This window comes from Pimephales promelas, chromosome 3 (assembly GCF_988280905.1).
Source record: "Pimephales promelas chromosome 3, fPimPro1.hap1.1, whole genome shotgun sequence".
In the NCBI taxonomy this organism is placed as follows: domain Eukaryota; kingdom Metazoa; phylum Chordata; class Actinopteri; order Cypriniformes; family Leuciscidae; genus Pimephales; species Pimephales promelas.
The window spans coordinates 42,215,556-42,341,476 of NC_142771.1; the positions used below are offsets into that span (position 1 = coordinate 42,215,556).

General features: G+C 39.8%; 5 protein-coding genes and 1 non-coding gene across 8 annotated transcripts; 2 read left to right on the forward strand and 4 right to left on the reverse strand.

Moving 5' to 3' along the window:
- Positions 1–12,027: 12,027 nt before the first annotated feature.
- Positions 12,028–12,194, reverse strand: LOC120481538 (U1 spliceosomal RNA). Its single transcript, XR_005623324.2, has one exon. It is a non-coding gene; the product is annotated as a U1 spliceosomal RNA (small nuclear RNA).
- Positions 12,195–17,560: 5,366 nt separating this feature from the next.
- On the reverse strand, positions 17,561–29,299 carry rac1b (Rac family small GTPase 1b). Its single transcript, XM_039675235.2, has 6 exons — positions 29,057–29,299; positions 24,648–24,719; positions 22,589–22,706; positions 20,669–20,731; positions 19,527–19,686; positions 17,561–17,801 (listed from the first exon to the last, which is right to left on the reverse strand). The coding sequence occupies exons 1-6, from the start codon at positions 29,089–29,091 to the stop codon at positions 17,671–17,673; spliced, it is 579 nt and encodes a 192-aa protein (XP_039531169.1). The 5' UTR covers positions 29,092–29,299; the 3' UTR covers positions 17,561–17,670.
- Positions 29,300–29,868: 569 nt separating this feature from the next.
- On the forward strand, positions 29,869–33,358 carry smim10l3 (small integral membrane protein 10 like 3). The gene is made up of 2 exons (XM_039675230.2): positions 29,869–30,233; positions 32,795–33,358. Exons 1-2 carry the CDS (start codon positions 30,066–30,068, stop codon positions 32,813–32,815), a joined length of 189 nt encoding a protein of 62 aa, XP_039531164.1. The 5' UTR covers positions 29,869–30,065; the 3' UTR covers positions 32,816–33,358.
- A 40-nt stretch (positions 33,359–33,398) lies between these two features.
- LOC148982108 (erythroblast NAD(P)(+)--arginine ADP-ribosyltransferase-like) lies at positions 33,399–38,985 on the reverse strand. Of its 2 annotated transcripts, XM_089128933.1 has the most exons (3): positions 38,662–38,985; positions 38,452–38,565; positions 33,399–33,633 (listed from the first exon to the last, which is right to left on the reverse strand). In XM_089128933.1, exons 1-3 carry the CDS (start codon positions 38,725–38,727, stop codon positions 33,574–33,576), a joined length of 240 nt encoding a protein of 79 aa, XP_088985059.1. In that variant the 5' UTR covers positions 38,728–38,985; the 3' UTR covers positions 33,399–33,573. The 2 variants fall into 2 exon arrangements, with proteins under 2 accessions (XP_088985059.1, XP_088985058.1); XM_089128932.1 differs by lacking the exon at positions 33,399–33,633 and having other exon boundaries at positions 37,760–38,565; positions 38,662–38,982.
- Positions 38,986–50,212: 11,227 nt separating this feature from the next.
- Positions 50,213–98,898, forward strand: cyth3b (cytohesin 3b). 2 transcript variants are annotated; one of them, XM_039675238.2, is made up of 13 exons: positions 50,213–50,507; positions 75,963–76,045; positions 76,791–76,855; positions 78,945–79,011; positions 79,197–79,315; positions 79,562–79,642; positions 80,437–80,549; positions 83,612–83,760; positions 84,150–84,261; positions 92,395–92,471; positions 92,580–92,651; positions 92,739–92,893; positions 97,128–98,898. In XM_039675238.2, the coding sequence occupies exons 1-13, from the start codon at positions 50,489–50,491 to the stop codon at positions 97,198–97,200; spliced, it is 1,185 nt and encodes a 394-aa protein (XP_039531172.2). In that variant the 5' UTR covers positions 50,213–50,488; the 3' UTR covers positions 97,201–98,898. The 2 variants fall into 2 exon arrangements, with proteins under 2 accessions (XP_039531172.2, XP_039531171.2); XM_039675237.2 differs by lacking the exon at positions 50,213–50,507 and adding an exon at positions 69,699–69,855.
- A 2,139-nt stretch (positions 98,899–101,037) lies between these two features.
- cacng5b (calcium voltage-gated channel auxiliary subunit gamma 5b) lies at positions 101,038–121,186 on the reverse strand. The gene is made up of 7 exons (XM_039675229.2): positions 121,100–121,186; positions 117,142–117,195; positions 116,136–116,367; positions 113,222–113,308; positions 107,420–107,560; positions 106,938–107,083; positions 101,038–101,467 (listed from the first exon to the last, which is right to left on the reverse strand). Exons 3-7 carry the CDS (start codon positions 116,329–116,331, stop codon positions 101,207–101,209), a joined length of 831 nt encoding a protein of 276 aa, XP_039531163.1. The 5' UTR covers positions 116,332–116,367; positions 117,142–117,195; positions 121,100–121,186; the 3' UTR covers positions 101,038–101,206.
- Between the last annotated feature and the right edge of the window lie 4,735 nt (positions 121,187–125,921).

Genomic DNA, 125,921 nt, shown 5'->3' on the forward strand with positions numbered 1-125,921 from the left:
AACTGAGACCCCATTTACACCTGGTATTAAAATGCGATCTGTATCTAGATAAGTTATCCGGATAATAAGTACCGATTCCATTTACACCTGGCCACATAAATGTGTTTTTGCAAAACGGATATAAATCCGATCTTAAACTCCTGCGTTATATGCAGATTTAATGGATTTTGCACGCCACCAAAAGCAACAGATATGAGCTGCATTTCGTTGATTATCAGCTAATTTCCAAATCAAAGACATTAATAAAAGAGTGGCAACACCGCTGGTAAGATAATTTCGTTTCTTTACTTGAAGATGATTGTGTGTTAAGCCTCTGTGACTTACTTTCACTTTAATTTGCGATGTTTGCACGTTGGCTCGATGAATAGACGCTCAGCTGCTCATCTGCTTATTACATTGCTACCTACCAAGTAAATCAATAATTTGACTCAAAATATAGATATAAAAAGGAGTTTATTGATTTAAAAAACGATTGCCGATAAAAAAGAAAAATAGTCCGTTCTGTCTCTACGTTTAGAATCAATGGCAACGCTCTGTTTTTCATGGCAACGGTGTGTTATACTTATAAGCATAAATGTGTGTGTGTGTGCGTGTGCGTGCATTTGTGTGTAAGCATGCTTTATGAAGTTAACATGAAAAAAATGGTTTGCTTTAGTGCAGAATATTGGAGAAACAAAGTATTTCAAAATGGAAGTGTGCCAATAAGTGGTCTTCTACTGCCCTCTGCTGGCCACTTTTCTTATTAATAGTCTTTTCACTTGCTATATTGTGGTAAACCATCCTATAACATGGTATATCAAGGTAAACTATGGAAACTCATGTTAGATTCATGGTAAATCATACTAGAACATGGTAAATCATGAAAAATCACATTGAAATATGGTTTATCATGGTAAATAATGCTTGCTACATAAAACTTAATGTCTTTTGATGCTTTTGTGCTTAAAGGCCTTAAAGGCCTAAACTGCTTGAACCCCGCAAAATGCTGCTTGCAGCTTTAATTATTATTATTATTATTATTATTATTATTATTCTCCCCTAAAACGCATCGTGCAGCCCAAACCGTAAGTGCTGGAGCTCTGAAACTTTGTCAGATGGTAGTACAAAAATCGAGGAGAGGTTATCAAATTATGACCCCGATTGGCCCATAGGTGGCGCTATAGCAACCAATTGCGCGAAACTGCTCATAACTCCTAGACCGTAAGTCGTACGCTCAAGTGTCTTATATCATTGGAAAGCTGGTCACCTGATGAAAAAAATGTATATCTCCGATTTCATTTCCGTCATGATAGATTTTCCGTCATTTTGAATTTTGTCGAAAAACTACTTTTGCGAACTAGTCCCTGGTTTTTTGCCCGATCGAAACCAAACCAGTGCAGGAATGTTCTCTGGAGTCTGAAAATCAATAATTATCAAAAAAATGTTGAAAAAGTCTCTTTGCGGTCGCTAGGGGGCGCAAAATAAATGTTGTGGGAGGAGCCTATTTTACTAAAATGGCTATAACTCGAGAAGTAAATGAGATATCCTCAACAAACTCGGTACACATATGTATAAGCTCAATTTGAGGTCACAGTAAAAAAATCGCCACGATGGAACACTAGGTGGCGCTATAAAACGAATAAAACTAAAAAAGGGCTCTGACCAGCTGACCGTTAGTCCGATTGACTTGAAAATTGGTATGCAGTGTCTTTGTCCAAGGCCCCATGTATGTGTATGAGGACATTGGTGTATCTCAAAAAACATGGCCGCCATCGGCCAATGAAATTTGAGCACCTATAAAACAAGGTTAACGAAGGCCGATCGGAACGAAACTCGTTGGGCATGTTTGACTCATGCCCCTAGAGATCTGTAAGAATTTTGAAAGAAATCGGCCACTAGTTGGCGCTAACGAGTTTTATGGCTCTGTTATCACGTGGTGTTGCATACACCCCCACAATATGTATATCAATTGATAGATCTCCTCATGCTGAACAACTTTGCCTCAAGAACCATTGCTGTCAATCAAATCGTTCGTTAAATATTCACAAATATGTTAAAAACGTACTTTTGCGAACTAGTCCCTGGTTTTTTGCCGGATCGGAACCAGACCAGTCTAGGACAATTCTTTGGACACTCTAGATCAATAATTATCAAAAAAAAGTTGAACTTTGTCATTTATTTTGCTATAACCGGGTCATTTATAAAAGAGGGCATGACAAAATGCACCCAAAAGCCTATAAATCCTAAAGGAAAAGTCAGAACTTCACAAAAATTGATGAGCACATGTGTCATAACTTATTCAACAAGCATGCAAAGTTTCATGGAGATCGGACTATAGGTGGCGCTATAACTGTTAAAAATGTTAAAAACAATGTATTCCCTATGGTAAATTGCCATTATTGAAACTTAAAACTTAATGTCTTTTGATGCTTTTGTGCTTAAAGGCCTTAACGGCCTAAACTGCTTGAACCCCGCTAAATGCTGCTTGCAGCTTTAATTTATTATTATTATTATTATTATGCTCGCTGTCTGTTACCGGCTTACTAGTACGTAAGATACTGTAACTTAGATGTTAGCATTTTCATTAGCAAACAAACTTGCTTGTTTTCTGTAAGTTAGTGTTTTGTCCGTTCCTCTATCAGGGTTTATTTGTGTTTCTCAGATCGCCTATAAATCGATATGAAATTCTACAAATTATGCATTAGTTTAGCTTGTCGTCAGCCTCAGAATTAGTAACGTTATATACTGTGCTGACTTGATGCATAAACTGACACGAGAGCTGCTAGCTAATAATGCAACTTTTTATATTTATTTAATCACATTTACACAAACAGAACTATAAATAAACGAGAAATTGCATTGCAACTTCACACATGCAACTCTGTGCTAGTTTGACCTTGTGTATAAATGATGTTGATAAAAGATACATTTGATACATGATAAATGATACATTTTCTTTTTCCTTTTTAGCTACAAGCGTTGGCAAGTGTCATCAATAATAATAATATTGTTCTGAGAATCATACCTCAGTGGACATGGCTCGGGCGTCAGTTTGGTTTGAAATGTGCTGGGGACAGAGACGCATTCGGAAGGGCATTTCCAAAAGTGCTGGGTAGGCTACAATAACGCATTCATTCTTTTTTTCTCTTTCGAGTAGGTAATGTTTTGAAAGACGATGTCCTGTAGCTTCCTGATGCACATAAATAAAAATAAGCACAATGTCCGAGTATAGTGAGTATATAGAAAATATACGCCCTTGATAGCATATGTACAGTGATGGTCCGTCAGAGGTAGAATTCCACACTCGAATAGTTTTTTTTTCCCCTCATCAAAACCAATAATTTTTATCAGTGGTTGAATTGATATAATGTTTATCAGTGGTTTTATAAGTTTTGATGAGGGGGAAAAAATATACGAGAGCGGAATTAGAACCCATGAGAAAAAGGGACACGTTTGTGTGCATTTTGATTTGTGATTTCACCGGAAAGAATCTCCGCCACGGATTGAAGCGTGTTTCTGAGAGAAGGTAACACATTTCAGTGCTAGATCGCCTGTTATTTAACAAACAAATGAAACGAATGCTGTTAACTGGAGATGTTCTATTTGCATTGGTAACGTTACATCTGTGCCGCGAGATGTTTCAAAAGTGGTGGGGACAAAATCGACCCTGTCGTCCGCCTATGACGCCTATGTTCGCCGGCTTCTCTGAAAACAAATGCACATGGCCTGAACGAGATGGGAGGAGGGGGGGGGGAAGAGTTGACAACGAGTTTGCGACAGTTTTCTCATATATATACTCCGAAACTGTAGGGGGAGCTCAAGAGAGAAACCTGCGAGAAAACAGCAAAGAAGTTCCCAGTCTTACTGTAAAGGGCATATTGCAGGTTAGAGGACCCAACGAGTCAATGCATAGAAAAACAATGTAGGAACTAGATTTTCTTTATACGTATACGTCATCTTTATAAATATACGTATAAACACGCTACAGAAGCTTCTGCAGTCGTTTTTGTGAGAGAATTTTACTTCCGCGTCTGAAAATGGGCGTGGCGGGCGTGACGCAATGAGCGGGAGAGCCGTCGATTCACACAACAGGAAAACAATGGATCGCATGACACTTCGGACGCTGAGGAAATACTCGTATGACGGATCAAGCCATAAAGTTATGAGCCTGCTATGCTAAAGAGATCAGGGACAGGCCAGGATAATGTCAGACAGAACGGTCAGAGAAAAACTGAGATAAACGTTCGCTAACGATATACACTGTGCTCACAATATTGTACAGATTATTATGATCCTATAACAGGCCAGCAGTACCAGCACCGTCACTTTTATTGTAATGGAAACTTGTGGACTCGATCTTGAAGTCCTGACAGGCTGGAGTTTTTGCAATCTCCACAAACGTCTCGGTTACGGATGTAACCCTCGTTCCCTGAGTAGGGAACGGAGACGTTACGTCAGAAGTGACGGAGATTGGGGGTTTCGCATAGAAAGCCAATCCTCTTCGAGTATTTAAAAACGAGCCAATGGCATGCAATGCATTGGGGCTGTGGAAATTTGCATAGCGTACTCCGCCCTACTCCGTGAGTATAAAAGGAGGAAGTGAACGCAACCGCAGTATGTCTTCGCTGAGGAGCCGAGACTGAACTCGGCGTCTACCCAGCGATACAGCAGAAGTGGCAGGGAGACGTAACGTCTCCGTTCCATACTCAGGGAACGAGGGTTACATCCGTAACCGAGACGTTCCCTTTCGTAGTCACTTCGAGTTACGTCAGAAGTGACGGAGATTGGGGGTCTGTGCCATCACGCCATCTTCAAGCTGTCTACCAGTGCCCTGCGAAAGTCTGGACCCCTCCTCTTTTTTTTTTTTTTTTTTTAGGGATCCCACTTTGACACAGGATTACCAAGGTACACTGGGAAACATATCCCGGGAGGGACATGCTACCAGCTGCCTACCAAGGGGAGGACTTACAAATACGCATATGGCCACATAGGAACGCATATGGAAACACTGGAGCACCAACCACAGGTGGCTACTAAAATTTTAACTCCAGGGGTGGCAGATGGCTTGCCAAGGGAAGACACATGCTCAGAGAGGCTTACAGTGGATAATACACATGAGACGGTTACCAGGGGGAACCGTGCACACGGAGGCACCTAGCCAGCATCCAGAGCAACAGCAGTGGTGCCCGCATCGTCGGTGCTGGAGGACTCAAGGCTTCAATGAAAGAACTGAGGAGATATCGCACTTACCCAGTCTGAGGAGTGGAATGGCGAGCAAGCAAAGACACCTAAGCGGGTCCAGTACTGGCGGAGCGAGTACGTGAGAGGACACCGGCTCAATTCGCAGATTATAGAATCTGGCGAAGGTGTTGGGTGCCACCCAGCCTGCAGCTCTGCAGATGTCTGTTAGCGAGGCGCCGTGCGCTAGAGCCCAAGAGGAGGCCACACTCCGAGTGGAATGGGCCGTCACACCAAGGGGGCACGGACGGCCTTGCTGCTGGTAAGACAAAGCAATGGCGTCCACTATCCAGTGGGACAGCCGTTGCTTTGAGAGAGCCCTTCCCTTCTGGCTCCCCCCATGACAGACAAAGAGCTGGTCTGAGGTCCTGAACACCGTGTTCTGTCGACATAGGTGCGGAGAGCACGTACCGGACAGAGCAGTGCCAAGGCTGGGTCTGCCTCCTCCAGGGGCAGCGCTTGCAGGTTCACCACCAGGTCCCGGAAGGGAGTGGTAGGAACCTTGGGCATAATCCAGGCCGGGGTCTCAGGAATACGTGAGAGTAAGCCAGCCCGAACTCCAGGCACACTTTGTCAACGGAGAGTGCGTGCAGGTCCCTTACTCTCCTGATGGAGACCAACGCAATCAGGAGTGCTGTCTACATAGGACAGGGCAAAAGCTCTACCGACTGCAAAGGCTCCAGGGGAGGCCTCTGCAGAGTACTTAGATCTACTGAGAGGTCCCCAGAGGGCACGAGGGGAGGGAGGCGGATTTAGCCCCCTCGCTCCCCTCAGGAACCTGATGACCAGGTCATGCTTCCCATAGACTTACCTTTCACTGCATCATGCGATGCGGCAATGGCCGCGACATAAACCCAAAGGGTGGAGGGCGACAGCCTACGCTCCAACCCCTCTTGGAGGAAGGAAAGCATGACTCCGATCGAACATCTCCGGGGGTCTTCTCCGCGAGAAGAGCACCAGCTGACGAAGAGGTACCACTTCAACGCATACAGGTGTCTCGTGGACGACGCTCTAGCGGAAGTGATTGTTGCCGCCACCGCAGGTGGCAACGAACTCAAACCTGCCCCGTCCCGACCCGGAGCCACATGTGTAGCCTCCAGGATCAGGAAGAGGGTGCCTCAGAGTGCCCCGTCTCTGAGTGAGTAGATCTTGTCTCAGAGGAATAGGCCAAGGAGGTGCTGTCCTCGTCCTCCTTGATCTTGCACAACACCCTTGCAAGAAGGCTCACTAGGGGAAACGCATACTTGCGTGGGCCCCGCGGCCAGCTGTGCGCCAGTGCATCTGTGCCGAGCGAACCGTCGGTCAGGGAATAAAACTGGGCGCAGTGGGATGAGTCCCGAGAGGCGAACAGATCTATCTGTGCCTCCCCGAACTGGTCCCAAATCAGCTGGACCGACTGGGGATGGAGTCGCCATTCGCCGGGGATAGGACGGACCCGTGACAGTTCGTCGGCTGCCAGGTTCCGGTCTCCAGGAATGTATACTGCACGAAGGGACCTCAGGTGCTTCTGACTCCACAACATGACATAATGACTTTTGCGTAAACATATACGCCACTTTCGAGTCAGGTGGCGTGTTATCTCCACGCATTTTGTGCTATCCGCGTGTGTCCGCGTGTATGTCTACGCCATTAACGTCCGCGTCATTCCGCGTGTCCGAACACGCAGTCAAATCTCCAGTCATAAATGCCATTAACCCCAGTGACGGTTAAGTTTAGGGATGGGGTTGAGGTAAGTCATATCTTTTTTTTTACCTAGGATGGTAAGGGAACAGTCATAAATGCCATTAACCCCAGTGACAGTTAGGTTTAAGGACAGGGTTGAGGTAAGTCATATATTTATAACGTTAAGTCAACGGCGTTCATAAACACGTTGAAAGGCGATTATGCGTCTTGATAGCACGCCAAAAATGGTAATACGAATTGGCGTGTCATACACACGCTACTTCATGAGATCAATCTGGACTCCATAATAAGAGGTGGCGGGCGAGCTGCGACAACCGGCAGGAGCGTAGACCCCCCTGGTGGTTGATGTACGCTACTGCCATAGTGTTGTCTGAACGGACAAGCACATGCTGGCCCGAGAGCAATGCTCGGAAGCGGTGCAGGGCGAGCCGTACTGCCAGCAGCTCGAGGCAATTGATGTGCATGAGGCGCTGGGTTCCTGTCCAGGAACCGGCGGCTGCATGCCCATTGCACATGGCACCCCAACCCGTGGCAGACGCATCCGAGGAGACAACGAGATGCCTGGAAACTCGCTGAATAGGGACGCCGGTCCGTAAGAAGCCGAGGTTCGACCACGGCAAGAAGGTTCGGCGGCATGCTGGAGTCACTGGAACTCGGAGCGAACCGCGATGCCATGCCCACCTCGGGACTCGATCGCGAAGCCACAGCTGAAGCGGTCTCATATGAAGCAAACCGAGCGGCGTAACTGCGGCCACGGATGCCATATGCCCCAGGAGCCTCTGAAATAGTTCAGTGGAACCGCACTCTTGCCCTCGAACTGTCGAAGACAAGTCAGCAGTGAGTGCGCGCGCTCGCTCGTGCGCAGACATGGCGACCGAGTCTATCTCCATGCCGAGAAAAGAGATCCTCTGCACGGGGCAAAGTTTGCTCTTTCCCCGGTTGACCCGAAGGCCCAGACGGGCTAGGTGCCGGAGCACCAGGTCTCTGTGTTCGCAAACCTGTTCTCGAGAGTGTGCCAGTAACAGCCAGTCGTCGAGATAAATCAGGGTGCGAACCCCGTGTTCGCGAAGGGGAACAAGGGCTGCCTCGACGATCTTCGTGAAGACGCGAGGGGACAGAGCTAACCCGAAAGGGAGAACCGTGTACTGATGCCTGGCCTCGAGGCAAACCGAGAGCGGTCTGTGTCGAGGCGATATGGAGACATGAGAGTACGCGTCCTTCAGGTCGATTGCTGCAAACCAATCCTGAAGCCAAACGCATTCAAAAAAGCGTTTGGCTGTGAGCATTTTGAACGGCAGTCGAAGGAGAGTACGGCTCAAAAATGTGCAGATCCAGGATTGGCCGTAACCCACCGGTCTTCTGAGGACAGTGAAGTATGGGCTGTAGACCCGGGCCTCACCTCGGCTGGAGGGACCGTCTCGATTGCACCCTTCGCCAGCAGGGTGCAATCTCCGCTCTCGTGACCGGGGCATAGCCACCGACCACCGTGGAGCGAACTCCCCTAAAGCGGGGAGGAGACCTCGCGAACTGAGTCGCGTAGCCGAATCTGATCGCTCTGATGACGGAGCGGGACAGGCCGGGGAGCTCTAGCCGGGCTCCCAGGAACTAAACCAGCGGAGTCATGCGAACCACAGACGTCCCCCCGGAGGGGCAGCGGTACAGGGAGACCAGCATGTGCACAGGAGTTACCCTGTGCGGATGCACAGTCGATCCCCGTTCCCCGACAGAAGAGACCAGGGAAGGCAGAGCGTTCCACGGGGGTCTGTTCTGCCGGGGGTCTGGCGATAGAGGGGGAGGGGAGTGGTGTAGTCGGGGGATGGCACACGCTCCCATCCGCACCCTCAGAGACAGAGAGGAATGAACGGGGCGACGCACTGGACGTAGTGCGCGCTCATTCCAGTCTGTGTGCTCAATGACAGTGTCAGCTTTTCCTCAACCAGCTCAAGGAGCTAGCTAGAACAAAAGATTCTCCACCGGCCCTCCACCGGGGAAGGAGGGGCCCTGCTACCGCCTCCTGAGAAAAACCATGACACTATCACTGAGCGGCCCGCCTCAGGAACATCGCTTCGTCTGGCGTTTAGCGGGGCACACGGCCTGAGGGGGGTGGGGAGTGGGACGCTTACCTGTGGCCTCCTCCGCGACGCGAACCGGCTGAAGGCTGCTGCTGGGGCCGCGTGGGCGGAGGCGTCTGAGCCGACGGCTGGTTAGAGGCAGCAGCTGGCCGTCGGGGCAGAGAAACCGCCTTCGTCTGCTCCTAGGCGGTCGAGAAGTGCTGGGCAAAGTCCTGGACCGCACCGCCGAACATTTGGATGATGCTTCTGGACCACAGCGGTGGGCATCACCTCACCAAGGGAGCGAGCGACCGCCTCCGTGACCCGTTTAAGGGCAAGGTAGGCGGCAGGCTCGCAGCTCGCTTGGTCCGTCCCCTCCTCGTGCACATTCCTGAGCAGCTAGCTTTGTAGGTGCTCATCATATGCAGGGCGGAGGCTGCCTGTCCCGCCGCTCTACAGAATTGCGCCGCCATAGACGACGAGAACCCATAGGCTTTGGAGGGGCATCTGAGAGCAACCGCCGGTGGACCGGGGGAGCCCCAGCGTACCCACAGACAGCCGCATCGCCGAGGGGAGGAAGAGCGGGGAACTGAAGCACGCTCTTTTTTTTTATTTTTTATTTATTTTTTTATTTTTTCAGTGCGTGTCAGTTCCGCATGCAACTCGGGAAAAAAAAAAGGAAATTGGGGTTGGCCGTGGCCGTAAGGCGGCAGCGTTACCCAAAAACCAATTATCCAGCCGCGAGAGATCGGGATAGGGCGGAGTTCCACCCCCACCCGATGCTCACGGAGGCCCGAGATAGCACGGCCATCATCGCGGGATCAGACACGGCGACGCCGACGCTCCCGAGGGAGGCAACGCGGCCGCATCCTCACTTCCCGAGGAGTCAAGCCCGCCTTGTGATGCTGCGATCGTCATCGCATCATTCTCTGGAGCGCCGAGCGAAACAGACGGTACCTCAGAGAGGCACGTCTGAAGCGATACAGCGCTCACTGGCTCTAACACTGAGCGGTGGGTGTGACCCGAGGAACTAACGTCGGGGGGAGTGTCACACATTCACCGTCATATCACCCTATCCGCGAGTCGAAGAGCTTCTATTTTAAGAAGCAAAACGAGTAACGGACACGGGGACTCTCACTATCAGATCATTGAGTCTCGATCACAGTGTAGAGATGCTCATGTTCCCATTCAGAAGGAACATGAGACATCCGCGAACGCTGCTCTGCATGCTGAAGCCCAGGCACACACAGAGCAGCAATCGCGACCATCAGAAAATGACATGAGACGAACGCACCCAGAAGAACACGGGCGAGTCGTCTTTAAAAAGACGTGCCGCGTGCAGCTCTTTCACTTAGAGAGGAGGAAATTCACTCTTTCAGCGCTGAGGCGACCAGGGAGAAGCGCACAGTCTGGCAGACCACTGCTCAGATCGCAGGCAATGCAGAGTCTCGCTGGGTACCGCCGTCACACCAACACTGAAGAGGACGCTCGTCTCGAAGAGTCTTGAACAGTGAGAATGGCTTTCAGGAGTGAAGAGTTCTCTTGGCTCCGAAGCGAAAACATACTGCGGTTGCGTTCACTTCCTCCTTTTATACTCACGGAGTAGGGCGGAGTACGCTATGCAAATTTCCGCAGCCCCAAGGCATTGCATGCCATTGGCTCGTTTTTAAATACTCGAAGAGGATTGGCTTTCTATGCGAAACCCCCAATCTCCGTCACTTCTGACGTAACTCGAAGTGACTACGAAAGGGAACACAATAATTTACCATGACGATGATAAATTAAAATGCAAAAACTAACGAAAGCACACTGACTGACGAGCGCTCTCGCTGAACACCAGCCTACTCTCCACTGAGCCGAGGCTGCGGCTCCCTGATATTACGTCAAATGACGCGATGTTGAAAAAAAAAGACGTTTTTACTAGCAGTCCAAGAAACGCTCACTTTATCTTCTAAATTAGTGCCCTTATGTTGTATTAAAACATTTTAAATCCCGCATTAACTTTTCATATGGTATTTTCATAGAAGGTTATCTATAAATTTCTTTTTTTTTTACCTGCAATATGCTCTTTAAGGTGTGTGTTTGCCTTAGCCACTTAAGAAAATTAAAATCTCTATCTCTAAACTTTTATATAAACACCCATCTTTTGAACACCCAAAAATGTTCAACCATGACATCCTGCCATTATTTTATAACCATTGTTTCTACCACTTTTCAACTTTAGCTTCTTTTTTATTTATTTTTAATCAGGGAGTGGGAGCACTTTGGCATGAGGATAAAAAAAAAGAGTGGCAAGCCTTAGGAGTCAACTACAGGAGTCATGCATGGTGTAAATAAATAACCTTTTTGTGAACAAAAATATTGTCTCTTTCTTTTAAATGGCCCTTGGAATTTTAGAAAAGGGTTAAATTGTGTTTGTCTTCATTAATGTAGGACACTGTTCTGTAGCTGTATGATGACCAGTTGTGAATAGTAGAGCAGATATTTCATTAAGGATCCATTTAATTACGCAGTACCTACTGTATGTCTAAATGGCTAAATATGGTTAATACCTAAATGTAACTTTATATAAATTCACAACAACATATATCAGTCAGTTTCCTGTATATAAAACAGTTTACAAACAATTGATTCTATACAATAGGTCAAATATCATTACTTTGTCCATCTGATCCAACTGTGTGTATTATTATTTTTTATTTTTTTTAATTTACAAAAACAAATCTGGCTGAGTGAAGAGTGCAGCCCAATTGAACATCTGGATGTTTTAATCATCAGTGCAGATAACTCCACTGTCTATAACTTTTATTTAAATAAACAAATACCCGAAAATTAGTAAAAGTTGGGACGGTTATTATTAATGTGTTTGTTTCCAGCGTCGTTTTATGTTATTTGGCCATGAGCGCATCTGGCACATCAGGGGCGTATAAAGTATCGACTCTAGGTCGGCAGTCACTAATCATTTGTATTTGACAGTCCACTATTAATTAATTTATTTATTTAACACCATCATAGAAGTCATTCTTATAGATAAGTAATGTCATCAACATTAGAAATCTTCTTTTAACCAGTTAAAATAGGGAGAGCGCGAACGCAGTCCCCACTACCATAAATTTTATAGTCGAGATTCCCACATGTGGGGAATTCGCAAGGGTCAACAAAGCCGAGAAGTGCAATGGCCAAGTCTCGCCTTGGGAGAATCACCATCATGACCATGATATATCTCCCCTGCCAGGTAAGTATGAATATTATAGCAGAATCTGAGGGATACGGACTTCAGTAAACACGCGTCTCGGTGACGGTGAGAGACACGTCACTCCATATAAGTCAACGGCATCAGATGAAGATTCATGTGTCCGCGCGTTTCTATTAAAGTTTAGCTGTTTATCGAGCTTTTAACAGCAGTAGAAATAACAAAAATGTATTGTTTTATTTACTTGAGAACAATTTCCCGTGGTGCAACACACGCGTCAACCAGCCAATGGAACAACAGATGTTCAAAATCATAGTTTAAGTACTCGATAATAAGATTATTGAAACACAAATCGAAAGAAAATGTTAGACAAGTCACCCTTTTGGGATACACTATTTGAAATATATTGTTTTATTATTAAAAAGCAACAGTAAAGTATATCACACGTCATCGCCTACATCACTTCCGGGAAATTTAAACAAGGGGTGGGCTGGGCAAACTCGCAGTAGCAGCATAACTGGAGAAAGATTTACAGCCTATGATCGAAACAGGTTTCTTCTCAAAAATATATATTTTAGGATATTCTACAATTAGAACAATAATTATAAACGTGAACGTGTTGTGTTTAAAACAGTCCGCCAGAGGGCAGCAGAAGCGCTCATTCATCCTAAAACCAACGAGGAAGAGTCTTCAGTCAGCTGTTGTGTTGATGAACTCTCTGTGATACACAGATGCGAACTCGAGTAACAACAGTAACGTTTCAATATATTCTCGAGAACAAACCTGTCACTTCAGCACGGTCCACGCCCAGATAGCAAACTGACATTGAATCAACGTAGAAACATGACATCGAAACAACGTTGATCTGACATTGTTTTGCTCATCGAATTAACGTTGAACCAACGTCAGACACGTCATTCTTTCAAAACTAACGAAAAATCAACTTCAAATCAACGCGTTGTTTCAACGTTATGAAAGCAAACCAATTTTCGATTTCATTTAGCTTTGAAGAATGCCGCGTCTGACGTTGGTTCAACGTTAATTCGATGAGCAAATCAACGTTGTTTCAATGTCATGAGAGACGTCGTTTCCACGTTGATTCAATGTCAGTTTGCTGTCTGGGCGGATATGTGACATAGACAGTTTTGCTCTCTTCTCGGCGAGTATATAGCAGCTATATGAGGGAAAACAAATAAATGTTCTCAACAGTGAGACATTTTTAGAAAACATACAGTAGACGTTATAATATAATTATAATATCGCGCCAATATTGTTTATCTGTTTTGTGACAAATTAATATTATATTTTATTTCAATCCATATTGATTAAGTTCCACCAGACGGGCTTTGGTTCCACTAACGTTAACTGCAAAGAAGCCACCATGTCAAAGAAGTCACCATGAAATCAAAATCGATAATTCACATATATATATATATATATATATATATATATATATATATATATATATATATATAATGCATGTCCCTCGTAGTATTTTATCAGAATAACTTCCTCTTGCAGTGACATCTCTGATTATGTTTTCTGGCGCGAGGGCGGGGCAAACTGTCACTCACATGAGATCCACCAATAGGAAACCACAACCATAATCAAGCCCCGCACACATTTGTGCTTGTCAAGAAAATACTGCAGGAGCTTCTGTGTCGTACTACGGAGCCCCTCTAGTCCCACTTTGGTAAAAAAAATTAATTATAACTATCTTGTGGCCTCAAGATAGTAACTCGTGGCCACAAGATAGTAACTCGTGGCCTCAAGATAGTAACTCGTGGCCTCAAGATACTAACTCGTGGCCTCAAGATACTAACTCGTGGCCTCAAGATACTAACTCGTGGCCACAAGATAGTAACTCGTGGCCACAAGTAGGGCTGGGCGATATATCGAATATGTACGATGTATCGTTATATTTTTTTGAAACGATATGGAATGAGGCAATACCGTTTATATCGATACAGTAGTTTGATATGAGCACATCTGAAAAATAGCGGAGGTTGCAGTGTGAGCTGCTGCAGTGAAAGTAGCTAGGCTACGTAGAACAATTTGTCCTAAACATGACACAAGCTTATATTAATTGCGTCAAAATCACTTTGATATAGTTAACAAGTTTAAGGCAGCTTGCCGCCCTGTCAAATGCTCTGACAGACACTGTTGCTGACTGACAGATATACTTGCGCTGTTTAATGCGTTTGAGATGTGCTTTCCTCAGTGCTCAACTTACATTTCACATATTCTCCATCTGTAAATGTTAGAAAGTAAAGCAAATATGTCCATTTCACAACAAATATGTCCATGTCAGAAGAGGACGAGCTTCTGCAAGTGAATCTCCGCTAAAATTCATGCTTCCTTGAACGAGCGCCGGCGCGCGCATGCGCGTGAATAGTACTACGTAGTACGCAATAATTCTGACTAAAATAAACATATTGCTAAAATATTTGTTGTTGGAGAAAATAAATGTGCCATATGTGGAACTTTAAACCTACAAGTATATATTTTTAATGAAAGTGAAAGTGATTATAGTGGGGTAATCAAATGCAGGCTAATATAATTAGTTTGTGCTTTTGTTTTTGTTTTTATTTTCATTTTTAGTTGAGCTTTTAGTCAATATAAAAACAAAAGCTTTTTGCACATAATATATTGCATAGCCTATAGTATATTTGTTTCCATATCCTTCAATATCAACATTGTTTGTAGGATATCATTGGGCCGAATGTGAATATATATATATATATATATATATATATTTTTTTTTTTTTTTTTTTTTTTTAAATATAAAGATTTTCTTTATCTAAATAGAAAACGTAGAAAGTACCGAGATATATATCGTATATCGCCATTTGACCAAAAAATATCGAGATATGATTTTTTGGCCATATCGCCCAGCCCTAGCCACAAGATACTAACTCGTGGCCACAAGATAGTAACTCGTGGCCACAAGATACTAACTCGTGGCCACAAGATAGTAACTCGTGGCCTCAAGATAGTAACTCGTGGCCTCAAGATAGTAACTCGTGGCCTCAAGATAGTAACTCGTGGCCTCGAGATAGTAACTCGTGGCCACGAGATACTAACTCGTGGCCACGAGATAGTAACTCGTGGCCTCAAGATAGTAACTCGTGGCCACAAGATACTAACTCGTGGCCTCAAGATAGTAACTCGTGGCCACAAGATACTAACTCGTGGCCTCAAGATAGTAACTCGTGGCCACAAGATACTAACTCGTGGCCACAAGATACTAACTCGTGGCCACAAGATACTAACTCGTGGCCTCAAGATAGTAACTCGTGGCCACAAGATACTAACTCGTGGCCACAAGATACTAACTCGTGGCCACAAGATACTAACTCGTGGCCACAAGATACTAACTCGTGGCCTCAAGATAGAGTTAGTATCTTGAGGCCACGAGTTACTATCTCGAGGCCACAAGTTAGTATCTCGTGGCCACGAGTTAGTATCTCGTGGCCACGAGTTAGATCTCGAGGCCACGAGTTAGATCTCGAGGCCACGAGTTACTATCTCGAGGCCACGAGTTACTATCTTGTGGCCACGAGTTACTATCTTGTGGCCACGAGTTACTATCTTGAGGCCACGAGTTATATCTTGTGGCCACAAGATAGTTATAATTAATTTTTTTTACCAAAGTGGGACTATATAACTAAAATATAATGTTGAAAAGCATATGACTTTGCTTTGTCATTATGACATTATCTCACCCTCATGTTGTTTCAAACCCCGAAGACTTGAGTTTATTTTGAAAAAAAGGGGCTAAAAAAAGATATTTTTATATATTATAAGTTACTTGTTACAGTTTTGTGAACGTCATGGCAACATACAACACAAACTTGTGTGAGAAACACTTAACGTAGCACGTAAATGCCCATAACTAACGTAAATCAAGCATATATAGGCTACGAAGTGTTAGCGAAAGAACACATTAGCGGACCGTCCGGAGAGAATAATATGGAATATTTAACAGAAAACTTCTTGCAAAAACGATAAATTCAAGAACTTTCAAGGACCTGTAACTATGCATGTTTATTTTCAAACACATTTTTTTTTTCTGATTCACAAACTTTCAAGGACCGATGCACTGTAAAAAAAGATAAGTTGACTCAACTTAACTCAGTCAAAGCAACAAGATGACTTGACTTGGTTAAGTTGAGTCAACTAATCTTTTTTGTACAGTGGTATAATTAAAACAAAACGGCTTTCTAGGGTTTGATCTAAATTTATTGCATTTTATTAACTGTAAAACAAGTGACATCATCAATACCCCTAAAAACAGGGTTACGATCTGGATCTAAGTGTGCCGATAGAGGTCGCACGCTCTGTACCTGTGCTCCTCATTCAAGTGTTCACGTCACAATACCATGATGCACACGACGTGCTGTTCCGACCAATGAGACACACAGTTACGTGTTAGTACAGTATAAACCGACTACACATGAACCAATGACTGTAGTGTACGATCTGACAGTAGTCTGTTGATTTCTGTAACATCAGCACATATAAAAGTGTCAAAAAGAAAAAAGTTTCTAAAAATTTGTTTATATGTGGCTGTAGAAGGTGAATTTTTAAATGGTGTTGATTTACGAAATATATATATATATATATTGAGATTGACACTAAATTAGATATTTCAGACGCAAAACACGTGAAAGAAAATATGGAAAATATACTTTGAGTAAACAAAATGAAGCCTAGTTTTAGGATCACTGTACATATTTATGGTTTCAATTAAGCCCATTTTCCACAATCAAAGTCCTCATATAATAAAAAAAAACTAGTTACTTTAATAGAAAAATATATTATTTAACTTATTCACCAACCATTGGTAATATTGGTTGTACTTTAATTAAAAATGAACTTTAAAATGACCGTATATTGTGATGAAAATGGTCCTAAAATACAAGGTTCATTTTCTTTATGAAAAACATGATTTCTAGGATCCGGAAGTGACGTGATGCGGCGTGTTTTCGTGCCTTGAATTACATTATACCCCCCAAAACAAATGGCATATAGTGTGCACATAACCCCATGATGAAGATATATAAAAATCTGTCGCCTCATCCTCCATTAACTGATCCTCACGATTCACCAATAACTCTTTCAATCAATATCCCTGGCTTCACAGTGGTTAGCCAAATGGTTGCAGCCCTTTAGCGGTTAAAAAGCAAGAAATGTGGTGTATGCTAATGTAGTGCTATTTGGCAAGATCTTCATTTCTCTCTCAAACAAAGACTGTAAACAAACATTATGGGTTCTCAATGGAAGGAACCATCTTCAGGACACTGTTAACCGTCTTAAAAAAAAAAAAAAAAAGAGTTAATATCCATTAGTCAAAGGCCGCAGCTCGTCCAATAGCACGTGTTTGTCTAAGGGAGACGGGATGTTTTACTACATGTTTTGGGAAGTGTGTAAAGTTGAACTGGTGATTACAATGGAGGAAAAGTTGATCGATGAAAGCCGGGTCTCATTTCTCCTTCAGAAACATAGTTTGGGTGGCATCAGTCTCTAGAGAAGTGAGCATTTCCTGCCCCTCTTCTTGACCGGCGGGGGGCACAGCACGGCCCGGATGGCCTCGTCGAACACCGTCTTAAGCCCGCGCTGTGTGAGCGCCGAGCACTCCAGGTACTTCACCGCCCCTAACACACACACACACACAAAAGCACGGATTCAGGACAAACATCTTCAAAGAGCCTAATTTCTGAGGTTGAGGTTTACTTTATTGGGTTTGATTATTATTTACTTTATTATTAGGCTTAGGTTTACTTTATTAATTATAGCAGCAGTGACCTTGTACAGCATCAAATTTTTAACATTTAACAAAATTGTCTTAAAAGTTTCACTTATACAATTTACCGTATTTTCCGCACTATAAGGTGCACTTAAAAGCCTTTAATTTCTCAAAAAACGACAGTCAGCCATATAATCCGGAGCGCCTCATATATGGATCAATTGATTAATTGGATAACAATGCTCTGCGTTATTAAATTCGCCCGCGAACACGCGCTCGTGTCCATCTTATGCCCGCTCTGTTACACGGCCAGTTCAACCTCGTATAAATCAGGTTATATGTGTCAGACACACCGTCCCCGGAGCTGCTCGCGCGTCACATAATGTTCATAAAGCGCTCCCCATTCACAGTAACCGGGTCGTCCCATTCAAATCAGCCAGCTGTTGCTGTCAGCGAGCCGCGCACATTGAATACTCATATGAGTCAGGCTGCGAATGTAAGTTACGTGCCCGCCCCAGCGCGCTCATGCTTACTAAAAAAACGCCTCACCTCCGGCGTCGCGCACTCGCTACATTCCCTTTAGCACATCTAGTGGATGCATAACACAAACCCAGTCAAACGTGTGACTGCAGTATCTTATGCGCCTTATAATCCAGTGCGCCCTATATACGAAAAATGTTCGAAAATAGGTCATTCATTGAAGGTGCGCCTTATCTTAATTAGCCTGTGAATCTCAACAATGGTGACAATTATAAAGCATGTGGCAGTGCATTCTAGGTGCCACCAATCAAAACTCATTCATACCTCCCATCTTACATTGCTACATGAATAAATAATGATCTTATGTTCAGAGGTGATCTGTTTGTCACCATTGCTGAGATTTATACGCCAATTCTTGATGTCTGTGTGAGCCTACATAAAATATTTTTGGGATTTTTTAATTTTTTTTTATTTGATTGTGTGGATTTCATTGAAAAGGCTAAAAATGGTATGTTCTAAAATGACCGTGCTGCTAAAATCCATAAGGTAAATTTAACTCAGAATTTATGCTCTTGATGAGTTCAGCGATTCAGATGAATTAATGATTGTTAAAACACAACCATCACCATCAGATCACCTTTTCTATTTGTTCATGTGGCTGTTATAACAAACAAAAATAGCCAAACAAAATCTAAAGTTAAAGATTTAAGGGTCAAGAGCCCAGCTAAAGCAAACACTGATCACCATAATGGTGACTTAAAATTACGGTTTTCTCCTTAAGAGATTCTGCTTGTTATCATCAGGTGTCTTCAATAATGCTCAATCACTCAATTATTCACTTAATTATCTCATTAACTTTAACACTGCTTCAGTGTTCATTTAACACTCTGCTCAGAGTTGATATAATTCACACTTTAAAGTGTTAATTTAACACTAGGGATTTTGCTGTGTGTATGTAACTTAAGCATATCAAATATCACATTATCTAATGAGTCATCGCATATCAAATTTTTGTTCAGTATCGTGCCCTAGTGTGAACTCAGCATGTATCTGGTGTTTGTATGCTTTAGTCCAGAAAACAAATGACACACAGCACCTGTAAGGTGAAGTGCACTACTAAAGAAGTGTTTTGGCGGCGTGTTTAAGCACCTACCGATCTCTTTGGCCATGGCCAGGCCCTGAGGATACGTGATGGGAGTGAGCTTCTTCTCCTTCAGCTTCTCGATGGTGTCCTTATCGTCTCTCAGATCAAGCTTGGTTCCCACCAGGATGATCGGAGTGGCTGGACAGTGGTGTCTCACTTCTGGATACCACTGAACACACACGGCATTCCACATCCATCACAACATCCAACACTGGTAACAATGTCTGCTAGTATGGCAAGCCGTTTTAACTTTTAATCATTTCCAGGATATGAATTCTTGATAAACAATTATATTTTCACTAGTTAAAATAATAGTCATTGATATCAGGAACTAGATTTCTTCTAGTAACAATGGAAATTTTTGATGACAGGAATTACATTTCCACTAGTTAAAATGATAATTCTTGACATCAACAATTGAATTTGAACTAGTAAAAATTATAATTGCTGATATCTGTAACTGTATTTTCACTTACAGCTATTCAAAACCAATTGTTAATATCAAGAATTAATTTCTTACTAGTTGAAATACCAATTTCACATATCAGAAATACAATTATTACTAGTAAAAACCTTTATTTTTGATATCAAGAATTCAATTGTTACTAGTTGAAATGTCTATTCTTGATATCAACAATTGAATAGCTACTAATAACAATGCTCATTTTTGATATCAATAATTCAATTTTCACTAGTGACAATGTTAAATTCTGATATCATGAATGTGATTGTTACTAGTAAGAAAGCCATTTTAGATATCTGAAATAATATTGATATCAGAAATACATTTTCAGATATCAAAAATGAATTTTTTTACTAGTACCAATTGAATTGTTGATATCAAGAATAGACATTTCAACTAGTAACAATTTAATTATTGATATCAGGAATTCACATTTTTAATAGTAACAATGTAATTAGTGATATAATATCAAGATCAAATATTTGATCATATCAAAAATGATATTTCTACTAGTAAAAAAATCTATTCTTGATATCAACAATTGATTTTGAAACATTTCAACAAGTGAAAATACAATTACAAATATCAGCAATTGAATGGTTGATATCAAGAATTCATCTCCTGGAAATGAATAAAAGTTAAAACGGCTTGCCATTTTACCTCGTACTTTGAAGGAGACAGCGCTCACCTTTGCACGGACGTTCTCGAAAGAGGCAGGACTCACAAGGGAGAAGCAGATGAGGAACACGTCCTGTGGGACAAAAGCATTGGGGATGTACCAATGAAGATGTGTTCATTGAGTATTTAAAGAGCATTAAACTAATATGCACGTGCTTTATGTGGTATGCATTACAGCCAGAACTGTGCAAGACACTGAAATTTGACAAGAAGTGCCGTTGCATTGAAGTGACCATGAGCACTCGAAGAAACGTATGACAATATTAAAAGAACACACAGGAGATGAAACATGAATGCAAATGCTATTAGTTAATCATTAAAAAATGTGTGGTTGCATACATTACCGATATAAAGTTAATGTAACTGGAAATTTAGTCATCATCAATCATAAAACACAGTCTTGATTATATCTTTCCATTACTGTTAATTTAAGTGGACAAAGATTTAAAGACAAAGCCATGTCTAACTCGTTCATTGTAGCAGCCAAAGCCAACTGGTGTTCATCCACAGCCATCTTGGTATTTCCAAGATGAACCAAAACTTCGTTGCAAGTATATCAGGGCCTTAACGCTCTGTTTAGTTCCTGTCTCAATGAATCCCCTCCTCTGATTGGTCGGCTGGAGCAGTGTGTTGTGATTGGTCGAGTGTGTTTGGGAAATGCCCCACCCCTTACCATAACCGCCAGTTTCAACACACTAACTAACTGAACGAGGCCCCGCCCCTTTATTCTGCATATGAACTATTATAATGAGAAATATTGTGACGTGTTCCTGGAAGAAACTCGAGACTACAATGAAACACTGACACACACTCTAAACACATTGATTTATATTTCAAAGCACTGAACACAAGCGGGGCCAAAGTTAAACAACTGCAAATTTAGATTTACCTTTTTTTAATAATAAATTTGACCTTATTGGCTTTTGCAGTATTTTTTAATATATTGTATTTTTTCAAGTGCTAGTTTTGTCTGTAGTGCTTGTTTTATTGACTTATCTCTGTATGATCTGAAAGCATACTTGATTTTAAACACAAATAAAATGGTTTTGAAGAAATTGTTTGACTTTGCCAGAATGGTCAATGGTTTGGAGAGTTTTGGATTTGTGTTTAATGTTGTGAGAAATGGGTGAAGGTTTCAAGAAGTAATGAATAATTGACAGCAGATGTGTGCTTTATTTTTCTAATAATTCAACGGCCCGGAGTACTACAGTAACCACACCTTGAAACATTGTTCAGATTGAGTATTTCAAGATGTTTGTTAAGTGTTTGTTATTAAAACACAGACTGAATGCGCTGAACACGTGTTTGGGCATGATCAGTCATAAGTATCAAATTACATTCATAACCGGCCTTACGGTAAGTGTGTCCCCGGCTTTATGCAGTTATTAATGCAGTTATGAGAGAGAGGAGACATTGGCGTCAATATTATTTATTAAATTCGTTTTAATTCGTTCATTCTTTTTTGTATATAATTGACGATAGACTAGTCTAATAAAAGAAACACAAAGCACTTTTAACAAGTATAGGCCTATCAATAATTATTTATTTGTTATATTTTCTACGAAAACCCGTGCAGAAGGACTACCAATTTATTTATATATTCAGTTTAATTTACTACTTTCTTTTTCAAATTAAACTGCATGTTTTACATTGATTGTGAAGTTAGACATCGGAAATGGCATGGATGTGTATTCTTGTTATGAATTGTATCCTATTTTTTCGTTATTATAGTTGACTACGCGCAGTGATATGGAAACTGTAATGCGGTCAAACCTGCCGGAACTACTTTAGCCGTGCGTTTCCCTGAAAATAATTGCACACCTTCGAAAGTTAGTCAACCAATCAGATTCAATCATTCAACAGCCCTGTGGTTTAAATGTGTCTAAGCAATTGTGTAAAACGGTATAAGTTGTGAGAGGTGTGATCGTACTGTTTGAGGGTAGGACAGGGGGCGGAGCCTGTCGTAATCCTCCTGTCCTGCTGTATCCCACAGACCCAGGTTCACTGGCTTCCCGTCCACCATCACATTCGCAGAATAATTATCAAATCTGTCAATTGAAAGGCAATGCAATTCTGATTATTAGGATGTTATCATGATCACCAGGTTAAAAAGCTGACTGTAAGCAAATGCAGAACCCACAGATGACAGGAGGCTTTACAAAACTCAAACATGCTCACATTAAAATACTTTATTGCACATCTCTCTGGAAGACCCCGTTTTAAATGGTCGAATCACAGCTGCTCTAAGACATCTACACTGAACAAACTTACGAACACAAACTTTTGTTTTTGCCCCCATTTTCCATGAGCCGAACTCAAAGATCTAAGACTTTTCTATTCTATGTACACAAAAGGCCTATTTCTCTCAAATATTCTTCATAAATCTGTGTTAGTGAGCACTTCTCCTTTGCTGAGATCCATCCACCTCACAGGTGTGGCGTATCAAGATGCTGATTAGACAGCATGGTTATTGCACAGGTGTGCCTTAGGCTGCCCACAATAAAAGGACACTCTATAATGTTCATTACACATATTTCAGTATATTGCCCGCTAAACTGGATATTTCTTATGGAAAACTATTTATGCCTCTTGTGACAAGCAAATCTTGTGATTTAAAAGGTCTCGGAGGACTTTAGCATTAATTTATGTAGCATTAAATATGTTTATTTAACAAATTAGAGCCACATGATTAACTGTTAAAAGATCAAAATCTTAAAGCTTTGACTAGTGCAATCACAGCCAATATTGAAGTTTGCTGCCGCTGACCCAGAGAGCAGTTTCCATGTATAGGTATGAAACAGCTTAACCCTTGTGCATCAATTAAAAAAAAGTTACACATAGCTAAAAAGAAGAAAAAAACTTGTCATAAAAATGTGACGCTTTGGAGCACAGACTTAAGTTTGGTATCATTTTAAAATGGTAAATGGACTGCATTTATATAGCGCTTTCATAGACCTAATGGCCACCAAAGCGCTTTACATGTTGCCTCACATTCACCCATTCACACACACATTCATACACCGACAGCGGTGTCAGCCATACAAGGCGCCATCCAGCTCGTCGGGAGCAGCTATGTCTGTGTTCATTATGCTGGCAAGGGTTTTATGCTTATTAAAGACAAAACCGACTATGTTTAGACTATTATACTCACGAAGTCCGAAATTGACACAGTTTTTGCATGTTAAATGCAATATAATCCGTGAAAAATAACTTTTGTTACTGGCCAGCTGTTCTTGAGGCGGATTTTCTATGTATGTGCGCATCATCCCAGAGAGTGCGCGAGCACTGATCAGTTTAAAATCGCCTGAATGTTTAAACTGGTAAAGACTTAAAAAGACGTGCAAATGGTAAACTTCATTCACGATGCACTGCTGGCCCGATTGTGCAAGTGAATATCCCGTCAACCGCTGAACACTCACGCTGTTTGTGAAATTGCGTCTGGCATTTTATCTATGTGGATTACGATTGCGGGAATATCCCGAATTTTAATTAGGAGACCTGCGGGAATGATTAGAATTATGCGCAATACCCGCGCCGAAATTCGAGCCCTGTGAACACACATACAAAATGTCTTTCGTCCTGTAGGCGTCCTGGAGAATATTTCTGTTCGTCCTAAACACATTTTCTATCGTCCCCAGGACGATAGGACGCCGTTAGTCTCGAGCCCTGCATCAAAGTAAGAAAAACAATAACAACAATAGCGTTGCTTGGCTTAACAAGGAACCAGAGACACAAAGACTGAATGTAAAAAAGGAAGGAGGGCGAGGACAGGTTACATTGTTGCTAACTATTCCAATATTGACTGAAGATTACAGTAATATGATATTTAGATTAATAATGTAACATTGCACCTTGTTTCTAGGCCGACTGTTTTTTCTATCCTAAAAGGGAAACTTTTTCTTGGAGGAATCTTTAAGCTAATCTAGAAGTCATGAAGTGATTTCTGTGTTTATACAGCTGTGTGTGTGTATTTGAGCAAACACACTCACACTGTGGGGATGTATTCTCCAGGAAAGGCATTGGTGGTGTAGCTGATCAGCAGACATGTTTTACCCACAGCTCTGTAATAAGGAAGAACACAGGTAAAGGCGATGACAGTAAACATCGTGACACATGATATTAACAGTAACAGGTTGAAAAACTAGTCTGAGGACAGAGTCATCAGGATCAAAAGCGTTCTCATATGACTAAATCGCTGTAGGGCTCAAATCCCATTTTGTGCCGTTCACTTCCTCCTAAAACCGAAAGCTTTTTTGCAAACTTTTTAAAATGCAACAATAAAAAGAAGCCGTGCACATTTAAATTGAAACATAATGCCTCAATTATTAGATAATGCAGTTCATTTTACAATGCAATTAATCTTTTAACATGTAAACTAGGAGAAAAAAATAGTTGGAAACACTATTTTAATGCATCCTTGTTGTGCGTTTCATGCATCGTAATAACTATAAATTATGCATAATTACATGCAAATAAATCAAACCCCAACTAGGGTTGGGAATCGAAAATTCATTCCAATCCTGGAATCGAAAACTCGAGGGCAGGAATCAGATACTTGTAATTAATGACTGCAATTAAAGGAGTAGTTCACTTTAAAAACATTTTTGCTGATAATTTACTCACCCCCATGTCATCCAAGATGTCCATGTCTTTCTTTCTTCAGTCGAAAAGAAATTAAGGTTTTTGATGAAAACATTCCAGGATTTTCTCCATATAATGGATTTCAATGGGAACCAAACGGTTCAAGGTCCAAAAGACAGTTTCAGTGCAAACTGTTCAAAGGGCTTTAAACGATTCCAGATGATGAATAAGGGTCTTATCAAAAGAAACGATCGTTTATTTAATAAATAAATAACAAAGTTTAAGTTTTATAAGATCAAGGAGAAGATGAGTCACGAACGCGCATCACAGAACAGAGCAAGGCGAGCATTTGAGCTTATAAAACTTTGTTATTTATTTATTAAATGAGCGATCGTTTCCCTTGATTACTTGTCTGTAATCGTTTAAAGCCCTTTAAACAGTTTGTAGTTTGTACTGAAAATGTCTTTTGGACCTTGAACCGTTTGGTTCCCATTGAAGTCCATTATATGGAGAAAAATCCTGGAATGTTTTCATCAAAAACCTTAATTTCTTTTCAACTGAAGAAAGAAAGACGTGGACATCTTGGATGACATGGGGGTGAGTAAATTATCAGCAAAAGTTTTCAAAAGTGAACTAATCCTTTAAATGTTTTAGAATAAGACTAAATGTGAATGATATCCAAGTTTGTATCTTTACCTTATTGGAATTGAAATTAGAAATGAATAAGAATCGGAATCCCAATCCTAACCCGTTAGAGATAGTCCATGAAGTAAATTAATATATCTAATTAGTTGTATAATTACAATTTACTGAATTAAATAGTCCAACTATGTAAAGTTTGATGTATAAATATGGAAGTTTATTGAACCTTTATAAAGAATCTAAAAGAAAAAATTTTTTTTAAATTAAAAACTGCATATGCATTTATGTTTTGTCTAACATTGTTTAAGCGTTTAAGATGCAGTGAGAACATGGAGCAAGATTATGAAATCTGGTGCAGATGCTGAGATTGATGATGAACTTTTGATCGCTTGTATTATAAATCATTGAGATCTTTATTACAGTATGATATCAGTCATAGTCGTCACTCTATATCTGCCAGTTATGTCTTAGGAAGGTGATATTCAAATGCTTAGTTCTGCCTAAATTCAATGTTATCATAGAAAGTGATCGAGTCTCTTCAGAAAATTCAGGCTAAACCGCTCGATTTATATGGATTAATTTTTTACGATCTTTTTGAAGTGTCAAGTAATTGCTTAGTCCGTCGACGGAGGGACAAATCTCAGATTTCATCAATAACATTTTCATTTCAGTTCCGAAGATGAGCGGGTTTGAAACGACATGAGGGTGAGAAATTATTAATGACAGAATTTACATTTTTATCCATCTAAATTGTGCATGAATTCACTCTTAAAACAATCGAAGAGCTTTCTAGAAGAGTTTTCTGAATGTTAAGAAGTGTCAAAGAATAATCATCAGTGTTTCTACAAAGTCAAGACAGACGTAATACCCATTACAATAAATACGAATCAACAGAATAGAAGTTCAATCCGATTAACGAAAAAATTAAAAATAAAAGGAAGTTTAATCAGTGGCTTTAAAGAGGCTTGTCATTAAGAGGGAGTGTTGTGTAATGATTATAAAGCTCTTCGGGCTGATCGTAAAATATCAGGAGATTGATAAGATGCTTGTTGATTTTGCTCGGAAAAAAGGGAAATTACATTTTAATGTAATTAAATGTAATTTAAATTTTTACGACTTAATGAATATCACTACATTAAACAATTAGACAACTTGTTAGGTATCCAGTCTCTGTTTGGGATATTATTCTCCTCCATATTTGGAGATTATCAAACTTTAATCATCAAGCTTTTCTAGCATGTTCAGTTTAACCTGTTAACTGTCACCCCCCCTTTTTTGAATAGACATGAAAATGCACATTTCGAACTTAAATGGTTGTAATTCAAGAATGCTTTGGAATATAGACATATGATTGGTCTTGTTTTAAAGAAGACAGTTGGCAGATTTTTGTAGAAGTGAAATAAATTAAGAAAGTGAAACAGAAAACAAGTTATAGAAGTTTGAGTTTATGAAAATGTACAATGTAAAAATATTAATTATTCATATTTTACATAAAATATATATTTTCAAAACCTGGGCTACTCTAAAATGGCAGAAAGATCAAAGCCAAAAATCTGAACAAGTTGTGTTTCAAATTTTAGGTTGATATCTCAAAAAATGAGCTTTCAGTAAGATTTTGTTTGAGCGCAGTACCAAACTTTTTCACTAGGGCACAATCAGACTCCATTACTGCCCATATAAGGGCGCCTGCATTTCCATTCGTGTTTTGAGTGATATGAACCATTATTTTCACAACTTTCATACAATTTCTGAAGTAGAGATCCTATTCAGAAGTAGCATGGGAAGTTTGGCAGATTTTGATATGAATTGAACCTCTAAGAAACACATACAAAGAACACGCATGTAAGTCATAGCTAGCTGACACGTCACAAATGGTGAATTTATTATTTTTTTCTTGAGATTTCAAACTTTTCAGACCTTTTTTTTCCAAAATAATTGAATGGATTCTATCTTTTGAACTTTTGGCATGAAAACAAACTGAGGTATCTACCATTTTTTCATGATTTTTCATGTTTACTGCTATTTTAAAATAAAGGTCTGAACACGCCTTATGAGTATGAAAATATTCTTGTTTTATATTGATAAATTATGGCTCCTATGTAATATATTTTGAAAATCAGTCACCAAATATGGAAATTAGAGATTGTAAGCTTTCAAATGATATATAGTTTGTCAATATTATTTAAGGTATTTACTAAGATATTATTGTTTTAAAAATATAGTGGCAAACGTCCCACCTGTGGGACGGTGACAGTTAAGTGGTTTTAACTTACAAAACAACTTTTTACCTCACCAATTAAATACTTCTCAAATGGAATAAGGACATTTGATTTACACAAGACTGCTTTCTTTGAAAATTGGTTTCTGAATAAGAGGCTATTGTTTTGGTGGGCCAATTATATAATCCAGATGGCCACCTTTTTATACTTTTAGGGAATTAATGGCAATCTATAATATTTCCAGACCGCCGAGGGAATTCGCAGTTGTGTTGGCTGTGATTTCTGTTTAAACGGCAATAAGATTAGATTATCATCGCACCAAATCCCTGGAGGGAAAATCTGGTGTAATAATCATAACCTATCAATAATGATGTTGTTTCGAGTCCAAATGTAATTGCATATTGGAGTCAGGTTTGTGAGGGATGTTGACTGGAAGAAATCTCTTAAACAATGTGAAAGTAGTATCTTCAAAACTTCACAGAATATACCCTGCTATACATTACTTAAACATTACTTATTTGCTTTTATTGTTGGAAATATTGATGGAAATGTAATATTATAGTGGAAAGATGTTCTTTTGTGGATATATGTAAACTCCAAAAACCAACATGCACCTTTATTACGACTTTCTTTATTTTAATGGCTAAATTTCAGGAAAGCTATTTAAATGGTACAAGCATTTAGACCCTCTAAAATATTAGCATTGTTTATACATCTCCCTTGCATTGATTTGAATTTTTTAATTGGTATTTTTGTTTTGACTTATTCTTCAATAAAAAATAAAAAAATAAAACCGTGCGCGTGACGTCACGCAGGAGTCAGGCGTCATCGAGGCCATAAACGCGGTCTCAAGCGGCAGTTCAGCAGGCTTGGAGACTCAGTAGAAGTCATTATAAGTAAGTAAAGTCCTCTTTAGAGGGACAAAATGTCAGTACCGAGACAGCAAAGTTACTCACCCGTCTCCGACGACCACACACTTGATGGCCTGCATGACTTCAACTCGATATTTACTCTCCCTCCGCGCGAAATTACACAAGAGATCGGTCAAATAAACGACGCTGTTCAAACAACACTTATTGCGACTGGGGATTAAGACGCTTTTGTAGATTAAGTTTTCTTCCTCCTCTCATTCCCACACACAGGAATGAAGTCGAGTAAGAAAGTTTGAAGCCACCACCCAAGACAGGAAGTGACTCCTGCAGATTTACAAGCGCACTTCCGCTCGGTTCCCTCCAGAATAAAAGTCCAACAGCTAAAACCTATCTATCTATCTATCTATCTATCTATCTATCTATCTATCTATCTATCTAACAGTGTTCAGAATGATACACATTTATTAAGACACTTTTTAATCAGCTTTAGGACTGTGTACTCAGGGATTCACACAGTTATGCTTTATTTTAAATCTCTTGATTAATTTATTATTTTTCAGCAAGATGGCTTAATTATTTAACAATAACGTTTTTATATTTAATTTGATTTATTTTTATTTTATTTAACAATAATCTTTATTGTTAGTAGTAGTAGTAGTAATATGTTTTCAACTGTACAGAGACATAATGATATACAGTTTTTTGTAAACACATAACATGTTCAATGACATCTGAACTTACGGGATAAAACAAAAAAAAATTGCTATGAAAACAAAAATAACAAAGTAAAAATAAGAGGAGATAATACAATTAAATATAAAAAGGCCATGAGGGTAACGATATTATTTTATTTATCATTAATGTTAGGGAACTAAACTACGATTACACTGCATGACGTTTACAGGAAGTAGAAGTTGACAACATCCGGTCGCGAGCGCATCTTGAGCATAGATTGAGAGTAACAGCAAGGTGTAGGATGATGGTGATGATGATTTCAACTGATGTGAGATGAGGACTGTCAGACGCTCGCTGTAACGCACGCTCGCTCATCATGTGTCGCGTGTGAGGGGCGTCAGCAGGGAAGCGTCCTCTTATGGCGGCTCTGGCGCATCTGGTGCTGCGTGTGTCGGGCTCGTACGGGCTGTTCTCTAAAGGGCTCAGTCGGACTCTGCTCATCTTCTTCGATCTCGCCTGGAGACTCAGACTCAGATTCCCTTACCTCTATGTCATCGCCTCCATGATGTTCAACGTGCGACTACAGGTGCGAGTCTATCTATCTATCTATCTATCTATCTATCTATCTATCTATCTATCTATCTATCTATCTATCTATCTATCTATCTATCTATCTATCTATCTATCTATCTATCTATCTATATGTCTGTCTGTCTGTCTGTCTGTCTGTCTATCTATCTCTCTGCCTGTTTATCTGCTGGTCTGTCTATCTGTCTGTCTGTCTATCTATATGTCTATCTGTCTGTCTATCTATCTGTCCGTCTGTCTGTATCTAACTGTCTGTCTGTCTATCTATCTATCTAACTAACTGTCTGTCTATCCAACTGTCTGTCTGTCTGTGTATCTAACTGTCTATCTATCTGTCTGTCTATCCGTCTGTCTATCCGTCTATCTGTCTATCTAGAGAGACAGACACATATAGACAGACAGATATCTGTCTGTCTATATGTGTGTCTCTCTATCTGTGTCTGTCTGTCTATCTGTCTGTCTGCCTGCCTGTCTATCTGTATGTCTATCTATCTCTCTGCCTGTGTATCTGCTAGTCTGTCTATCTATCTATCTATCTGTCTGTCTGTCTGTCTGTCTGTCTGTCTCTATCTATCTAACTGTCTGTCTGCCTGTCTGTCTGTCTATCTATCTAACTAACTGTCTGTCTGTCTATCTATCTAACTGTCTGTCTATCCAACTGTCTGTCTGTCTGTCTGTGTATCTAACTGTCTATCTGTCTGTCTATCTATCTGTCTGTCTATCCGTCTATCTGTCTATCTAGAGAGACAGACACATATAGACAGACATCTGTCTGTCTATATGTGTCTGTCTCTCTATCTGTGTCTGTCTGTCTATCTGTCTGTCTGCCTGCCTGTCTGTCTGTCTATCTGTCTCTGCCTGTATGACTGTCTATCTATCTGTCTGTCTGTTTGTCTGTCTGTCTGTCTGCCTGTCTGTCTGTGTATCTATCTGTCTGTCTGTTTGTCTATCTATCAACTGTCTGTCTATCTGTCTGTCTGTCTATCTATCTATCTATCTATCTATCTATCTATCTATCTATCTATCTATCTATCTATCTATCTATCTATCTATCAACTGTCTGTCTGTCTGTCTATCTAACTGTCTGTCTGTCTGTCCAACTGTCTGTCTGTCTGTCTGTCTGTCTGTCTGTGTATCTAACTGTCTATCTATCTGTCTGTCTGTCTATCTATCTGTCTGTCTATCCAACTGTCTGTCTGTCTGTCTGTCTGTGTATCTAACTGTCTATCTGTCTGTCTGTCTGTCTATCTATCTGTCTGTCTATCCGTCTATCTGTCTATCTAGAGAGACAGACACATATAGACAGACATCTGTCTGTCTATATGTGTCTGTCTGTCTATCTGTGTCTGTCTGTCTATCTGTCTGTCTGCCTGCCTGTCTGTCTGTCTATCTGTCTCTGCCTGTATGACTGTCTATCTATCTGTCTGTCTGTCTGTCTGTCTGTCTGTCTGTCTGTGTATCTATCTGTCTGTCTGTTTGTCTATCTATCAACTGTCTGTCTATCTGTCTGTCTGTCTATCTGCCTCTGCCTGTATGTCTGTCTGTCTATCTATCTATCTATCAACTGTCTGTCTGTCTGTCTATCTAACTGTCTGTCTGTCTGTCCAACTGTCTGTCTGTCTGTCTGTCTGTGTATCTAACTGTCTATCTGTCTGTCTGTCTATCTATCTGTCTGTCTATCCAACTGTCTGTCTGTCTGTCTGTGTATCTAACTGTCTATCTATCTGTCTGTCTGTCTATCTATCTGTCTGTCTATCCGTCTATCTGTCTATCTAGAGAGACAGACACATATAGACAGACATCTGTCTGTCTATATGTGTCTGTCTGTCTATCTGTCTGTCTGTCTATCTGTCTCTGCCTGTATGACTGTCTATCTATCTGTCTGTCTGTTTGTCTGTCTGTCTGTCTGCCTGTCTGTCTATCTATCAACTGTCTGTCTATCTGTCTGTCTGTCTATCTGTCTCTGCCTGTATGTCTGTCTGTCTATCTATCTATCTATCAACTGTCTGTCTGTCTGTCTATCTAACTGTCTGTCTGTCTGTTTGCCTGTCTATCTGCCTGTATATCTGCCTGTCTCTCCGTATATCTGTCTGTTTGTTTATCTATTTGTTATTGTCTGCCTGTCTGTCTATCTTTATGTCTATCTATCTCCCTGCCTGTCTATCTGCTGGTCTATCTATCTATCTGTCTACCTATCTGTCTGTCTATCTATATGTCTGTCTGTATATCTGTCTATCTATTTATATGTCTATCTGTCTGTCTATCAATCTGTCTGCCAGTCTATCTATCTGTCTATATATCTGTCTGTCTGTGGTTCATTAGTGATTCAGACCAAGTTGTTTTTATGACCATTAATTGATCAACTTCAATTTTAGACTCGCTGTTTAAAAAGGACGATTTGTATAAAATCCAGATATCTGTGTTTATTTGATCTATCTCTAGAGTCTAGCGGATCAGGTTAGTCCTTGTTCTTCTTCCCGTGTCCTGTAACTGGAGAGGAGTGTGTTCCGGCCCATCTCTCAGTGTGTCGAGTTCTCATAGATCTCTGTCCCCTTTTAGGTTCACATTGAGATCCACTGAACAGTTTCTGGACTGGACTCCACCATCACCAGCACACACACCATCAGCTGTGACTGGGAGACACACACACCAACACCCGAGCGAGTTAGCACACGCACATCGGCTTCATCGCAGGAACATATGATGATGCGTTTCTCGCGGTTTCGTGTCACTTCCTGTGTCTTATGCAGATGAATACCTCATTCTCAGCCGAGATTTACCCATGATGCCCAAAATGACACAATAGAGGCGTCGCCGAGCTGCACGCGGAGAGACAGAGTGCATGATCATCTACAATGTGGCTTTTTCGCACATTCATTTTTTTGAATTTTTATTAATAAATTGGTTTTGTTTGTTCTGTTGGCATGACAACTGGAAGTGGGACGGACCGCATCGTACACCTCCATCACTGTTACACAAAACTACAGGGATTTGTACATATAGATGGCTTTATTTCCTTGTGTTTTTGTTTTATTATTATTATTATTATTAAATATGTGCATTATGTTGGGAGGATTGTGAATGTACTATGATTTAAAATTGACAATAAATTATGAAGAAATATTTTGTCCTGCCATTTTGACTTTAGTACAGTAAATGTGAGTTCAACACCAGTTAAAGAGGTCATATGATGATGATGATTTTATAAAAGTTTGTTTATTGGGTGTAATAGTCTTTACGCTTTACTCCTGAAAACAACTTCATTCCTGAAGTGATAACAGAGATTTTGAATGTTCTGATGGGAACATCACGACAGGAAGTGATGCGTACAGCCGGACTTATTCTCTCTCAGCTTCAGGATGTTCTCCTGAAATAACCAGTAGATGTCCCTCTAGTTCCTGTAAACACACACACACAATTACAGTCACTCACATACACATGTACACTCACAGACTTGCACTCACTCACATACATTACACACACACTTACACGAATATGAGCACAAGCCGTCGGCTCTGATAACCAAACTCTGAGATGATGTTTAGGAGTGGTTGATATTTAATCATCTTAGTCACAAAGGCTTCTTCCATACCATAATCAAAGGTACATGCAAACTCAACAACAAACACCTCGCTGATGTCTTCATTAACCACAACAATATCTGGTGTATTTGCAAGCACATGAGAAAAGGTTTCAGAGACATTATAATTCTGAAACAGATGATTTTACACAAGGATGTTTATACATTTTTAAGGCAGATGAGAAATGGCTTGATATGTCCTTTATTATAAGATCCAGTATTCTGTGGCGTGCGATATACACTCCTGTAGAGGCATGGCAGCCGCTCGAGATGTGTGGCAGTGTCTCAGTGATCAGTTCTGAAGTGTGATGCAAACTATGAGGTACCTGAGTTGTAGGAAACCAGATTGAGTCTGGTTGCAAGAATTTGTAGTTTGGCTTTTACTGTAAAAATGATAATGTCCTCACTGAGTGCTTTGAAAAAAGAGTGAGAAACAGAGAGATCAGCGGAGGAGAGACACGCAAGTTTCCCCTGAAGGTTCAGTCCAGTCCAGTGTTGGTTCTGGTGATGTTGGTGTAGTCCAGGAGAGTTGACCGGGCCCCTGTGGATGCAGGTAGTTTTATTTTGGTTCCCAGAATATTCTCCTAAAAGGAACACCGCAAAAACTCCAGTGTTAAAGTTAATGAGATGATTAGGTGATTAATTGTGTGATGATTGAGCATTATTGAAGACACCTGATGTTAACAAGCAGAATCTCTGAAGGAGAAAATCACCATTTTAAGTCACCATTATGGTGATCAGTGTTTGCTTTAGTTGGACTCATGACCCTTATACTTTCACTTTAGATAATAAAGTTGTTGGTTATGTACAGGCCACAAAAATCGACTCAAAGACGACGGTAGGTTTGAGGCAAAGGTACTCACAAATGATGATTATGGCTATAATTAACCATCACCACCTGAACACCAATCTCTTTGATCATGTGTCAGTTACAACTCAATTATAACAGCCAAACAACATCTTAATTTCATAATTTAAGGGTCAAGAGCCCGACTAAAGCAAACACTGATCACCATAATGGTGACTTAAAATTAGATTTTCTCCATTAGTGATTCTGCTTGTTAACATCAGGTGTCTTCAATAATGCTCAATCATCACACAATTATTGAATTAATTTGAACACTCTTCAGTGTTCATTTAACACTCATATTTGAGCACTTCTTTTTGAGTGTGGAGTCAAATAAACTCCCAGGAGAGTAAATTTAACACTGGAGTTTTTGCTGTGTAGGATAATATTCTTGCTTTAACACGCCACATTACAAGAACGTTTTATAAAATGCTTTCCGTCATCTCAGGCCTCAGTGATCTCCTCAAAACATTTGATAATGTTCCTCCTTTCTTATTATAGAACATTGTATAATCTTTTATCTCAACAACTTTCCCAAAACATCCTCAAAATGTTACAGTTAAAACATTAAATCTTAGTTTTCATTCAACCTTATAGAAACAGTATTTGAAATGAGAAAATCTCCTTAAAACTTTCTTTGAACATTTCTTTAAAACATTAACCAAATAGGGAATGTTAGCCAATGTTCTGAGAAAGTTCCCTGCTAGCTGGCTGTGGCCCTGACAGAGGTCAGGGGTCAGTAATGATGTCCTCGGAGACCCCCAGACCGCACCCACTCCAGTGCGGACACAGAGGTCGTTCAGGTCCGGCCAGTCTGACCAGACGCCAAAGCCGGCTGAATGGGTGTCAAATTTCCTGCTCTTAAAGCAAAGGAAGTGTGGCTTTGACTCTCTGGCCAGCGGCACCTTGCACACACACACACACACATTTGATGAGTTGATGGGTGTCACTTCCTGATCACACAGAGCTCGGCTGCTCAGTCTGAGTTCATCATCTCCTCCTCCTCCTCCTCCTCCACCGCTCATCTTCATCACACATGAGAATAACATGTTCTCCGTCTATAGTTCTGTAGAGGGAAAAGGTGTAGAAAAGGGATGGACGCTTTCGGATGCTGGTCTTTTGAGTATATTGTAAGTTTTATCAGTAAAGATGGACTTATTCTTAATTATGTGTGGTTTCCTTTGTGTCGTCACATCTTTGAGCTGGTTCATGACAGTGACCACGAGGTCTTATCTTCACAGATCTGCAAGCTTAGCGTACTCACTAAGCACATTTACAAACACATTTACATTCACAGCAAATTTGCAGCGCTCCATGAAAGAGAGACAAAAAGTCTCCTTCTGTTGAGAAAAGCTTGAACTGAACACATCAAATGATATGCAACCTCTATTTAAAGCTGTTTTAAAAGCAGTTTCCAGCAAAGGCCAGTTAAATATTAAATATGTTTTAGTGTTTAAAAGCTCCACAGCCCGATCTCATACCACGAATGTAATTTCTTGTGCCATTTATATCACAAAAATAGTTTATGCATGTGATACGCAAAAATCATATACACGCTTAAACTACCAAAGAGATTTACATATGCATAGAGCACGCAAAGAAAAATTAATCTTTTTTGCCGCATAAATAGCACGAGAAATTAAATTAATGGCAGGCTATGCGCAATATTATGAGATCGATGTACAAAATTAAATATCATCGACAGTCCTTTTATAGAAATCTGACAAGACACAATCACGCTTTATGACAGGAAACTTATCAACTTTTTGATGAACTGTTAGACACCGAGGTAAACATCCGACAAACATGTGTAACACAGTCTCATCCCAAAAAGTCATATAACTGACGTCTTGGGACGTCTTTTGACCATACGTCAATATCCGCCTTTTTAGGGCCCCCTTAAACGTCGGTAGATGGCGATCCCGGGCCGTCATACGACTGACGCTTTACCTTTAACGTCAGTTAGGTGACGGGTTAGGTTTAGGGTTAGGTTTAGTTAGGAACCCATAACCTCATCTACCGACGTTTAAGGGGGCCCTAAAAAGGCGAATATTGACGTATGGTCAAAAGACGTCCCAAAACGTCAGTTATATGACGTCTTGGGATGAGACCGGGTTGACATGTGAAACCACTTGTGAAACACGAGTGTGTTTAAATATTTTTAAGACAGTTTTTCTAGAGTAAATTTGTAGATTATGCATTCAATTTAATAGTGATAAATTAAATTAAATTAAATTGTGTGTCAAAATGTATAAATTCCTAGTGTTAAATTAACACTCTGAGTGTGGACTCATATAAAGACTGAAGCAGTGTTTAACAGCATCAGACCACCTTTTCTATGTGTTCATCTGGCTGTTATAACCCATGTACTGCAGCCAAACAAACTCTAAAGTTAATGATTTAAGGGTCAAGAGCCCGACTAAAGCAAATACTGATCACCATAATGGTGACTTAAAATTACGGTTTTCTCCTTCAGAGATTCTGCTTGTTAACATCAGGTGTCTAGGTGTCTTCAATGATACTCAATCATCACTCAATGATTCACTTAATTATCTCATTAACTTTAACACTCTTCAGTGTTTATATGAGTCCACACTCAGAGTGTTAATTTAACGCTGGGGGTTTTGCTGTGTAGGCAAGGTTTAGGTATGGTTTGTAGGGAATTACAAACCTGGCTACGCACATATTCAAACACACATAACTATAGATTAATGCGCATGTGAACGCCATCAGCGTTTATCACAGGTTCAGTTTAGAGAGAACAGTGTCGTCTTAGTGGCACCTAATTTAATAACAAATGATAATTTCGACGGAGGTGAATCAATCAAAACTAACTTTAGCTGGAAATTACATTATTGAAGAAACGCTATAAAACCAAACCAATCTCCGTTACCTTATGTTTATCTCTGTAAAGCTGCTTTGAAACAATCTACATGATGACCTGATGACTTAAATACAGAATGGCAATAATACAATGTAGGCCTATTACAACATTTAAAATCGTGTTATTCATTTAAACATTTTAATTCAGATCCAGACACAACTCTAAGGGTTAATTTTTAAGCAGCTGTTTATTTCTCTTAAACACGTTGAGAAATGTAATTGTTGACAAATAAATTTGCAGTATTTAAAATGGTATAATGGTAACTGTATGTAAACAAGTGAAAGTGTTTAAAAAAGAGAACAATTCAACTTGGAAACATAATTCTCAGTACTCTTCACTTTATAGACCACATCACATGGAAGATCTGGCTCCATTGAACTATACTTTATCTCTACGACTTTAAAGACCTCATAGGGAGGAATCAGCACTTCTCTTTCGTTCTCATATTGAGAGACGCTGGAGATATCTACTCCCATGCACGTGAAAATCTCAAAGCATGACTTTTTTCCGAACTGGCTTTCATTGGCGTAATCACCCTGTGAGGCTGAGGTGAAAGAGCCAAAGCGAATCTCTTTGTTTTTAACATCTCGGCTAAAGGCCACGTTGACTCTACGGTAGCAAGTGAGACATCGTTTTTGACTTTTGGCTCTATCTTTAATGGCAGTAGTCAGGAGAAAATGAAGTGCGTGATACCCGAATGTGGTGTTGTACTGAGGTCTCTGGGTTCGAACTGCATTGTTGAAGTCAAGATACACACCGCTTTTGTCAATGTAAGTACGAATAGCTACAATCTGATCTTTTTGTTGGTCTCTTTTTCCTTTTTTATTGATCAGTTTCTCATGGCTGTCCCAGACCTCTTTAAATTTTGTGTTGTTGTTCTTCTCATTCCTCAGATATTCTGGTACCTTCTTCTTCATTCCATCTTCGCACCCATCGTACATGTCGTCAACAGAGTCTTCCGCCATGTCCAGTGGAAGCACACTGTTTCCCCCAGCTACAGAATCAGTTTCACCAGCCTCCTTCAAAGAAATAATAGACACTTTGAGAACATTAATCTTGTTTTCTGGTCATCTTATGGATGTTAATGCACAGCAGTAACAATTAAGCAACCCTACCCTTGCAATTCCTGGAGAAACTCCGTAAATGAGAAGCACTGCTGCCAAAACAACCATCATTGCCATCGTCCACCAAAGCAGAAACCCGAAGACACAGCTGTTAGATAAAATAATCCCTGGCAACTTGTGGAGTCGAGTAGAAAGACCTGTCAATGAGACAACACGGTCTGGGTAACACACTTAAGAAGCAATTAAGGAAGTGAAAACGTGGGTGTAAGATACACTAAAACATGTCATCAAGTGTCTTTTAATAAGGAAGAGGTGTTTGTCGAAGATAGACATGACCAAAAAGGGGCAAGTAATGGTTTCACAACTCTGTGACAAAAAGAGAGCCTTTAACTGGAACAAAACATAATATTATTACTGCTTATTTTGTAAAGATGAAATTAGGCTATTTCTCTCAAGTATTCAAGAATAGAAGGTTGTTGTCACATTTATCTCTGTGATGTAGAGTAGTACAAGTAGTTTGTTTAGGCATGGTTTATTAACAAAAAATGACCATTTTGACGGAAGTGAATCAATCAAAACTAACTTTAGCTGGAAAATAACATTATTGAAGAACCGCTATAAAACCAAACCAATCTCTGTTACCTTAAATTATCTCTGTAAAGCTGCTTTGAAACGATCTACATTGTTAAAAGCGCTATATAAATGGGGATGACTTGACTAGTACAAGTATAAAGGTGCAAATAAAGTACAAGTACCTTAACTTTGGCAGAGATATGTTTGAGGTAATTTAAAAGTAGTGTCTTCATGACTTAGTTTATCCACCAGTGACGACAACACAAACTTTATTCACAGCTTCTGTCCTGCACACACACGTGGCTCAGTGTTTTGCAATACGAAACAGATTTAAACACTGTAAATACTCAGGCTCAGTGCATGTTTTTAATATCATTTAAAATGTTTGTTTTCTTACATGCTTATGTAAAAGGGGGTAAAATCAGTCGAGATGTTTTATAAACTCTAAAATGCAGATATGTTTGAATGATATCGTCATTTCACTTCAGTTCAGGTTAATTTTCATGGGAGGCTGTGTGGACAAACAAAAATAGTTGTCATTTCATAAGAAAATTGAATCCTAACACACACGCGCACACACACTTAGACTCTCTCACACTTACATTCACTCACCCACTCATACACACTTACTTAAACTGACTTCCAGCAACACGAAGTGTGAAAACAGTTTACAAACCAGTGTAATATTATTTCTTTCATGCATGTACAAACGTTTTTGTTGAGAATTAACAGAGATTTAGTTAACAATAAAGTTTGTTGTCACCATGATGGAGATCAGTATTTGCTTTAGTTGGTCTCTTGACCCTTGACTTTATAACATTAGCTTGCCCTTGTCTGCTGTAACTGTGCGTTTATAAAACACATTTGTCATGGCAAGAAAAAGTCAAGAGGAAATTGATTAAGTGTTTAGGCTGTTGTGATGATGCCATTATCATCTTGGACATGTGTGATTTTCTGATCTCATCCTGAGTATAAGCTTTAAATGTATGGGTATTTCATATATCTGTGAATATAGTAATCATATAGTGCATTAAAACGTTTTGGCCTGCTTGACTCAGATACACAAAGACATCAACAATCAGCATATGAATCTCAACAATGGTGACAATAAAAGGTTTCATGTTGCAATGCATTCAGGGTTTTTAGGATAGTATAAAACTCCCAGCATCCACTGCTGCATGAATGAATAAATAAATACAAAAAAATATTGCCACAATTGTTGCGATTCATGTACCCACACACTCTCTCTCTCTCTCTCTCTCTCTCTCTCTCACTCACACACACACACACACACTCTCTCTCTCTCTCTCACTCTCACTCATGCACATACAGAAACTTACACATGCACACACACAAATACACTTGCTCGCTCTCTCTCTCACACGCTCACTCTCTCTCTCTCTCTCTCTCTCTCTCTCACACACACACACACACACACACACAGTGTGTTTATCTTGTCCAGAGACCTCGTGCTCTAAGTTCAGAAGTGTTCATTTGATAGCAGGCTATAATGTAAAATACTGTTGCCAAGGCAACTGCCTAATTCTGTGCATGTCAACCCCCTCCACACACACACACACACACACACACCAGATTTTCCTGCACACTTGGAAAAAAGAGGATTTACAGAAGAGCATTTGCTCAATGAAATGTTAACTATAATGGACGGGTTAACTCAGAGAGGACAAATCAGCAAATGTATCTGCAAATATGAAATAAACAGATTGTGTTTTTAACCGGGTCACACATACAATTGCTGTGTATGGATGTGTAATGATTGACCTTTATAATAAAACATGAGCTAGCCTACAGGAAATGAATTAATGGAGCGAGTGATGATTGTAATTCGTCTGTTTGAAGCTTTGATGTTTTACGCACATTAATTGCACCAGAGGCAAATATGACTTTTGCATTTTTGGTTTTGGTGTTTAATTATATATGATAGTCCATTGCTAAGACTAGCAGTTTTTCATATGAAATGCATTAGAGATGATGAGCAGGATCAGCGTTTTTATCAATCCTGCAACAACATTTCTGTAGAACAATCATATTCTCAATATTCACCCTGAACTAATTCTAGAATAAAAGGGAAATTCTCATAAGAAAGATATTGCATTTTTTCTTTTCTTCTTCTCATTGGCTTTCTGGGTCCTTTAGTGTCTAATTATTCCATTTTTGCCCAGCATACAAAACGACCGAGGTTTAATATTAACCTATTAAAAAAAAAAGTCATTTTTGAAAGTAACAGTAAAAGGACATTTTCAAGATTTTGACATGTCTGTTTATGATTATATTTTGTACGAATAGTTTTTTTTTTCGTGTTTTTTTTTTTCAGATATGTGTTGTGTTACATGTTCTGTTATTTGGTTACTGTTCTAATTATTTTTAAAATTATTTTTACTAATTATTTTTTTAAATAATTAAACATGGTGTTGTCGAAGTTGATATTGTTGCTTTTTAAATTATCATGTATTTGTCTTGCATGTGTCATTATATTAACCAAATTTAGCTGTTTTTTTAACCCTAAATGTAACATGATTTTACAGTGCTCTGTCTGATAACATTGAATACTAGAGAACTGCCATCAGGGTCAAGTAGTATATCTGGAAAATAAAAGGACAAGAACAATACATACAAAATTAATAAAATCCCACACAATCACCCTTATAAAAAATGACCTGTCCAATCATCTGCACATATGCTTCATAAAGTTGTTGTAGTTTAGTGTAAGCCAAGTTAAGTCAAGTCACCCTCATTTATTTATACAGCACTCTGTCACAGTCCAGCTTGAGTAAGTTCAGCCATGGTTCATTTCTGTTGTAAAAAAAGTTATTAATTCATTTATTTATATATATAAAGCCGCTCTGGAGAAACAGTGATCGTCCAGCTCAGTTCTCATATAATGCTGTCAATGCAGGAGATCAATGATATTGATGAATATTAAATGATAACAGACCGATACGAATCCTTTCTTTATCTAAACATGGTATCATATTATGTTTTTTTTTTTTTACTTGTTTTATCATTTGCCAAACACAGCTCGTCAGCCTGCGGGATCATTGGCGTCTGAAGTGTTTAGTAATAGAAGAGGAACGGTGAAGAACGAGATGTTTGGGTGGAGACGACAGATGGAAACGTGTGTGTCTGACTGCTCAATCAGGCCATGTGAAGTCGGTCAGCGGGACGTTATTTCCCCTCAGACGGGTTTCTTTACATTCTGCCAGACGGGTGCCTGAGGGATAGCCTCTGGAGCAGAGCATGCTGGGAAATATTCAACACGTCACACACTTTAATGCTCACATGCCATCACTAACCACAACGCTGGTGGAACTAATTGTGTCTTTAGTCAAAAAGAAGTCTCTTCTGCTGACCGAGGCGGCATTTATTGATTAAAAATACTGTAAAAACTGTAATATTGTTAAATATTATTAGAATATGAAACAGCTGTTTTCTATCTGTATATATAGTAAAGTGTAATTTATTCCTGGGATTTAAGCTGAATTTTCCTCATCATTACTCCAATCTTCAGTGTCACGTGATCCTTCAGAAATCACTCTAATATTATGATTTGATGCTCAAGGAACATTTATTATTATTATTATCAATGTTGAAAACTGTTCATTTCAGGATTCTTTGATGAATAGAAAGTTCAAAAGAACAGCCTTTATCTGAAATTCAAAAGTTTGGGGTCAGAAATAATTTTCATTTTATTTTGGGGGGGAAAGAAATAAAACAAATCAATACTTTTATTCATCAAGGATGAATTTGTCTCGGATGGAACAGGAGTCAGACAGGTGGTAAGTGAAATAGTGTTTATTAACAGGATTGCAGAAGCAGACTAAGATATGGTTAGTATTTAAACAGTTGATAATCAGATGGGACCTTAGCTGCAGGATAATTAGAGTCTCTGTTTCAGATCAGGAGCGAGGAAGGGTTGAAGACGGACGGCTGAAGACTGAAGAAGGCATACGATGGCAAGGGTAAGTAGCGGGTTGATAGCATGGGTGAGTCTGTGTGTCATGTAGAGATGAGACCAGACAATGAGTGTGTGAAGGGGTGTCAAAAATAAAGGGAGGTGGAATGATGAGATGCAGGTGATCAGTAATGAACTAGTGGGAGAAGAGGCATGAATACGGCGACAAGGTCTACTACGAGGCCTGGGGGCAGGGCAATCAGGATGGTCCTTGTGAAAGTGAGTGAAGAGAACTGGATCTAGGATGTCCTCGCGAGGAACCCATGACCTCAGGGCTATAGTCCTCCCAGTTGACCAGTTATTTTAGACGAGAACCTCGTCGCTGTGAGTCCAAGTGGTACAGACTCGGTAGATGGATTCTTCTTTGACTGGAACTGGAGGAGGAAGTACATCAGCAAGGACTGGTTCTGTAGGAGGAGAAGTGGTTCCGTGAAGGGCTTCAAAATTGACACGTGGAAAGACAGTGAAATGCTGTAATTAGGAATATCGAGGACTCAGCTTAGGGCAAGGCAAGCAGGTGCAAATGTCCCGGTCGAAACCCACACCTTTTGTCCTGACCAGTACTGAGGAGGTTCCGAACGGCGAAGATCTGCTTGGTCCTTGTGACTCCGCACTGCCAGCTGGAGTTGCACGTGAGCCGAGTCCCATACCCTTTTGCTCTGATGGAACCAGTAGTCGACAGCGGGAACCTCTGAGGGCTCACCAGACCAAGGGAAGAGTGGAGGTTGACAACCCAGCCCACACTGAAAGGGGGTGAGCCCAGTGGTGAACTGCCGTAGGGAATTCCAGGCATATTCAGCCCAAGGTAGGAACCGGCTCCAGCTGTCCTAGTACTGGTGGCAATAGGTTCTTAGGTAGCGTCCGATCTCCTGGATCTTCTGCTCAGTCTTGACGTTTTTCTGAGGATGGTATCAAGAAGACAGGCTGACAGTAACCCTGAGGAGTCTGAAGAATGCTTGCCAAACCCTTGAAATGAACTGTGCATCTCTGTCCGACACAATGTCTTCGGGGAAGTTTCGAAACACATGATTGAAAGGGGATTCAGTGCCCTCAAAAGCAGTAGGAAGTCCAGACAATGGGATTAACTTGCAGACCTTCGACAAGTGATCCACAACAACAAAAATACAGGTGTGGTTGTTGGATCTGGGAAGGTCAGTCATGAAATCAATTCCAATGTGGGACCATGGTCGTTGTGGTATAGGAAGTGGCACAAGCTTTCCTTCTGAGAGTCGTCTGGGGGTGTTGGTAACGGCGCAGACTGAGCATCCTCTGATGTACCAGGAAACATCCTGTTAAATGGACGGCCACCAGTACCTGTAACTGAGGAGCGAGAGGGTACGCCTGCTACCAGGATGTCCAGAGCCCGGAGCGGTATGAGCGGAGTCCAGAAGGGTGGCACAAAGGTGAGGAGGTACAAAGACGAGTCCCTCTGGACCTCCCGACGGAGCGGGATGAAGACGGTTCTCCTGGGAAATCTGCTCGATGTCCCAGACGATCGGGCTGACGAACACGGCTGGAGGGAGAATAGTTTTGGGTGGAAGAATGATGAAGATGGGAGAGACCATCCGCTTTACAATTCTTACTTTCAGGTCGGTATGACACGATGAAATCAAAGCGAGTAAAGAAGAGAGTCCATCGAGCCTGACGAGGATTTAGCCTTTTCGCCTCTCTGAGGTATTCCAGGTTGCGATGTTTGGTTATTACCTCGAACTGGTGATTAGCTCCCTCCAGCCAATGCCTCCACTCCTCTAAAGCCAGCTCGATGGCAAGCTTTTCCCTATTCCTGATATCATAGTTCTGCTCCGCTGGGAATAACTTCTTAGAGTAGAAGCGCATGGATGGAGTTTTGGAGGATCACCCTGGTGATGGGAGAGAACCGCTCCAACTCCTGTTGAGGATGCATCCCCCTCAACGACAAAGGGAATCTCAGGGTTTGGATGAACCAAGATTGGAGCGGTCAGGAAGGCTTCTTTGAGTTGCTGAAATGCTAAGATGGCTTCAGGAGATGAGGACAGACGTGGGCTGGCCCTTTAGAGATGAGGTCAGAGGAGAACTAATGTGATTGTAGTTATTGATGAATCTTCTATAGAAATTGATAAAACCAAGGAATCTCTGAAGATCCTTCACAGTAGAGGACTGGGGCCAGTTCCACCATCCTCTGGTCCATCTGAGCTCCTTGTTGGTCAATGATTGAACCCAGAAATTGAACAGTGGTGGTGTGAAACTCACATTTCTCCAGTTTTAGGTACAGTTTATGGGCTCTCAGCTTCTCCAGGGACAAGATAGACGTGGCATTGTTGCTCAGAGAGAGACAGGGAGTAGATAAGAATACCATCAATGTAGATAACCACAAATCTGTTAAGATATTCCCAGAAGACCTCATTCATGTACTCTTGGAAGACTGGTGGAGCACTGGATAGTCTGAAGGGCATGACTCATAATGGCTGGATGTCTTCCATTCATCACCCTGACAAATTCGGATCAAGTTATATGCACTGCGTAAATCTAGTTTAGAAAAGATGCGGGCTCCATGCAGCTGATCCAGTGCTGCTGGGACCAGAGGAAGGGGATAACTAAACTTCACAGTTTGACAGTTGAGATGACAATAACCAATGCACGGCCTCAAGTCTCCATCCTTTCAGCCACGAAAAAGAAGCTGGAAGCAGCAGGTGGATAAATGTACTCTTGTTTAAGGGCTTCCTCCACATACTCCTCCATGACCTTCTGCTTCGGGATGGACAGTGGGTAAACACAGCCTTTAGATAGAGTGGCTCTAGGTAGCTGGTCATTGGTGCAGTCCCATGGCCGATGAGGAGGTAGTTTGGTCACCAACTGCTTGCTGAACACATCCTGTACTCAGCGGGAATCTCCACCTGGTGTTGGACCTCAGGGCTCTCAATGGAAGTGGACCAAATGGGAAACTCTGACTTTCCCTCTGAAGATGGAGAAGCAAAGGAGGGAATTTTCTGGATCTTCTTAACCGAAGCTAGACAGGAATGGAAATAGTCTTCACCCCAACGAAGGACCTCCCCGGATTTCCAGTCGAAGGTGGGTTGGTGTTGGACCATCCAAGGGCATCCCAAGATGAGCTCAGCAGTGGACTGCTCCAGCACCATAAATGAGATCTCCTCCGAGTGTAAGCAGCCAATGTGTAGTATATCTTCGGGAACGGTGGGTGGTTTAGCTGGTGGCGAAGGGAGTAGAGACTGGCGAACAGCCTGAACGAGTGTTGCGAATAGATTGCGTGGTGGATTCCCCACAGGCCCTGCTGGATTCTGCATTTTAGGTCTGGTCTTCTGTCTCAGATGGAACAGGAGTCAGACAAGGAATCCTGGATGAAGAAGGCATACGATGGCAAGGGTGATGAAGATAGTCCAAAGTATTGGGTTGATAGCATGAGAGCACGCTAATAAATAGCATTAGCATTGATAATAAAAACGAATGTTTCTTAAGCATCAAATCATCATATTAGCATGATTTCTGAAGGCATGTGACACTGAAGACTGGAGTAATGATGAGGAAAATTTAGCTTTGATCACAGGAATAAATTCCACTTTACTATATATTCACATAGAAAACAGCTGTTTTAAGTTGTCATAACATTTCACAATATTACGGTTTTTTAAATCAAATAAATGCAGCCTTGGTGAGCAGAAGAAACTTCTTTTAAAAACATTAAAAATCTCAAAACTTTTGACTGTCAGTGTATATGTTTCGATCAAACTGAGCTCATGCATTGAGGATCCAATGCAGTTAATATGCTGAGATCCGTCACGCATCACTCAAAACCCTCACACACACACACACACACACACACACACACACACACACACACACACAGGGGAAACACATGGATGTTCGGGATCTGCGCTTCTGACCATATTTGTGCAGCAAAGATTATGCATATGACCTATTTTCAGTCTGCAGCTTTGATATATTCAGACCAGAGATTGTGCTCGTCTCTCAGTGTGTGTGTCTCCCAGCCCAGGAAAACTGGGAAAACAGAGTGTTTCCTGGACTGTGTTACACATCTGCTCCCAGAACAGGAAATACTCCCCCAAAACCTGAGGCTCCCTCAAGTCCTCACACACACATGCATGCATGCGCGCACACTCACACACACTCACACACACACACATCCCCCCACACACATGCATGCATGCATGCACACACTCACATATATACACATGCATGCGCGCACACACAAGCGCAAACACACACACACTAAAACACATTCATTATAACTCCCACTCTGTCCACCAACACACATGTGTTCACACTCTTGAGACTGAAGAGTCAGAAACCGCTCAGTGTTAAACTCAACATCTGGAAGGAGCCTGCAGTCAGTCTAGACTTTATATTGAGTACAGTGTGTGTTTGTAAGAGCTGTTTCAGGAAAATAAACATTGATCCATCACTATGGTTGAGGATTAAAATGTAATCTGTGTGTTGGAGCTGTGTGTGCATATCGATTCACGTGTGTATCGGCAGTGTGTGTTGTGTCCGTTGGAGAAGAAAACTCTGCAAGACGGAGGAATAAACAGCGGACTTCATTCTTGAGGAGTTGTGTAATGTGTGTATAAAGAGAGCAGCTCGTTTGGTCTGAGAGGCCGACGTGCCGTAATTGAGTCCATGTGTGTGAGAAACATGCAGGCGTAGTGTGTGTGTGTGTGTGTGAACGTTGATCGCCCCTTCACACACTTTCATCACACGTTACGTGAGATATTAGTCCTTCTCTCAGCTGAATTGATGAAGCTTTAATCACATTCACACAAACTTGCTTTAAGTCAGTTCGGGTCGGTACACTCTAAAAAATGCTGAGTTGTTTTAACCCATTTTTGGATCAAATGTGGACAAACCCAGCCATTGGGTTCCATTTTTAAATTCCATTTTTAACCCAACGTTTGGGTTTGTCCATATAATATAGCTGCACTGAAATACAACATTATTTTTTATTGATGCTACTTTTTTAAAATGTATTTGTTTATTGTGGCTTTTAGTCCATAGACATTTATACTAGACGTCACCTTGGGGATCTAAGAATGCGTCAAAACTGCCGCCATCTTGGAACAGGGGTCTTGTCATAGGAAGTAGCTAGGTAACGCTGCTATCTCTGCCTTTACTTCGAATTCAATGATGGTGGCGGACTTTTGTGCAGCGTATGATGTTCACAGATGAAATCTGAACTAGGAAGTTCTTTCTTTCTTTCTGCAATCAACGATAAATACATGTCTGACCGTTGGAACAAACCAAAAAAACAAGAAAAATCGCATTCATGATGATTTATGGTGATTTTATTTGCGTTAGACCTGTCTACTACATTGACTCTGATGCATTAAAGTGGAGGGGCTCCCCTGTTTCAAGATGGCGGCTCTATTAACGCATTCGTTCCAATAAACTGCCTTATCCAAGGTGAGGTCTAGTGTATTTGTCTATGCTTTTAGTCAAAGTCCCTTTAAAGATAGGCAATTTATTTTATAATCACTTTTTGTTATTCTGGTTGAAACTCTCTTCACATCTTGATAACAATCAATAACAGAAGTGCTCTAGATATGAAAATGTACATATTCTGTGGGAGACTTAGGACCAATCAGTGTTCATCCAATCATTGCATTCAGTCTGAATTTCTACCCCATTTCTATTATATGGCATCTCTGGTCGTAGAGTATCTGGTGAAGTGGATTTACTAATTGTAGAGTTTACTAAAGTTATCATGAGCATTGTAATGTTTGAAGAGGATGTCAGAACAATTGTCAGTAGAATTGCAGGGAAGATTTCAAAATGAGCGGTTCATTCATAAATACGTAAGCTCTGAAAAGGGGCGGAGTTACAAACGGTTGATTTCAGTCATGCAAGTATTGAGAATGAGGAGTCACGTGCCTATTTGGGCGGGGTCTGAGCCGGTCGGCCATGATGGTAGGTGACGCAATCGGTTACCAGGGTTTTTATCGGTTTTTAACGCAGCAGTTACTTCCAGGCATGGTAAAACACTGCGGTATTGCGAGAAACTCCTCTACTACCAAGCTAAAAACACACGTAATCAATACTGTTTTGTCGTGGGAATCCTACCAACATGGCGGAAAGGGGAGGGGCACTGTAAAATGACGTCAACTCCTCATTCTCAATACAGCTCCTGTCTCTTTAAATGGGGAACATCAAAATTCACCAAGCTTATACTATTAACTTTCAAAATTGTCTCAATCAATTTTGTTTCTAAACGCTCAAAAAAACGCTCAATTTTGTTTCTAAACGCGCTTCACTGTTTCCATGGCAACCGGAGCTTCTAACCAGCTCCGATCAGCCATTGGCTCTTTTACTTTAGAGGGCGTGACTCTAAAGTTGTTTTGTCTTTGTTAGCTTTGAGGTCACCTGTATTCTACTGTACTCCAAAAATTAAAATGTACGCAAATTTTAAAACCTCATATTCAGGAGTGTGTCTATAATAGATTATTTTGTGATTATTAAAAGTTGTATTATTTTTTATTTATTCTTATGAGAGGGCCCTTTTTTTCCTCTTCATAATACATCATGTACAATAGCATGTGTATACTTGTATAATTATCTTATGTTAAATATAAAGAGTCCATATAGCCTACAGTATAATCCATATAATCCAGTATCATTTCAGTTCTGCCTCAGTATTAGGGCTACAATACAACAACAAAAAATAAATGTTGTGGTGATTCCTACTAAAGTGATGGCTTAGCTTATGAATATTAATTACGCTATGTGATGTTTGTGCTGATTGGCTAAAAGGAAGACGCTTTGTGCAGGATTGTGCAAGTACAGACAACTCAGTTCTTTTTTTTAAATATATTATTATTATTAATTTTGTCACAAGTAGGCTACTGGCATCACCATTTTTTATCGCTGCTTTGTGTGTGTCGTTATGTTTTGGTCAATATTATATGCAAAACAATCTTGCCAGTAAAGCTTTAGAATGGTTACTAAGCAACGTCAGCATTACCTAATTAATATTCATACGGTAAGCCTTCGTCGTAGTAGGATTGGTAAATTCGCGTGTATGGGGCAGGGCGAGTGTGATGACGTATGTCGGTCGCTGTGTAACGCAGATGCTCGTGTGTGTGAAGCGCTTATTCCGCTGGATGTTATTGATCCACGCGAGCTGAACACCCTCTGTTCATAAACACACCGGGTTACGGATTTTAAACGAGGACTGAGATAAATAACAACAGTTGATGTCGTATATTCCACACAAAACAGTACCTTTATTGTAAATGCAGCAGATAAACCCTTCATTATAAGGAACACATCTGTGTGTGGAGCGCGTTCTCATCACACCATTTCAATATTTTACATTAATCTGCAGATATGGACGAAGACAATCAAGGTAAGACCATTCGGGTTTACAAATGTGTGGATATATGTGTACACTTGATCATGGGTCAATATGGCTTTAGACACAGATGTGTTGTATCATTAAGAACGAAGAGCTTTACATTTAATATTTATGTACATTTACTTAGCCATTAAAACCACAAATCTAAAAAAAAAACATTAATAGCCGTTTATGTTTAATGACTATCCAAAAATCCCTCTTAATAATGATTCTGCACAATACCAGCTTTAAAATACAGTTATTTTCAATTTAAGGCCTAATAAAGTGTTTCTTTCAGATAACTTATTTGTAATAGACATTAAACTAAATGGATGTTTTTTAGAGCTGCACACTCACACATTCACACAGAAGTCAACTTTAAACTGGATCAGCTTTAAACAATGCTCTTTTTTTCCAATTAAATGAGAAACTTCAATGGTGTAGGTGCAGATTTCAGACGGCGTGGGATGACCTATATGTCAGCCTGCCAGACTGTTTGTCCAGAGAGACTGTGAGCTGATATGAGTATTGATTTAATTTACTCAACACCATATTCCCCAAGCTCCAGCTTTTCGAGTATCACCCTCAGTTTGTACTTTAATACAGCAGGATATGTTGAGCTTTTGGGTGATGGGTTAAAAAACCAACATGTATTCAGACTCCTTCAGCATTTCTCACATTATCACAGTTATTCACTATAGTTTAGAAAATGGTAGTAAATATGAGCAGAACTCAGAGTTATCAGTGGATATTTGACTTGTTTTGTCCGTCCTTCTGTTAGACTCTCACACTTGAATTATGATGAATATCTGTCAGCTGTTAAATTTAACTACACAATTAGATAATACCAGTTTAGATCAACCGATACCAAGCAATGCTTAATGTTGTTCAGTCTGTGTGGAAAAAGAGCATTAGCAATTAAAGAAAACACACTTCTGCAAAATACGATCAGCTCAAAGTGTCCAAATAATTATTGCTCCCAAATTTGTATAAATGTTAGTAGTCACTTTATGAAGAGTTATTGGGTATAATATGTCATAGTTTACTTTATTTTGCTCTCCTCACTACATGAACTATAGTGTCCTGCACACTAGAAAAAATATCTGGTGTCTAAATAACTTTTGGTTTGACTGTATTGGTGCTGTCAAATCGATTAATCCCGATTAGTTGGATCTAACATCAAATTTTATGATATGTGTGTGTAGATATTGTAGATATAGTGTCTCTAGGTATTGCTTGGATCAGAAACGAATCAGAAAAGGCTAACCTGAGGCAAAAGTTACATGATTTGAGTTTTTTTTTAATGATTGGTGTTTGGTTTTTTTGCACGGTTCCCTCATCGTGGAGATGATCCATGGATATTAGTGGTGTGTTTATATTTTAAGAGATGGTTCTCTCCAGAAAACAACAACTAGCATATTCAGGGTATTTTTGCCCTTTCTGCAGCCCCACAATGCTGTGTGTTCACACTGAGGAGTTGATGAGAGTCCGTCCAGCTGGTATGTTTTGACAGTGGTTGGGTGGTTCATTCAGAGCAGCGTCTGGTGTGATCTCTCAGCTCTTCTGCTAACGCTGGGGTCCTGCTGGGTAACAGTAGTCAAAGCTGTGGGAGATCTCACTGTGGCAGTCACAGTGAACTCGCCAGCACACCGCCGTATGGACACTGCTAGGCAGGATGACTGTTGAACATAAATACAAATCGCAAACAAAATATAGGATTTCGTAACGAATTAAATCTGGTTAGTCTTAACCCTCTTGAAGGAAAAAATTTGAGACATGTTAAACCATTTAAAACACTGAAGTACACTCACCTAAAGGATAATTAGGAACACCATACTAATACTGTGTTTGACCCCCTTTCGCCTTCAGAACTGCCTTAATTTAACGAGGCATTGATTCAACAAGGTGCTGAAAGCATTCTTTAGAAATGTTGGCCCATATTCATAGGATAGCATCTTACAGTTGATGGAGATTTGTGGGATGCACATCCAGGGTACAAAGCTCCCGTTTCACCACATCCCAAAGATGCTCTATTGGGTTGAGATCTGGTGACTGTGGGGACCATTTTAGTACAGTCAACTCATTGTCATGTTCAAGAAACCAATTTGAAATGATTCCAGCTTTGTGACATTGTGCATTATCCTGCTGGAAGAAGCCATCAGAGGATGGGGACATGGTGGCCATAAAGGGATGGACATGGTCAGAAACAATGCTCAGGTAGGCCGTGGCATTTAAACGATGCCCAATTGGCACTAAGGGGCCTAAAGTGTGCCAAGAAAACATCCCCCACACCATTACACCACCACCACCAGCCTGCACAGTGGGAACAAGGCATGATGGATCCATGTTCTCACTCTGTTTACGCCAAATTCTGACTCTACCATCTGAATGTCTCAACAGAAATCGAGACTCATCAGACCAGGCAACATTTTTCCAGTCTTCAACTGTCCAATTTTGGTGAGATCTTGCAAATTGTCGCCTCTTTTTCCTATTTGTAGTGGAGATGAGTGGTACCTGGTGGGGTCTTCTGCTGTTGTAGCCCATTGCATTAATGAGAAATTGAACATGTGTTCCTAATAATCCTTATACCAGAATGAGCAGAAATTGAGAATTGAGTAGAACACTAAAGTGTGAAATAATTAAGTTTTTTTTAATTGTTTTTGACAGAGGTCTCTTTTGGTCACCAAGGCTGCAGTGATTTGATGAGAAAAATACTAAAGACAGTGATATTGTGAAATATTATTACAATTTATTACATATTTGATGTCAAAGCATCATTACTTCAGTCTTCAGTGTTTGTTTGTTCTTTGTTTGTTCTTTTATTTGATAGGGAAAATGCTCATTAATCAACAACAAATTAAATGCTGTAAACAAGCCAGAGTTAGCTATGAGTGCTAGTTTCCATATGTTGTCCCTAGCCAGGTCTTAGCAGGCTGCCTAAAATACAAAAGTCAATAAAAGTACACTATACATTTAATAAATACAGTAGCAATATGATAAATACAGCAGAAAATTTCGGAAACAATATAAGCATAAAAAATGATCCTTCAGAAATCATTTTAATATGATGATTTGATGCTCAAGTAACATTTCTGATTGGGTACGGGATCATTCAAAAGTTTGGTATGTTTGGTTGTGGATTTGGTCCAGTAAGCTACCAATCAGCAAATACTCACATTCATGCTAAAAGATCTAGAATCCTTTATAATGGTCATCAAATGGTTTTGTTGCTTTAATTGAAATGCAAAGGTAGGGTAGGCAATTGTGGAGATGCTATAGCATGTTAGCTTTGATAGCATGAGATTCCACCCTCCGTTTAGAGCGTCTCTAAAGCCACGCCTCCTTCAAAACACATGAACATACAGTCCGCAGAGTCACAAGAAACGGTGTTAAACTACCTCATATCTCATAACATTACAATAATAATGAATGTTAACAACTTACAGACCACTTGACTCCTGCAGGTTATTTTCATCGTTGATTGTATTGATATAGAAACGCATAAATCCGAGTCTGAGGACGTGAGCAGCTCTGGGTTGAACGTCACGGGTTGCAATCTCGTAATTACGGTTACTTTATGTGCCCTAGCAACCAAGAGCACTCTAACAACACCCTAGAAACCACGCAGAACATCTTGGCAAATACAAAGCTGTCAGGCCAGTTTGTTTTCTGATGTAGCTCTGGTTATTGAGATATGCGTTCATGTTCTTGTCTGTTGAGTTGGATCCCTGAACCGGTTCGATGTTTGATCTTGATGCAGCTGAATTTGCCTTTATTCCAAAAAGAGATTTAAGCCTTGAATCAAAATGTCGTGCCAGCTAATGTCATAATATGGCATTTGAAGTGACACAGTCATAGTGAAACTATGGCAGGATTGTTTTATGATGAAAACAGTGAGTGTTTGTGCTGCAGGGCGTTGGGGTGTTTCTCTAGGCATGATGTATGTTTCATTAAACCACATGACGTCAGCAGGGAAACCACCACGAAACAACACCATGAATTAATATTCAGTCTAGTGATTCACTGCTGACTTTGAACATTGACTTGTTTGAACTCACGTCTATTTTAGGTTTGATTGTCCTAATGACAATCATTAGGGATTGTTTTGAAGTGTGCTACAAGTGGCACTAGTTACATAAAAACATTAAATACATATACTGAAATATAAAAATGCGTAGCACATGTTGATCAAAATAGTTGTTGTTTTTTTTTTTTGGGGGGGGGGGGGGGGTCGCTCCCTCGAGGATCACACAAGGGACTTTCTCAATCTGTCGTCGCTGGTTAACCCCAGTTCCAAGTCTTTGTTGCCCAGCTCCAAGTCTCCTTTGTTGTTGATGGTCCTTCCCAGCCTCCCTATCCATCCTCCACTGCCTGACCCATTCAGTTCATCTGCCTCGTGTCTGATGTCTCCATTCAGCTCCTCCAGTGGTTCTGCTCTGCTGCACGGATCCGCTTCCCAGTCATCAGCTCCGCCTTGCATCGTGGATCCCTCAGCTCCACCTCAGACCTCCAAGCCCTAGTCTCCACCTCGGCCGTCCGACCCATCGGCTCTACCTTTTCTCAACGCGCCCTCTGGCTCCACCATGGACTGTCTTCCCTTGTGCTCTGCCGGGCTCCCTCAACCCTCTGGCTCCACCTTGGTCCATCACCGCTCTGGCTCTGCCTCGGACATCCAAGTCAGCAGCTTCGCCTCGACCCTCCACCCCTCTGGCTCTGCCTCGGACTTCCAAGTCAGCAGCTTCGCCTCGACCCTCCACCCCTCTGGCTCCACCTTGATCCATCACCGCTCTGGCTCCGCCTCGGACTTCCAAGTCAGCAGCTTCGCCTCGACCCTCCACCCCTCTAGCTCCACCAGGCTCCTCCTTCGCACACCCACTGTCTCTGCCCTGTTTTGCAAATCCCACATCTTCACCTTGGTCATGCCCGCCTGTAGCTCCACTGTGGCCCTCCAAGCTTTCGGCATCACCCTGGCTCTTCAAGTCTTCTACTCTGCCTTGGTCTCCACCACTACCACCTCCACCTCAGTCAGTCATCTCCTTGGTCTCGGTCATCCTTCTGCTCCTCGCGTCGCTGCTCTGGTTCCTTCTCTCTTCACCATGGCTCCTCCATGGTCATCGCGTCATTGGTTTCTTCCTATGCCTGCTCCTCCTCCAGAGCCCCCTCCCTCCTCAGTTTGGACTGGTTTTACAGCACATGGTATGCTTTCCGGGAAGAGGGAGTTATGTTACAGTTATGTCTTTTTTGGTTTAAGTCGTAGTTTTCATTTTCAGTTTTTCCTGAGTTCTAGTCATTAATCTGTTGTCATGGTTTCTATTTAGTCCACACCTGTTCCCTGTTCTGTTGATTACCTTCCTCTGTGTATTTAAGCCTTCAGTTTTTCTCAGTTCTTGGTCTTGTGCTTATGTTATGCTACGACTGAAACCTCCATCAGGTGTGGTGATGGCGTAGTGGATAAGACACATGCCTTTGGTGTGAGAGACCCGGGTTCGAATCTACTGTGAGACACCAATGTGTCCCTGAGTAAGACACTTAACCCCTATAGTTGCCCCAGAGGTGTGCGACCTCTGACATATATAGCAATTGTAAGTCGCTTTGGATAAAAGCGTCAGCTAAATGAATAAATGTAAATGTTATACTCCACTGGATAGAATGCTAGAATGCCTATTAAAGTTTTATTGTCCTTGCATCGTCCTTGGATCTTTATACAAGCAACCCGTGACAATACTATAGGCTAAATTTCTTCCAATTTAATAGTACAGTTTTCATGGCGTCAAGCGGGCCTTAATTCACATGGAAAAGCAATACTTGGGCAATAAAAGCTTCTACCTAGTGAAGGAAAACAGTGATTAATAAACAGAGCAGTTCCAAGAGCATCCTTACACTTGGTGCTCTGGTCCTAAATTGGTGATCAGATTCAGGACCTAAGACACTGTCCTGTATATAAATATACTGTTTAGCCTGAAAAAAATGGACTACCACTGTGGTACTGGATGGACTGCTAACCACCTACAGTATATTAACAATCCTCTTGGACACATTTGCCATCTTGCATGATTATTTCTGCTGAGCTAGTTGTAAAGCACTGTGACCCTTGCTCCTTTTTAAAGGATACATGCGAAGCTGCCTAAGAATTTGGCCAAAACAAGGTATCAATCTTAATTGGGTGTGGTGATGGCGCAGTGGATAAGATGCATGCCTTTGGTGTGAGAGACACGGGTTCGAATCCACTGTGAGACACCAATGTGCCTATGAATCTTTAAAATACAGCCTGGGAGCTCAGAAACCAACATCCCTCACCTTAGGATTCAAGGTGAGACTAATGCATGTTACTAAATACTCAAATACTGTTTATTGCAGTATTCATTGCCTGTGCACAAAAACCTATTTTATGCCCTCCAAACTAACTAATGTGTTTTCTTCACCATTTTTCTTACCAATTTTTATTGGGACCTCGCTGTTTATTAAACTGGTCCAGAGATTGTAAAAATAGTTGACTCTGACTTTAACATTAGCAGGGTGTAAAATCTAAGAATACAGAAATTAGAAACACATTTGCACAAACAATACGGCTTCAGGAATTTAGGTTGGCGCAGGAAAAACTGAGGACTCTTTCACCCCCTCTTTAAGGAAAGCAGACTGCAGACGAGTCTCTGGAGTGTTGGAGCATGTGGCCGATTGCATTCCCGGGAAAGAGAGCCACTCTTTTGAAGAGCAGTGTTTTTCACTGATGGAATGGGATGCGAGCGGTAGAGGTGAAGGAGAATAGATTATGTAAGAGATCGTGGGTTGTTTGGATCAGGAAAAGGTGTATCCAGTGGTCTGGTCTCATTCTCTCCTTCCTCTAGCGTGGCGTTCCTCTCTCCAGTATGTGTCCTCAGAAAGAGGTTATTGAACAGAGATTTGCTTGAGGAACTAAATGTTCTTTGTCGTAAACCTTTGAGAGTTATAATTTTATCATTTGATTGTCAAGCAGGACGCAACAAAAATTCTTCTTTCACAGAGTTTCCTCAGTATTCGGCTGTTCTGGCTTAAGCAAGCATGTGGCTATATAAGATTAACCTGTGCAAAAGCTATGAATAATACCTCAAAATGGAGGCACTTTTCTAAATAATCAAACTGTTTGTGTATACAGAAGCAGACATATGCTATAGACTTACACTGAAGGAGGGACCTGGACCATATCTATGAGCAGAATGTCAAAGATGTGTGTGTGTGTGTGGGCTTATGGACACAATATGCTTAAAGCGAAATTGAATAACAAACTAATGTGACAAAGTTACAACCAACTAGAATGCACCATTTTTTTTTGAGCAACGTCACTGACATTATCTTTGGAAAATACAGACCTGCTTAGGTCACTTGTGAATGTGCTGTTATTCAGTTGCCTTCTGTTTGTCTGTATGCAAATTAATCTGGTTAATGATTATTGTTTTTCAATAGTTAATTAAACAACAGAATCATGTGTGTGTGTGTGTGTGTGGATCATTTCCGTTGTAAATAATGCGTCCACATGCGGCTTTCCTGGATTCGTGTGGGATTTTTGTTGGCGATGCACTTTTAAGATGCTGCATCATTCAAAATTCATACTGTTTGACACGAAGGTCCACAGATACGTGTGTGTGTGTGTGTGTGTGTGGGGTTAGTCACGTTTGGCCTATATGGGTCACTTTATAGTACACTGTCGGTTTGATGAATTATACCAACAGAACAATTCCTTCATCAGCCGCTTTACAGACATTTTTGAAAGAAATCATGTTCTTCCACAACGAGTTCATTGTGACCAATGTTAAACACCAAAAATGGCAAAAAGAAATAACTCCTCATGAACTAGTAGTCTGTGTTAGTTTTGTTAGTGTATATTCCACGTCCTCTGAAGACACACTTTGGCTTTGTCTGAGGACGCAAATACAAGATGCCGCTGATTATCTATTTTCCCCTCCAGTGAACTTACCTTGAGATGCAGTGAATGGATTGCCTTTCACAAACCAAACGCAAAATGAGTTCAACACATTGACAATTCTTGAGTTAACAGTCTTGCCCTGGTTGCAACAAACCCCTTAAAGGAGCCGTATGCAAGATTGTGATAGTGAGTGTTTTTCTGTTAATTATTTATGTTGGACTTTGTCACAAAGTATTTCGGATTCATATCAAGGTTTTTTTGTGGTGTAGCAATGTTAAACGTTTTTTATCCGATTCCGACACGTTTGTATCTGCAGCTGTGGTAACTAGAGAAGAGCTGGCAACCTGAATGCTGCAACACTACTGACCCCGTGATTGGTGGAGGGTGGAGCAACCAGTCAAGGGCTGCAACTTCACTTTTTAAATGACAATATCCTGGCTGGACTACTGTTGTCAGTGATATAAGTATTTGAAATGAACATGATTCTTAATGTCTTGTGACATATCAGGGAAAATGTATGATTAATTGAAATAAATTTCTTGCATACAGCTCCTTGAAGTCAAGAAAAGCTAATTCTAAAAAAAATATCACTACGGTATTTCTTAGTTACTGTCGTAGGATGTCTGTGTATAGGCTAATTTAAACCTTGTTTGTATAGTGTGTAACCACACGTTTAGAAATATACTGTATATATTTTTAAACATATTGTATTAAAAACTGCATGTTGTTGTTCTGTAAGTTAGCCATCTTCTCACATTTGCCACAGAAGCACCTGTATGACAAGTAAACATGACGCAACAGGTCCCTCGCATAAATAATCACAGTATGTGTATGTAGTTTCGCCAAGGTTTGTGTGTGTGTGTGTTGCACATCCATAATTTCAAAGGGGACGTGGTTACAACTCTATAAGTACATAAATGTATCAAATAACCATAACGAGACGTACTGGTCCATTCTCAATTGTAAATTCTGCCGGTGTCTCTTCGTCATCTGGGTCTGATCAGAGACTATTTATATAATCCGATTCAAACATATTCGGCTGAATGACATTCAAAACAGCGGGTCTCTCACACTCTCTCAGCCCTTCTGCTTACCGACTGCCATAGGTATCAAGTTACGCCCTCATCGAAAGGCAGGGCGGGGATATGCAGCTCATTTGCATTTAAGGTCGTATACACCAAAACAGCTCATTTTTAAACAGGCCCCAAAAATGACATTTTCAAATGGTTATAATAAATTACCTATGGGGTATTTTGAGCTGAAACTTCACAAATACATTCTGGGGACACCCAAGACCAATACATCTTGTAAAAAGGGGCATAATAGGTGCCCTTTAAAGCCACCACGAAATGGGAGTTGCGATTGTCCTTTCTTCCCTATTGTGACGTATATCACAGTAAAGCGGCGTCTGGAACTAGAACAAATGTAGGCCGATAATGATGTGCACGGATAAATAATTTATAATAAACCATGCAATATTCCATAAATAATCGTCCATTGTGATTTCATGGTGACTTTAACTTGTGGATGGCTGTAACTGCCTGCTGTTCTTATACAAGTGAGTCATTTAAAGGTGCTTTTTTTGTCATTTGATTTATTTTTCTGCAGTATTGGCATCCGCAGTAAAATCTCCAAACACACGGAAATGACAAGTATATTTCCGATTAGCTGTGTGCATAATTGTATTGTCCAGACATGCGAAGTACCTTGATCTTGTCTGGTTAGGAAATGACTGAATCAAGCCCAAACTAGCATCTCTGTGCATAATTGCCTGTGGAGTGTGGCCAGCGCAGGTTTGACATCATTTGTAAAGTGTAGCTGGTTAAATGGGTCACAGCTCATATTCCTGACAGCTGCTTTAGTGTGAGTAAGAGGCTCTTTAAGAGTGAATCAGCAACTGAGGGCTTCACCTGTGTTATTTCACCACCAACACCTCATTACTATCAACAATCTGCTGTGGGTGGAAATCACTAATTGCTAGGTTTGATATGAATAGTTTACTGTTTATTCCAGAGCTAGTTACAAAACTCTTTTTTGTATGAGTTTATACGACTTAAGTCCATAAAATTAAAGTTGTTGATTTTTTGACGATTGGAACAGAAAGTGAAGCAAATTTCAAACTAAAATTCCAAGGTTTCTTCATAGTCTAAAAGATTTCCCTTTATTTCACAACCTCTTCTAAGAAAATGAACACAAGAGTATGACCCTATAGGTTACTGTGAGAAAATGCCATTTTTCTAATGCGATTTGAAGTTGATTATATATTGTTGATGTATATTTTCCCACCACAAGCACAAAGTAAGATGGTAGGGTTGCATCAGGTCAACCTGTATTCAATCTTCCCCCAGTTATCCCTTAAAACTCATATTTGATCTCCAAAATGACATATTTAAGCATTTTGTTTTTCTTTAAAAATAAATTTGTCATGCCTTTAAATAGCTTGAATGTAACTCGACACCCTTGCCTCATTTAGTATGCGTGGTTCTATGAATATGCAAATGAGCCCCGCCTCCACTCACTCAGCTCAGAGATCCACTCGTTGACGATCACACGTTGATCTGATTGGTTACAAGGTCGTGTGTGACATCAGAAACGTGTTTTTGAGACTGTCTTTGTTTGGTTCACTGCAGTTTTAAGGAGGAAATACTCAGCAATGCTGTCAACTTATGAATTTACTCATGCTTTGTCATAAAGCAGATTAAAAACAACACATAGACACATAAACAACATTAAAAGCTGGATTTTCACCACAGGGGGACTTTAAAATCAGATGTAAAGTTCACTCTAGTACATTTTGGTAGTATTATACTTATAGGGTACATTATAAAATATAGTCATATTGTATCTATGATTTTCCCATATGAGAGTTGAAATATTGAGGTTGAGGTCAAGTGTAAAAGACCATGAACCATGTGGTCAAAAATACTTTTGCCAGACAGATTATCTTTGCCATTATCATTAGAATAATAAAGTGACAAATCCTGCATATTATTAAAAATATATATATTTATGGAGCACTTTATAACCTATTCAATTGTAATGCGGATTATGGAGGCATACAGGTTCAGATAAAAGTCAAATCTCAATTGAATGACTCTTAGTAAAATAATGATAAGATTAATTAAAAAAATGTTAAATACCCACACAACATCTGTTGTCCCAGAGGTTAACACGTGTCTCAGATTACCTTCATTTAAACACTTGGGCCAGCTCTCTTCCTCTACATCTCCACAGCTGGACTTAAACTAACAACGGCCCCTCCATAGTTTATAATTAAACCCCAAAGTCACAAGGAATTCAGTTTGTGAGGACTGAATAAAACACCAGCGACTGAAGAATGTCTCATGAAAGCAATAAAGATCTGCCAGGACCGGACGCTCAGCTCTCGTCGCCCACGTTTCAGCAATAATAGCGCGACGGAGTGATTTCGTCTTTGCCGTCCCGTCTCAGATTCCTCAGATCCAGATGTGCTGTCTGGACAGACGGGGCCAATATAAACAGGACTGTTAGGTGTCCAGTTTGTCTCATTCGTGGCTCTCTATCAGACGGCTGGAATCGAAACTCATTTCCTGACTGAGTAGGCCTTGGGGATTTCAGAAACGAGCTCTCACTGTCCCATCTTATAGGAGACACTGATTCCCCATGCCAACTTTAGCTGGACAATAAGTTTATTCTAGAGATGCTGTAAAGCCCAAACCATCTCTGTTACTGTAATCTCCTATTATCACTGTAAAGCTGCTTTGAAACAATCTATATTGTTAAAAGCGCTATATAAATGAAGGTGACTTGGCTTGACTTGATGTCATTTTTGCCAAAATAACTTATGATATTCCCTCATGTAAGCAAAGTCAACAGTGATTACAAGGTGTTTGGTTTCATTTCTTTGACATGTAATTATGTAATTGATGACTATTCTTGGGCGATGGTTTAGATGTCGATTAAATTTTCACTGACAGCCCAAATTTGGCCTTGTTTTAGCCTAGACGTCAGGGCTGTGTTTGTTCAGACGTCTTTGAAACGCAAAATTGCTTGCTGTGAATGGAGAGCTACACCTTGATTGACAAGGAGATTTTATTTTTGATTGGATTCGTTCCATTACTAGACGGAGATGAAATCCAGATGATCCTGCCACGCAGAAATGCTATCATCATTCAGAGCCGCTCTATTAAACAGATTAAAATTTGAGGTTAGATGGTGTTCACCAGACAGGTAGAACTAATGTTCCTCTGACCTTAGTCTCGTTTAGCCAGACGTCTGACTAGCGGCTTAAAGTCTGCAGGTTTTTCTGCCCAAGAAGAGCCTACTAGATTAGGAAGAGAGCATTTGATGTGTAAAGCACCCAACCACAGTTCATTTCTTTATTTGTGAGGTTTAGCGGCAGGTAATGGGAACACCTAGGGCCCTATCGTAGTCACGTTGGGAAGGTCACGCTGGACGTAGGCGAAAGTACAGCCTCGTTGTGTTAAACATCCAGGATACGCACACGAAAGGACCATTTAAAACAATAAACTGACACAAAGACATTAATATGTCATTCAACACACAATAAAAATTTGAACGATCCTCCTTCTCCATGCTTGTAAACAATGAGGCGATAATTCAGTCTAGGTGTCGGCCGATTATCGGCGCCGATATTAAGCATTTTATATCTAAGCAAGAAATCAGTGTCAAGAAGTCAGACAGTTGAGGTCATAAACACTGACATTAACACCGAAGAAAATGTGTAACAGAGGCTTTACGGATGTAAACAGGGGTAAACAATGTGGTTTTTGTGGGGGTTTTCTTAAAGCTACAATACCTAAGATTTTATGCCGCTAGAGGGCGCTACATTCAAAACAACAAACAACGGCTTTGCTTGATGACGCCGTGGAGGAACGCGGAATGATGGGAACTGTTGTTTTCAACTCCACCGTGGATAAATCATAGACAGTATAAATCAGTCAGACGGGAATCGAAAATTAGTTGTCATGCATGAGGTAAAGTTCGATTTCTATAACTGTTGCGTTTAATGACATGCTTGTTTTTCATTAAACTGAAATAACCGTAAGAAAAGTAATGTTTAAAAGTAAATTAGTTATTACAGATGTTAGGGGAGAGCCGGGACGGTTGAAACACTTTTCAGATAAACGTTGTTTTCTAAGATACAGCAAAAAGTTCACATTTCACGATTTTTCACATCATATGCATAGACAACAACACATTCTAACAATAACACTAATTGTTTTGCATGGTTTATGACATGAAATTTGAATACAGAACACGGTGTTACTCGCCTGTCAAGTAAAACACATGCAAGATCGGCGTCTCTTTCTAGTTCGAGTTTTTCACGAAGTTCTCTCCATTTAGGAAATGCCACACCGATGTTGAGCTTGTTTTATTTCTCTTGTCCCAAATTCTTCTTGGGTCGTTTGGTTGACCCGTTCGTTGACGTTTGCGTTTATGAGACTTGTCTTTGTAGACAGAACCAGGTGCAATCGCTAAAGAATAATTGTGCTCCATTCCGTAACAAATGCGCGAAACAAGCTGACGTTTGTTGCTTGATAGACGCTAACGCAGAACTACAACTTCCGCATTTGTCCAGGACTACACACAGTACGAGCGGAAACCGAGGTAACGCGGATATGACGCGATTTAATGGCGACTCCCCGTTTCCCCCATTTCCTTGTTTAAAATCTAAATTTTCTTGCGATTTAAACATTGTTTGAAACATTTGGAATATTGTAAGTTATCATCTTAGCTAAATATATAACACTGGCCTTGTGATTTTGGGATATTTTAATACAAAAATCGTAGGTATTCCACCCTTAAAATAAACTTTGGCTGCATGCCAGAAGCTTATGACATGAACAAGTCGAGAATAGCAGCTGATTTCAGGAATGGAACAAATGAAACTCAACGGAACACTGTAACCAGACACCCTAACAACCACTTAGCATTACCCTAGCAACTACAGAGTGTAACGGTCGGGTTCTGCCAAAACTCTATTAATTTTCTCTATGCGGAAATAGTTTTTTAATGATAACTTAAACCTTTGAAGAAACCTACTGTGAGCTACAAGGTTAACCAATAGTTTTTCTTCTGCTGAAGCCGTTAGCGTGCATTTCAACTTATTTTTTAAAATAACCGCGTTCAACAGTGGCATTCGGCTTGAAAAACTACATTACCCATGATGCTTTACAGAAAACTCCACCAATTAGAGAGTCGAATCAAGCAAAACACGGTAAAAGATCTCGTTAGCTCCGCCCACTCCCGTGAATCACTGCGAATGACATAATGGAGTCGATCTTCCTACATTCTCAATATACTTAAATATTTTAATGCATATGCATATTTTACAATAAACTTAAAATATATTGTTTATGCATACTTTTTATTTTTCTTCTACTTGATTATGATTTTGGGCGATATGCTTTTTAGCGATTTTGGCGGAATTATGCAACAGCGATTTGATTGGCTGTTTGGGCTGTCAGTCATTACCCGTCATTAGTCAATTTCAGCTCTTTGTGTCCTATCCATCAGAAGATACTTCAGTGGAAAGACCAATGTTAATTTAGTTACATCATTTGTATTTTTTTTTTTTTTTTTTGAGAAAAATCACACATTACTTGACACAATGTTAGGGAATATCTTACTTCCACCAGTTTCACAGTGAAGCATCTGCTAATCTCATTGCATATACTTGTCCTTTTTTGCAAGTTATGATTGACGCCATTAGGATGCTGACGTTGGAGTCAGTGCTGATGTTTTAATGCAGCTGTACTGAGCTTTAACTTTAGTCGCATTATTAACCCAGACGACAGCGAAACCAGCATGAGAAATCAGATGCAGGCAAACCACTAATTACATGAGAAACAGCACAGAGCCTCTGCCAAAAATACTAATCTAATTTGTGAATGGGAGCATGACACAGGATGAGCTAAAAATAGGGGCGTCAGGATATTTTCTCATCTGCTGAAGGAAAAGGAAGCTTTCTCTTTCAAATCATTTAGGAAATGGACTTGAGATGTCAGCGTGACATGTGGTGACTATGAATAAGGCATTGTGAGGGTGCGAGGTTTCTTCAGCTGTGAGGTTTATTGAGTTACGTGGGTGAATTAAATCAACTTTGTGCCTTTGTTTTTGGTTTCATTCTTAAATATGCAAATCAGCTCCATGGTGGATTGTTGTTGTTTCTTATGGTGTACTACTCTGGAAAAAAATATAACTTAAAGGAATATTTATACTAGTGATGCACAATATATCGGCCACCATATCGGTATCGGCCGATATATGTTAATTTGTAATGTTATCGTAATCGACCTGATAATAAAATTTGGCACCAATATTTTAAAGCCAATAAATAATGTATTATTTCCTTCAGCTGAGACACTTCAGATGTGCACTGTTCAACATGGTTTTGAATTGCTTGAAATATGATTAGAATCACTTCAGAAAAGGAAAATACAGAAAAGTGCAACATGTGATGAGTAAGTCTGTCATATCGGATGTGAACATTATAATTGTGTGTTTGGGACATAGATTTTACTGGTGAGACTTTTGTTAATTTTGGGTTTAGATTTATCGGCCGATATATCGGTTATCGGCTTTCAAATATAGAGAGTTATCGGTTATCTGTATCGGCCAAAATGTTCATATTGGTGCATCCCTAATTACAGTAAGATAGAACAGATATTCAGATTGTAAAGTCAAAAAAGTAGAAGGACCTATTCTATTTGTAAGGGTTTTTATCATTATTCTTCTGCCGTAAAATGCATCATGCAGCCCAAACCGTAAGGCTTAGAGACTTGAAACCTGGCCAGATGGTAGGCCTCAATTTGGGGAGAACCTATCAGAGTATGAGCCTGATTGGCCCGTAGGTGGCACTACAGCAATCAAAAGTACTAAATTGCTCATAACTCCTAGACCGTTTGACTCAGCCTAAGGCCGTGTGTCCACCAAAGCGTTTTTAGCCAGCTGAAGATGGCGTGCTTTGGGCGCTTGAGAGCGTTTTGGCAGCGCAGCGTTTTTTTTTTTTCCATTGAGACATTTCGTTGCTATGATACAGAATATCCGCAGCAGTTTGAATGTTGACAGTTGGTCGGTGTGGTTTAGTCCCGCCCCTCCTCCACTGTGATTGGACGGCTGGGTAAAAAGTGACAGTGATGAGCGCTGCGTTTTATCCAAAGTTGAACATTTTTCAACTCCCAGCGACCAGTAAAAACGCCTGGCTCGGCGCTTCAGCGTGAAAAAAACGCTCAGCGCCTCGTCACGCTCATGGCATTTAAAAAACGCGGCGCTCCCATTGAAAACAATTCAAAACATACGCCAGGCACGTGGAAAAATGCTTTGGTGGACACACGGCCTAAAGGTTTTTTACACCAATGTAATCCTTGGCTCAAGACGGACAAGATGTATATCTCCAATTTCGAATTTTGTCCAAAACCTACTTTTGCGAACTAGTCCCTGGTTTTTCGCCCGATTGGAACTAGACCAGTATAGGACAATTCTCTGGACTCTCTAGATCAATAATTATCTTAATAAAAGTTGAAATTTTGCATTTGGTCGGCTAGGTCATTTAGAAAGTGGTCCGTGGCAAAATACAGTCAAAAGCCAATAAATCCCAAAGGAAAAGTCAGAAATTCACAAAAGATTAACAGCATGTGTGTCCTAACATGGTCAGGAAGCATGTAAAGTTTCATGGAGATCGGACCATAGGTGGCGCTATAACATTCAAAAAGGTCTCTTTCTTATTAGGTGTTCAAGCAGGAAACTATGGTAGCTCATACTGGAACATGGTAAATAATGAAAATCACACTGATTCATAGTAAATCAAGCTAAAACATGGTCTATTCCATCTATGATCGCAGTGGTTAAATGCTTAGTACAAAACGTAATGTCGTTTGATGCTTTTGTTTTGTGCTTATAAAGCCCAAACACCGCTAAATGTTGCTTGCAGCTTTAATTGCTAGTTGTGTTCACTAAGTCAAGCATCGCTGCCACAATCGCTAGCAGTTTTGAACAAACTCTTAGTATTAGGCTTCAGCCATCCCACATCATTTACGCATGATTATAATATCCCATGCCGTGTGCCTAGTTATCAATCTAACATCTTTTGCATAGTCAGTGATGTCTAATATTATCCATTGCTTTTTCAAGTGAGTAGACTTCAAATTGTTGCCTTGTGGATTAATAAGTGGGCAAAATATTCAATAGACATAAACTAAAACTTTTTTTCAGAAAATGTATAGCATTAAACTTGCAGGAATGTTAACATATCAAAGAAATATGTATTTTGTGAGGGCAGCTGTCAGAATATAAATCTATATCCTCCATCTTACAGTGAATCTGAAACGTTCCCTTCAGAACAGAAGTCGGAACACAATAACATGTTTTCTTTGTGTCAGATGCCTTTCCCAGACTAATGATCTGTGCAGACTCACATATGGCAATAACAGAGGCTGGAGTATCATCAGCAGAATGAACTAAACTCAAGATCTTTTCATCAGGTTTAGCAGATGTAGTGGATAAAGCTTTTGGGCTCGTGACTGGTTGGTTCCTGGTTTGAACCTGTGAGAAAGCCACATTATCATTTTATCATTTTAGCCATTCATTTACACAACAAAGTGTCTTTATGAAGTGACATCGCCATCTACTGGCTTGGCATGAATACTATATTATTTTTAGTGTTTTTCACAGATCCGTGTTGCTTTGACAGCGTTGTCTGTGTGAAAGACGCAAAGAAACACTTTTCTGTTTTTAGTTCTTTGTTGTTGTGTAACTGTACCCTGAGTCTAGGAAATTCAAGCTGCAGAATTGGAAACAAACTCAACATGTCATTTATTTATTTTTTGTGGCCATAAATAAAGATTGTGAGTCATCATTGAAACAGTTCACCTAAACTGACTCAGCCACTCCCAGCTATCTGTAAACAAGCTCATTGTGTCCGGTTATATTTATGATATCCATAGCAAACAGCTGTCGCATTCAGTAAATAATGCAACGAGGTCACATTGTCCAAATTATTAGGGCTGTCAAACGATTAATCGCGATTAATCGCATCCAAAATAAAAGTTTGTGCTTACATCATATATCTGTGTAATATTATATATATATATACAGTATATATATATATATATATATATATAGAGAGAGAGAGAGAGAGAGAGAGAGAGAGAGAGAGAATTATATATAATTTATATTATATATAAATATTTTATATATAAATAATATTTTTTTCTTAAATGTACATGCATGTGTGTATTTATATAAAATAATTATACACAGTGCACCCTCATATATTATGTAAACACAAAATTTTATTATGGATGCGATTAATCGCGATTAATCGTTTGACAGCCCTACAAATTTTGCAATCATTGGAGTAGTGTTCGGTAATATGATTTTGCTGTGTTGCTAATGTAGTGATCCACGTCACCAAAAAGTAATTAAGCTTACATCGAATGGTTAAAAATTGAACAAAACCCTACAGGTTTCATAATCCTCAATTTAACCACATAACAGATTAACAACGCCAACGTACAACTACAACTAAAAAACTTTATTTTTTAATGCGTTTTGGTCGTTCGTTTACACGACGCCTGAAACGCAAACTTCTGAAAACGGGTTTCAAAGTGCAGTGGGGTTTTTTGAAAGCTGTCTCCGTGTAAACCACAAAATCGTGAATCTCTGAAGACAATGACGTCATGCACATGCGTATTACGTGTTTAACTATAGTGTTTTATTGCAAACTACTGGCCCGGCAAACTTCCGGTGAAACTTTCCGGTGAGGCGGCGGAAGTAGCATTCCAATGGTGTTTTGTGTGTAAGTTAGCGAAGAGGCTAGCTGTTTTTCTGAGAATTATTTTACTATTTAAAGACGCAAATCTTTATGAGAGATGTCGTTACGAAGCTCAGGGACAACATGTGCTGTTCGCGGTTGTATGTATATCCGGACTAAACTAATTCAGTGGCTTAAACGTGATTGTTTTGAACATAAGCTGAAAACGAAACAATGACATCATGCACATGCGTATTACGTGTTTAACTATAGTGTTTCATCGCCAACTACTGGCCCGGCAGCAGAATACAGCATTTTTAGTTGTTTTCGCGGATCCATGTGAATGGGGACCGTTTTGACAATGAATGCGGAAAACTCAAACAACATACAACATTTACACAAACTGAACTCCACACTTCACAATGAAACTTGAGCTTGCTGAATATATGGTGAGTTTCACCGTCACATCAGAGTTCAATAGAGGCTGGTGTCACTTCACGGCAGAAGTGGTTAAACTGGTTTTACCAGAACAGTTGGTTGGCATGAGTATGCAAACTATGTGCACAGTGTGTTTGGAGTCTGTCCGACTCTTCAGTTTTCGTGGGGAAATCATTCTTCAGACACTTTCCAATGCGGTCCACTTTGTTGAACGTCTACCATGCCACTACACTACAAAGAACTACACATATGGGCCGAGAGTGATGGTACGTACTGCATACTGTGAAAATGCCATGTAGTTCTCGTGAGACTGGACTCATGACTCACTCTGTTAGTGTGTAAATGTGTGGTGTAAGTGGGTTTCACCATGATAAGGCAGCTCCGTGTTTGTGTGTTTGTGTGGTTGCGTGACCAAAGTTGTCTAATCGGCACGGCAGACGGGCAGAGATATCCTCTCCATTGTCCCGAGGCATTTCTGGACAATATCAGGATGTCTATCCACGACTTTTCTTCATTAGGTCCCAGTCTGGAGAGCCTCTGATCTCAACATTTCTCTCTGTGCTCTTAGTGTGTCGATCAAAAATGACTGTTTTATTTTTTGTCAGTGAAGTTAAAGTACTAGATTTTAGTTTTATAATGTTGTATTTTTAGGGGATTACTTAATACGCTGCGTTTATAATCCATGTATTGACTTTTTGAGCATAGATCATAAGTGAGTGTCCAACTTAAGCTGTGGTAAATCTTGAATGCTTTAGAGCAACGGACCGAAGTTTGATCTCTTTTCAGAGACGACACTTGGCAGATTATTGATGAAGTGAGACAAGTTTTAAAAAGCAAACTTAAAATAAGTTGCAGAATGTTACGTTGATTGTTATAAAAATGTTCTATTTTAAATTTTTATATGAATTATATATTTTCATAATCAAAAAGAAAATCAAAGCCATACATCTAAACAAGTTGTGTTCCAAATTTGAGATTGATATCTCAAAAAATGTGCTTTCAGATTTTGTTTTGCCAAATGTCTCATATTTGAAAATCACATATTTGACCGTGAGGAGCACAAGTGTGAACCTTTTCGAATCATGTCAATGATTTTATGTGTGTGTGCGTGTGTGTGTTCACATAGCAAGTGCCAAAACCTGACCAAAGAGCACCCTTATATTAGATAGAGACAACTAAGTAACCAATTTGTAGGTCGTTTCTCCTAAAAATGGTAAAATGTGAATTTTGGGTGATGCATCATGTACAACATAGTAGATGACATACAATATGTACTGTTTTTGTGCTTGGATTTCAAAGGAGCGCAGTATTATACAGGCTTTATGCAGTCTTAGCAGTCACAAGACTGAGTCAGTAGAGGGTGGGAACTCTTGAGCGAGGTTTGGATTAATCTGTGGGCTGCTGATGATCCCTTGTTAGTGGTGTTGTTGAAATGGAGGATGGGAACGCAACGTGTATGTGGAAATGCATGTCCCATAGAGACCAGCTCACATATTGCAATCTAGTGTAGAACATGTTTGTCATTGCAATTGTTTGTGGTTTGATTTTAAAATGCAATTATTATTCATTTATTTTAAAAAAATAATAATAAATTACAGGTTTGCTGTGCTTGTTTGCAGAGCTGTTAATAACTAATGATCTTTGCAATGGAAGTAATAACTTTAGCTGGACAGTAACTTTATTCTAGAGCTGCTGTAAAGCCAAACAATCTCTGTTACTGTAATCTCCTATTATATATTGGTAAAGCACTGTATCAAGCTGACTTGACTAGACACAAACATTTCAGTATTTTAAAAGCATAGAGAGATCGGCTCGATTACGTAATTCGCAGTGCTTCGTGGGAGTGGACGGAGCTTGTTTCGACTCTCTAATTGGTGGAATTTTCTGTACAGCATCATGGGTAATGTAGTTTTTCAATACTAATTCCACTGTTTTTGTTTGAAAACTAAGCCAAAATAATGCGGGATGATGGCTTCGGCAGCTCACAGTAGGGCTTCTTTAAAGGTTTCTAAGTTCATTAAAAATCTAGTTCTTTTTAGTTGCTAGGGTAATTTCCAGGTGGTTGTTAGGGTGTCCGGTTACAGTGTTCCGTTGCACAAACAGTGAAGGTCAAGTTTCCTTTAATATTATGTACTGTTAGGAGTTTGTTCAAGTCACTACCCCTCAATATGAGCAATGTTTAGAGTGGCCTCTCTCACGTCCATTCAATTCTGGAATTGAATACTTGAGGTCAGGAAACAGATACTTGTTATAAAATGAGAATTTTGATTCCCCTAATGCTGTGTTCACACCGGACGCGAATAGCGCGTGAAATTCGCGCCTGACACGTCTAGTTTGACGCTTGACCACTTTGTGTTAATTGTCAAGATGTGTCAAGAGTGAAACTGACATAAAAACAACATAAAAACAATGGCCGCCAACGGATTTCGATTCTGACGCGCGTACATTTTGCTTCAAACTTTTGTTTTTACGCACGTCAGAGTCGAAATTCGTTGGCGGCCATTGTTTTTATGTCGACCGAGCATTCATCAAGAGAGTTACCACTCTGTATTTACTCTGGAGAGCAGAACAGCGGCGTGGGGATCATTGCCGCCGTATATTTGTGTCCACCGGACCCTTCGGAGGCGAACTATTTGACGAGTTTCACCATTTGCTCGCTCCAGGAGCTGCGCTGGATGACGCCGCTGTCAGCGGTACTTCCGCCTGTCCCGCGGCCAGTTTGAGGACCTGTTGTCCTGCATCGGAGCAAGGATCACCCTCGCCCTCATCCACCTAATCTGTCATTTATTTTTGTTTTGATGATAAATAGAGCCAGCCTTCAAAAGTTATTAACCTGTCCGGTGATTTTTTTTTCTCTCTCTCACGTCCAGACACGAACTTATGCACATATGTTGATTGTCTTTACAACATAATACTATTTCATATAATCTAGATATGGACTGAATAACATTCAATACAAAATGAACATGTCTCGTATATAGAAATAACGTTTTAAGTGATAAAATATTTGCTTTGTTGTGCATAATCCCACCATGCATTTAGTCATATTACAAAATAATTTATTGAAGCATTCAGCACGTGAGCAAGCAGCTAGGCTCCTGATTGGTTAATGCGGCGCGAATTCACGCCAAAGTTCACATTTTTCAACTCGGTCGGCAGACGCGAATTCGCGTCAAACGCGTGAATGCACAAATAGCACTAACTAAATCATTCACGCGTAACGCGCCAGACGCTCAATTTGCGCGAACGAGGCATATTCGCGTCTTCCGCACCACAGGAATTTTTTACGCGCGTAACGCATCTTTGCATTGACTTAACATTGAAATCATTCGCGTCTGACGCACCATTATAGATTCCTTTGTGAGCATTTCAATGTGACCTTAATGTGACAGTAATTGGGAAAGTTGTTTTTCTGTGGTGTTGTAAAGTTCCTTGTGTACGTGATCTTTAGTTCTCATCTCAAGGCATCATATACTGACTCTTTTGCCAATACGTATACATCGAACACACATGGCACCCTTTAGCGTCAATATGAGACGAAGATATATATGGGCCAGAAGGCGCCTCCTAGTGGTCTAACCCTAATGGTGCGTTCACACCGGACGCGAATAGCGGATATATTAGTTAGTGCTATTTGTGCATTCATGCGTTTCACGCAAATTCGCGTCTGCCGCCCGAATTGAAAAATTTTAACTTTGCCGTCAATTCGCGCCGCGTTAACCAATCAGGAGTCTAGCTGTTTGCTCACGTGGTGAAGTGTCTGCAAGCTTCAATAAATTATTTTGTAATATGGCTAAATGCATGGTAATTCACAACAAACAAATATTTTATCACTTAAAACTTTATTTCAATATACGAGACATGTTCATTTTGTATTGATTGTTGAATGTTATTTATTCCATATCTAGATTATATGAAATAGTATTATGATGTAAAGACAACCAACATACATGTGCATAAGTTCGTGTCTGGACGTGCGAGAGAAAAAAATCACATGACAGGTTAATAACTTTTGGAGGCTGGCTCTATTTATCATCAAAACAAAAATAAATGACAGATTAGATGGATGAGGGCGAGGGTGATTCTCGCTCCGATGCGGGACAACAGGTCATCAAACTGGCCGCGGGACAGGCGGAAGTACCGCTGACAGCGGCCGTCATCCAGCGCAGCTCCTGGAGCGAGCACATGGTGAAACTCGCCAAACGGTTCGCCTCCGAAGGGTCCAGTGGACTCAAATACGGCGACGATGATCCCCACGCCGCTGTTCTGAGTAGACGCGCTACGCACAGTAACCCTACCTCAGACCTAAACCTACCATAACCCAAAGCGTGTTATATTGACGCTAAAGGGTGCCATGTGCGTTCGATGTAGACTATTCGCATTGGGAAAGCGTCAGTATATGACTCCTTGAGATGAGAATGTGTTGTGTTGTCTGGTGTTGTGCTTAGCAGATGTTACATGTGAGGTGTTTGTTTTGCATTTCGTTCATTCGTTTTTTTTTCAGAATCGTTAAATTGAATCGATACCCAACACTATTGAACTCACACGCTTCACACGACAGTCACAATGAAAAAAAGTTTCCTTTTCCCCTCTCTTGTAGTTCATGTTTAATGCATTTGAGCCTCGGTGATGATATCAAATGACCCTGTGCTTCCTGCGTATGCTCTCACCAACACACAGCGAGCGTTTGACACCGAGCCCAAAAGCCGAGACATTCGCCTCTTTATTCCTCCATGGGAATTCTCTCAGATGATGCAGGATTTCTGTGCTGTAGACGTAGGTTTGCCTGTGGGGAATCGCTCCATAAATGCCTCTTTATGCACTGTCAAAGAGAGCCCAGAAACCATTGTGTGCAGCCAAGGACATGGTTAGTGTCATCATTTCTGTCTTTATGGAAAACATTCATTGTTTCTTTGAACCCTCGAGTTCCCTGAAGCCGCAGTCACCCCTCTATAGACGTCCCAGGCCATCAGACATCAGAAAGCTAATGCTCACTATCGTTTTGTTTTGTTTTTTGGCCGTAAAGGAGTTTTACAGTTGACAGCAGAGAAGGAAGTGAAAATGGGAGATGAAATTGAAAGCAGCTTATAGTAGAGTGATGCAGATGGGATTTCTCTTCCCAAGCAATGGATCTGGCAGAGAGAGAGAGAGCGGAGGAGAGCTGAAATTTGCAAATACAGGAGTGACCTACTTTTTCTGGATGCTGGATCAATCACAGACATCTTCAACCTGAGTCTTTCGCACTGTCTTTGTTTTTGACTAATTGATGTCAATTTAGCTGAGACTATGCTATTTTAGTTCATTTTATCAAACGTTATGGTATCGATGGGAATGTCTTTGCATTGTCTTCTAATAAAATCTAGGAAATCCACTGTAATGTTGCAAGCTCTTTGGATTTTAATGGCCATATAATTTTTGTTAGATGACAATAATGGATAAAATAACAAAGATGTGTCAAACTGTAACAGTTCAATCTCCATATAAACAAAATATAAACAAGAACACTGAAAACCAGCGTGTGCAAATGCTGCTTTTTTATAAGCTTTTCTGTGAATCAATCATGCTTTAGATACTGTTATTTTTTGTCAGTGTTTTAGTGACTTTATGACGTACATCTCGTTTCCCCTGTTAAAGGAGTAGTCCACTTTAAAAAAAACTTTTGCTGATAATTTACTCACCCCCATGTCATCCAAGATGTCCATGTCTTTCTTTCTTCAGTCAAAAAGAAATTAAGGTTTTTGATGAAAATGTTCCAGGATTTTCTCCATATAATGGACTTCAATGGGAACCAAACGGTTCAAGGTCCAAAAGACAGTTTCGGTGCAAATTGTTCAAAGGGCTTTAAACGATTTCAGACGATGAATAAGGGTCTTATCAAGCGAAACGATCGCTCATTTAGTAAATAAATAACAAAGTTTAAGTTTTATAAGCTCAAATGCTCGCCTTTCTCTGTTCTGTGTGACTCTCCTGTTCGAACTGGTTCATCAAAATGAACGAATCTTTTTCCGAGTCAATCAGTTCATTTCGTTCGTTGAATGAACCAAATGTCATGAAAAAAGATTAATTCATTTTGACGAATGAATTTATTTCATAATTGATGAACTTTACACAGTTATTGAACTGAACTGAACTGATTCAACATTGAACTGAATTTTAAGAGAATTTGAGTCTCATATTTGATTATAAAGCTTGCTTGGATTCATTATTTTACTGTGAATATGCTTTAAAAGAGATCTGTATTGTATGAAGGACTATGCAAGCAAAGGCGACGTCTGGAGAATTAAGTTGAGAAAGAAATTGACCCACATTATTGATGATTTGAACATTTAAGATGCTCATCTAAACATGCTTGTGTGTGTTTGTTTGGTTACAGTTCCTGAAGACCTGTCCTTAGAAGAGCGAGACGAGCTGTCCAATATACGGCGCAGGAAAAAAGAACTGCTTGATGATATTGAGGTGAGAATGCAGTCGAAAATAAAGTGTGTGTATTATGTATTTATTGCTCCGCATAATTCCTCTATAGTGAGCTGCTGTTGCATTCTGAACAAACCTATTTTTTCCTATATGAATGAAACATAAAAAGTACTTGTTTCTCTGTTGGTTAAACAGCTTTAGAACATTGTAATAGGAATTTTTCATCTGAAGCAACTTGCGTTGTATTCAAGGTACGCTTCTTGGGATCTACACAGCAAAATTGAGAGTGTGAATTATATAAACTCTGAGCAGAGTGTTCAATGAACACTGACGCAGTGTTAAAGCTAATGAGATAATTAAGTGAATAATTGAGCATTATTGAAGACACCTGATGATAACAAGCAGAATCACTGAAGGAGAAAACCCGTAATTTTTAAGTCACCATTATGGTGATCAGTGTTTGCTTTAGCTGGGATCTCAACCCTTAAATCATTAACTTTAGATTTTGTTTGGCTGCGGTATGTGACTTATAACAGCCAGATGAACAAATAGACAAGGTGATCTGATGATCACCAGAATGCACTGCAACATGCTTTATAATTGTCACCATTGTTGAGATTCATAGGCTAATTATTGATGTCTGTGTGTCTTAAAAAAAAGTGATCTGATGGTGTTGGTTGTGTTTCAACATAATCATTAATTGACCTGAATCTGGCTACACATTTTGCTGTGTAGTTTTTGAATATCACGTAGAGTCTTCTGTTTGATTTGAACCTCTGTTTTCCAGCGCTTGAAGTTTGAGATCGCTGAAGTGATGACAGAAATCGAGCAGCTCACGTGTGTGGGCGAGAGGTGAGTTGTGAGAGATGGGAAATGTTGCCTTTTCATTGCAGCTCATGCAGATTTGCACCTGTCTGTCTTTTGTCTGAGTGTCCTCACTGATCTGTCCTTTTCTAAACATTCATAAGCGCTCTATTCAGACTGTGTCGTCTGGTTGACAGGTCACCTGCAGGAGATGTGTGCTGTACACACTTACGTCTTTTATTGAGCTTTAAACAGGAATATAGATTGACTCAGTGCGAGTAAATGGATGCTGAATATAACCCAAAGTGTTAGTTTTTAGTTAAATCATGTGATAAGGAATACATTTTTTCTTTTTTTGGTTTATCTGAGATCTGAGAACTCAAAACGTCCTTTCTTTGTCCAAAAAGGCTATTTATTGAAAATAAGCTGCACTAATTTTCAGGCAGATTAATGCATTTAAACATACGTCCATGTTCATGTAATTGAGGTACATTGGGTTTTCAGCAACTTAGATACTATAGGAAGGTGTAGCCTATATTCCTAAACACCAAAATATTCACAACTAAATAAAAATAAAGTTACTATTTTAAACTATTTTCTCTTTTGGAAAAAAAACGGATATATTATTTTCTTAAGAATGTTCTTTTCTAAAGATCTGTCATGGTGCAAAACAAGGCAGTGGAGTGTAATATCTTGATTACAGTGGTTTAATTTGTAAAAAAACTGATGCTTAGAAGCCAATACAGAAGAGCAGAATCAACACAATCAACACACTCAGGGCACGTTTATTTAATGATGTACTAAAGACAGAAAAGTTTTTCCTTTCATTGTTCACGTACAGACGGCAACGTTGTTAAAACGATCCCCGTTTACACGAATCCATGAAAATGACTAAACGTGCTGTACTATTCATGCCAGGCCAGTAGTTGGCGTCGCCACATTTTGTAAAGAAACACTACGTGCCTATAGACTGAACACGTAATCACCGTTTTCATAAATTCATGTTTTTGAAGTTAACACATATCGGCATTGTTTTCAAAATCTCGCATTTTTGAAAGTTTTCATTTTCCGGCCCCTAAAACGCTGTTGTTGTGTAAACGAATGGGCATAATGCATAAATATTTTTCTTTTTCTGTTGAAAATGGTGTTGTGTAAATATCCCCTAAATAGGAGAAAAATAAATTGAACAAGAAACAGGTGCGCAAAGCAATCAGTAACCATGGCAACAAACAAGGGCATATTCGGTAACCTAGGAAACAGAAAAGAAGCGATAAAATGGGCAATAAAATGCAGCATGAATAAAACAAACGATGAAATACAAACTAAAAGTCCATAAACAGAACGATCGTTACAAGATCGTTCTTAAAACAAAACTATTATTTAGACAAAACTAAACTAATTTAAATTCTCGATAAGTTCTTTTGATAAATTTTTGAACTCTTCATGAAAAATTATGAATAAATAATTGATAAATCAAAAATAAATGAATCAAAAGTAGAGTTGTTCTTGCAGGTTTTCTGTAAGAACAATCAAATGAACAGATAACATCTAAGCCTGTAATTTCCTCAAGAAAATATTTAAGAAATCCCTCTAGAATTGCACTTAATATTCTTACATACTAATTCCTTAACTTCTTTCTTACAATGATTTTTGTGAATCCACCCTTAGAAGAAATGGTAGCTGGTAAACTGATGCTGTACATTATAATTAATAGTTGAATCAGAATGATACATGCATTTTATATATATATATATATATATATATATATATATATATACATATATATATATATATGTGTGTGTATGTGTATGTATGTATATATGTATGTGTATATATGTGTATGTATATGTATGGAAATTGTCAATGTTCTGAGACACACATGCGCACTTTTTTAATGCAATTTGATCATAAGAAACAACATTTATGGGCCATTTGTTGTCAGTGAAACGACTTTCCTCAAGTGGACTTTGATAAGGCTCTAAATCTACAGGACTTTCCTGTAATCAGGACTGTTTGATAGTTATGAAAGTGTTGTTTGGCACGTTGTATCCGCAGGCCAATCACTCAAGAGGTTCTTTGTCCGCCTTCAGTCTTATTAGGGGATCTTTGTTAAGATCTTTGTTACTTCCATTTGCAGCAAAACAACACAGAGAAACAAACAAATTGCAATGGGAAGAAAGAAATTCAACATGGACCCCAAAAAAGTAAGTCGTATTATATATTTTCATTCGTTCCTAAATGTTTTAATACTTTTAAAGCCTTTTCTTTATAGTAGGCTATCACTGAGCGACATTTTCCCTGACATTTGGAAATTTTCCACATACTCTTCCTGGCGTTTATATTTCCTGGGTTGATCCTAAAATCCGTTTTTAAATCAACTTTCTCGCAGGGGATCCAGTTTCTTCTGGAGAACGACCTCCTGCAGCAGACGCCTGAAGACATCGCTCAGTTCCTCTATAAAGGAGAAGGCTTGAACAAAACCGTCATTGGGGATTACCTGGGTGAACGGTAAACCTTGGCTTCATTCCTTCAGTCTCTGACTTGTCTGGGTTTAGTGAGTAAAACAGGAGCAGTGAATGGATCACCAGACTTGTCAAAACAAAAGGATTTCATGAAGCACAGCTGTGACGCAAGAGTCGAAGCCTGCTGAACATCACAAATGATCTTAAAAATCTACTTTTTAATGACAAGCAATTGAGCTTTCTTTGCAGAAAGTGACCGTTTCTTCTGTGTGTGGTTGTTGTTTTCTCGTAGGGATGATTTCAACATCAAAGTGCTCCAGGCTTTTGTCGAGCTCCATGAGTTTGCCGACCTCAACCTCGTTCAGGCTCTGAGGTGGGAACAGCTTCTCTGCATTAATTTCCAATTAATGAACTGGTTTCTATTTTGCTCAAAAATTCCCCTTTTTATCGTATGAAGGAAAATCACGTCAAACTTGACCAATAATATTTTTTTATTTTGCAGTGTGAAATTATTTTAATGACAATTAACTATTTTTAATATAAGTTTTTGACAAGTTGGCAAAACTCAATCATTTTTAAAGAATCTGTTATATCAATTTTTTTTTAAGTTAAGAAATTCAATCTACGCTGAACTGGCAGTTTTGTACTCATACATTTAAATTTCTCTTAACTTAAAAAAATTGAGTACTAATTTATACATTTAACTTAAAATTATCATGTAATCTCAACTCAAATATTTTAGTAGTGTAAATTTGGCTAGCTTTAACAACTAGCCAAATAATTCAGTAAATGCTAACTTGCTAATTGGCAACACAATGCTTTGATAGCACTAGAAGAGCAATTGGTGAATGAGGACGACAGTGTAAAACAACATACATGTTCTCAAACCAATTAATTCTGTTTCGGAATCAGAAAAAAACCCTAAAAATTACAAGTTTTAGTCAAATTTAAGTTTGTCTAAATTAAAAGAAACAAGTTCATAAACCCAAATTCAAAACTCAAAACTCAACAATTCATATTACTTCAAACGTGTCAGTTTTGTGAACTCAGAAAAAAAAGAAAGTTCTAAATACTCATAAACGAATTTGTTTAATTTAAGTTTGCCCTACTCAAACCGAGGGTTTGAGTCGTGACTGACTTTCTAAGGGATTTGTTGTCTCCACACAGGCAGTTCCTCTGGAGTTTCAGACTTCCCGGCGAGGCTCAGAAGATTGACCGAATGATGGAGGCGTTTGCGTCCCGGTACTGCCAGTGCAACCCGGGAGTCTTTCAGTCCACAGGTCAGACATGAGCAGAACAGCCAGTGTCCATTCTAATGCAGACCTTGCTTCTGTCCCGCTCCGTTTCAGAGAGATGTCAAAAAAACATCATTTTAGGCCCAAAACACACCCACTCGAAATTCATCTTTCAAGATTGTTTATGTGCATCCTTGTTGCATTCTCAGCATTGCTGAAAGTAGATTAGCATAACTGTGCGTTCACACCAGACGCGAATAGCGCGTCAAATTTGTGCCTAGATATACTCTTGAACACTTTGAATCTATTCGCGCGTAAAGAGCGAAATTGACACATGTAAAAACAAAAGTTTGAAGCGAAATTTACCGCGTCACCGCTCTGTATTTGCTCTGAAGAGGCATATTACAAAATAATTTATTGAAGCATCCAGATCCTTCCCCTCATGAGCAAGCAGCTAGGCTCCTGATTGGTTAACGCGGCGTGAATTGACGCCAAAGTTCAGATTTTTCAACTCGGGCGGCAGGCGCGAATTCACGTCAGACGCGTGAATGCACAAATAGCACTAACTAAACCATTCGGGCTTACCGCTAAACGCTCAAATCGCGCCATTCTCATGAATGAGGCGTATTCGCGTCTACCGCGTCGCAGGAATTTTCCGCACGTAACGCATCTTTACATTGACTTAACATTGAAATCACTTGCGTCTGACGCACTATTCGCGTCCGGTGTGAACGCACCATTAGGTTTTCTCTTTCAGGGGCGCGTTCCCCAAAAGCATCATCATTACTAACATAGTTAAAGCGTTTTTCCCGAAACCATAGATCCAACAAACATTCGCAAACAGCGTTGCAAACATTGCGTGGTGGGAACTTCAGTTCTCAAGCTGTGATAAGATACACTCAACACAATAATGTGTATGCTTAATTAAAACATAATTAAGGCAACAGTTTGCATCAATGTTTTGAGTTATTTTGACATCTTTGAGTGAATTTACGTTCAACCAACAAGCTAAATTACGTAAGAGGAACTTAATCAATTGAAGCATAAACACACTTTTTTAAGTTTATTACTCAAAAATATTAAGTTGATCCGACCACCAGAGTTGTAGCTCTGGAACCAATTAATCTAATCTAGCTATCATAGAACATGCTAACAGAACTTATTCAACATGTATTTTTAATGAACATGTAAGATATAACATTAGCATATAATATCGCTTGTAGAGTCAATGTAGTGTTTTCCTTCCTGTATCTACTCTACTCTTACAGAAACTCCTTTAAAGCATGCTGAGAACTAGAAATGCATTGCTTAATTTCCTAAGTTATCGAGACAATTTAATTAAGTTACTACAACCTATTTTTTAAGCAAATTATCACAGAAATTTAAGTTTTAAGTTTAAATTACAGACGATATTACGTTGATGTAATGATCAAGAACTCTAAATACTCAACTTAATAACTCAAAATATTTTTTGCAACTTTAAAGGTTTGATTAAAGGCCAATTTATACTTCTTCGTAGGGTGCGCGCAGTAGGTACGGCGTAGCATACGCAGAGGCCAATTACCGCGTCCCATACCGCGTACCCTTCGGCGTAGCCTGACGCGCACTTCCTCAAAAATTTCACTATACACGTCGCGACGACGCGGACCGCAAGATCGGTGATTGGTCGGCTCGGTAGCATCGCATTTCCTCCTACACATTTCCGCACGTACCTTCTCACGCATTTCCACACATACCATCTCCTCCGACGTCTTCTCTCATTTCTGCCTTTCAGTTTTAGTAATTTCACTAAAATTAACTGTATTCCACCTCAATAAGCTCCAACTCCAACATGATCAGCTGTCTTTCAGGCTTGTAGTAACCTAGCCGCAACTCGAGGAATCTAAACAGTGGAACATTAAAACCCTCCGTCGCCAACTAGCGTTTCGGAGCAGTACTGCAGAGCAACCAAGACCTGAACGCAGAAGTATATGCTCACAAAGGCGTACGTGCGTAGCCAACGCCATACACTACGGCGCACCCTCGACGCGGAGGAATAAATTGGCCTTAAAAAAAAATACATTTGAATTTTTTTAATTGCAACCATGCATTTATTTAAGTTGTGGTAACTGGTCCCCTAAATCACTTTTTAGATATTGTTAGACTTGTTATAATGACAGATCATGCTCAAAAAACAAGCTAACATGCAGTACAATATATAGCTTTCACCCAATTTAAATTTAATCTATATATTTTAGCGTTGTTAAGAGTGCGTATGTGCATAAACGCGTCAGAGAACCCCGTAGTGTGACGCATGAATGATCCGACAATTAATCAAACATCAAAAATAACAAAACAAAAACAGTGAAGTAGTCCTCAGTTTGTTACTGGAGCACGCTAAAGTATGCTAATGGCTTTATATTGTCTATGCAAACCAACTATAATAATATTACATTATTTGTGATCTCGTTATTTCTCCAACACCTGCATGTGATGTCGGGGTTTGGTTATAGTTAGTTTACTTATAATTATGCATAATTTACTTTTATTACTATAGTAACGTGTAACTTCGTCACATTAATATATGTTGTTACTGAACATTTCTTTGATTGTTTATGGTAATGAAACGAGTCGCAAGCTCATGTCATAAACGTTGAGAAAACAGCTCAGTCTGGCAAAAAAAATATAGGCCTTTTTCAATTCGAAGGTTTATTTATGCCAATTTTCTCTGTGACGAGGCCTTAAATCCAAACAAAGCTACCCTATGTGGAGATAAATTATACTAGCAGTCAAAAGTTTGGAATAATGTTTTTGAAAGCAGTCTCTTCTGCTCACCAAAGCTGCATTTATTTGATCAGGAATACACTTAAACCAGTGAAATATTATTACAATTTAAAACAGCGGTTTTCTATGAGAATATATCATTTATTTCTGTGATCAAAGCTGTATTTTCATCAGTGTCACATGATCCTTCAGAAATCAGTCTAATATGAGTTGATGCTCAAGAAACATTTATTATTATTATTAATGTTGAAAAAAGTTATGCTGTTTCATATTTCTGGGAAAATCATGATACACTCTCATTCAATTATTTTCAGTTTCAACAATTATTACTGTTTATGTTGCAGACACATGTTATGTCCTGTCCTTCGCCATCATCATGCTGAACACCAGCCTCCACAACCCCAACGTCAGGGACAAACCGGCCGTAGAACGCTTCATCTCCATGAACAGAGGCATTAATGAGGGCGGAGACCTGCCGGAGGACCTGCTCAGGGTAATCCTGACCATTAAAAAGTGGATAAATGTTTATTTTTATAAGAATATGGCGGATGGTTTGTCTAGATCAGACTCTTATTCCTCGGCTGGGATCGTGTCGAGACTCCAAACTCACATTTGGACCCGTTGGACCTCATTGAAGTCACTATAAAAAGAAACATCCTGGAACGTTTTCCTCAAAAAACTTAATTATTAAATTATCAGGAAATTTTAATTCTGAATTCCTCAGTCTCATTTGGGTCAGTTTCCATATGAATGACTTTAAATCTCTGAGGCAGTCATGATTAATGCAGTAGCAGCCATACAGGACTGTTTTAAATATTTTACCGAGGCACGCGTGTAAATGTGGTGAATCTGCATACATTAACGGCACTAATGTATCTGCAGAACCTGTACGACAGCATCAAGAGCGAACCCTTCAAAATCCCAGAGGACGACGGCAACGACCTCACGCACACGTTCTTCAACCCGGACCGAGAAGGCTGGCTCCTGAAGTTAGGTCAGAACCAGACTCTTACTCTCTTACTCTCAGGCCGTGTGTCCACCAAAGCGGTTTCAGACGGCTAAAAACGCTAGACGAAAACGCCGAGCTGTGGGCGCTTGAGAGCGTTTTGGCAGTGCAGTGTTTTTTCAGTTTCGATGTTATGATACAGATTTCGGAGATAATTCGTTTCATAATAAAAATCCAAAATCATCCATGTTGTTGGGTTTGCTCTGCTGGTTGATGTCGTTGTACGGAAAGAATGTTGTGGCAGTTGGTCGGTGTGGTATTAGTCCCGCCCCTCCTCCACTGTGATTGGACGGCTGGGTAAAAAGTGACAGTGATGAGCGCTGCGTTTTACCTAAAGTTGAACATTTTTCAACTCTCTGTGCCAGTAAAAAACGCCGGGCACTCAGCGCTTCAGCGCGGAAAAACAGCTCAGCGCTTCGTCACGCTCATGACGTTTAAAAAACGCGACGCTCAGATTGACAACAATTGAAAACATACGCCAGGCGCGTGAAAAAACGCTTTGGTGGACACACGGCCTTACTCTTACTCTCTTACTCTTACTCTCTTACTCTCTTATACTTTTTCTCTTACTCTCTTGCACTTATACTCATACTCTTACTCTCTTACTCATACTCTCTTACTCATACTCTTACTCTTACTCTCTTACACATATACTCATACTCTCTTACAGTACTCATACTCTCTTACTTTACTCTTACTCTCTTACACTTATACTCATACTCTCTTACTCTCTTACTCATACTCTCTTACTCATACTCTTACTCTCTTACTCTCTTACACTTACTCTCTTACTCTTACTCTCTTACTCATACTCTCTTACTCTCTTACTCATACTCTCTTACTCATACTCTTACTCTCTTACATTTATTCTCTTACTCTCTTACATTTATACTCTTACTCTCTTACACTTACTCTCTTACTCTTATACTCCTACTCTCTTACTCTTACTCTCTTACATTTATACTCTTACTCTCTTACTCTTATACTCTTACTCTTTCTCTTACACTTACTCTCTTACATTTATACTCTTTCTCTCTTACACTTACTCTCTTACATTTATACTCTTTCTTTCTTACTCTTACTCTCTTACCCTCTTACTCTTACTCTCTTACTCTTTACTCTAATACTCTTACTCTTTCTCTTATACTCTTTCTCTTATATTCTTACTCTCGTACTCTCTTACTCTCTTATACTCTTACTCTTTCTCTTACTCTTACTCCAATACTCTTCTCTTACTCTTTCTTTCCTTCAGCAGACATGCCTCATCTCTAAGGGACAAATAGAGTCAGTGCTTCTGCATTTCTATTCGATACAGTGGGAAATTAAATTAATTGTGGAGGATTTTAATTTTGACAAGGTGATTGACAGGTCAGTTTACTGTGTTATAAACGCAATCGTATGACGGGATAGTTTGTCTCAAAGCTTGTCTACTCTTCTGCTACACACTCAAAAGTATGCACTTTTTATTCACAAGAAGAGTACATACTATTAGGGCGTAGTATAAGTAGGCGAAGAGAGACAGCAATAGTGAAAGTGTGCAAGTGTCAGATGAAGTTGGATGCTGTACATGTACATGAAGTCAATTTACTTTTTAAACGTCAGCTCTCACAGACTTTAATTTGTACATCCTGAGGCTCTTGACGGATCTGCAGAATTACGAGAAAAGTGTGTTACACCCGGTTGTAACTTTAGCAAGCAGCATGTAAACCACTGAAACACTGTTTATGAGCCATTTCACTTGGTAATCTGATGTAAAGAGAATCTGGCGAGCTCTAATCTGATTGGATGATATTATGCTTGTTTCAGTCCGTCTGGGTACAGAGTTGTGTTTATACAGTACGGGGGGGAAGAATTACTGTATTTTGCCATTTTTGCCAGGTTACTTGCGTCAGATCTGTAAAAGATATGAAAAGAGTTTAGAGGTTTGATAAAGATCGTTTGAGAGTGTGATTTTGCAATAGCAGTGGCTATTTTCACCAAAGTCCCTTTCAAGGAAAGTCTGTTCACTCGGCAGCCATATTTCCAGCTACAAGACCAAGTCCTGTATATTTGATTGGGGGAATCCTGAAATCTCAAAAATTGCTTGCCGAATTCACAAATAAATCAGCAACAAAATCTGACATGAACACAGAATACAACAAAATCTAAAGTTAAACATGTAAAGATCAACTGCCCAACTAAACCAAACACTGATCACTACAATGGTGACTACAATTTGAGATTTGTATGTTCTTGGAATGTTAGAAATCAACATTACCATCATGTTGAATTTTTAATCGAAAATTACATTTAATGAACGTTTGAGGAACATTATACCTTTTGAAAACACATTTCTTTAACGTCAAGAAAACTGGACATTTTTCACGTTCCCAGAACCAACAATGAATATTTGGAGACCGTTCTCATAGCTGGGTTGACCTCTCGTTCAGATGGTTTCTTCCTGTCTTCTAAGTGTATAGTTATTGAATAAGCTGCGGTGTGAACCAGACTTTATGCCGATAGTCAAATGTCTGGCTTTGCATGGGAGCGAAATCCCGGAAATGCCGGATCTGATCCACAATTGAAGCCCTGCAGGGATGTCTACACAGAGCTGATGTGTTTCGTATGTATATGCCTTTTTTATTAGTTTGTCAAGCGTCAATTGATGCATGTTTGTGTCTGTCTAATGTCCCGTCTCTCATCTCCTAAGATTATCTGTGTCATTTCTGTGTATTAGTATGTGTTTATGTTGAGCGTTGCGTCTTATTTTCCTAAGACCCCTTGACCCAGCGTTCTCTACAGGAGATACGTGACATAACCAAGATAGATAACCTTTTCATCTCGTTTAACCTTCATTTGATCCTCTCCTGACTGTCGCTGAAGGCCTTCCTACCTCCGGTCTAGGCTTATTGTTAGGTCAGAGGTCAGTTTACCATACCGGAAGACAGTTTGACTTAAAAACAAGTGCATGCATTTACATTTATGCATTTGGCAGACACTTTTATCCAAAGCGACTTACATTGCATTTCAAGGTACACATTTACATTCTTATCATTTCTTGGGAATCGAACCCATGACCTTGGCTTTGCAAGTGCAATTTGTAGCAGTTATTTATGCTGCTAGCTACCATAAAGTAAGAAATAGTAAGAAATGAGTAAGTCACTAACCCAAAATAGCTGTAATATTAGTAAATCTGTTCACTCTTTCCCCACCTTTGACAGAAATGTATGTGTTTTCACTGTTATATGGTAGGTGGCGCTATAACATCCTCTGAAAGAGTAAATCTCCTAATCCAAACACATTGCTTGTTCCTGATTCTTCTTCGTCTTCATGTAAAATAACGATTATCAACATAAAAACCAGTTTAGTGCACATGGTTGTATTTGTCGGATTGGCTCTGGACACACAAATTCCTTGTTTTCTATGTAATGTCCCGGTAGACCTATGTACTTTCTAATAATAACAGGAAACACATTTATACCCACACAATCTTCATGTGTTTCTCTCAGCTTTACAAGGTGGGAAGCTTTTTACACTCAAATAATTGTGCTTTTCCTCATTAAAACTATTCCAGATTGTTGGATCTGTGGAAATGTACACTGAAAATCTGATTAAACAAATATGCACATATTTAAGAACAAGTATTTATTTAGTGTGTTTGTTTGTTCAATTTCATTTTATTTAAAAAGTTTACTGCTGAACTTCCAGATAATCATATTTTCCCAATGTTCAATACAGTAGTGTTCACTGGACGAAATCTGTAATAACTTTTAACCTTTTAAATTTTTAACATGACAAAGTTTAATGAGGCCAGTATAAGCATAACCATAATTTTAGAAAGTATTCATTTTAAAAACACTATTTTAAACATTAAAACAAGCTACATTTAGATTGAATTTATTTTATTATTCTGTATAACCCACACAAGTGTGCCAGGGTCATATTCCACGGAAAAAATAAAATGTTTGAAATGTTATGTAAAGTTTTTTCATTACAATTTCTGTTGACCAGAACAATTCATTCATATTCTATTAATTTAGCCGTCTTTTTTTAATCGAAATGAGGAACAATTTGTCGTAGAGCCTTCAATATTAAAAGTACACAGTACCAGGTTTAGTAAAAAAAATTGATTAGTTAACAAGCCAGAACAGAGGTGAAATGCAGCTTTTTTGTAGCCACAAATTTAAGTTACTTTTATTTAACACTAGGGCTGTCAAATGATAAATCGCGATTAATCGCATCCAAAATAAAAGTTTGTGTTTACATAATATATGTGGGTATACTGTGTATAAGCAGAAGGGCTGAGAGAGTGAGAATGTCGCTGTTTTGAATGTCATTCAGCGTACGTTTAAATGGGAATATATAAATAGTCTCTGATCAGACCCAGATGACGAAGAGACTTCGGCAGAATAAACACAATTGAGAATGGACCAGTACATCTCGTTATGGTTATTTAATACATTTATGTACTTATAGTGTTGTAATCGCGTCCTCTTTGAAATTATGGATGTGCAAAACACACACACAGACACACACAAACACTAACGTTGGCGCATTTTTTTGAAACTACATACACATACATACTGTGATAAAGTTTGATACGTACAAGCGAAATTACATTTATGCGAGGGACCTGTAGCGTCATGTTTACTTGTCATACGGGTGCTTCTGTGGCAAATGTGAGAAGATGGCTAACTTACAGAACAACAACATATATGCAGTTTTTAATACAATATCTTTAAAAATATATATATTTATAAACGTGTGGTTACACACTATACAAACAAGGTTTAAATTATATACACAGACATTCTACGACGACAACAACTTTAGACGCATTTGTTGTTGAATTGGCTGACATCGACTGAAAAGACTATTTGCTCAAAAATCATAAAGTACACTTACTGTTACTGGAGGTGACGACAGTAGACGACGATCCACACTTGAGGATAAACTTCGAAGCAAGAACTACTTTGAATTGACCCTCGTCCACAAAACAGTCAGTCAGAAAATGATTCGCTCAAACATAAATTTATTTACGAAGGAAAGGCGCCACTTAAACATCCAAAATACAATACATCCACTGTGTTTTCAGTGGCTCTGATGTCGGAAATAAGTGAAAACTACTATGTATGTAGTTATTACATCCCATCCCACAACAGAACACTTATTATTCCAAGAGACATTACCGGCTGTCGTTGAAGGATGATGTGTACAGGATCACCGAGGGCGGGGTCTATGGCACAACCACACTGTCAATCAAACCCCTTTCTCAATTCTACGTCTCAAAGAGCTGAATCTCAGAACAGCTCGCTATGATTTATTGAGATTGTAAAAAAAAACCACTGGGTGGATTTTTATCATTCTTGGGTGGTTTTGCTCACACACTGCCAACACACATTTATGTTCAAACACCATGTAAAAGTGAATTTTCCATAATAGGTGCCCTTTCAGTGTTTATATGAGTCCACTCTCAGAGTGTTAATTTAACACTGGGCTGGGGGTTTTGCTGTGTACCCACATACCTGGAAATCTCACTGTAATACTAATCAATCACTACATGTACTGTCCAAGTGACCCTGATATTTGGTCTGTAACCCTGTACTGATCATTCCCATCATGTGTGTGTCCTTTGACTGTGTCTCTCGCTGCCATCTTTTATGACTGAGCTGAACATCAGAGTCGTGAAAGTAGATCATGGGAATAGAATTGCAAGTAGGGAACTGCAGAAAGCATGGCTTTAATCTCTCCCGATGCCAGCGGATGCGCGCTGAGCATCTGTGGGACGGCGTTGGAGTCGGGAGAGGGGGTGGATAAGCCTACAGCGTTGTGCTCGATACACCACGTTATTACAGCCGAAAACAGCACACACTACAGCAGGGGAACCATTGCAAATGAGTCAGAGGCTTTAATGTATATGAGTGTGTGGGGGTGTGAGAGAGAGAGACTGTATTTTTTTATTGCACCATTTTCTACGGCATGATAGTGGGGTTTGTACGTTTGCCGTGAGATATTTCATTTAGTTTGATTGCAAAATGCAACCTCTTGTAAGGTATGTTTTTTTTTTTTTTTTTTGTGAGAGATTGTTTGTGAGGAATAACCCAAATAAGGGTAACACTGTGATCCAAGCTCTCTTTGACATCTGTCTCAAATAGAAATAACTGCATTGCTCCTGGACATTTCTGCGTTTTGCTTTCTATGGTCAGGACTCAGGAGTTGAAATCTTGTTGTGTGCGTTGCTTCTTGTGAAAAAATAAGTATACTTTAAAAAGAGTACTTATAATGGGAATAATAAAGAGTGAACTGAATGTATGTTTTTGGAAACATCTGCAAATGAATAAAAAAATATTGTAGGTTAAATTTATATTAGGTGCAAATAGTTTCATCCGAAAAAAAATTGAATTTAAAGGTGGATTTTTGCATTCAAATATCCCAAAATCACAAGGCTAGTGTTATATATTTAGTTATGATGATAACTCGCAATATTCCAAATGTTTCAAACAATGTTTAAATCGCGATAAAATTGAGATTTTAACCAAGGAAACAGGGCGTATGAGCAGGGGTGAGCTGGGAGTCGCCAGTCAATCGCGTCATATCCGCGTTACCTCGGTTTCCGCTCGTACTACGTGTAGTCCTGGACAAATGCGGTAGTTGTAGTTGTGCGTTAGCGTCTATCAAGCAACAAACGTCAGCTTGTTTCGCACATTTGTTATGGAATGGAGCACAATTATTCTTTTCATTTATTCTGGGAATGTGAACTGTTGGCTGTAAAGGGGGTCGCACACCGGACGAGAAGCGCCGCGCCACGTTTAGGACAACTCCACAGTATCGAACACCGGATGCGCACTTTCTCATCAGTGTATGGCCAGCAATATTGTTATGTTTAATGACATGAAATGAAGATAATGTCTGTTCTATGTTATGATTGTATTATACAATTAAATACAATCGTTGCTGAGTTTGCATTCTGAAAACTTTACCTCAGATCATCCGTTCACTGAATGAATTGAGAATCTCACCTGAAAAATCTAATAACATCAGCAATTGTCATTCAAGCAGCAAATTTCTGTAAATGACTGCAAAACTAAATGCATATTGCAGCATAGGGCGAAGTCAGGATCCATTAGCAACGATTTGAGACAAAAATAATTAAAATTTTATATAAAACTATGTAAATGGCGCTCTGTGGCGCAGCAGGATTTTGAACATGGTCCTGAGGCGTTGTTGCTGGTGGCGCTGCCGGTATGTGTAACGTTACACTTATAGATAATAATGTTTTCGAATTTTAAAGATGTGGCGCGACGCGGCGCTGCAGCTTCTCGTCCGGTGTGCGACCCCCTTAACGTTAATTTTGTGAAACTGTAGCTGTGGTTGAATACTTACACGACATGAAAAGATGTGTCAAATGTACATTAAATTGATTTTTTTATTTTTATAAAGTTACCAAGGAGGACCAGCCACGTCAAATCCTTGCAAGAGACCTGCCCCTTCAAACCCTCTCCACCATAGCTTCTTCCAGTGACTCGTACAGCAACTAATTTACTTTTAAACCTGACTTTTCTTGCGGTTATTTCAGTTTAATGAATAACAAGCATGTCATTAAACGCAACGTTTATAGAAATCGAACTTTACCTCATCCATGACAACTAATTTTCGATTCCCGTCTGACTGATTTATCCTCGGTGGTGTTGAAAACAACAGTTCCCATCATTCCGCGTTCCTCCACGTCGTCATCAAGCAAAGCCGTTGTTGTTGTTTTGAATGTAGCGCCCTCTAGCGGCATCTAAATCTTAGGTATTGCTTTTTTAAAACCACTTAAGTAGGATTTAAAGTCCACCCTGTGGTGAAATCCAGTTTATGTGTCTGTGTGGTGTTTCTAATATGTTTTAAGACAAGTAAATTCATAAGTCGACTGCCTTGCTGAGTGTTTTCTGCCTAAAACTGCAGTGAACCAATGACAGTCTCAAAAACATGGTTTGAAAATTCACTGTGATTATTGGAGAACTAATGGAGACTTTGAACAAGATCAGACGATATTGTTGCTGATATTCCTGAAATGAGGATCTGGGATCTGTTAGTCATTGGCTCTATGCTCAGAAATTGGAGTCAATGGCATTGATGGTTCTCCTTTTTTGTTTTCAGGTGGACGAGTAAAAACTTGGAAGAGGAGATGGTTTATTCTGACCGACAACTGCTTGTACTATTTTGAGTACACAACAGTAAGTAGATTGGTTTTCAGCATGATTTCAGGACTTGGGCCACAGCACGAGGGTTTGAGGCGTTATTCTTGTCCCAGATGCATTTTGATGGGTTTCTCCTGACTTTAGGACAAGGAACCACGAGGAATTATCCCTCTGGAGAACCTCAGCATCCGAGAGGTGGAGGAACCCAGAAAACCTGTGAGTGCCCGAGCAAACGTGAACGTTAGAGCCGTACGGGATCATGGAAACCTCATGCCTGATAGGATGTTGTGTCTCCTTGTGTAGAACTGCTTTGAGCTGTACAATCCCAACCATAAAGGACAGGTGATCAAGGCGTGTAAGACGGAGGCTGATGGGAGGGTGGTGGAGGGGAACCACGTCGTCTACAGGATATCAGCTCCCACACCAGAGGAGAAGGAGGAATGGATCAAATCCATCAAGTAGGATTTCCTATTTAATATATTGTTTAATAGTCTTGTTCATTTGCTGAAGAAACACTAACTTTAGCTGGGCATTAACTTCTCTTAAAAACGACCAAAACTGGCCAAAACGATCTCTGTTATACTGTAATTTCTTGGGCTGGGTAATAAATATCGATTTCTCGATATTAATCGATTCTCATTTTTACGAACCGATATCGATTCTTAAATCTCAAGAATCGATTAGTCATCCTGTTTCATTTGAATGTATGGGACATTGTATCGCGGCTGCGTGCATCCAAAAAATCGCAATAATCTTTGTCTTTTGTTACTATTGATATGAAACAAAGTCTCAATTTTCAAATTACGTCCATTTTCTTTAGAAATTCAAAAACATAAATAGCGCTTTGTCGCTGTGGCGTGAGATCGCTCTGGAGAAGCAGCAGCGCTGATCTCTCTTCCGACTTAATAATACCAGTCACAGCGCCAAATAAACATGAATGAGCATCTGAAAGTGAGTACAACTTATCGAAATCTGTATCATGTCACATTGATTCGCTCAACGAGCGTTTCAACCGTGGAAAGACGTCAGTTAAGCAGCTTGTAATCAATGTCATGTATCGTCATATTTACCTCAGAAAACCCACATAAACTCGTTAGTCAGCTAGAAAAAATAACTCTAGAGAGGAGCATTTTGCTAAATATATACACCATATTACATATGCATTATAATCTTAATGTTCTTCAATATTTAATGCATATTTGAATAAATCTGACAAGTTTTTATGACAGCCACCATTTAAATGTTTATATTTCATATAATCTTCTTATTATAAAAATAAATAAAAGTGTAATTTAAGTGTTTGTATAGCTACAAAACAGTTCATTATTACCTTCATATTAGGCTAATGAAGTCAATAGGCTACAACTAGACTCCCATAGTTTACAGCATTAGTTAAGGGATTTGATTCCCTTGAGAAAATTTGCTATTTATTGTAACTGATATCCAAAATAATCCATATTGAATCGAATCGAAATCGAATCGAATTGTGACATTTTTCTCAATACCCAGCCCTAGTAATTTCCTATAATCATTGTAACAATCTATATTGTTAAAAGGGCTATATAAATGACAACTTTATTTGACTTTAACTCTATAACAAAACCTAATGAGCTGCCACATTGTCAACAACAAGAACAAGCATAGCTAAATATTACGTTGATTCTTGCTTGTTTCACTACACTTTCAAAGTAAAATGTCCAGTGAGTGGTGCTAATGCAGCCGTGGTTCAGCCGTCTTCCTAATCAAACAGACTTGATTCAAGTCATCAGCTCATTAGTAGAGACTCCAAGACCTGAAATAGGTTTATCAGACAAAGGATCCGCGTTTAGAGACATTTGGAAGAATGTTTTAATCCAACAGATCTCATTCCCCATTGACTACCAATGGGGAATGAGATCTGTTGGATTAAAACATTCTTCCAAATATCTTCCATTGTGTTCAGCCGAACCAAGAAACACATAGAGATTTGGAACAACATGAGGGTGAGTAAATACTGACAGAATTTTCATTTTTGGGTGAACTAACCCTTTAAACACTCTTGAGCACAGTTAATTTAACTCTTGGGATTTTGCTGTGTAGTATCGCACAAGGAAAATAGATCTTTATTAATCCATAATCTGCCCATGTAATGTTAATCTGTATGAAATGTACGAGTTTTGCAAAGATGTCACGTTTTTCCAATGAGCACATGTTGGTAATTACTAATGGTGTAAAAATGCACCCCCTTTTTTGATGTATCGATGAAAACATCCTGCCGATTCAAATGCATCAATCTTCAGATTTGTGTGTGTTAGCCAATAATCATCTACACTTGACCTCTTTTTGGCCTTTGCTGCTTTTACTCTCATTGAAACATTTTCCAAACATGTCTGAGGCTTAATTCGTCTCCGGGCCGCTACAGTACAGTGATTAGCTCACGTCATATTACACTCAAAAGTCAAGTTATAGTAAACATAAAGAAAATCAAGTCTATTTTTAGGACCATTTCCTGTGGGTGGATTTTAACAGCACTAGTCTTGATGGTGTTTAGTCTCATCCTCGACCCTGTGTTTTCATGTGGAGATTAGTCAAGAGCTTAACCCCCAAACACACACACACACAAACTATCAACTCCAGGGACCAGCAGACCTGTTGCGGTCCTCGTGTCTCCACTAATCCAGTCTCCTCGTCTCTCAGAGACGTGCTGGAGGATGAGAGGCTTTATCACAAGCACTTTTTGCATAGTCCGCACAGTTATGTCCCACAATCCTTATCTGCTTATCTGTAATCATGCTTTATACGCTCGGGATATTGGACCATTCAGTCACGCTTTGGAAACAAAAACAAGTTCTTCTCAGAGGTTTTAACTCATTCGGTAGAAATACGTTGAAGCGGATGGTTTTGTCTGTGCGGAATTTAGAATTTAGAACTCTCTGTTCATTCTGATAGAATCAGTGTAGAAATTGCGATGGCAATGTTTAAAATGCATTACTAGGGGTGTAATGATACGCTCATGTCACGATTCGATACATATCACAATACTGACCTCACAGGCACTAATCCATGAATTATTATTCCCTAATATTTTGAGCTGTGTAACAATTTAAATTTGCCTTTGTCTCTGGAGCTCACTTGTGAGGCCTTGAAATGCTGTCTACAAAGGCAACTCACTATAGATGTAGTCACCTAACAATGAAAGAAGCACTTTCTGCAGTGAAAGAGTTTCATGCGCCGCGCTAACAAGATTTCTAGCGTGAAAACTGTGGCAACAGCGTTTGTGACTCTTTATATCAGTGTAAAACCAGCCTTTAATCTTAGCAGGTCTGGCCTACGCTATCTCACGACCAATTCGTACAAATTCAACGAATGATTAAAAAGTGTCTAATTTGTACGACCTCACTCGTACGATTTGTCTAAACCCACATGATGGGTAGGTTTAGGGGCGGGGTAAGGGGTAGGTCATTCGTACAAATTCATACAAATTGGCCAATTCGTAAAATATGTACGATTTAACAAAATCGTACTCATTTGTACGAGTGAAGTCGTATTAATTGTTATGAATCAGCCATTTTTTAATCATTCGTCTAATTCGTACGATTTGGTCGTGAGATCGGTTTGGTCTGGCCTTAGCAGTCCCCTTACACGGGACAATCCCGAAACGCCACTCAAATGAGAGGCGGAGTCAAACATGGGTGGGGCGTGTCCTCAGGAACCATGGAAACCAAACTAGGTCACTGAACATTTCATTTGATGCAGGTCTGGCCTACGCTATCTCACGACCAATTCGTACAAATTCAACGAATGATTAAAAAGTGTCTAATTTGTACGACCTCACTCGTACAATTTGTCTAAACCCACATGATGGGTAGGTTTAGGGGCGGGGTCAGGGGTAGGTCATTCGTACAAATTCATACAAATTGGCCAATTCGTAAAATATGTACGATTTAGCAAAATCGTACTCATTTGTACGAGTGAAGTCGTATTATTTGTTACGAATCAGCCACTTTTTAATCATTCGTCGAATTCGTACGATTTGGTCGTGAGATCGGTTTGGTCTGGCCTTAGCAGTCCCCTTACACGGGACAATCCCGAAACGCCACTCAAATGAGAGGCGGAGTCAAACATGGGTGGGGCGTGTCCTCAGAAACCATGGAAACCAAACTAGGTCACTGAACATTTCATTTGATGCAGGTCTGGCCTACGCTATCTCACGACCAATTCGTACAAATTCAACGAATGATTAAAAAGTGTCTAATTTGTACGAATTCGTACGATTTGTCTAAACATGATGGGTAGGTTTAGGGGCGGGGTCAGGGGTAGGTCATTCGTACAAATTCATACAAATTGGCCAATTCGTAAAATATGTACGATTTAGCAAAATCGTACTAATTTGTACGAGTGAAGTCGTATTAATTGTTACGAATTAGCCACTTTTTAATCATTCGTCAAATTCGTACGATTTGGTCGTGAGATCGGGTTGGTCTGGCCTTAGCAGTCACCTTACACGGGACATTCCCGAAACGCCACTCAAATGAGAGGCGGAGTCAAACATGGGTGGGGCGTGTCCTCAGAAACCATGGAAACCAAACTAGGTCACTGAACATTTCATTTGATGCCATTAAGACAGGGGTGTGTGTGCAAACATATATAGGCTGTATGTCCATATCAAAGATGCCGAAGTCTCTCACATCTCCTTTTAATTGGTTCCTTCAGAGCGAGCATCAGCCGGGACCCTTTCTACGACATGCTGGCCACCAGGAAGAGACGCATCGCCAACAAGAAGTGAAATCTACATCCAAACCTCTTCCTCAAAACCTGTTCACAGCAACACACACTGCCTACTGGGACAGATTTTGTGCAGATGTGTGATTGACGACGGGTTAGAGGAGCCCAGCGGCTGAAGAATCAATGTTTATAGTTTCTTTCTTGAGTTCCAGACAGCAACATGGTATCGGCCCGGATGTGGCCCGGATCTGGGCCGACACCATGTTGCTGTCTGTTTCTATTCATATGAAAACACAGCTGTCCTGACATGTTTGTATTTGCATGGATGTTGGTATGTATACCTGGGCTCTCACTGCAGAAAAGCCATTTATTTCGGAAGAGACGGCCGGTGTGATCGACAGTGACCCAGCCTTCATGGCCATTATGGTGCTAGAAGACTTCTTGTGTGCATGTGATCCAGTGCTAACGCTAGGTGGCGCTCTGGAGTCAGCTGGACTGATTTCATGTTGTTAGAGTGAGAAACAGCAAATATATAACACAAATATATATAGATTTAAGCTGAAATCGAAACTGAAAACTACTCTTACTATTTTCACCACACAGAAACATAGTGTCGGCCCACATACACTATTCCACACATACCGGATGTGGGCCGGATCTGGGCCGACACTATGTTGCTGTGTGGGTTTATACCATTGAAAGATACCCAGACATCAACATACTGTCGGCCCAGATCCGGCCCACATGTGGAATAGCGGATGTGGGCCGGATCTGGGCCGACAATATATTGCTGTGTGGGAAGTAGGGCTGTCAAACGATTAATCGCGATTAATCGCATCCAAAATAAAAGTTTGTGTTCACATAATATATGAGGGTGCACTAATATTTTATATATATAAATACACACACATGCATGTATATTTAAGACAAAAATATTATTTATATATAAAATATTTATATTTATATATGACATAAATTACATATAAATCTATATACAGTATATACATGAAAATATTTCTTAAATATATACAAGCATGTGTGTGTATTTATATATATGCAAAATAATTATACACAGTGCACCCACATATATTATGTAAACACAAACTTTTATTTTGGATGCGATTAATCGTTTGCCAGCTCTAGTGGGAAGAGTAGTGTACTCCTAATTCAGCATCAGTTTCTATTGTCCATCAGATGGTACCAGTCCATTAACCCTTTCCGTTCTGCTCTTAGATTTACTGTTGCATATGATGTTTTGATGTAATACGAATGATTTTGCTTGCTTTTGTGTTCTCTTTACAAATATAGTTAAATATCTCCTTTTATATTTATTTTCTTTGTGAAATGATTTTATTCTAATCATAATTGGTAAACTATAGATCTAAGTTATGTGTAAATACTGTAAACATTTGTCCTTTTTTTTGTGTGTGTGTGTGTGTGTAAGTACAATCTGTAGCATATATAAATCTACTGGCTCTTTATTGTTTGGGCTCTTCGCTCAGCAGCCTTAAACTTTATGTACTTCTGTCAGGGAAAAAAAATATCACCTTGTAATTCTGGAAAAAATAAGTTGTTTTTTTAAGAAGAAGAAGAAATCCAGTAGCAATTTATATGTGGTTGTAAAATAAAAGCCCTTTCCAAGGGTGGGATACTATCTCTAATGCCCTTTGGGGCTCCAGATTAATTTTTATATGTCTGTATAAGCTATTGGTCAAACTGTACATGAACTATGAATACATAAAACATTCATAAAGCTAAAGCGTTCACGAGTTGTTGTTTTTTTTCTCCACACATCACAGGGCAATTGGATTCAACTAACTTTGATCATGTACAGTGTAGATTTCTGACGCAGCCACAAAGTTATTGATTGAATGATTCAAATATTGATAAAATACCAGCAAAACCATCTGAATTTCATCGCCAGGCCTTTTTATCAAACTACTTTTCTTCACATATACAGAACAATAAAGATATCATTTTTTTCTGAAACATTGATCCACCAATCAAAGCATTTATTTAATTTAAATAATCCTGTAACACATATGCAAGTTTTTGGTGCAATATGGCCTGAAATCATATGTTTAGCCATGATTTACATTCAACAATGGTCCTCCTCACCTACTATAGTAAGTTCTTATAATATTAGTTTAACTCACAGAACAGATCCATACGAGCGTTATTTCTACTGTCTTTGCCTGATATTTACGTATTGAAATCAATTGACAGACAATATTGTTTGGGAAAAGGTTTGGCTTATACCTCATATATTCAATTATAAAGTCAAAGAAGTGTCATTCAGAATTATACACAAGATTTACCCGGTGAAACATTACTTTAATTAAGTTAAAGGTGTCAGATGCCCTGAAACTGGTTTATTCAGGCACTGCACATTCATAAAATTATTTGGCAAATTATTTGTGATTTTAATACATTTATTATTTGGGTTTTTGGAGAACTAGAGACAAGCACACTCAGGTTTATATAACACATTTAATCATTTTAATGTCAAAATATGTTCACAAATGTAAGTTTTCCTGTAAAATAAACCCTGTTTTATATAAGAAAGAAATTGAGCGTTATACCGACCCAGTCCAATTTTCAATGAAGCAAAAATTCATAAAATGTATCATTTATTACATATTTTATTTACATATTTTTTTACATAATTATTACATATTTATTTACATATTTTTTATGTATTTTTATGTAGATATACATTAGTCTCCAACTGTGTTACATTTATGATGTATTTTATTGTATTCTCTAATATTTGTAAAATACCCTTTTTAGGATTGATTGAATGATAACTCATAAAGCAAACTCTGTCACTATCTGAAAAATGCTTGCCAGCAATGCAGATTGATAGTCTAGAATACTGACAAATATATATATATATTATAAGTATATATCCTCATGACGTTGGTTTTGACTGTGGCGACTGCAAATTTAATAAATAAGGATTATGCAGGTACAGATTTTATCCAATGTTAACACATTTATGAAATTCAAGATACATTTGTTCATCTATATTTGCTCTGTGTTCAATAGATACCAAGACGATTTCTGCACTTATTTAGTTACAACAACCTTTATAAGAAAACAATTTGATATGATTAGATATTATATTGCATTACATAGTATATACACGCAAATTACACAAATATCAGACTCTTCTTCAAAGCAGATTGATGTACTAGAAGGCTAGTGATCCATAATGGCTACAATTCATATTCGTATAATTAAGCACCATAAATATTTACATGGACAGACACCCAGTTGTACGTTAAACCTTGATGATTATAATAAGCAGTGTGTGAATCACTTTACAATACGGGTCATTAGATGATGACATAACTAACATGAACTAACAATGAACAATACATTTGTTACAGTATTTATTAATCTTTGTTAATGTTAAAGCTGTTCATTGTTTGTTCATGTTAGTTCACAGTGCATTAACTAATGCTAACAAACACAACCTTTGATTTTAATCATGTAAACGATTAATTAATGTTGAAGAAGAATTGTTCATATACTAAAATTCATGTTAACCTGAATTGTAAAGTGTTCTCATAATCCTATACTGCCCTCTGCTGGACCATCACACACTCTCTCTCACCCTGCGTCTCAATGTTCATACTAAAAATATATTTATTTACTGCTATTCGTGTTATATTTCATCTGGAATAACAACGTGGACTTTTATAAAGATCGGTTTGGCCATTAACTTTTAAATACATCATCATGAAATACCAAGATCATTGTGCTTCGATACTGTAGGAAATTAAATTCAATGTGGAGGATTTTATCTTTGACAAGATGATTGACAGGTCAGTTTACTGTGTTATAAACGCAATCGTATGACGGGATAGTTTGTCTCAAAGCTTGTCTACTCTTCTGCTACACACTCAACAGTATTCACTTTTTATTCACAAGAAGAGTACATACTATTAGGGTGTAGTATAAGTAGGCGAAGTGAGTCCGTTTTCTAAGGCGTCGACGCATCATTTAGGTTTGGCTAAATCGTTTTAGCTGACACCTGAACGCCGTGTCTGGACGTCCCGAGCTCAGCAGGGCGAGGAGGTGGACACCTGCTGGTACTCGGGACACTTGAGCAGGGCGGGGTAGCTGGCATTCATCTGGAGCGAGGCGTCGCTGGACAGGTCTGACGGGCTCCGGCCCCGGGTCCAGGGCTCCGGGTGGAGGAACTGACCCGAGTAATCAGAGCTGTTGCTCAGCCGGGGCCGGTAGAAGCTCGGGTGGGGCTGGTAGATCTCCTCCGCCGTGTAGCGCTTCATGAACAGGTACACCGACATCACACCTGCACTCTGAACACACACAGAGAAGGCAAGTCACCTTCATTTATACAGCGCTTCTACCAATATAGCTCTTTCAAAGCAGCTTTACAGTGAGATTACAGTCATGTTTACACATCTCTCTTCCAGACAAGGAGAGTTTAAAGGAGTAGTTCACTTTTAAAAAAAGCTTTTGCTGATAATTTACTCACCCTCGTGTCATCCAAGATGCCCATGTCTTTCTTTCTTCAGTTGAAAAGAAATTAAGGTTTTTGATGAAAACATTCCAGGATTTTTCTCCATATAATGGACTTCAATGGGAACCAAACGGTTCAAGGTCCAAAAGACAGTTTCAGTGCAAACTACAAACTGTTCAAAGGGCTTTAAACGATTCCAGACGATGAATAAGGGTCTTATCAAGCGAAACGATCGCTCATTTAATAAATAAATAACAAAGTTTAAGTTTTATAAGCTCAAATGCTCGCCTTGCTCTGTTCTGTGATGCGCATTCGTGATTCTCTTGGGAACTGATTCTCTTGGGATTCTCTAGAGCCACGCATTTTCGAATGCGTTCGGCCTTAGGATTGGTTTGCAGCGATCGACCTGAAGGACGCGTACTTTCATGTCTCCATTTTGCCTCGACACAGACCGTTTCTTCGGTTTGCTTTCAAGGGCCAGGCATATCAGTACACGGTTCTCCCATTCAGGTTAGCTCTGTCCCCTCGCGTCTTCACGAAGATCGTCGAGGCAGCCCTTGTTCCCCTTCGCGAACACGGGGTTCGCATCCTGAACTATCTCGACGACTGGCTGATACTGGCACACTCTCGAGAACAGGTTTGCGAACACAGAGACTTGGTGCTCCGGCACCTAGCCCGTCTGGGCCTTTGGGTCAACCGGGAAAAGAGCAAACTTTGCCCCGTGCAGAGGATCTCTTTTCTCGGCATGGAGATAGACTCGGTCGCCATGTCCGCGCAGCTCACGAGCGAGCGCGCGCACTCACTGCTGACTTGTCTTCGACAGTTCGAAGGCAAGAATGTGGTTCCACTGAAACTGTTTCAGAGGCTCCTGGGGCATATGGCATCCGCAGCCACGGCAACGCCGCTCGGTTTGCTTCATATGAGACCGCTTCAGCTGTGGCTTCGCGATCGAGTCCCAAGGTGGGCATGGCATCGCGGCTCGCTCCGAGTTCCAGTGACTCCAGCGTGCCGCCGAACCTTCTTCCCGTGGTTGAACCTCAGCTTTTTGCGGGCTGGTGTCCCTCTTCAGCGAGTTTCCAGGCATCTCGTTGTCTCCACGGATGCATCTACCACGGGATGGGGTGCCATGTGCAATGGGCATGCAGCCGCGGGTTCCTGGACAGGACCCCAGCGCCTCATGCACATCAATTGCCTCGAGCTGCTGGCAGTACGCCTGGCCCTGCACCGCTTTCGAGCGTTGCTCAGGGGTCAACACGTACTTGTCCGCTCAGACAACACGACTGCAGTAGCGTACATCAACCACCAGGGGGGTCTACGCTCACGCCGGTTGTCGCAACTCGCCGGCCACCTCTTGATATGGAGTCAGAAGCACCTGAGGTCCCTTCGTGCAGTGTACATTTCAGGAGACCGGAACCTGGCAGCCGATGAGCTGTCGCGGATCCGCCCTATCTCCGGCAAATGGCGACTCCATCCCCAGACGGTCCAGCTGATTTAGGACCAGTTCGGGGTGGCACAGATAGATCTGTTCGCCTCCCGGGACTCCCACTGCGCCCAGTTTTATTCCCAGTTTTATACACAGCTGGCCACGGGGCCCACGCAAGTATGCGTTTCCCCCAGTGAGCCTCCTTGCACGGGTGTTGTGCAAGATCAAGGAGGACGAGGAGCAGGTCTTGCTGGTAGCCCCCTATTGGCCCACCAAGACATGGTTCTCCGAACTCATGCTCCTCGCGACAGTACCTCCGTGGCCTATTCCTCTGAGACAAGATCTACTCACTCAGAGACGGGGCACTCTATGGCACCCTCGTCCCGAGCTCTGGAGACTGCACGTGTGGCTCCTGGACGGGACGAGGCAGGTTTGAGTCACCATCACTTCCGCTAGAGCGTCGTCCACGAGACACCTCTACGCGTTGAAGTGGAACCTCTTCGTCAGCTGGTGCACTGGAGCTCTTCGCACGGAGAAGACCCCCGGAGATTTTCGATCAGTGTCGTGCTTTCCTTCCTGCAAGAAGGGCCCTTTACCCTTAAGGTTTACGTCGCGGCCATTGCCGCCTCTCATGAAGCAGTGGAAGGTAAGTCCTTAGGGAAGCACGACCTGGTCATCAGGTTCCTGAGGGGAGCGAGGAGGCTACATCCGCCTCATCCTCCCCTCATGCCCTCTTGGGACCTCTCAGTAGTTCTAAGTGCTCTGCAGAGGCCTCCCTTTGAGCCTTTGCAATCGGTAGAGTTAAAGTTTCTGTCCATGAAGACAGCACTCCTGGTTGCATTGGCCTCCACCAAGAGGGTGGGGGACCTGCACGCATTCTCCGTTGACGAAGCGTGCCTGGAGTTCGGGCCAGCTTACTCTCACGTGATCCTGAGACCCCGGCCTGGATACGTGCCCAAGGTTCCCACCACTCCCTTCCGGGACCAGGTGGTGAACCTGCAAGCGCTGCCCCTGGAGGAGGCAGACCCAGCCTTGGCACTGCTCTGTCCAGTATGTGCTCTCTGCACCTACGTAGACAGAACACGGTGTTTCAGGACCTCAGACCAGCTCTTTGTCTGTCATGGGGGGAGCCAGAAGGGAAGGGCTCTCTCAAAGCAACGGCTGTCCCACTGGATAGTGGACGCCATTGCTTTGTCTTACCAGCAGCAAGGCCGTCCGTGCCCCCTTGGTGTGACGGCCCACTCCACTCTGAGTGTGGCCTCCTCTTGGGCTCTAGCGCACGGCGCCTCTATAACAGACATCTGCAGAGCTGCAGGCTGGGCGACACCAAACACCTTCGCCAGATTCTATAATCTGCGAATTGAGCTGGTGTCCTCTCACGTACTCGCTTCCACCAGTACTGGACCCGCTTAGGTGTCTTCGCTTGCTCGCCACTCCACTCCTCTGACTGGATAAGTGCGATATTCCTCAGTGTCTTCCGTTGAAGCCTTGAGTCCTCCAGCACCGATGATGCGGGCACCACTCTTGTTACTCTGGTTGCTGGCTAGGTGCCTCCATGTGCACGGTTCCCTATGGTAACTTTCTCATGTGTATTATCCACTGTAAGCCTCTCTGAGCATGTGTCTTCCCTTGGCAAGCCATCTGCCACCCCTGGAGTTAAATTCTAGTAGCCACCTGCGGTTGGTGCTCCAGTGTTCTCCATATGCGTCCTATTCGGCCATATGTGTATTTGTAAGTCCTCCTTCGGTAGGCATCTGGTAGCATGTCCCTCCCGGGATATGTTTCCCAGTGTACCTTGGTTATTCTGTGTCAAAGTAGGATCCCTGGTTTAAGCTATGTTCAGGGGTCCAGACTTTCGCAGGGCACTGGAAGACAGCTTGAAGATGGCGTGATGGCACTGACCCCCATTCTCCGTCACTTCTGACGTAACTCGAAGTGACTACGAAAGGGAACGTCTCGGTTACGGATGTAACCCTCGTTCCCTGAGTAGGGAACGGAGACGTTACGTCTCCCTGCCACTTCTGCTGTATCGCTGGGTAGACGCCTAGTTCAGTCTTGGCTCCTCAGTGAAGACTTACTGCGGTTGCGTTCACTTCCTCCTTTTATACTCACGGAGTAGGGCGGAGTTACGCTATGCAAATTTCCGCAGCCCCAAGGCATTGCATGCCATTGGCTCGTTGTTAAATACTCGAAGAGGATTGGCTTTCATGCGAAACCCCCATTCTTCGTCACTTCTGACGTAACGTCTCCGTTCCCTACTCAGGGAACGAGGGCTACATCCGTAACCGAGACGTTCTGTTGACAACTATGCAAAGTAGTTGACTTACTGCCTTGCTCTGATTGGATGTGGGTCAACCGACTATCCAATTGAGTTTTTTTTCCTGGTTCGGTTAAGACACGCCTCATAATCAAAGCCCAATGGAGCAGTTTCAGACTCACATTCTGACTAGAATACGAGTATGACGAAGTCAGGCTATCAAACTTCTGATGTTTATGAAAGATTCAGAAGGAGACTTCTGAAGGATCATGTGACACTGAAGACTCGATTTAGTAATGATGCAGTCATTACTGGAAAAAAAGTAATTTGACAAAAGTCAAGGGTCAAGAGCCCAACTAAAGTGATTATGATAACACACTGATCATCATAATGGTGACATTTTCAACCAACACCAACATCCAAACCTCTGTTAATTCTCAATAAGAGCGTCTGACAGACATGAAGTCAGTCTGGTTGGTAATAAGTGAAGCTGGTAATGCTGTTTGTGGAGTTGTTTAATCAGATCTTCAGATTGTATGTCTTTTATCTTCAGTTCGTCGAAGGCTGTGTCTGAAGAAAGTTGTAGTTTGTGTTCTTATTTCTCTTTCTTTCAGTGCTTGTTCACAGCCGGTGTTTGAACGATTTAATGAATGTTTCAGGAATATTTGGAGAACGTTTGGTAACGCTTCCTTTTACAGTACAGTACTTACAGGCAGTTCATTACCTAGAAAGTACTGGCTAAAAATATTTTCAAGATTTGTTATCACAACATAATTTCTTTTGTCAAATCAACTTTATAATAATTTATTTAGTTGAGATAACTTATTATTTTGAGTTTCTGTTGGTTAAATTAATCTCCTTCATTGTATTAACTCACTTTTTCCAGTTCAATCAACTTAAAATTTTATGGCAACCCAGGTTACTTACTTTTTTAAGTTAAACCATCAATATTTTTTACAGTGTAGTAATCACAACATTTTTTCTTTTGTCAAATCAACTTAAATCATTTATTTAGTTGAGATAACTTATTATTTTGAGTTTTTGTTGGTTAAATTAATCTCCTTCATTGTATTAACTCACTTTTTCCAGTTCAATCAACTTAAAATTTTAAGGCAACCAGGTTACTTACTTTTTTAAGTTAAAACAACAATATTTTTTTTACAGTGTAGTAATCACAACATTTTTTCTTTTGTCAAATCAACTTAAATAATTTATTTAGTTCAGATAACATATATTTTTGAGTTTCTGTTGGTTAAATTAATCTCCTTTATTGTATTAACTCACTTTTTCCAGTTCAATGAAATTAAAATTTTATGGCAACCAGGTTACTTACTTTTTTAAGTTAAACCATCAATATTTTTTACAGTGTACATGGAACAGGGGGAGGTTCAGGGGTAGGTTCAGGGTTAGTACTAGTTATTACCCAGTAATTGTAGTTACTAAAATAAGTACATAGTATTTACAAGGGTAACTGGACTGTAATTTAAAAGGAAGCGTTACCGAACGTTCTTATAACAAAACTCTTTTAGCTGAGATTACATGTTTAAAGTAAGCCTGAGCTAACACAGAGGCTGGTTTACCTGCAGAGAAGTGTGACTAACAGCCTGATATTGGCAGTGTCCTCACCTCAGTGAGCAGGAACGAGATGGCAGCGAACGCAAACGACCAGCCGTACTTGTAGCTGAAATACGCCTCACTGCTCTTGGTCCTGCTGAACATCTCGTCATTAATGCTGGAGATGTAGAGAACCAGACCCACCACCAGAGACAGCCCTGTGAGACAGACAGATATCAGCCTGACATTTAACGTTCAACAATTCCTACATTGACAGCATTATATGAGAACTGAACTGAGCCAGTCGATGACATCACAGGTTTCTCCAGAGCAGATATATATATATATATATATAAACAAACTAAATTAATAACTGTTTTTACAACTGAAATGAACCATCACTGAAGCTGGACTGTGCCGCTATTTTCTTCTAAACACAAATTCTGTTGCATTATTTTCCTGTTATATCTCCGTAAAAGCTGCTTTTGAAACGCTCTGTAGTGTAAAAGCGCTGGAAAAAGACTTGACTTGAGGAGGAAGAGGAAGAAGTGCACCTGACAGGATGAAGAAGATCCCAGAGACAAACGCCAGTATGGTGCGGTGGGGACGGATGTGTCCGATATTGTTGAGCACAAACCCGATGAACATGAAGAACAAACTGACCAGCGGGAACGGCGTGGCCGAACGAATCATCTCTGAAGAGAAACGAGATCATTGGATGGTGAGTTAAAAGCCTGTTCACATAAACTATAACCATAACTTTTAAGAATCGTCGTCGCTCAACCAAAACATGCGTAATATAATTATTGTTTTAGTTATGGTTATTCAGTCAAAAACACCCTTAATATACAATAAAACAAAGTATACAGTGCTTTAAGTTTTTCAGGTTGCCTTACAAGCAAGAAACAATACAGAAACTGAATAATCACATGTAAAACTAAAACAGTCTTCACATTGATTCATATTAAATCTACAAAAGTTATTCAGTCAAGAGTGATTTTCTCTTTTGACAGACAGTAGCAGGTTTACTGTATTAGGCTGCTGTCACTTTAAGACCTAATGCATGATCCTATTGACACACACCGTTTCTTTCCCAACTGTTTATGTTCATTTGAGACACAAGCGACTGTGTTTACAAGAATACTCAAGCATTTTGACAAAAGCGTGTGTGTATTCGTGTGTTGTCCGCTGACAGAGAGCTGACTTCATGATCGTACGCTGTCTGTTTGCTTAATATTGCACTTAATAACTATTTTAACATCAAGCACATCACATCTTATCATCTTATTAAAATCATTCAGATATTGCAAGAGCTTGCAATATACATTTGCAATATTTAGATATTTTGATAACTCGTGCAGCCCTATAGTGCTAATGTAGTAGTCCTTTTAGCTGTAGTGATAACACTTTACATTAAGATTCATTAGTAAACATTAGTTGACTACCTACATTATTAAAATCAAAGGTTGTGTTTGTTAGCATTAGTTAATGCACTGTGAACTAACGTGAACATACAATGAACAGCTGGATTTGTATTAACTAACATTAACAAAGATTAATTGCTCATTGTTAGTTCATGTTAGTTATTTCATTAACTAATGAACCGTATTGTAAAGTGTTACTGTTTTCGTTATATACAAGTCATTTATTTAGCCAGTCTGCATTGGTCGTGTTTTTGCGTGCAGTAAAACAGAGGTTTTATTTCATTCAAATGCGTTTCGCACAATAGTTAGCTAGCATGCTAACTAGCGGCGTGAAGCGTGATGTCAGCTGAGTCGTGAGAGGAGCAGAGCTATTCCTGCTAATGTGGAGCGGCTCTCGTGTGTGACAGCCGTGATGCTCACCATCAGCGGGGTAATTACCTCCACACCGACATACACTCTCACACACCTGTCAAAACTGACAGCTCATAACCAGCACCGTACATCATGGACTGTATAGACCCCTTTTGCGCCGACGTCACAGTTACGTCATGGCGCTAGCTGGAGGCAAAGCAAAGTGAAAACTGGAGGCGGCCATTACAAACCAGAACAGATTCGGCTACATAATAAAGAGCTTAAATAATTGTTACTATTATTAAATGTCATCTTGTTGTGTTGTTTAATGCAAGAATTGATGAAAAATGAATATGATGTATCTGGAACTTTCATTTCTAGAAAATATTCACATCATTAAAATCACACCGTAATGTCACTCTTTACATTGTCGTGGTCTCGGCAGAACTGCGGATCGTACACACAAGTCTTGTACAGGACCATATAGGCATCTAAACATTTATATGCCCTCAGTTTCTCTTTACAATCGGTTTCTCTATAAGGTAGGTGTAAGTTAGAAGTCAGGCCACTCAACCGAGGTAACGTAACGTTTATCCTGTCAGATCGTCCATGCATAGAGTGAGCGTGTAGACGGCTACGGGTCGGCCAATCTGGTTCTGTCCGTTAAAAATAACTTTTGGAAATAACAATCGCGGTCCTGGACACTGAGTGGCCTTACACATTAAGATAATATCGGATTTTCTCCAGTCATTGTTAAGCTAAAAATACTTGCTAACTAGCGTTAGTGAAGCGGCCAGAGGGATCTTTCTGCCTACACCTAAGCTCCGCCCACAAAAAAACCGTCACCATGTTTACCAACTGTAAAAGGGTCTATATGCCATTGGATTGGATTTGGATTCAGCTGGATTTCTTGGTTAACATGTTGAAACAAATACTCCTTTGTCCTTTTTTGTAACTGTCTGATTGAAAAGCTTCAATAAAAAGAGTTAGTAGATCTACGGACAGATCATGTGTAGCCTAAACATTGGAGGTAAATCTGACTGAGCTTAAGCAAAATGATGTCCAAAAGACGTCTTTTCAAAGTTTTTGTCACAAAAGTCGGACGCTGAAAAGACGTTCACTGAGGAGCCAGAATGAAAGTTTTATGACGTCTTTTTTGGACGTGTTCTGCACGTCTGATATAGAAGTTCATCGAACCTTCGTACAAGTTTAAAAAGTAGTTCAAATGTGGACATTTTTTCAACATTTATGGTCTCAACTTACAGTATACTGTTTCTGGACCAAATAAACACTCACAGGATGCATTAAATTAAAACTCATGTTTATTTCAATGTAATTTCCTTACATTGTTCAGGTGAGGCTAAGAAGTTATTTGTTTTAATTTGTGTTTGCTTTAGTTGGGCTCTTGGTCCCAGTACTTGTTACTTTAGCTTTTCTTTGGCGGTTGTAACTGTGTATTTGTATAACACCATTGTTGTGGCAGAATAAGCCAAGAAAAAGTAAAATCGTCTGTAATTGGCTCCTCATTAATGATGACATAATCAACACAAAGTGGGCAATTAGCGTTGTGTTTAGACTTTTGTCTTTATGTCTGCCATTTATAACCATCAATGTTGTGGAACTGGAATTGTTTGGGCCGTTAGCATCAAAATGATCACTTATTTGAAGGTGAATAAAAAGCATGTATACACAATATTTAAAAAAATACATATCACATAGTCAAACACAGACAAAGATTTTGGACATGATTCTCAACAATGGTGACAACTAAAACAAAAAAAAGCTTGGGAATCAAGGATGTTTTGTACTATGAAAGCTACACCAGCATGAAGCTTTTTTATTGTCACCATTGTTGTGAATCATATGCGAAATCTTTATGTCTGTGTGTGACTTTATGGAACATTTTCTCAAAACATTGTGTAAACATGCTTTTATTCACCTTCAAATAAATGAAAATTTTAACGCTACTCGCCCAAATAATGCAATTCCACAAAATTGATGGATAAATGCCAGAAATGAAAACAAAAGTCTAAACACAACATTAAATGCTTGCTTTTAGAAGCTGATGACAGCCGATCATACTTTTTCTTTGGCTTTCTCTTCCATATAACCATTGTATTTTACAAACACACAATTACAACAGTCAAAAAATAGCTAAAGTAAGAAGAACTGGGACCAAGAGCCCAACTAAAGCAAACACTGATCACTACAATGGTGACTTAAAATTAAACAAATATCAACATCTAAACTTCATCTTAGGAAATTACATTGAAATAAACTTGAGTTTTAATTTAATGCATCCTGAGAGTGTTTATTTGGTCCAGAAACAGTACAAATTTTCTAAATGAGACCATAAATTATGTTAAAAATATGTCCACAATGGCCACATTTAAACTAGTTTTTAAACTTGTACGAAGGATCGATGAACGTTTATATAAACGTCATAAAAACTTTCATTCTGGCTCCTCAGTGACGTCCGACGTTTGTGACAAATTTTGCTTAGTGGGTATAGTCAATCGTTGAGGGCTACATTTAAGCGCACTAAATGACAGTAGAAAACAAAACTTTATATTCTTTTTGAGGAAAAAATTATGTACAAAAAAAGTTGTCATCTCTTCTTCTTGAAGAATAGACTTTAAATAGATAATTAGTCGATTTGGCCAGGGGGTGTTTATAGCAGAGGGGGCGGAGCTTAAGATTCTAGAGAGTGTTTGATTGGACAGAATATGTGAAGAGAAGCTGATGTCATAAAAATCCCTGATCCATTTTAGCGGAAGTGAGAGACTGTAAGTTTTGAATCTCCAAAATGCGAATTTCAGAACTTAAAATTTCGAATTTCAAAATTAATTAAATATAAATAACCCTATTGAACGAAATACATTTAGTGTGTGAGAATGTATATGATATGATCATCTGTGGTGGCTGTGACATCCTCCCTCTTCCTAAATAAATATAAATGTAAATATTTGTCTTTTTTCTGTATCCAGAAGAACTGTGACAACTTTCTCCAAGATGCTTGAAGAAATTACCTGAGAAACTGTGTATCTGGGGAAAATCTGTTTAAAACGCAAAGGGTGGCCACAACAAATATTGATTTGATTTAGTTAATTGAAGTTAATTGGTAAATAAAATGTATTTATGACATTATTTTTCCAAGTATCCTCACTTTACAGCAATTTTACACAACTGCCTTAAACTTTTCACTGTACTGTAACTTCGGATTCTTCAATACACTGGATTATTACAATTAATGGCGAAATTAATGTTTGGAAATGTAAACGGATATTTCCTACTGACACACTACAGCAAAAGGTATGCATAACTGGCTTACAGTAAACCCTTTTTTGGGGTGAAAATAGTAACATGCCTAAGGCTTTTGCATAGTACTGTATTTATGTTTATTTGTAAAGATTTTAAGAAATACTTAATACTAATGCAGTTAATGTCCAATAAATATTGGTTTAAAGCACTTAATCAATGATTTTCCGTGACCTAATCTAAAGAGAGAACTATTTATGGTTAATAAACTTACACTATAATAATAATTGTGTTAACTACAGTGACAATGAACGAAAAACACTATTTGTCTACAACCTTTTAATATATCAACAATGTAGAGAATGCAATTTATAAACTACAAATTAACTATAAACTAATAGTTTGTTAATGATTTGTGCACTGTAAAAAAACATTTTCAAGATTTGTTATCACAACATATTTTCTTTTGTCAAATCAACTTTATAATAATTTATTTAGTTGAGATAACTTATTATTTTGAGTTTCTGATGATTAAATCAATCTCCTTCATTGTATTAACTCACTTTTTCCAGTTCAATCAACTTAACATTTTAAGCCAACCCAGGTTACTTACTTTTTTAAGCTAAACCAACAATATTTTTACAGTGTAGTAATCACAACATTTATTCTTTTGTCAAATCAACTTAAATCATTTATTTAGTTCAGATAACAAATTTTGAGTTTCTGATGATTAAATCATTCTCCTTCATTGTATTAACTCACTTTTTCCAGTTCATTGAACTTAAAATTTGAAGGCAACCAGGTTACTTACTTTTTTAAGTTAAACCAACAATATTTTTAATATTTTTCAATATTTTTAAACCAATAATTTTTTACAGTGTGAGTACTTTATTACTCTATACTTTGAAAAGTTCTTTGCAAATGGAAGTGTTGCCAAATTTTAATAGTCATTCAGAAACAAAAATATTCATGGTAAAACTTAACAGTTATAAAATTGAGTTCACTTCATTTAAATATTACCCAAAGTAATGTGGACACAATGACTGAAACAGAACTCAAACTGAATGAGTTATAGTACATTTGAGATCCCAGCATAATAATTGGATAATAATTGTATGATTAAGAGAAGATTGAGCATTAGTGATGAACACCTACTGTTAACAAGCAGAATCACTGAAGAAAAGAGAAACACAAGAACTACAACTGACTTCAAACCACTGAAGATAGTTCTGGTCAAGTCTGGGACCAAACCCAGTTGAGAAGTTGACATTATCAACGCTCGTTTTTGCTTGTCATGAAGGTGTGTGTGTGTGTGTGACTTACTCAGAACGTTGACAGTCGACTCACTGGTCAGCTGAACATTCATGGGCATCACATATTCGATGGTGAAGCAGCGGCCCCTCTCCTCACCTGACACACACACAGAGAAAGAGAGAGAGAGAGAGAGAGAGAGAGAGAGAGAGAGAGAGAGAGAGAGAGAGAGAGAGAGAGAGAGAGAGAGTTATTGCTAAGCTTTGGGTTTTCATTTAATAGCACACACAGGGTTCTTCAAACAGGGGATCTGAATACAATTGAATACAGTATAATAACGGCCATTAATCTTGTGGTTTCAGACTTTTTCTATTTTTTTTTAACATTGGACAAGAAAAGTAGGAAAGAGAGGTCAGACAGGACTCACATATCGAGGGCTTGGAGCCAGAGGGGCGTAAGTGGCATTTTGGGCGAATATGAGTTTTAATATATCAAAATAAAGGTCTCGATGAGCTCTATCCAATGGTGCCAAAAATACCCATCAAACTGTATTGAATAAAGCAACAAAAAGGCTTTTTTTGAAAATGTTTTACAACATATTCATTGTGTTAATATGCCATACATTTTTTTACTTAAATACTCCTTTCATGTAAGTATGGCTGTGGTTGCATGTTTCTGATTTAAAGTTAATAATACAGGTGATTGAAGTGTGGTCAAAATTTTGTTTTGTCTCTCCTGTAAAGTTTGTTAAAAGCCACTTACGCCCCTCTGGCTCCAAACCCTCGATATCAACTGACAGATCGAGAGTATATAAAGGGAAAGAAATTGTATTTGTTTTTTTCTGAAATTGTTTAAAAAGGTGCAAGTTGTTGTTTTCTTTCTCTCTTATATTAGTAATGTTTTAATTTTTGCTGTATTTTGTCTATATTGCTACCTCTCAGTATACATACATAATACACATATATATTTGAATTTGATATTATTTGACTGGTATTGTTTTGTAATAGACTTGTATGTTTTTGGAGCATGCATTTATAATCATCATCATTTATAATCATAACTTCAGCTGGATTTCTTGGGGAATATGTAACTGTCTGATTGAACAGCTCCAATAAAAAGAGTTAAAGTAGTAGATCATGTGTAGCCCAAAAAAATCTCTATCTTCTCACAAAGAAAAAGGGCTCTCTTTTTAATGGCCGTCATCCATTCTTTCTATTTCCTTCGGGAGACAGTAGTGTTAAGTCATGTGGTGAGACCTCCAGGATCTGTCTTATATCACATTCACACGCTCCACACTTTAACACCCGAGGCAAAGCAACCCTCTCACTTTAAAGCACAGAAATAATGTGAGACTTCGAAAAGTTTGGGCTTTTTAAATCCCATGGCTGATCAAACCACGGCTCACATCTGTTCACAGTCACGCTCAATTTCACCGGATATAAACAGCGCGGGTTTGGTCCACATCCTCACACAAACACACTGCATTCCTTCACGGAGACTAATGTGTGTGTTTGTGCCGTTGTTTGCCCATTCAGAGGAGTGTGAGCTCATTGATAACAAACATACAGTCTCGCGTGGATAAACCTCATCAATACAGCAGGACACATCCCTTCATTAAACACATTCAGATAATGATGATCCCAGACAGCGACTGCCAAACCCGGACACACGGAGAGAGCTCAAACCTTTGTGATCGGTCCAGAATGCCTGGCCAGGCAAAACTAATGGCATAAAGCCATTAAAACCCCTTTGAATGTGTGAAGTCCATTGGAATGAACTCAAATGAACGGCTGTCAACACTGACTCTAATAGGGAAACATAGGAAATAGATTTAAAGGGGCCCTTTCACAAGATATAAAATAAGTCTCTGATGTCCCCAGAGTGTGTATGTGAAGTTTTAACTCAAAATACCCCACAGATATTTTTTTATAGTTAAAAAATGTCAAGTTTTGAGATTCGCACAGTTGTTGTGTGTGTCCCTTTAAATGCAAATGAGCTGCTGCTCCAGGCACAGGGGGCGGAGCTTCAAGAGCTTGTATGTGTGTTAATTAATTAATGTTAACTAATATAGTTATAGTTGAAAAAATCTTTTGCTGATAATTTACTCACCCATGTCATCCAAGATGTCCATGTCTTTCTTTCTTCAGTCGAAAAGAAATTAAGGTTTTTGATGAAAACATTCCAGGATTTTTCTCCATATAATGGACTTCAATGGGAACCAAACGGTTCAAGGTCCAAAAGACAGTTTCAGTGCAAACTGTTTTTAAAGCAAAGGGCTTTAAAACGATTCCAGACGATGAATAAGGGTCTGATCAAGCGAAACGATCGCTCATTTAATAAATAAATAACAAAGTTTAAGTTTTAGAAGCTCAAATGCTCGCCCTGCTGTGTGACTCTCCTGTTTGAAATGAACGAATCTTTTCCAGAGTCAACTCTTTCATTTCGTTCATTGAATGAACCAAATGACTCGTAAAAGATTTGTTCATTTGGATGAACGAGTTCAAACAGGAGAGTCACGAACACTCATCGCAGAACAGAGCAAGTTAAGCATTTGAGCTTATAAAACTTAAACTTATTTATTAAATGAGCGATCGTTTCGCTTGAATCATCGTCTGGAATCTAAACTTTGTTATTTATTTATTAAATGAGCGATCGTTTCGCTTGATAAGACCCTTATTCATCGTCTGGAATCGTTTAAAGCCCTTTGAACAGTTTGCACTGAAACTGTCTTTTGGACCTTGAACCGTTTGGTTCCCATTGAAGTCCATTATATGGAGAAAAATCCTGGAATGTTTTCATCAAAAACCTTAATTTCTTTTCGACTGAAGAAAGAAAGACATGGACATCTTGGATGACATGGGGGTGAGTAAATTATCAGCAAAAGTTTTTTTTAAAAGTGAACTAATCCTTTAATAATGTTAACTTATGAACTGTAAAGTGGTCCCTTAACACTTCTAAATGTAAGTAACTGTGAAATGTGACTGACCTGCCAGGAAACACACTCTCCAGAGGCCGGAGTGTATGGACAGGTGTGTGTTAGTGCTCTGGTTGAGGGGCATGATGACGCCCTCCTCCAGATAGAGCCAGTAGTCAGTGCTGACAGCGATGCCCAGCAGACCCAGACTGCAGACCGCAAACACACTGCTGAGCAGAGCCAGGGCCTTCCTCCCGCACGCGCTCATGCCACCGGGGGGCGCTCACACACTCACACACACCACCTGAGGGAAACACACATGGACACGTCAACTCATCTCCAGGAAATCTGACATAATGGAGCGCCTCATGGAAACGTGTTTTCGGAAGCACACAGAAAAGCACATTCAATAGACAAAAACACACTCACACTGCAATCTGTGTGTGTGTCATTTGAGCAGCTGTCGAACTGTTTATGCTAGGGGTGTAAGAATATATCGTGTCAACATATATCGCAATATAAAAATGCAACACATCATGGATAGTGAGAATATGTGGTGTGTATAATCCACCCAAAATGGCAATGTTTTACTACTACAATGGTGACTATAATGTATAATAATGCAATATTTGTGGTTTCTGATAATGCCAAATGTTACCAGTGTAAAGTGTCGTACATTCTTTTAAATGTATCTAGTCAGTGAAAGAGTGTAAGCATATTCATCTAAAATAATCCTGTGTTTTCAGCTTCAGAATCATGAATGTGTTTATTCTGGTGTCTCTATTGTCCTGTGCTTTGGGTTTCAGAACCAAGTCCAAGACTATTCATTCACATTCACAATGTAACATCAAATTTAGCATTTTAATCAAGTTTAATTTTGTGTTAACCTTTTAGCATGTCTTGGATTATCGCAATAATATGGTATTGTGATGTCAGTGGGTCTTAAATCGTGACATGAGGGTATCGTTGTTCTGAACCATCAAGTTTTGACTGTTTTTAGGCTTGGCGCATGGCATTACAGGTGATATTTCAATGCTAATACCTGTCACACACAAAGCTCACATATAAAGTGCAGTACCTGTCACTGGATCAGAAGAACGCCAGAGCGTCCATCGCTGCCGGGATGATGGACCTGTTTAAAGACCGACACATTCATGAGCTCCAAAACACACAACATTTAATGACACATGTATGCAGATCCACACAATCCCATTCCCAAACTCTTCACATCCAGATAGAAATCATTACATGAAGTGATCTAAATGTATTTATATTGCATGTGGAAGGCTTAGTGGCAACCCGATCTCACGGGAATTCGTACAAATTTTACGAGGTGGCTAATTCGTATGACCTCACTCGTACGAATAAGTACGATTTTGCTAAATCGTACAAATTTTACGAATTAGCCAATTCGTGTGAATTCGTACGAATGACCTACCCCTGACCCTGCCCCTAAACATAACCGTCACGTGGGTTTAGACAAATCATACAAATTCGTACGAGTGAGGTCATATGAATTAGTACGAATTAGCCACGTTTGAATCACTCGTACGAATTGGTCGTAAGATTCGTTCAACCAATCTAATGTCCTACCTGCCTATCAGCGTATATATATATATATTCATACCTATCCAGAGGTAGACAGACGTCAGTCACTGAGCACCGTTAACGAAACAGCAGCTGTCTTTTATAGTCAAATCATCTTTATTTATATAGCGTTTGGTTTGTGATTCGAAATTATGCGTTTCTATTTCAACACTATCAACGCTGAAATGAATCTGCAGCAGTCATGTGGTGCAACTAGAGCTCTTTAAGTTATGTTCATTATCATTGTAATGTAATATGTGCTTTGAGACATGAGGTAGTTAAACGCCGTCTCTCGTGACGCTTTTGTTTGCTCCCTGTTGTACGCGTTCATGGTTGCGTCACTATGAGAAAAGTCCTTTTAGGCAAGTCGTGCCACTCGGCCGCCATCTTGGCAACGCCTTCAAGTAGCTATTTCGGACTAACTGAATGAACTAATTCCGAACTAATCTAAATGAATGGGCAGAGACTCAGAACTGCAGTTTCTCTGGTCACCGGGACATAAAAACTGCTTGGAAACAGCAGTAAAATATGATAAGAATCGCTGAAAAAGTTTGATGATTTGCCCCAAAATAACGCCTGTTTCCCCACAGGTTATACTTTTACTGCGCATGCGCAAGGGTTCTCTGCTACCGCTCGCGCGCTCTAGATTCCGGGAAATTTTAACCAATTTGCGGTCGTCAGGGAGCCGCTATCAATCTGCGGAAGACTCCCGGAACTTCCAGGAGACTTGGGATGTCTGATATTTACACAACTCACACATATCAAATCTGCCGCCTTTGCAAACAGTAACATATTTTCCACTGACGCAAAACTCAAATGTGCTCATGCGTCGGTGGAACCAGATGATAGGCTTAAATGTTTCCCGGCTTGACTGTCAAAAGCAGACGATTGGCTTTCCAGCGGGAGGGGCGGGGCATGTGTATACAACCGCCATCTTTGGTGTTATGGGTTTTCCCTATAGATATCCATAATAAAGGCTAGATGTCTTACGGCAGAGTCTCTATCGTCATCATCGGCGGCCATCTTGTCACAGGCAAGCTTTCTGGCGGGCTTTGTGGTCCCTGATGTAAGATGAGTGATCAGCACGAACAGCACAAATACTCTTATCTCGTTTAAATCTTCACGGTTTGGTTTCTTACAAACGTTATTAACGTGGCTATAGTTCTGGATGATTACCCAGATAGCAAAGTGACATTGAATCAACGTGGAAACATGACATCGAAACAACGTTGATCGGACATTGTTTTGCTCATCGAATTAACGTTGAACCAACGTCAGACGCGGCATTCTTTCAAAACTAACGGAAAATCAACGCGTTGTTTCAACGTTATGAAAGCAAACCAATTTTCGATTTTCATTTAGCTTTGAAGAATGCCGCGTCTGACGTTGGTTCAACGTTAATTCGATGAGCAAAATCAACGTTGTTTCAATGTCATGAGAGACGTCGTTTCCACGTTGATTCAATGTCAGTTTGCTGTCTGGGTATTTATTGATACACTTATTATTCATAAGTGTGCAGTGTCATAACTACATCTCTGACGTTTATAACAAACCAAACTGTTTGAAAATCGGTAGAAAATTGAGCAAGTTATGGTTATTTAAATAGTACATGTACCATTAAAACACAATGTTACGAGTGAGCGAGATGCCTGTGGCAAGATGGCAGATGCAGATGTCGACCTCCATTGGCCAGCAGAGCTGCATTAAAGCAGGCATTACCTCACAAACTGATGCTATGTTTACATGGAAACTATTCTGAAGAGAAAACGCAAAAGTGGCGTTGCGTCATCACTTTTTATTCTGCGTTTAGACGAGCGTTTTGTGTGGGAAATCCACGTGCAAATGGTGACGCAAAAGTGTGTGAAATTCAATGACACTTCAGACGCTTCAACAGCACCAAGTCCACGCGCCTGCGTACAACCTTCACCATCAAGCAGACTTTGCGTTTTTACCGTTTACACGGGAACGCGGCGGTGGAGCGTTTTTAAGATTTCCACTCTGGAGGGTGGTTTCACTTTTTTGCGTTTTTAATCCTCAAAAACGCCGTCGCCGTGTAAACGAAAGGCACATCCCATAAAATATTTTACGTTTTCACCCGCGAGCGTTGTCGTGTAAAGGGGCCTGATTGTGAACAGACTTCAGAGGCAGCGTAACAGTTAACGATCTACAGCAAAAGAGGAGAGAACCAAGCTAATATTTCATAATTAAAACAGTAATTTCTCACAGAAGTGACATCAGAATTGGAAAGCGTTGGTCGAAAATGTACATTTACACACAAACTGACGACCAACCACAACTTTCAGGTGCCATAATTATTTTTTAGCTCAACTGTCAATAGAAAGCAGAGGATTGTGGGATATCAAAGGCAGTGAAGCTAATATTAGATTTGGACGGATAACATTCATTGTTAAGTTTTGGGACGCCCATGTGTTTTGAAGGAGGGAGGATGGGATCTTCAAAGCTAACCTGCTATTGCTAGCCTCTCCGAAAAATGCCTACTCTACCTTTAAATACTTATAAAGGATTACAACTGTCCTCACTTTTTTAGCTCAATAATGACACTTCTGTATGGCTGTTTTATAGTTTACATGAGTTCGGTTGACTTTGCTGAGCTATATTGAATGAACATCCAACTTAATGAATTAATGGCCTCTGAATTAAATTGGTTTCATAATTGAAGAATTTGCCCACATTAATATTTTACTCACAGGACAGCTGCTTTGAAAAAAAGCTTTTGAATAGATTTTACTTGACATGGCTCCACTTTTAAAGAAAATGGAAGTGTATCAAAACCTAGAAATGGTGTGCATCATCCTTTGTATGACCGAGACAGATATTAGTAAAATCAGGAGTGTGTACAGCGTCAGAAAACTTCACAATCTTTTTGTAATTTGACAGTGCTATAATTTTGACAATAGCCTATAATAATACTATTTTGACCACCATTTTATTACAATAACTGAATAATATGATGACTGGATTTATAGTTGCATTGTGTATTTTTGAATTACATTTATAATTTTGCCTATTCATTTAGCAGATGCCTTTTTATCCAATGCGACTTAACTGGTGTGTTATCACTAAACAATTGTTTCTCTTTACTCTGCACGTTGCAGCAAAAATAACGCGAGGACTGACATTCGTCACTGATTATGCGCTGCACAGCTGCGTTATTATTAAATGGGAGGCTATATTATAAACATGCAAACAATTAAGCAATTTTAAACACATTTAACATGTACTAAATATAAACAATATTAACACCTTTAACATGCACAAAACATAAACACTACTAATGCACTATATATAATACTAATATTCAAAGCACACATTAACACATGTCTGACTTCAGAATATGAAATCATCAGTACATTTACGCATGCATCTGTTGACATGTATGACGACAGCAGAGCATGTTCCTTTATCCACACTGAAAGGATGATAATTACCTGTAGATGTTCTTGATGAGAGAGAGTGTGTATGTATTCCAGCTGGAGAGTGAAGCAGCTCCGCGAGGTGCAGACTGTGCACGAGACTGATGAAGACCAGACGAGCGCGCGCCGAGTGTACGTGACTGATTCGTTTAAACGATTCAGTTCGTTCGAATGAGTTGTTTCAAACAGTTCATCGAGTCATTCAACGAAAGTCTTTTTCTTCTGACGTCGCCACTCTATTGTCTGTGCCCTTTTTAAGGTAAAACGACGATTTTGTCAGAAAGTAACAGTATTTTCATTTGACTGAAGTTATAACTTAATTTTAGTTTGCTGATTGATTAAGTTTAGCCATGTTCTGTTCCATAGGCTGTGTCCTCCACCTCACAGGTAAGTTATGATTTACAAAAAGCAATGTGATCTTCGAGTGAGGGGCTTACAGCAGGGTTCCCGGTTAGCCAAGATATCCCACGGCCCAGATCCGGCCCACATCTGGTATGATGGCACTTGTCTCTTTTTCTGTTCTCTTCTTTCCTTCAGTGATTCTGCATGCTAACAGGCTTCCCTTAGGGAACAAAAATATATGGGAATATACTGCAAAATTTATTACATAATACATTTCCATGGAAACTAGAGATAGAATATAAGATATTTATAAATTAAGACAAAAATAGCATTACATGTAATATTCACAAGGTTTTATCCTTTATTGTACACATACATGTTCCCATTTAAAAGTGAATGTTCACACACACAAATTCACGGAATGAGTTACATCACATTTCTAGTTCCTATCATGCTTTGCTTCTGACTTAAAGTCCCCGTGAACCGGAAGCTTTTCTCCATTGTTGTGACATATTTCGGAGAGAAACGGAATACTAAATGAGGCAAAATAGTGGATGTGGCTTTTTTTCCAACTAGCACCTGATTAGATCTAGAAAAATGGGTGTTTCATTCTGAAATGGAGGATGATGCAAGTTTACACACGCTGTCAATCAATGCTCGCTCGGCGCTCGCAAACACAACAGCAGGTGTCAGTTGGAGGGGCGTGGTTATGGATGTTAAGGAGACACCCAAACCGTAAAGCCTACGTCATCGGGCAAGGTCCTCCAATGCAGAGGGGAGGGACATTTTCAAAATTTGATTAAAGATTATGAAGCCAAAACATTTTTTTGTGTGGATTGACTTGCATGTATGAATTGTTCACCACAAAACGATCAATTATGGCAAACAAAGAAAGTATGGTCATTTTTTGATTTCATGGGGACTTTAAAGGAGAGTAAATGTTAAAATTAAGTGATATTTAATGTGCTCTGATTGGTCAGATGGCTCAGTCTGTTGTGATTGGTCTACTCTGCTCTGATTGGTCAGATAGGCCTGATGTTGTGATTGGTCTACTCTGCTGTGATTGGTTAGATGGTCCCAATGCATTCTCATCCCAAGGCGTCATATACGACTCTTTTGCCAAAGTGTATACATCCAACGCACATGGCACCCTTTAGCGTCATATGAGATGCTTCGGTTATGGGTAGGTTTAGGTCTGGGGTAGGGTTAGGGTTAGACCACTAGGAGGCGCCTTCTGGCCCATATATATCTGCGTCTCATATTGACGCTAAAGTGTGTTGGATGTCTACGGATTGGCAAAAGCGTCAGTATATGACGCCTTGGGATGAGAATGGGCTCATGGACAGTTCTGTTGTGATTGGTCTACTCTGCTGATTGGTCAGATGGCCCAGTCTGTTATGATTGGTCTACTCTGCTCTGATTGGTCAGATGACCCAGTCTGTTGTGATTGGTCTACTCTGCTCTGATTGGTCAGATGGCCCAGTCTGTTGTGATTGGTCTACTCTGCTGTGATTGGTCAGATAGCCCAGTCTGTTTTGATTGGTCTACTCTGCTCTGATTGGTCAGATTGCCCAGTCTGTTGTGATTGGTCTACTCTGCTCTGATTGGTCAGATGGCCCAGTCTGTTGTGATTTGTCTACTCTGCTCTGATTGGTCAGATGGCCCAGTCTGTTATGATTGGTCTACTCTGCTCTGATTGGTTAGATGACTCAGTCTGTTGTGATTGGTCTACTTTGCTCTGATTGGTCAGATTGCCCAGTCTGTTGTGATTGGTCTACTCTGCTCTGATTGGTCAGATGGCCCAGTCTGTTGTGATTGGTCTACTTTGCTCTGGTTGGTCAGATGACCCAGTCTGTTTTGATTGGTCTACTTTGCTCTGATTGGTCAGATTGCCCAGTCTGTTATGATTGGTCTACTCTGCTCTGATTGGTCAGATGACCCAGACTGTTTTGATTGGTCTACTCTGCTCTGATTGGTCAGATGGCCCAGTCCGTTATGATTGGTCTACTCTGCTCTGATTGGTCAGATGGCCCAGCGTGTTGTGATTGGTCTACTCTGCTCTGATTGATCAGATGGCCCAGTCTATTGTGATTGGTCTACTCTGCTCTGATTGGTCAGATGGCCCAGTCTGTTGTGATTGGTCTACTCTGCTCTGATTGGTCAGATGGCCCAGTCTGTTGTGATTGGTCTACTTTGCTCTAATTGGTCAAATGACTCAGTCTGTTTTGATTGGTCTACTTTGCTCTGATTGGTCAGATTTCCCAGTCTGTTATGATTGGTCTACTCTGCTCTGATTGGTCAGATGACCCAGACTGTTGTGATTGGTCTACTCTGCTCTGATTGGTCAGATGGCCCAGTCCATTATGATTGGTCTACTCTGCTCTGATTGGTCAGATGGCCCAGTCCGTTATGATTGGTATACTCTGCTCTGATTGGTCAGATGACCCAGTCTGTTATGATTGGTCTACTCTGCTCTGATTGGTCAGATGGCCCAGTGTGTTGTGATTGGTCTACTCTGCTCTGATTGGTCAGATGGCCCAGTCTGTTGTGAGTGGTCTACTCTGCTCTGATTGGTCAGATGACCCAGTCTGTTATGATTGGTCTACTCTGCTCTGATTGGTCAGATGGCCCAGTCCGTTATGATTGGTATACTCTGCTCTGATTGGTCAGATGACCCAGTCTGTTATGATTGGTCTACTCTGCTCTGATTGGTCAGATGGCCCAGTGTGTTGTGATTGGTCTACTCTGCTCTGATTGGTCAGATGGCCCAGTCTGTTGTGAGTGGTCTACTCTGCTCTGATTGGTCAGATGACCCAGTCTGTTATGATTGGTCTACTCTGCTCTGATTGGTCAGATGGCCCAGTGTGTTGTGATCGGTCTACTCTGCTCTGATTGGTCAGATGGCCCAGTGTGTTATGATTGGTCTACTCTGCTCTGATTGGTCAGATGGCCCAGTGTGTTGTGATTGGTCTACTCAGGTAGCCAATGAAGAATATAGGCTGACATTATTCAAAATATGTTACACACCTATGTAGGTTTTTGTAGGATGTGAGACTGAAACTACTGAAGGCTAATTTCAGCAGTTCAGAATAAATTGTTTCTCTTAGAATTAGACAATTACTCAATTTATAGTGCACGTTGATCTTTAAAGCTTTGCAGACCTTTTACAAACAGCTTTATTACACACTACATGAAAGGTTACATCTGAAAAAGCTCAACCCCATTACCTTTTCAAGAACCAGAACATGGACATTATCCATTTTGTCATACATTTATTTATACACATTATCCTTCACAAACTACAGAGGGACAGAATTCTGCAAAGAAAAACAATTAAGAGTGAAATAACCGTGTGAAACTAAAACACTGTCCTGGAAATTATCATTTAACACTAATAATAATAAATATGTTATATATAATTCCTGGTAGAATCTATATTAAGAAGTGGCTGGGTGGAATGTTCATATGAGATACTTAATATGTCAAGTGAATTCTGTAATGCCACCTCACATGCAGAAACCACATTAACTTTACATTCCCAAATACTCTCAATGTGAGACACTTGTGTTAACCTGCATCCTGCAAGACAACTACTTCAACACTTTCTCTATCGCTTCGCAAGAGGACCGGCTCTATTTCCACTCATAACATGAATTATTTTATGAAGAAATAAACCCCTGGAGTATCTACTTGATCCTGTTTGGGGCTTGCACATCAAACATCAGGTCTATTCAAATGAAAAAAACAGCTATATTCTGAAAAATGACGGATCACATGTGAGAGGAATCAGTGGTGAAATTCAACGGTTCCACCGAGGGCTTGGCACAAGACAAGAGCCCAAACCGAGCCATCTGATGTGTGATATACAGCATTTCTGAGGTACTGATTACAAGGAGAATCCAAAAACTGATGTCTGACGTGTGCTCCCTGTTGTCTTTTAGGTAAATCAGACTAAAGATAGACACATGGAAGTCTAATTCTTCATTCACCGACTGAAACTAAACAGGAAAGATAGTTAAGGTGGGACTGGTATCGTACTCGGTGTGGCAATCATCCCATGCTAGAGGACTCGTGCAACACGTTTCGCATGCGCCAATTTGCCGACACGGCACATGCACACAGCAGCTGCGGTTCAAACACACAAACTGAGTACATCCACATAGACCAGTCAGTCTACACACAGCTCCTACACGTATACTACCAGCATAGAAAACATAGCAGAGTTACATACTTTTTGGATCATCTAAACATAGAAACCATCTAAGGTAGTAAAAGCACATTCAGTTCTTATAGTATAAAATCTACAGGATTTCCTATGCTTTCTCTGTATTTACAAAAATCATGGAATATAGTGTACCTTCAGTGCTAAAAGTAAGCAAATATCTATGATAATCATAAACTAAAAAGATAAAAAATATCAGATAAATACCGTTCCGTTTGATAAGAATGTCGATTAACACGAAGAGTATTTATCACCAAAGGACATAAACACAAC

Coding starts and splice junctions, on each gene's coding strand:
- rac1b (XM_039675235.2), bottom strand. CDS start 29,091: ATGCAGGCCATCAAGTGTGTGGTCGTCGGAGACGG. Junction 19,687..20,668: donor TCGAGAACGTCCGTGCAAAG/GTGAGCGCTGTC, acceptor GTGTGTGTTCAG/TGGTATCCAGAAGTGAGACA. Junction 17,802..19,526: donor GGCCATGGCCAAAGAGATCG/GTAGGTGCTTAA, acceptor TGTGTGTGTTAG/GGGCGGTGAAGTACCTGGAG.
- smim10l3 (XM_039675230.2), top strand. CDS start 30,066: ATGGCGGCTCTGGCGCATCTGGTGCTGCGTGTGTCGGGCTCGTACGGG. Junction 30,234..32,794: donor TGTTCAACGTGCGACTACAG/GTGCGAGTCTAT, acceptor GTCCCCTTTTAG/GTTCACATTGAGATCCACTG.
- LOC148982108 (XM_089128932.1), bottom strand. CDS start 38,727: ATGGCAATGATGGTTGTTTTGGCAGCAGTGCTTCTCATTTACGGAGTT. Junction 38,566..38,661: donor TTTCTCCAGGAATTGCAAGG/GTAGGGTTGCTT, acceptor ATTTCTTTGAAG/GAGGCTGGTGAAACTGATTC.
- cyth3b (XM_039675237.2), top strand. CDS start 69,810: ATGCCACTACACTACAAAGAACTACACATATGGGCCGAGAGTGATG. Junction 76,046..76,790: donor AACTGCTTGATGATATTGAG/GTGAGAATGCAG, acceptor TCTGTTTTCCAG/CGCTTGAAGTTTGAGATCGC. Junction 79,643..80,436: donor AACCTCGTTCAGGCTCTGAG/GTGGGAACAGCT, acceptor GTCTCCACACAG/GCAGTTCCTCTGGAGTTTCA.
- cacng5b (XM_039675229.2), bottom strand. CDS start 116,331: ATGAGCGCGTGCGGGAGGAAGGCCCTGGCTCTGCTCAGCAGTGTGTTT. Junction 113,309..116,135: donor GAGAGTGTGTTTCCTGGCAG/GTCAGTCACATT, acceptor TGTGTGTGTCAG/GTGAGGAGAGGGGCCGCTGC. Junction 107,084..107,419: donor GATCTTCTTCATCCTGTCAG/GTGCACTTCTTC, acceptor TCTGTCTCACAG/GGCTGTCTCTGGTGGTGGGT.